Raw genomic sequence first — 144,179 nt, forward strand, 5'->3', positions numbered from 1 at the left:
ACTAACAATTTCCCTTTATTTTCCATATTTCTACATAGTTCGTAATAGATAGTTGCATATTCAATGTTTTTTGTGTGTAACTAAACCAATTGCTGTTTGCTTCCCCAGCTTTTCCACATTGTTTTAATAAAATCATTTGGACAAGAGAAGTCACTTGTTTTGACAATTTCCATTCTCGACAACTTACATTTGATAAATTCCTCCAGTTCCACTGCCGGCTGGTTGTAGCCATTTGCCTTTAATACCTCAATCGCTACAGGGATGGCACCAGCGTCAGTGAATCGTGTGATTAAAAGTTTAACGATGTCAATAACATCCTTATCCTCCACATCGTTCTCGAAGATGCGCCGTTCCTGACCCTTCTGCGCGCGGTCGCAACGTTTAGATAAAAAGTTGCTGTTGTATAACTTTAAACATTGGATTAAAGAGATTATTAAGTGGATACAACTATATATTAAGCATTGTGTCCGTATTGAAATTGGAAAATGTAACCCTTGAGAACGAAACTTACAGAGCCATGCCTACATAACATGATGTGATGTTTAATGCTGAAACCCTAACTGACCTGCCTCTATTTTGCAACTTGCCTGCCTTGGCCCTATCAAAAAGAGCCTGAGTGTTCTAGTGGCCTTCCCAATCACCGGATCTGAATCCAATAGAACACCTTTGGGATGTGGTAGAACGGGAGATTCACAACTTGAGAGTGCACCTGAAAAATCTATCAAGTCATGATGGACCAGAATCTCAAAGGAATGTTTAACATCTTGTGGAATCTATGCCACGAAGGATTGAGACTGTTTTGAGAGCAAAGGGAGGCCCTACCCAGTATTACAGTAGTAGGCTATAGTGTTCCTAATAAAGTGAGTGTAGTAGCCAAAGCCACGGTGTGGTTTTATTGGACCATAGCGAAAGTGAGGTAATGCAGAAATGTAATTCATCTAAATGTGATGTAAATTTGACTGAATTCCTGCCAGTTTACATTAGGGATGCAACCTCAGCAAATATGTTCAAGTCAAGACTAAAAACCCATCTTTTTAATATTGCCTTTAAATGACTAAATAATTAAATTATGATTATATAATGATTGGAGCACTTTGAGCTGCAACGTTTGCAGGAAAAGCGCTATACAAATAAAAAGTTATTATTATTATTATTATTATTATTATTATTATTATTATTATCTGTTTACTGTAGTTATATCAGTATTACAAAGCATTTGAGATGGGACAGTTCTGGTATTTTTGCCACCAAAATGCTAACTTTGATACACTTGGGTATCCATAAACCATAAAAGAGTTTTACTGAAAAGAAAAAGGGAAACGGCTAGAAGCAATATATGAAATCTGTAGCTTTATGTCTATACACAGTAATGTATAAGAAAAAGGTTATTTAAACATGTGACAATGTGCTGTATGTTTCTACGTTGAACAGTTGTTGTAGAAAATGAACAAACAAATTAGTTTAATTAATTCTATTAATTAATTTCTATAATAAGTTGTTCTATGCTACTTGGAAGTTTTGAGTCATATTTCAACTTGTCTGATTGCGATGACATGATTTGTGATGAATATAGGTCAACTCTACAATTTTATTATTCATGTTAAATACATCTGCTGGAGAAGGAATTCCTCATGAACCCCTAAATAGGTTTGCTGACAAAATGGACCCTGGCTATAACTGTGAGGTCACAGTGTCTGAAGTTAGAATTCTTCTAAAACATAAGTGATTGATGACAACCATAGAACATGCAGCTGGAGTTCTAGAATCCAGCTAGAGTACACATGCCGTTCATTTACCTGCAATTCATCTGTGAAGAGCTAGATAGATAAACGTTATTCGTTCTTTTCCCCCCAAAAATTGAAGACATGAATCCTAGTGCGCCTATTCAATGGATGGGGTCGTCAACATTCAGTGGGGTCGGCAACATCTTCGTTAAGGATTTAGTGGAGACGTTCAACAGCAAGCACCTCTACGACACGTTCTCGGAGTTTGGGAGCATCCTTTCCTGCAAGGTAGCGTCTGACGCGAATGGTAATGCTAAAGGCTATGGCTTTGTGCAGTATAACACCAAGGAGGCTGCTGAGAGAGCGATTAAGAGACTCAACGGCACGTTATTGAACGGCAGAAAAGTGTTCGTCAGAAAAGTGTTCTTCCAAACGCGCAAAGAACGAGAGGCTGAACTCGGATCCAGGGCCGGAGAGTTCACCAACGTGTATGTCAAGAACTTCGGAGAGGATATGGACGACCGACGCCTTCAGGAGAGGTTTGAAAGATTTGGACCAGTCCTGAGTGTCCGTGCCTTGACCGATGACGCTGGTAAATCCATGGGTTTTGGATTTGTCAACTTCGCAAGGCATGAGGATGCCAAGAGGGCCGTTGATGAGATGAACGGCCAGGAGCTAAATGGGAGGCGGGTCTACGTGGGCCGTGCCCAGAAGAGAGGAGAGCGCCAGACTGTGCTGAAGCGCCAGTTTGAGCATATAAATCAGGGCCACAGGACCAGATACCAGGTGTGTGTGTATATGAACAAACATAATACTGTATCAGAAAGCTCATAATCTTGGTAAGCATTGTTGATGTATTTGAGGCATGAAAAACATCTTAGTAAAACACAGTTTCTCTCTACCAGGGTGTCAATCTTTATGTCAAGAACTTGCACGATTGTTTGGACGACAAGCAGCTGCACAAAGAGTTCTCCCACTTCGGAACAATCACCAGCGCAAAGGTGATGACGGAGGGCGGACGCAGCAAGGGATTCGGCTTCGTGTGCTTCTCCTCCCCCGAGGACGCCACCAAGGCCGTGACCGTGATGAACGGTCGCATCGTGGCCACCAAGCCCCTGTACGTGGCCCTGGCCCAGGGCAAGGAGGAGCGCCAGGCTCGCGCAACCAACCAGCACGTGCAGAGTACGGCCAGCGGCTGCGCCGTTCCCAACCCAGGCATCAACCCCTACCAGGTTGCTCCCCCACCTGGGTTCTTCATGGCGGCCATTCCACAGGCCCAGAACTGTGCTGCACCGGACTTCACCAACCAGCTGGCTCAGCTGAGACCCACTCATCTCCTAGACACACCTCCTCAGCACTTCCAGAACACGCCCACCAACGCCATGTGTCCGTCGGCTACCAGGCCTAAGACCTTCAACGTTCCCAACCCAGGCATCAACCCCTACCAGGTTGCTCCCCCACCTGGGTTCTTCATGGCGGCCATTCCACAGGCCCAGAACTGTGCTGCACCGGACTTCACCAACCAGCTGGCTCAGCTGAGACCCACTCATCTCCTAGACACACCTCCTCAGCACTTCCAGAACACGCCCACCAACGCCATGTGTCCGTCGGCTACCAGGCCTAAGACCTTCAACGCTATGAAGGCCACGCCCTCCCTGGTTCCCCCTATGATGACCTCTCAGCGCGCGGGTCAGTATATTTAGTGAAGTAATCCTGCCCCAAAGAGCACTATCCAAACATTTGCCATAAATATCCCTTTGATTATGATTATCTTCCCTCTCAGCTACCCAGGCCTTGAGAAAGCACCCTGCCAGTGCAGACGCAGCTACAGCACGGATGCACACTGTGCCCCGTAACAAGTACACAGCTGGTGTACACCTCCTGCAGCACATGGCTCCCCAGCCACAGATCCCCATGAAGCAGCCTGCTATCCATGAGGAGCTTCGGACTGACTCCATTTTGGCTGCCGTTCCCCATGAGGACCTGAAGCAAATGATAGGCGAGTCTATTTGTTTGTTTCAATGAATCCCCCATTAGGTTAGTATAATTACTGTTACTGATATTTATTCTCCCCCTCCCTCCAGGTGAGCGTTTCTCATCTATCCACAGCATGCACCCCATCGCTCCCAAGGTCACTGGCATGCTGCTGGAGATGGACAACTCTGACCTGCTCCGCATGCTGGAGTCTCCACAGTTCCTGCGCTCCAAGGTGGACGAAGCGGTCGCTGCGCTGGAGGCCCACTCATTCATTCATTCATGGAAGACCATTCATTCATTCACTGGGCTGAGGAGGCTGTACAGAAATCTGGCCACGTCCCAGTTTGAGTTTCAAGCGGCTAACGCGTAAAAAAGGAGACGCGGACTTTGAAACCTACTTCACCGATAACTATGCAAAACGAATAAATGACTTCATCACAAAATGAAATCGATTGACTCAGCTATGTCTAAAAAAAGGGTAAGCTGTACCTCGATGATGAATGTAAAAGCACTGGTTGGACCAGGCTACACGTGAACGCGCAAAACGGAGATTAGGGGTGAAAACCTGTCAACATTGGGATTTGAAAATAAGGGATATTTTCCCGAAAATAAGGGATATCCCTCGCACGCCCCCGGGCCGTCCCCACCCCCACCCCCACCCCACCGTCCACAAACCATACCCCTTACATTTAGACAAGGGTACACACAGTCAATCCTAACATCACCACTAGACAACCATAGGATACCTCGATGGAGCATGCTGGTCACTTGTGGGGGAAACATGCACTGATCAATGGGCGAACCACTGCCACGTGACCTATTTTGATCTACAAGGCTTCTCACTCCCTCTCTCTTATTCATACAATACGATATTACAATATATTAGAAATATTGGTTTTAACATTATGTTGTTTTTTTTATTTTTTTGTGCTTTGCATTCATAACATTATAATGTACAATTGTGATTAAAATGCAATAGGAAACTATCAATTAAAATGTGGGTATGAACGACTGTCTGTGTTTTCTTTTTGTATAGTGTGTCAACACATTTTCGACCTTATCTGGACGTGTAGAGCACATCATATAATGTGCAACAATACTATGTGCAATATGACAACCCTTGTGTACATAAGGTTCAGATATAGGACTGCAAGCAGGATGCCATTTAATAAGTAACACCTTGACATTTTGTGTGGATATGCTCAGATCATAGTTCAGAATGACATACTACACATGATTGACAAAGAGACAAAGTAATTCATAATTAAATGAAAGCAATGAAGATTGAGAGCTGCTCGAATCTTAAAAGTGAGGCTAGCAGAAAATGGACCCTGATTCATTATGGTCGCAGTTGTGTGCACTGATCTCAAGTTAAGATTCCACCCATAGAACCCAAGGTATGGGCTCCAACTAATCATACCATTGCACAACCCTTTTTCAAAAGTATTCCTTTGTGCATCCATTCCAATTTAAGTCCACATGGGGGAGCTAGAGCATACTTCAGGAGAAGGGTGGGGCTGAAAAGGAAATAACATGATAGCATGATACCAAGACAGTTCACCTACATACACAAGTTGTTTCCTAACTCGGTTCTACTGTTTTTGGGCTTCCAGTTAACAAAATAACATGTAGCCTATATGTTTTTAGTATAGCTCAACTTCACTATCCAAGGTTAGTGTGGTGTTCTCTCTGTGACCGTACTTCAAACTTCCTGTGATTGTGAAAAGAATACTCTGAGATTTACTGCATTTCTGCATTATAACTGCATTATTACAGAAGGTGAATTTCATACTTCACGGCTTTCATGATTTATTACTGTCTTTCCTGTGCACTCACAAATGCAATGTTGACCCAATGTGGGTGTGGCACATAATGTGCAAGTGTCCAGAAGTGTTCTAATTTTCAGTAGAAAATAACTTCACTGCAACTTTTGAAAATACATTTATTCTCTGGTATAAAAGATTAACAAACGCAGGAAAATCTTATAAAAACATGATTTAGTACATTTTTAAACCACTATTATGACCCTGAAAACATTTAACAGCTAAGCTGAGGCCTATTATAACACATTTTCAGTTCAAGCCAATGTCTTGGCAAAAATAGGGGTCCAATTCAATTACAATGTTTTTCATTATCAAACTGCATTTTGGGCCTTTCCTGATAACCATGTCAATGATGGCACGGGCTCTGTCTGCCCTTATCACTTTAGACATTACTGCCTCTGCTTCATGTGGATTCATCACTTTCTCTAGTTGAAGTTTGTCCAGTAGAGAGTCAAGATTTGGGCCTGATACTCCGTTCACAAACTTTGGCCGCACAGACGTCAGAGTGTCTGCTGCTGAAGATGTCTGACTGCAATCAGCCTGTGGCCTCTCCACTGATGCAGCACCTTGTATGGGAAACAAAAAGGGACATTCATCTAGTCTATGACGGTTGTGTTGTGCTATGTAGTCTATGACCAAACCAGTGTTGGTGAAGTGAAGACAGTTTTATGGCAGGTTGAAGTTCATCCGTTCTGCATTTACACCAGCTAATGATCAGCTAAGTCCTATTTCTTAAATCATCTTTAACCTTGAATATAGGGAGGGACTGATTCATTTCAGATCGGGGATACAAGATGAGTGAACTGACCAGGTATTATCCTGAACCTGACCACCAGACTTTAGGGTCAATTCCATTTCAATTCAGGAAGTCAGCTGAAAGTCTATTGAATTCTAATTTAAATTCCTCATTAAAAATAATGTTCATCTTCACAATACCTTCATGATTGAGTAATTAGCTCAACCAGATGGACTGGGCTAAAACTAAAATATCCAGCCTAGGGTGACAACATGATCTACAGAAACAGCTACAGAAACAATATTTGTACAGAATGTATCTCCACTCAGACTTATAATAGGTGAATTTAACTTAGAAACGTATTTTCTTTCTATTTCTATCTATTAGCACCGCCAAAGCCAGCCTGGCCTGGTTTACACACGTCCGTGAAAGTGAAAGTGAAACTAACAATTTCCCTTTATTTTCCATATTTCTACATAGTTCGTAATAGATAGTTGCATATTCAATGTTTTTTGTGTGTAACTAAACCAATTGCTGTTTGCTTCCCCAGCTTTTCCACATTGTTTTAATAAAATCATTTGGACAAGAGAAGTCACTTGTTTTGACAATTTCCATTCTCGACAACTTACATTTGATAAATTCCTCCAGTTCCACTGCCGGCTGGTTGTAGCCATTTGCCTTTAATACCTCAATCGCTACAGGGATGGCACCAGCGTCAGTGAATCGTGTGATTAAAAGTTTAACGATGTCAATAACATCCTTATCCTCCACATCGTTCTCGAAGATGCGCCGTTCCTGACCCTTCTGCGCGCGGTCGCAACGTTTAGATAAAAAGTTGCTGTTGTATAACTTTAAACATTGGATTAAAGAGATTATTAAGTGGATACAACTATATATTAAGCATTGTGTCCGTATTGAAATTGGAAAATGTAACCCTTGAGAACGAAACTTACAGAGCCATGCCTACATAACATGATGTGATGTTTAATGCTGAAACCCTAACTGACCTGCCTCTATTTTGCAACTTGCCTGCCTTGGCCCTATCAAAAAGAGCCTGAGTGTTCTACAGTGGCCTTCCCAATCACCGGATCTGAATCCAATAGAACACCTTTGGGATGTGGTAGAACGGGAGATTCACAACTTGAGAGTGCACCTGAAAAATCTATCAAGTCATGATGGACCAGAATCTCAAAGGAATGTTTAACATCTTGTGGAATCTATGCCACGAAGGATTGAGACTGTTTTGAGAGCAAAGGGAGGCCCTACCCAGTATTACAGTAGTAGGCTATAGTGTTCCTAATAAAGTGAGTGTAGTAGCCAAAGCCACGGTGTGGTTTTATTGGACCATAGCGAAAGTGAGGTAATGCAGAAATGTAATTCATCTAAATGTGATGTAAATTTGACTGAATTCCTGCCAGTTTACATTAGGGATGCAACCTCAGCAAATATGTTCAAGTCAAGACTAAAAACCCATCTTTTTAATATTGCCTTTAAATGACTAAATAATTAAATTATGATTATATAATGATTGGAGCACTTTGAGCTGCAACGTTTGCAGGAAAAGCGCTATACAAATAAAAAGTTATTATTATTATTATTATTATTATTATTATTATCTGTTTACTGTAGTTATATCAGTATTACAAAGCATTTGAGATGGGACAGTTCTGGTATTTTTGCCACCAAAATGCTAACTTTGATACACTTGGGTATCCATAAACCATAAAAGAGTTTTACTGAAAAGAAAAAGGGAAACGGCTAGAAGCAATATATGAAATCTGTAGCTTTATGTCTATACACAGTAATGTATAAGAAAAAGGTTATTTAAACATGTGACAATGTGCTGTATGTTTCTACGTTGAACAGTTGTTGTAGAAAATGAACAAACAAATTAGTTTAATTAATTCTATTAATTAATTTCTATAATAAGTTGTTCTATGCTACTTGGAAGTTTTGAGTCATATTTCAACTTGTCTGATTGCGATGACATGATTTGTGATGAATATAGGTCAACTCTACAATTTTATTATTCATGTTAAATACATCTGCTGGAGAAGGAATTCCTCATGAACCCCTAAATAGGTTTGCTGACAAAATGGACCCTGGCTATAACTGTGAGGTCACAGTGTCTGAAGTTAGAATTCTTCTAAAACATAAGTGATTGATGACAACCATAGAACATGCAGCTGGAGTTCTAGAATCCAGCTAGAGTATATGCCGTTCATTTACCTGCAATTCATCTGTGAAGAGCTAGATAGATAAACGTTATTCGTTCTTTTCCCCCCAAAAATTGAAGACATGAATCCTAGTGCGCCTATTCAATGGATGGGGTCGTCAACATTCAGTGGGGTCGGCAACATCTTCGTTAAGGATTTAGTGGAGACGTTCAACAGCAAGCACCTCTACGACACGTTCTCGGAGTTTGGGAGCATCCTTTCCTGCAAGGTAGCGTCTGACGCGAATGGTAATGCTAAAGGCTATGGCTTTGTGCAGTATAACACCAAGGAGGCTGCTGAGAGAGCGATTAAGAGACTCAACGGCACGTTATTGAACGGCAGAAAAGTGTTCGTCAGAAAAGTGTTCTTCCAAACGCGCAAAGAACGAGAGGCTGAACTCGGATCCAGGGCCGGAGAGTTCACCAACGTGTATGTCAAGAACTTCGGAGAGGATATGGACGACCGACGCCTTCAGGAGAGGTTTGAAAGATTTGGACCAGTCCTGAGTGTCCGTGCCTTGACCGATGACGCTGGTAAATCCATGGGTTTTGGATTTGTCAACTTCGCAAGGCATGAGGATGCCAAGAGGGCCGTTGATGAGATGAACGGCCAGGAGCTAAATGGGAGGCGGGTCTACGTGGGCCGTGCCCAGAAGAGAGGAGAGCGCCAGACTGTGCTGAAGCGCCAGTTTGAGCATATAAATCAGGGCCACAGGACCAGATACCAGGTGTGTGTGTATATGAACAAACATAATACTGTATCAGAAAGCTCATAATCTTGGTAAGCATTGTTGATGTATTTGAGGCATGAAAAACATCTTAGTAAAACACAGTTTCTCTCTACCAGGGTGTCAATCTTTATGTCAAGAACTTGCACGATTGTTTGGACGACAAGCAGCTGCACAAAGAGTTCTCCCACTTCGGAACAATCACCAGCGCAAAGGTGATGACGGAGGGCGGACGCAGCAAGGGATTCGGCTTCGTGTGCTTCTCCTCCCCCGAGGACGCCACCAAGGCCGTGACCGTGATGAACGGTCGCATCGTGGCCACCAAGCCCCTGTACGTGGCCCTGGCCCAGGGCAAGGAGGAGCGCCAGGCTCGCGCAACCAACCAGCACGTGCAGAGTACGGCCAGCGGCTGCGCCGTTCCCAACCCAGGCATCAACCCCTACCAGGTTGCTCCCCCACCTGGGTTCTTCATGGCGGCCATTCCACAGGCCCAGAACTGTGCTGCACCGGACTTCACCAACCAGCTGGCTCAGCTGAGACCCACTCATCTCCTAGACACACCTCCTCAGCACTTCCAGAACACGCCCACCAACGCCATGTGTCCGTCGGCTACCAGGCCTAAGACCTTCAACGTTCCCAACCCAGGCATCAACCCCTACCAGGTTGCTCCCCCACCTGGGTTCTTCATGGCGGCCATTCCACAGGCCCAGAACTGTGCTGCACCGGACTTCACCAACCAGCTGGCTCAGCTGAGACCCACTCATCTCCTAGACACACCTCCTCAGCACTTCCAGAACACGCCCACCAACGCCATGTGTCCGTCGGCTACCAGGCCTAAGACCTTCAACGCTATGAAGGCCACGCCCTCCCTGGTTCCCCCTATGATGACCTCTCAGCGCGCGGGTCAGTATATTTAGTGAAGTAATCCTGCCCCAAAGAGCACTATCCAAACATTTGCCATAAATATCCCTTTGATTATGATTATCTTCCCTCTCAGCTACCCAGGCCTTGAGAAAGCACCCTGCCAGTGCAGACGCAGCTACAGCACGGATGCACACTGTGCCCCGTAACAAGTACACAGCTGGTGTACACCTCCTGCAGCACATGGCTCCCCAGCCACAGATCCCCATGAAGCAGCCTGCTATCCATGAGGAGCTTCGGACTGACTCCATTTTGGCTGCCGTTCCCCATGAGGACCTGAAGCAAATGATAGGCGAGTCTATTTGTTTGTTTCAATGAATCCCCCATTAGGTTAGTATAATTACTGTTACTGATATTTATTCTCCCCCTCCCTCCAGGTGAGCGTTTCTCATCTATCCACAGCATGCACCCCATCTCTCCCAAGGTCACTGGCATGCTGCTGGAGATGGACAACTCTGACCTGCTCCGCATGCTGGAGTCTCCACAGTTCCTGCGCTCCAAGGTGGACGAAGCGGTCGCTGCGCTGGAGGCCCACTCATTCATTCATTCATGGAAGACCATTCATTCATTCACTGGGCTGAGGAGGCTGTACAGAAATCTGGCCACGTCCCAGTTTGAGTTTCAAGCGGCTAACGCGTAAAAAAGGAGACGCGGACTTTGAAACCTACTTCACCGATAACTATGCAAAACGAATAAATGACTTCATCACAAAATGAAATCGATTGACTCAGCTATGTCTAAAAAAAGGGTAAGCTGTACCTCGATGATGAATGTAAAAGCACTGGTTGGACCAGGCTACACGTGAACGCGCAAAACGGAGATTAGGGGTGAAAACCTGTCAACATTGGGATTTGAAAATAAGGGATATTTTCCCGAAAATAAGGGATATCCCTCGCACGCCCCCGGGCCGTCCCCACCCCCACCCCCACCCCACCGTCCACAAACCATACCCCTTACATTTAGACAAGGGTACACACAGTCAATCCTAACATCACCACTAGACAACCATAGGATACCTCGATGGAGCATGCTGGTCACTTGTGGGGGAAACATGCACTGATCAATGGGCGAACCACTGCCACGTGACCTATTTTGATCTACAAGGCTTCTCACTCCCTCTCTCTTATTCATACAATACGATATTACAATATATTAGAAATATTGGTTTTAACATTATGTTGTTTTTTTTATTTTTTTGTGCTTTGCATTCATAACATTATAATGTACAATTGTGATTAAAATGCAATAGGAAACTATCAATTAAAATGTGGGTATGAACGACTGTCTGTGTTTTCTTTTTGTATAGTGTGTCAACACATTTTCGACCTTATCTGGACGTGTAGAGCACATCATATAATGTGCAACAATACTATGTGCAATATGACAACCCTTGTGTACATAAGGTTCAGATATAGGACTGCAAGCAGGATGCCATTTAATAAGTAACACCTTGACATTTTGTGTGGATATGCTCAGATCATAGTTCAGAATGACATACTACACATGATTGACAAAGAGACAAAGTAATTCATAATTAAATGAAAGCAATGAAGATTGAGAGCTGCTCGAATCTTAAAAGTGAGGCTAGCAGAAAATGGACCCTGATTCATTATGGTCGCAGTTGTGTGCACTGATCTCAAGTTAAGATTCCACCCATAGAACCCAAGGTATGGGCTCCAACTAATCATACCATTGCACAACCCTTTTTCAAAAGTATTCCTTTGTGCATCCATTCCAATTTAAGTCCACATGGGGGAGCTAGAGCATACTTCAGGAGAAGGGTGGGGCTGAAAAGGAAATAACATGATAGCATGATACCAAGACAGTTCACCTACATACACAAGTTGTTTCCTAACTCGGTTCTACTGTTTTTGGGCTTCCAGTTAACAAAATAACATGTAGCCTATGTTTTTAGTATAGCTCAACTTCACTATCCAAGGTTAGTGTGGTGTTCTCTCTGTGACCGTACTTCAAACTTCCTGTGATTGTGAAAAGAATACTCTGAGATTTACTGTATTTCTGCATTATAACTGCATTATTACAGAAGGTGAATTTCATACTTCACGGCTTTCATGATTTATTACTGTCTTTCCTGTGCACTCACAAATGCAATGTTGACCCAATGTGGGTGTGGCACATAATGTGCAAGTGTCCAGAAGTGTTCTAATTTTCAGTAGAAAATAACTTCACTGCAACTTTTGAAAATACATTTATTCTCTGGTATAAAAGATTAACAAACGCAGGAAAATCTTATAAAAACATGATTTAGTACATTTTTAAACCACTATTATGACCCTGAAAACATTTAACAGCTAAGCTGAGGCCTATTATAACACATTTTCAGTTCAAGCCAATGTCTTGGCAAAAATAGGGGTCCAATTCAATTACAATGTTTTTCATTATCAAACTGCATTTTGGGCCTTTCCTGATAACCATGTCAATGATGGCACGGGCTCTGTCTGCCCTTATCACTTTAGACATTACTGCCTCTGCTTCATGTGGATTCATCACTTTCTCTAGTTGAAGTTTGTCCAGTAGAGAGTCAAGATTTGGGCCTGATACTCCGTTCACAAACTTTGGCCGCACAGACGTCAGAGTGTCTGCTGCTGAAGATGTCTGACTGCAATCAGCCTGTGGCCTCTCCACTGATGCAGCACCTTGTATGGGAAACAAAAAGGGACATTCATCTAGTCTATGACGGTTGTGTTGTGCTATGTAGTCTATGACCAAACCAGTGTTGGTGAAGTGAAGACAGTTTTATGGCAGGTTGAAGTTCATCCGTTCTGCATTTACACCAGCTAATGATCAGCTAAGTCCTATTTCTTAAATCATCTTTAACCTTGAATATAGGGAGGGACTGATTCATTTCAGATCGGGGATACAAGATGAGTGAACTGACCAGGTATTATCCTGAACCTGACCACCAGACTTTAGGGTCAATTCCATTTCAATTCAGGAAGTCAGCTGAAAGTCTATTGAATTCTAATTTAAATTCCTCATTAAAAATAATGTTCATCTTCACAATACCTTCATGATTGAGTAATTAGCTCAACCAGATGGACTGGGCTAAAACTAAAATATCCAGCCTAGGGTGACAACATGATCTACAGAAACAGCTACAGAAACAATATTTGTACAGAATATATCTCCACTCAGACTTATAATAGGTGAATTTAACTTAGAAACGTATTTTCTTTCTATTTCTATCTATTAGCACCGCCAAAGCCAGCCTGGCCTGGTTTACACACGTCCGTGAAAGTGAAAGTGAAACTAACAATTTCCCTTTATTTTCCATATTTCTACATAGTTCGTAATAGATAGTTGCATATTCAATGTTTTTTGTGTGTAACTAAACCAATTGCTGTTTGCTTCCCCAGCTTTTCCACATTGTTTTAATAAAATCATTTGGACAAGAGAAGTCACTTGTTTTGACAATTTCCATTCTCGACAACTTACATTTGATAAATTCCTCCAGTTCCACTGCCGGCTGGTTGTAGCCATTTGCCTTTAATACCTCAATCGCTACAGGGATGGCACCAGCGTCAGTGAATCGTGTGATTAAAAGTTTAACGATGTCAATAACATCCTTATCCTCCACATCGTTCTCGAAGATGCGCCGTTCCTGACCCTTCTGCGCGCGGTCGCAACGTTTAGATAAAAAGTTGCTGTTGTATAACTTTAAACATTGGATTAAAGAGATTATTAAGTGGATACAACTATATATTAAGCATTGTGTCCGTATTGAAATTGGAAAATGTAACCCTTGAGAACGAAACTTACAGAGCCATGCCTACATAACATGATGTGATGTTTAATGCTGAAACCCTAACTGACCTGCCTCTATTTTGCAACTTGCCTGCCTTGGCCCTATCAAAAAGAGCCTGAGTGTTCTACAGTGGCCTTCCCAATCACCGGATCTGAATCCAATAGAACACCTTTGGGATGTGGTAGAACGGGAGATTCACAACTTGAGAGTGCACCTGAAAAATCTATCAAGTCATGATGGACCAGAATCTCAAAGGAATGTTTAACATCTTGTGGAATCTATGCCACGAAGGATTGAGACTGTTTTGAGAGCAAAGGGAGGCCCTACCCAGTATTACAGTAGTAGGCTATAGTGTTCCTAATAAAGTGAGTGTAGTAGCCAAAGCCACGGTGTGGTTTTATTGGACCATAGCGAAAGTGAGGTAATGCAGAAATGTAATTCATCTAAATGTGATGTAAATTTGACTGAATTCCTGCCAGTTTACATTAGGGATGCAACCTCAGCAAATATGTTCAAGTCAAGACTAAAAACCCATCTTTTTAATATTGCCTTTAAATGACTAAATAATTAAATTATGATTATATAATGATTGGAGCACTTTGAGCTGCAACGTTTGCAGGAAAAGCGCTATACAAATAAAAAGTTATTATTATTATTATTATTATTATTATTATTATCTGTTTACTGTAGTTATATCAGTATTACAAAGCATTTGAGATGGGACAGTTCTGGTATTTTTGCCACCAAAATGCTAACTTTGATACACTTGGGTATCCATAAACCATAAAAGAGTTTTACTGAAAAGAAAAAGGGAAACGGCTAGAAGCAATATATGAAATCTGTAGCTTTATGTCTATACACAGTAATGTATAAGAAAAAGGTTATTTAAACATGTGACAATGTGCTGTATGTTTCTACGTTGAACAGTTGTTGTAGAAAATGAACAAACAAATTAGTTTAATTAATTCTATTAATTAATTTCTATAATAAGTTGTTCTATGCTACTTGGAAGTTTTGAGTCATATTTCAACTTGTCTGATTGCGATGACATGATTTGTGATGAATATAGGTCAACTCTACAATTTTATTATTCATGTTAAATACATCTGCTGGAGAAGGAATTCCTCATGAACCCCTAAATAGGTTTGCTGACAAAATGGACCCTGGCTATAACTGTGAGGTCACAGTGTCTGAAGTTAGAATTCTTCTAAAACATAAGTGATTGATGACAACCATAGAACATGCAGCTGGAGTTCTAGAATCCAGCTAGAGTACACATGCCGTTCATTTACCTGCAATTCATCTGTGAAGAGCTAGATAGATAAACGTTATTCGTTCTTTTCCCCCAAAAAATTGAAGACATGAATCCTAGTGCGCCTATTCAATGGATGGGGTCGTCAACATTCAGTGGGGTCGGCAACATCTTCGTTAAGGATTTAGTGGAGACGTTCAACAGCAAGCACCTCTACGACACGTTCTCGGAGTTTGGGAGCATCCTTTCCTGCAAGGTAGCGTCTGACGCGAATGGTAATGCTAAAGGCTATGGCTTTGTGCAGTATAACACCAAGGAGGCTGCTGAGAGAGCGATTAAGAGACTCAACGGCACGTTATTGAACGGCAGAAAAGTGTTCGTCAGAAAAGTGTTCTTCCAAACGCGCAAAGAACGAGAGGCTGAACTCGGATCCAGGGCCGGAGAGTTCACCAACGTGTATGTCAAGAACTTCGGAGAGGATATGGACGACCGACGCCTTCAGGAGAGGTTTGAAAGATTTGGACCAGTCCTGAGTGTCCGTGCCTTGACCGATGACGCTGGTAAATCCATGGGTTTTGGATTTGTCAACTTCGCAAGGCATGAGGATGCCAAGAGGGCCGTTGATGAGATGAACGGCCAGGAGCTAAATGGGAGGCGGGTCTACGTGGGCCGTGCCCAGAAGAGAGGAGAGCGCCAGACTGTGCTGAAGCGCCAGTTTGAGCATATAAATCAGGGCCACAGGACCAGATACCAGGTGTGTGTGTATATGAACAAACATAATACTGTATCAGAAAGCTCATAATCTTGGTAAGCATTGTTGATGTATTTGAGGCATGAAAAACATCTTAGTAAAACACAGTTTCTCTCTACCAGGGTGTCAATCTTTATGTCAAGAACTTGCACGATTGTTTGGACGACAAGCAGCTGCACAAAGAGTTCTCCCACTTCGGAACAATCACCAGCGCAAAGGTGATGACGGAGGGCGGACGCAGCAAGGGATTCGGCTTCGTGTGCTTCTCCTCCCCCGAGGACGCCACCAAGGCCGTGACCGTGATGAACGGTCGCATCGTGGCCACCAAGCCCCTGTACGTGGCCCTGGCCCAGGGCAAGGAGGAGCGCCAGGCTCGCGCAACCAACCAGCACGTGCAGAGTACGGCCAGCGGCTGCGCCGTTCCCAACCCAGGCATCAACCCCTACCAGGTTGCTCCCCCACCTGGGTTCTTCATGGCGGCCATTCCACAGGCCCAGAACTGTGCTGCACCGGACTTCACCAACCAGCTGGCTCAGCTGAGACCCACTCATCTCCTAGACACACCTCCTCAGCACTTCCAGAACACGCCCACCAACGCCATGTGTCCGTCGGCTACCAGGCCTAAGACCTTCAACGCTATGAAGGCCACGCCCTCCCTGGTTCCCCCTATGATGACCTCTCAGCGCGCGGGTCAGTATATTTAGTGAAGTAATCCTGCCCCAAAGAGCACTATCCAAACATTTGCCATAAATATCCCTTTGATTATGATTATCTTCCCTCTCAGCTACCCAGGCCTTGAGAAAGCACCCTGCCAGTGCAGACGCAGCTACAGCACGGATGCACACTGTGCCCCGTAACAAGTACACAGCTGGTGTACACCTCCTGCAGCACATGGCTCCCCAGCCACAGATCCCCATGAAGCAGCCTGCTATCCATGAGGAGCTTCGGACTGACTCCATTTTGGCTGCCGTTCCCCATGAGGACCTGAAGCAAATGATAGGCGAGTCTATTTGTTTGTTTCAATGAATCCCCCATTAGGTTAGTATAATTACTGTTACTGATATTTATTCTCCCCCTCCCTCCAGGTGAGCGTTTCTCATCTATCCACAGCATGCACCCCATCGCTCCCAAGGTCACTGGCATGCTGCTGGAGATGGACAACTCTGACCTGCTCCGCATGCTGGAGTCTCCACAGTTCCTGCGCTCCAAGGTGGACGAAGCGGTCGCTGCGCTGGAGGCCCACTCATTCATTCATTCATGGAAGACCATTCATTCATTCACTGGGCTGAGGAGGCTGTACAGAAATCTGGCCACGTCCCAGTTTGAGTTTCAAGCGGCTAACGCGTAAAAAAGGAGACGCGGACTTTGAAACCTACTTCACCGATAACTATGCAAAACGAATAAATGACTTCATCACAAAATGAAATCGATTGACTCAGCTATGTCTAAAAAAAGGGTAAGCTGTACCTCGATGATGAATGTAAAAGCACTGGTTGGACCAGGCTACACGTGAACGCGCAAAACGGAGATTAGGGGTGAAAACCTGTCAACATTGGGATTTGAAAATAAGGGATATTTCCCCGAAAATAAGGGATATCCCTCGCACGCCCCCGGGCCGTCCCCACCCCCACCCCCACCCCACCGTCCACAAACCATACCCCTTACATTTAGACAAGGGTACACACAGTCAATCCTAACATCACCACTAGACAACCATAGGATACCTCGATGGAGCATGCTGGTCACTTGTGGGGGAAACATGCACTGATCAATGGGCGAACCACTGCCACGTGACCTATTTTGATCTACAAGGCTTCTCACTCCCTCTCTCTTATTCATACAATACGATATTACAATATATTAGAAATATTGGTTTTAACATTATGTTGTTTTTTTTATTTTTTTGTGCTTTGCATTCATAACATTATAATGTACAATTGTGATTAAAATGCAATAGGAAACTATCAATTAAAATGTGGGTATGAACGACTGTCTGTGTTTTCTTTTTGTATAGTGTGTCAACACATTTTCGACCTTATCTGGACGTGTAGAGCACATCATATAATGTGCAACAATACTATGTGCAATATGACAACCCTTGTGTACATAAGGTTCAGATATAGGACTGCAAGCAGGATGCCATTTAATAAGTAACACCTTGACATTTTGTGTGGATATGCTCAGATCATAGTTCAGAATGACATACTACACATGATTGACAAAGAGACAAAGTAATTCATAATTAAATGAAAGCAATGAAGATTGAGAGCTGCTCGAATCTTAAAAGTGAGGCTAGCAGAAAATGGACCCTGATTCATTATGGTCGCAGTTGTGTGCACTGATCTCAAGTTAAGATTCCACCCATAGAACCCAAGGTATGGGCTCCAACTAATCATACCATTGCACAACCCTTTTTCAAAAGTATTCCTTTGTGCATCCATTCCAATTTAAGTCCACATGGGGGAGCTAGAGCATACTTCAGGAGAAGGGTGGGGCTGAAAAGGAAATAACATGATAGCATGATACCAAGACAGTTCACCTACATACACAAGTTGTTTCCTAACTCGGTTCTACTGTTTTTGGGCTTCCAGTTAACAAAATAACATGTAGCCTATGTTTTTAGTATAGCTCAACTTCACTATCCAAGGTTAGTGTGGTGTTCTCTCTGTGACCGTACTTCAAACTTCCTGTGATTGTGAAAAGAATACTCTGAGATTTACTGTATTTCTGCATTATAACTGCATTATTACAGAAGGTGAATTTCATACTTCACGGCTTTCATGATTTATTACTGTCTTTCCTGTGCACTCACAAATGCAATGTTGACCCAATGTGGGTGTGGCACATAATGTGCAAGTGTCCAGAAGTGTTCTAATTTTCAGTAGAAAATAACTTCACTGCAACTTTTGAAAATACATTTATTCTCTGGTATAAAAGATTAACAAACGCAGGAAAATCTTATAAAAACATGATTTAGTACATTTTTAAACCACTATTATGACCCTGAAAACATTTAACAGCTAAGCTGAGGCCTATTATAACACATTTTCAGTTCAAGCCAATGTCTTGGCAAAAATAGGGGTCCAATTCAATTACAATGTTTTTCATTATCAAACTGCATTTTGGGCCTTTCCTGATAACCATGTCAATGATGGCACGGGCTCTGTCTGCCCTTATCACTTTAGACATTACTGCCTCTGCTTCATGTGGATTCATCACTTTCTCTAGTTGAAGTTTGTCCAGTAGAGAGTCAAGATTTGGGCCTGATACTCCGTTCACAAACTTTGGCCGCACAGACGTCAGAGTGTCTGCTGCTGAAGATGTCTGACTGCAATCAGCCTGTGGCCTCTCCACTGATGCAGCACCTTGTATGGGAAACAAAAAGGGACATTCATCTAGTAGTCTATGACGGTTGTGTTGTGCTATGTAGTCTATGACCAAACCAGTGTTGGTGAAGTGAAGACAGTTTTATGGCAGGTTGAAGTTCATCCGTTCTGCATTTACACCAGCTAATGATCAGCTAAGTCCTATTTCTTAAATCATCTTTAACCTTGAATATAGGGAGGGACTGATTCATTTCAGATCGGGGATACAAGATGAGTGAACTGACCAGGTATTATCCTGAACCTGACCACCAGACTTTAGGGTCAATTCCATTTCAATTCAGGAAGTCAGCTGAAAGTCTATTGAATTCTAATTTAAATTCCTCATTAAAAATAATGTTCATCTTCACAATACCTTCATGATTGAGTAATTAGCTCAACCAGATGGACTGGGCTAAAACTAAAATATCCAGCCTAGGGTGACAACATGATCTACAGAAACAGCTACAGAAACAATATTTGTACAGAATGTATCTCCACTCAGACTTATAATAGGTGAATTTAACTTAGAAACGTATTTTCTTTCTATTTCTATCTATTAGCACCGCCAAAGCAGCCTGGCCTGGTTTACACACGTCCGTGAAAGTGAAAGTGAAACTAACAATTTCCCTTTATTTTCCATATTTCTACATAGTTCGTAATAGATAGTTGCATATTCAATGTTTTTTGTGTGTAACTAAACCAATTGCTGTTTGCTTCCCCAGCTTTTCCACATTGTTTTAATAAAATCATTTGGACAAGAGAAGTCACTTGTTTTGACAATTTCCATTCTCGACAACTTACATTTGATAAATTCCTCCAGTTCCACTGCCGGCTGGTTGTAGCCATTTGCCTTTAATACCTCAATCGCTACAGGGATGGCACCAGCGTCAGTGAATCGTGTGATTAAAAGTTTAACGATGTCAATAACATCCTTATCCTCCACATCGTTCTCCAAGATGCGCCGTTCCTGACCCTTCTGCGCGCGGTCGCAACGTTTAGATAAAAAGTTGCTGTTGTATAACTTTAAACATTGGATTAAAGAGATTATTAAGTGGATACAACTATATATTAAGCATTGTGTCCGTATTGAAATTGGAAAATGTAACCCTTGAGAACGAAACTTACAGAGCCATGCCTACATAACATGATGTGATGTTTAATGCTGAAACCCTAACTGACCTGCCTCTATTTTGCAACTTGCCTGCCTGGGCCCTATCAAAAAGAGCCTGAGTGTTCTACAGTGGCCTTCCCAATCACCGGATCTGAATCCAATAGAACACCTTTGGGATGTGGTAGAACGGGAGATTCACAACTTGAGAGTGCACCTGAAAAATCTATCAAGTCATGATGGACCAGAATCTCAAAGGAATGTTTAACATCTTGTGGAATCTATGCCACGAAGGATTGAGACTGTTTGGAGAGCAAAGGGAGGCCCTACCCAGTATTACAGTAGTAGGCTATAGTGTTCCTAATAAAGTGAGTGTAGTAGCCAAAGCCACGGTGTGGTTTTATTGGACCATAGCGAAAGTGAGGTAATGCAGAAATGTAATTCATCTAAATGTGATGTAAATTTGACTGAATTCCTGCCAGTTTACATTAGGGATGCAACCTCAGCAAATATGTTCAAGTCAAGACTAAAAACCCATCTTTTTAATATTGCCTTTAAATGACTAAATAATTAAATTATGATTATATAATGATTGGAGCACTTTGAGCTGCAACGTTTGCAGGAAAAGCGCTATACAAATAAAAAGTTATTATTATTATTATTATTATTATTATTATTATTATTATCTGTTTACTGTAGTTATATCAGTATTACAAAGCATTTGAGATGGGACAGTTCTGGTATTTTTGCCACCAAAATGCTAACTTTGATACACTTGGGTATCCATAAACCATAAAAGAGTTTTACTGAAAAGAAAAAGGGAAACGGCTAGAAGCAATATATGAAATCTGTAGCTTTATGTCTATACACAGTAATGTATAAGAAAAAGGTTATTTAAACATGTGACAATGTGCTGTATGTTTCTACGTTGAACAGTTGTTGTAGAAAATGAACAAACAAATTAGTTTAATTAATTCTATTAATTAATTTCTATAATAAGTTGTTCTATGCTACTTGGAAGTTTTGAGTCATATTTCAACTTGTCTGATTGCGATGACATGATTTGTGATGAATATAGGTCAACTCTACAATTTTATTATTCATGTTAAATACATCTGCTGGAGAAGGAATTCCTCATGAAGCCCTAAATAGGTTTGCTGACAAAATGGACCCTGGCTATAACTGTGAGGTCACAGTGTCTGAAGTTAGAATTCTTCTAAAACATAAGTGATTGATGACAACCATAGAACATGCAGCTGGAGTTCTAGAATCCAGCTAGAGTACACATGCCGTTCATTTACCTGCAATTCATCTGTGAAGAGCTAGATAGATAAACGTTATTCGTTCTTTTCCCCCAAAAAATTGAAGACATGAATCCTAGTGCGCCTATTCAATGGATGGGGTCGTCAACATTCAGTGGGGTCGGCAACATCTTCGTTAAGGATTTAGTGGAGACGTTCAACAGCAAGCACCTCTACGACACGTTCTCGGAGTTTGGGAGCATCCTTTCCTGCAAGGTAGCGTCTGACGCGAATGGTAATGCTAAAGGCTATGGCTTTGTGCAGTATAACACCAAGGAGGCTGCTGAGAGAGCGATTAAGAGACTCAACGGCACGTTATTGAACGGCAGAAAAGTGTTCGTCAGAAAAGTGTTCTTCCAAACGCGCAAAGAACGAGAGGCTGAACTCGGATCCAGGGCCGGAGAGTTCACCAACGTGTATGTCAAGAACTTCGGAGAGGATATGGACGACCGACGCCTTCAGGAGAGGTTTGAAAGATTTGGACCAGTCCTGAGTGTCCGTGCCTTGACCGATGACGCTGGTAAATCCATGGGTTTTGGATTGGTCAACTTCGCAAGGCATGAGGATGCCAAGAGGGCCGTTGATGAGATGAACGGCCAGGAGCTAAATGGGAGGCGGGTCTACGTGGGCCGTGCCCAGAAGAGAGGAGAGCGCCAGACTGTGCTGAAGCGCCAGTTTGAGCATATAAATCAGGGCCACAGGACCAGATACCAGGTGTGTGTGTATATGAACAAACATAATACTGTATCAGAAAGCTCATAATCTTGGTAAGCATTGTTGATGTATTTGAGGCATGAAAAACATCTTAGTAAAACACAGTTTCTCTCTACCAGGGTGTCAATCTTTATGTCAAGAACTTGCACGATTGTTTGGACGACAAGCAGCTGCACAAAGAGTTCTCCCACTTCGGAACAATCACCAGCGCAAAGGTGATGACGGAGGGCGGACGCAGCAAGGGATTCGGCTTCGTGTGCTTCTCCTCCCCCGAGGACGCCACCAAGGCCGTGACCGTGATGAACGGTCGCATCGTGGCCACCAAGCCCCTGTACGTGGCCCTGGCCCAGGGCAAGGAGGAGCGCCAGGCTCGCGCAACCAACCAGCACGTGCAGAGTACGGCCAGCGGCTGCGCCGTTCCCAACCCAGGCATCAACCCCTACCAGGTTGCTCCCCCACCTGGGTTCTTCATGGCGGCCATTCCACAGGCCCAGAACTGTGCTGCACCGGACTTCACCAACCAGCTGGCTCAGCTGAGACCCACTCATCTCCTAGACACACCTCCTCAGCACTTCCAGAACACGCCCACCAACGCCATGTGTCCGTCGGCTACCAGGCCTAAGACCTTCAACGTTCCCAACCCAGGCATCAACCCCTACCAGGTTGCTCCCCCACCTGGGTTCTTCATGGCGGCCATTCCACAGGCCCAGAACTGTGCTGCACCGGACTTCACCAACCAGCTGGCTCAGCTGAGACCCACTCATCTCCTAGACACACCTCCTCAGCACTTCCAGAACACGCCCACCAACGCCATGTGTCCGTCGGCTACCAGGCCTAAGACCTTCAACGCTATGAAGGCCACGCCCTCCCTGGTTCCCCCTATGATGACCTCTCAGCGCGCGGGTCAGTATATTTAGTGAAGTAATCCTGCCCCAAAGAGCACTATCCAAACATTTGCCATAAATATCCCTTTGATTATGATTATCTTCCCTCTCAGCTACCCAGGCCTTGAGAAAGCACCCTGCCAGTGCAGACGCAGCTACAGCACGGATGCACACTGTGCCCCGTAACAAGTACACAGCTGGTGTACACCTCCTGCAGCACATGGCTCCCCAGCCACAGATCCCCATGAAGCAGCCTGCTATCCATGAGGAGCTTCGGACTGACTCCATTTTGGCTGCCGTTCCCCATGAGGACCTGAAGCAAATGATAGGCGAGTCTATTTGTTTGTTTCAATGAATCCCCCATTAGGTTAGTATAATTACTGTTACTGATATTTATTCTCCCCCTCCCTCCAGGTGAGCGTTTCTCATCTATCCACAGCATGCACCCCATCGCTCCCAAGGTCACTGGCATGCTGCTGGAGATGGACAACTCTGACCTGCTCCGCATGCTGGAGTCTCCACAGTTCCTGCGCTCCAAGGTGGACGAAGCGGTCGCTGCGCTGGAGGCCCACTCATTCATTCATTCATGGAAGACCATTCATTCATTCACTGGGCTGAGGAGGCTGTACAGAAATCTGGCCACGTCCCAGTTTGAGTTTCAAGCGGCTAACGCGTAAAAAAGGAGACGCGGACTTTGAAACCTACTTCACCGATAACTATGCAAAACGAATAAATGACTTCATCACAAAATGAAATCGATTGACTCAGCTATGTCTAAAAAAAGGGTAAGCTGTACCTCGATGATGAATGTAAAAGCACTGGTTGGACCAGGCTACACGTGAACGCGCAAAACGGAGATTAGGGGTGAAAACCTGTCAACATTGGGATTTGAAAATAAGGGATATTTCCCCGAAAATAAGGGATATCCCTCGCACGCCCCCGGGCCGTCCCCACCCCCACCCCCACCCCACCGTCCACAAACCATACCCCTTACATTTAGACAAGGGTACACACAGTCAATCCTAACATCACCACTAGACAACCATAGGATACCTCGATGGAGCATGCTGGTCACTTGTGGGGGAAACATGCACTGATCAATGGGCGAACCACTGCCACGTGACCTATTTTGATCTACAAGGCTTCTCACTCCCTCTCTCTTATTCATACAATACGATATTACAATATATTAGAAATATTGGTTTTAACATTATGTTGTTTTTTTTATTTTTTTGTGCTTTGCATTCATAACATTATAATGTACAATTGTGATTAAAATGCAATAGGAAACTATCAATTAAAATGTGGGTATGAACGACTGTCTGTGTTTTCTTTTTGTATAGTGTGTCAACACATTTTCGACCTTATCTGGACGTGTAGAGCACATCATATAATGTGCAACAATACTATGTGCAATATGACAACCCTTGTGTACATAAGGTTCAGATATAGGACTGCAAGCAGGATGCCATTTAATAAGTAACACCTTGACATTTTGTGTGGATATGCTCAGATCATAGTTCAGAATGACATACTACACATGATTGACAAAGAGACAAAGTAATTCATAATTAAATGAAAGCAATGAAGATTGAGAGCTGCTCGAATCTTAAAAGTGAGGCTAGCAGAAAATGGACCCTGATTCATTATGGTCGCAGTTGTGTGCACTGATCTCAAGTTAAGATTCCACCCATAGAACCCAAGGTATGGGCTCCAACTAATCATACCATTGCACAACCCTTTTTCAAAAGTATTCCTTTGTGCATCCATTCCAATTTAAGTCCACATGGGGGAGCTAGAGCATACTTCAGGAGAAGGGTGGGGCTGAAAAGGAAATAACATGATAGCATGATACCAAGACAGTTCACCTACATACACAAGTTGTTTCCTAACTCGGTTCTACTGTTTTTGGGCTTCCAGTTAACAAAATAACATGTAGCCTATGTTTTTAGTATAGCTCAACTTCACTATCCAAGGTTAGTGTGGTGTTCTCTCTGTGACCGTACTTCAAACTTCCTGTGATTGTGAAAAGAATACTCTGAGATTTACTGTATTTCTGCATTATAACTGCATTATTACAGAAGGTGAATTTCATACTTCACGGCTTTCATGATTTATTACTGTCTTTCCTGTGCACTCACAAATGCAATGTTGACCCAATGTGGGTGTGGCACATAATGTGCAAGTGTCCAGAAGTGTTCTAATTTTCAGTAGAAAATAACTTCACTGCAACTTTTGAAAATACATTTATTCTCTGGTATAAAAGATTAACAAACGCAGGAAAATCTTATAAAAACATGATTTAGTACATTTTTAAACCACTATTATGACCCTGAAAACATTTAACAGCTAAGCTGAGGCCTATTATAACACATTTTCAGTTCAAGCCAATGTCTTGGCAAAAATAGGGGTCCAATTCAATTACAATGTTTTTCATTATCAAACTGCATTTTGGGCCTTTCCTGATAACCATGTCAATGATGGCACGGGCTCTGTCTGCCCTTATCACTTTAGACATTACTGCCTCTGCTTCATGTGGATTCATCACTTTCTCTAGTTGAAGTTTGTCCAGTAGAGAGTCAAGATTTGGGCCTGATACTCCGTTCACAAACTTTGGCCGCACAGACGTCAGAGTGTCTGCTGCTGAAGATGTCTGACTGCAATCAGCCTGTGGCCTCTCCACTGATGCAGCACCTTGTATGGGAAACAAAAAGGGACATTCATCTAGTCTATGACGGTTGTGTTGTGCTATGTAGTCTATGACCAAACCAGTGTTGGTGAAGTGAAGACAGTTTTATGGCAGGTTGAAGTTCATCCGTTCTGCATTTACACCAGCTAATGATCAGCTAAGTCCTATTTCTTAAATCATCTTTAACCTTGAATATAGGGAGGGACTGATTCATTTCAGATCGGGGATACAAGATGAGTGAACTGACCAGGTATTATCCTGAACCTGACCACCAGACTTTAGGGTCAATTCCATTTCAATTCAGGAAGTCAGCTGAAAGTCTATTGAATTCTAATTTAAATTCCTCATTAAAAATAATGTTCATCTTCACAATACCTTCATGATTGAGTAATTAGCTCAACCAGATGGACTGGGCTAAAACTAAAATATCCAGCCTAGGGTGACAACATGATCTACAGAAACAGCTACAGAAACAATATTTGTACAGAATGTATCTCCACTCAGACTTATAATAGGTGAATTTAACTTAGAAACGTATTTACTTTCTATTTCTATCTATTAGCACCGCCAAAGCCAGCCTGGCCTGGTTTACACACGTCCGTGAAAGTGAAAGTGAAACTAACAATTTCCCTTTATTTTCCATATTTCTACATAGTTCGTAATAGATAGTTGCATATTCAATGTTTTTTGTGTGTAACTAAACCAATTGCTGTTTGCTTCCCCAGCTTTTCCACATTGTTTTAATAAAATCATTTGGACAAGAGAAGTCACTTGTTTTGACAATTTCCATTCTCGACAACTTACATTTGATAAATTCCTCCAGTTCCACTGCCGGCTGGTTGTAGCCATTTGCCTTTAATACCTCAATCGCTACATGGATGGCACCAGCGTCAGTGAATCGTGTGATTAAAAGTTTAACGATGTCAATAACATCCTTATCCTCCACATCGTTCTCGAAGATGCGCCGTTCCTGACCCTTCTGCGCGCGGTCGCAACGTTTAGATAAAAAGTTGCTGTTGTATAACTTTAAACATTGGATTAAAGAGATTATTAAGTGGATACAACTATATATTAAGCATTGTGTCCGTATTGAAATTGGAAAATGTAACCCTTGAGAACGAAACTTACAGAGCCATGCCTACATAACATGATGTGATGTTTAATGCTGAAACCCTAACTGACCTGCCTCTATTTTGCAACTTGCCTGCCTTGGCCCTATCAAAAAGAGCCTGAGTGTTCTACAGTGGCCTTCCCAATCACCGGATCTGAATCCAATAGAACACCTTTGGGATGTGGTAGAACGGGAGATTCACAACTTGAGAGTGCACCTGAAAAATCTATCAAGTCATGATGGACCAGAATCTCAAAGGAATGTTTAACATCTTGTGGAATCTATGCCACGAAGGATTGAGACTGTTTGGAGAGCAAAGGGAGGCCCTACCCAGTATTACAGTAGTAGGCTATAGTGTTCCTAATAAAGTGAGTGTAGTAGCCAAAGCCACGGTGTGGTTTTATTGGACCATAGCGAAAGTGAGGTAATGCAGAAATGTAATTCATCTAAATGTGATGTAAATTTGACTGAATTCCTGCCAGTTTACATTAGGGATGCAACCTCAGCAAATATGTTCAAGTCAAGACTAAAAACCCATCTTTTTAATATTGCCTTTAAATGACTAAATAATTAAATTATGATTATATAATGATTGGAGCACTTTGAGCTGCAACGTTTGCAGGAAAAGCGCTATACAAATAAAAAGTTATTATTATTATTATTATTATTATTATTATTATTATCTGTTTACTGTAGTTATATCAGTATTACAAAGCATTTGAGATGGGACAGTTCTGGTATTTTTGCCACCAAAATGCTAACTTTGATACACTTGGGTATCCATAAACCATAAAAGAGTTTTACTGAAAAGAAAAAGGGAAACGGCTAGAAGCAATATATGAAATCTGTAGCTTTATGTCTATACACAGTAATGTATAAGAAAAAGGTTATTTAAACATGTGACAATGTGCTGTATGTTTCTACGTTGAACAGTTGTTGTAGAAAATGAACAAACAAATTAGTTTAATTAATTCTATTAATTAATTTCTATAATAAGTTGTTCTATGCTACTTGGAAGTTTTGAGTCATATTTCAACTTGTCTGATTGCGATGACATGATTTGTGATGAATATAGGTCAACTCTACAATTTTATTATTCATGTTAAATACATCTGCTGGAGAAGGAATTCCTCATGAAGCCCTAAATAGGTTTGCTGACAAAATGGACCCTGGCTATAACTGTGAGGTCACAGTGTCTGAAGTTAGAATTCTTCTAAAACATAAGTGATTGATGACAACCATAGAACATGCAGCTGGAGTTCTAGAATCCAGCTAGAGTACACATGCCGTTCATTTACCTGCAATTCATCTGTGAAGAGCTAGATAGATAAACGTTATTCGTTCTTTTCCCCCAAAAAATTGAAGACATGAATCCTAGTGCGCCTATTCAATGGATGGGGTCGTCAACATTCAGTCTGGTCGGCAACATCTTCGTTAAGGATTTAGTGGAGACGTTCAACAGCAAGCACCTCTACGACACGTTCTCGGAGTTTGGGAGCATCCTTTCCTGCAAGGTAGCGTCTGACGCGAATGGTAATGCTAAAGGCTATGGCTTTGTGCAGTATAACACCAAGGAGGCTGCTGAGAGAGCGATTAAGAGACTCAACGGCACGTTATTGAACGGCAGAAAAGTGTTCGTCAGAAAAGTGTTCTTCCAAACGCGCAAAGAACGAGAGGCTGAACTCGGATCCAGGGCCGGAGAGTTCACCAACGTGTATGTCAAGAACTTCGGAGAGGATATGGACGACCGACGCCTTCAGGAGAGGTTTGAAAGATTTGGACCAGTCCTGAGTGTCCGTGCCTTGACCGATGACGCTGGTAAATCCATGGGTTTTGGATTTGTCAACTTCGCAAGGCATGAGGATGCCAAGAGGGCCGTTGATGAGATGAACGGCCAGGAGCTAAATGGGAGGCGGGTCTACGTGGGCCGTGCCCAGAAGAGAGGAGAGCGCCAGACTGTGCTGAAGCGCCAGTTTGAGCATATAAATCAGGGCCACAGGACCAGATACCAGGTGTGTGTGTATATGAACAAACATAATACTGTATCAGAAAGCTCATAATCTTGGTAAGCATTGTTGATGTATTTGAGGCATGAAAAACATCTTAGTAAAACACAGTTTCTCTCTACCAGGGTGTCAATCTTTATGTCAAGAACTTGCACGATTGTTTGGACGACAAGCAGCTGCACAAAGAGTTCTCCCACTTCGGAACAATCACCAGCGCAAAGGTGATGACGGAGGGCGGACGCAGCAAGGGATTCGGCTTCGTGTGCTTCTCCTCCCCCGAGGACGCCACCAAGGCCGTGACCGTGATGAACGGTCGCATCGTGGCCACCAAGCCCCTGTACGTGGCCCTGGCCCAGGGCAAGGAGGAGCGCCAGGCTCGCGCAACCAACCAGCACGTGCAGAGTACGGCCAGCGGCTGCGCCGTTCCCAACCCAGGCATCAACCCCTACCAGGTTGCTCCCCCACCTGGGTTCTTCATGGCGGCCATTCCACAGGCCCAGAACTGTGCTGCACCGGACTTCACCAACCAGCTGGCTCAGCTGAGACCCACTCATCTCCTAGACACACCTCCTCAGCACTTCCAGAACACGCCCACCAACGCCATGTGTCCATCGGCTACCAGGCCTAAGACCTTCAACGTTCCCAACCCAGGCATCAACCCCTACCAGGTTGCTCCCCCACCTGGGTTCTTCATGGCGGCCATTCCACAGGCCCAGAACTGTGCTGCACCGGACTTCACCAACCAGCTGGCTCAGCTGAGACCCACTCATCTCCTAGACACACCTCCTCAGCACTTCCAGAACACGGCCACCAACGCCATGTGTCCGTCGGCTACCAGGCCTAAGACCTTCAACGCTATGAAGGCCACGGCCTCCCTGGTTCCCCCTATGATGACCTCTCAGCGCGCGGGTCAGTATATTTAGTGAAGTAATCCTGCCCCAAAGAGCACTATCCAAACATTTGCCATAAATATCCCTTTGATTATGATTATCTTCCCTCTCAGCTACCCAGGCCTTGAGAAAGCACCCTGCCAGTGCAGACGCAGCTACAGCACGGATGCACACTGTGCCCCGTAACAAGTACACAGCTGGTGTACACCTCCTGCAGCACATGGCTCCCCAGCCACAGATCCCCATGAAGCAGCCTGCTATCCATGAGGAGCTTCGGACTGACTCCATTTTGGCTGCCGTTCCCCATGAGGACCTGAAGCAAATGATAGGCGAGTCTATTTGTTTGTTTCAATGAATCCCCCATTAGGTTAGTATAATTACTGTTACTGATATTTATTCTCCCCCTCCCTCCAGGTGAGCGTTTCTCATCTATCCACAGCATGCACCCCATCGCTCCCAAGGTCACTGGCATGCTGCTGGAGATGGACAACTCTGAATTGCTCCGCATGCTGGAGTCTCCACAGTTCCTGCGCTCCAAGGTGGACGAAGCAGTCGCTGCGCTGGAGGCCCACTCATTCATTCATTCATGGAAGACCATTCATTCATTCACTGGGCTGAGGAGGCTGTACAGAAATCTGGCCACGTCCCAGTTTGAGTTTCAAGCGGCTAACGCGTAAAAAAGGAGACGCGGACTTTGAAACCTACTTCACCGATAACTATGCAAAACGAATAAATGACTTCATCACAAAATGAAATCGATTGACTCAGCTATGTCTAAAAAAAGGGTAAGCTGTACCTCGATGATGAATGTAAAAGCACTGGTTGGACCAGGCTACACGTGAACGCGCAAAACGGAGATTAGGGGTGAAAACCTGTCAACATTGGGATTTGAAAATAAGGGATATTTTCCCGAAAATAAGGGATATCCCTCGCACGCCCCCGGGCCGTCCCCACCCCCACCCCCACCCCACCGTCCACAAACCATACCCCTTACATTTAGACAAGGGTACACACAGTCAATCCTAACATCACCACTAGACAACCATAGGATACCTCGATGGAGCATGCTGGTCACTTGTGGGGGAAACATGCACTGATCAATGGGCGAACCACTGCCACGTGACCTATTTTGATCTACAAGGCTTCTCACTCCCTCTCTCTTATTCATACAATACGATATTACAATATATTAGAAATATTGGTTTTAACATTATGTTGTTTTTTTTTATTTTTTTGTGCTTTGCATTCATAACATTATAATGTACAATTGTGATTAAAATGCAATAGGAAACTATCAATTAAAATGTGGGTATGAACGACTGTCTGTGTTTTCTTTTTGTATAGTGTGTCAACACATTTTCGACCTTATCTGGACGTGTAGAGCACATCATATAATGTGCAACAATACTATGTGCAATATGACAACCCTTGTGTACATAAGGTTCAGATATAGGACTGCAAGCAGGATGCCATTTAATAAGTAACACCTTGACATTTTGTGTGGATATGCTCAGATCATAGTTCAGAATGACATACTACACATGATTGACAAAGAGACAAAGTAATTCATAATTAAATGAAAGCTGTTATGAAGGCCCACAGTTTAGAGCCAGTTAGTTTCCCCGAATCAGCCCTATTTTGCCCCTATTTCCTTTATTATTTTCCATACTGCTCATGTACGTTTTCATGAAGGTGTATGTATTGTTATTGTAATTGTATAAGTTCTGTCTTAGATTTGTTTAGTATTGTGTAAGCGCCAGTTTAGTGGGCGTGGTTTTGAGTGGCGTACGTGACCGGATGTATGTTCGGTTGGTGTATATATAGCGACGGAAGTGGTCTGTGCGTCAGAGTGATGAGAGTAACGAGAGTGACATGAGAAGGAGAAACGAGAAGTCGATCTAAGATGGCGGAGTCAGTAAAACGCACACCGTGCTGAAGCTGAAGACCTGAAGAGTGATTATTGAGTTTACCACTGTGACAGAGGGCAAACCTTACAGCAGCAATTCAACATCTCTCAACAGTCCACAAGGAGAACGGGAGACTCTGAGTGTCGGAGGAGACCTGCCTTTGGCACTGACTGTTAGTAGTGAATCACGGGCTACCCGCAGCACCGCGGGAGTTCGGAGTTCGTTGAGTTGGCAGCGCTAGCCCAGTTTAGCTGTGTCCCCGTTAGCCAGCCTTGCTAGCAGCCGGCTGCTAACGTTGGACCAAGCGAGACCCAAGCTGGACAGAGCCGTCGCCTTCACGAGGTGGATTGCGACCGACCGTGGACCACCGGACCTGAGCCATTCACACCTCGTCGTGGACTACGAAGAAGCCCCTTTCCCTTCGAGTTGCTACGTCACCCCCCCCCTTTGTCTGCTGCCTTCCTCGAAGCACATGCGAGCTCCAACCAGGCCTCAACGCGCTCCTTTCAGTCCGGGACTCTAAGCCTTTTCCAGGCCAGGCCCTGCGTGTGAGTGAGTGATTGAGTGTGTGTGTGGCCGGCTGGGAGGGAGTATATACGGGGATGTATATATCATTTGTCTAAATAAATGTGTTTGTTCATCTTTGCTACATTACTGTGTGTTTAGTTGTCTGTTAGCTAATGCTAATGCTAATGCTAATTCTAATGCTAGTACTGCTAGTCTAAAGGGTTGCTGGCGCCCCCTGCCTGTATCCTCCTACACTGCCGATTTAGCTCCGAGTTAGTTAGATAACCAGCCCTTCCTAAATTCTACAGTCCTTTAGCTACTCCCTGGTTACAATTGGTCCTTCGAGCCGGATAGGTTGTGTAGTGATAGCATGGCTGAGCGCAGCCAACCAGACAAGACAGTTACCCCCCCTTCTCCGCCCCCTGAGCCAGAGCCACGACCACAGAGAGTCCCGCGGTTGCCTCAGAGGTTACAAGAGTATGAGCTTGAGCTCGAAAGCTCACTGAGTGGTAGTGAGGAGCGCACTCCACGGGATACAGTGGTCGGAGAGGCCGAGGTGTCCGCCGGCGCGCGGGTGGCTAGCACCGAGACAGCCATCAAAGAGCACCAGCCTGAGGATGAGATGGCAGAACAGCAGGGTTTTGCCGTAGAAACGGAAGAGCAGGAAGGAGAGGCCCGGTCTGACAGCGCCTGCGGGCGGAAGAGGGAGGGCCTCAGCCTTAACGATCTGCCTCCCAGTACGGCGCGCTCGAGACCTAGCTCCGGCCGTTCAGTGGCTTCCTCCCGGTCCAGGGTTTCCGTGGGCAGTTCTGCCTCTGGGGCGGATAGCATGCACTCCAGAGGGAGTAGTGCCGCGCTGTCAGAATGTATGCGCCAACAGGCCGAGATGGCGTTAGAGCGGGAACGCCTCCAGTTCGAGCGTGAACGCCTCCAGATGGAAGGAGCGGAACGTGCGGCGGAGAGACAGCGCCAGGAGGCGTTAGAGAGGGAACGTGCGGCGGAGAGACAGCGCCAGGAGACGTTAGAACGTGAACGCCTCCAGATGGAAGGAGCGGAACGTGCGGCGGAGAGACAGCGCCAGGAGGCGTTAGAGAGGGAACGCATCCAGTTCGAGCGCGAGCGCCTCCAGATGGAGGGGGCGGAACGCGCGGCGGAGAGGCAGCGCCAGGAGGCGCTAGAACGTGAACGCCTCCAGATGGAGCGCGACCGCCTCCAGATGGCGAGAGAGCAACTGCACGCGGAGAAGATGGAGGAAGTGATGCAGACCATGCGCGACGTGTGCATCAGCAGAGCTCCGTCGGCCCGTAGCTCCAGAGCATCATCCGCACGGCCCTCTCGAGTGCCATCTCCTGAACCCCCCGCCGATGGCTCCATGACCCCCGCCATGACTGTCCAACTACAGGCCCAGCTGACCACCTGGAAGGAAGAGGACCAGGGACCCGACCGCTACGCGGCCCAGAGGGAGCCAGCGTCGCTGCCCGGGAGGGGAGCCATTCCCCAAGAGCGTAGCACACCCCTAGGTCCTCCAGTGAACCAAGAGGCATGCAGGCCGGACACCCAGACCGTCACTCCAGCCCCGATCATCCACTACAGGATGTTTCCCCAGGTGGAGGGACCCAAGTTCCCCTTCTTCAAGGACGAGGACAGGAGCCAGTATGTGGAACTACGCATCTGCCTAGACACGCTCTTGGACGACTCCTGCTCAGAGTCCTACAAATATGCGATTCTCCTTCAGCATGTGAGGAACCCCAGAGCCCACAACATGGTTCTGGCCCATGCCTCCGCACCGACACCTTACACCAGAGCGCTCGCCGACTTGGATGCCCGCTACGGTCGTCCCTGGAACCACGCCCTTGCTGAACTGCAAGCCCTCGAACAGCAGGCCCCCATCAAGGATGAACGGGCGCTGGATGACTTCGCGCTCCGTGTGCACACCTTGGTTGGAATGCTGAAGACGCAGGGCCCAGCTGGCGCCAGCGAGATCAACAGCACCTCCAACGTAGAGCGGCTGCTCCGCAAGATCCCACGCTTCCGGCAGGAGAGGTTCCGGCGACAGCAGCGCGTTCGTAACCCCGGGAAGTTGGGTCTGAGCATGGCTGCCTTCGCGGAGTTCCTACTGGAGGAAGTGCATGACACCAACGTAGACGCCATGGGTTACGCTGAGCCGAAGAAGGAGAGGGAGAAGGGAGACCGCTGGGACAGGCCGAGCTCGAACAGAGGACGCCCAGTAGGAGTGCTGCACACGGAGGAGGAGCCTCGGAGAGAGAGGAAAGCCCGACCTGAGGGAAAGGATTCCTCTCAACCCCCTCAAAAGGGACGGAGAGGTCCACCGCCATGTCCGTACTGCACCAGCGAGCACTGGTTCAATGAGTGCAGTGACTTCAACAACCTGAGTACCGAGGCCAAGCAGAGGTGGCTCGAGGAGAACAAGAGGTGCTGGAACTGTGGGCGCGACCATCTGGCCAAGAACTGCACCTTGAGGAGAAAGTGCAACCGCTGTGAGGAGGTCCACCTCAACATCCTACACGAGGTCTCCCTCGCCAGGTCCACGGAGGGCACCAGAAGCCCTAGGTCCGGTAGCGCACCGGAAGAGGAAACACCTGTCTACTATCTAGACCCAACCCAGAGCAGCGGCTCCAAGGTCCTACTGAAGGTGGTGAAGGTCCGACTGCACCACAACAACGCTGTGTACGACACGTACGCCGTTCTAGACGACGGGTCGGAACGGACCATCCTCCTCCAGGAGGCAGTGCGCCAGTTGGGGCTCCACGGGACTGAGGAGAAGCTGACTCTGCGCACGATACGTCGCGACCTTAAAGAGGTCACCGGGGTGAGAATCAACTTCTCTATCTCCCCGGCGGGGCGGCCGTCGGATAGATATCGGCTTCAGAATGTCTTCACCGCAGACCAGCTAGCGCTCTCCCGCTACGACTACCCCCTGGAGAGATTACGCGCAAGATATTCCCACCTACGGCGAGTAGACCTACATCCGATAGAAGGAGCGAAGCCAACCCTTCTCATCGGCTCGGACAACGCTGCACTGATCGTGTCGCTCCGTCCTCCGCTGAGAGGACCACGAGGCTGCCCGATGGCTGTTAAGACTGCGCTTGGGTGGGCCCTCCAAGGCGCTACCGAGTGGAGAGATAGAGACGGGAGAGCTACGTCATCCCTCCATGTCCGAACCGAAGAAGTGCAGACCATCAACCGCCTTCACACCAGTGTGGACTCCATGAATGCGGCGCTACTAGACAACGTCCAGAAGCTGGGGACGCTAGACGTTGCGCCCTACAAGAATGAGAAGCTCTACGTACGGTCAAAGGAGGACGTCTACGCCATAGACCTCCTTAAAGCAAAGACAGTGCGTATCGAAGTCCAGGGCGTGAAGAGAACATCTACCAGCCCTGTCTCGAAACCTAACAGGAGAAGATCTACCAGCCCTGTCTCGAAACCCAGCAGGAGAAGATCTACCAGCCCTTTGTCTAAACCGGGAGAGAAAAGGTTAAGACGTCAGGCTATATCGCCCGAAGGCGGGGCAAGTCCGGACGGCGTCGAAGACGATGTTAGCGAAAACATAAAACAGGTCCCCACCTCAAGCCTTAAATTCCTCGGGTCGAAAAGACCCAGATCCCGGCCTAAAACGTTGTCGAAGCAGGTGGAAATGGACCTGACTCAACAACTGTTATTGCCGGACGCAGAGGTTCATGGACGACACCGGCATGTCCGTTCTGCCGCGGAGAAACTCCCTCAAATTACAAAGGACACTATCACCTCATACCTCACGCTGCTAGAGCAGCCTAGCCAGTGTGCCTTCCATAGTTAAATGAAACCGAGGGTTTCATGGGGCGGCTGTTATGAAGGCCCACAGTTTAGAGCCAGTTAGTTTCCCCGAATCAGCCCTATTTTGCCCCTGTTATTTCCTTTATTATTTTCCATACTGCTCATGTACGTTTTCATGAAGGTGTATGTATTGTTATTGTAATTGTATAAGTTCTGTCTTAGATTTGTTTAGTATTGTGTAAGCGCCAGTTTAGTGGGCGTGGTTTTGAGTGGCGTACGTGACCGGATGTATGTTCGGTTGGTGTATATATAGCGACGGAAGTGGTCTGTGCGTCAGAGTGATGAGAGTAACGAGAGTGACATGAGAAGGAGAAACGAGAAGTCGATCTAAGATGGCGGAGTCAGTAAAACGCACACCGTGCTGAAGCTGAAGACCTGAAGAGTGATTATTGAGTTTACCACTGTGACAGAGGGCAAACCTTACAGCAGCAATTCAACATCTCTCAACAGTCCACAAGGAGAACGGGAGACTCTGAGTGTCGGAGGAGACCTGCCTTTGGCACTGACTGTTAGTAGTGAATCACGGGCTACCCGCAGCACCGCGGGAGTTCGGAGTTCGTTGAGTTGGCAGCGCTAGCCCAGTTTAGCTGTGTCCCCGTTAGCCAGCCTTGCTAGCAGCCGGCTGCTAACGTTGGACCAAGCGAGACCCAAGCTGGACAGAGCCGTCGCCTTCACGAGGTGGATTGCGACCGACCGTGGACCACCGGACCTGAGCCATTCACACCTCGTCGTGGACTACGAAGAAGCCCCTTTCCCTTCGAGTTGCTACGTCACCCCCCCCCCCTTTGTCTGCTGCCTTCCTCGAAGCACATGCGAGCTCCAACCAGGCCTCAACGCGCTCCTTTCAGTCCGGGACTCTAAGCCTTTTCCAGGCCAGGCCCTGCGTGTGAGTGAGTGATTGAGTGTGTGTGTGGCCGGCTGGGAGGGAGTATATACGGGGATGTATATATCATTTGTCTAAATAAATGTGTTTGTTCATCTTTGCTACATTACTGTGTGTTTAGTTGTCTGTTAGCTAATGCTAATGCTAATGCTAATTCTAATGCTAGTACTGCTAGTCTAAAGGGTTGCTGGCGCCCCCTGCCTGTATCCTCCTACACTGCCGATTTAGCTCCGAGTTAGTTAGATAACCAGCCCTTCCTAAATTCTACAGTCCTTTAGCTACTCCCTGGTTACAAAAGCAATGAAGATTGAGAGCTGCTCGAATCTTAAAAGTGAGGCTAGCAGAAAATGGACCCTGATTCATTATGGTCGCAGTTGTGTGCACTGATCTCAAGTTAAGATTCCACCCATAGAACCCAAGGTATGGGCTCCAACTAATCATACCATTGCACAACCCTTTTTCAAAAGTATTCCTTTGTGCATCCATTCCAATTTAAGTCCACATGGGGGAGCTAGAGCATACTTCAGGAGAAGGGTGGGGCTGAAAAGGAAATAACATGATAGCATGATACCAAGACAGTTCACCTACATACACAAGTTGTTTCCTAACTCGGTTCTACTGTTTTTGGGCTTCCAGTTAACAAAATAACATGTAGCCTATGTTTTTAGTATAGCTCAACTTCACTATCCAAGGTTAGTGTGGTGTTCTCTCTGTGACCGTACTTCAAACTTCCTGTGATTGTGAAAAGAATACTCTGAGATTTACTGTATTTCTGCATTATAACTGCATTATTACAGAAGGTGAATTTCATACTTCACGGCTTTCATGATTTATTACTGTCTTTCCTGTGCACTCACAAATGCAATGTTGACCCAATGTGGGTGTGGCACATAATGTGCAAGTGTCCAGAAGTGTTCTAATTTTCAGTAGAAAATAACTTCACTGCAACTTTTGAAAATACATTTATTCTCTGGTATAAAAGATTAACAAACGCAGGAAAATCTTATAAAAACATGATTTAGTACATTTTTAAACCACTATTATGACCCTGAAAACATTTAACAGCTAAGCTGAGGCCTATTATAACACATTTTCAGTTCAAGCCAATGTCTTGGCAAAAATAGGGGTCCAATTCAATTACAATGTTTTTCATTATCAAACTGCATTTTGGGCCTTTCCTGATAACCATGTCAATGATGGCACGGGCTCTGTCTGCCCTTATCACTTTAGACATTACTGCCTCTGCTTCATGTGGATTCATCACTTTCTCTAGTTGAAGTTTGTCCAGTAGAGAGTCAAGATTTGGGCCTGATACTCCGTTCACAAACTTTGGCCGCACAGACGTCAGAGTGTCTGCTGCTGAAGATGTCTGACTGCAATCAGCCTGTGGCCTCTCCACTGATGCAGCACCTTGTATGGGAAACAAAAAGGGACATTCATCTAGTCTATGACGGTTGTGTTGTGCTATGTAGTCTATGACCAAACCAGTGTTGGTGAAGTGAAGACAGTTTTATGGCAGGTTGAAGTTCATCCGTTCTGCATTTACACCAGCTAATGATCAGCTAAGTCCTATTTCTTAAATCATCTTTAACCTTGAATATAGGGAGGGACTGATTCATTTCAGATCGGGGATACAAGATGAGTGAACTGACCAGGTATTATCCTGAACCTGACCACCAGACTTTAGGGTCAATTCCATTTCAATTCAGGAAGTCAGCTGAAAGTCTATTGAATTCTAATTTAAATTCCTCATTAAAAATAATGTTCATCTTCACAATACCTTCATGATTGAGTAATTAGCTCAACCAGATGGACTGGGCTAAAACTAAAATATCCAGCCTAGGGTGACAACATGATCTACAGAAACAGCTACAGAAACAATATTTGTACAGAATATATCTCCACTCAGACTTATAATAGGTGAATTTAACTTAGAAACGTATTTTCTTTCTATTTCTATCTATTAGCACCGCCAAAGCCAGCCTGGCCTGGTTTACACACGTCCGTGAAAGTGAAAGTGAAACTAACAATTTCCCTTTATTTTCCATATTTCTACATAGTTCGTAATAGATAGTTGCATATTCAATGTTTTTTGTGTGTAACTAAACCAATTGCTGTTTGCTTCCCCAGCTTTTCCACATTGTTTTAATAAAATCATTTGGACAAGAGAAGTCACTTGTTTTGACAATTTCCATTCTCGACAACTTACATTTGATAAATTCCTCCAGTTCCACTGCCGGCTGGTTGTAGCCATTTGCCTTTAATACCTCAATCGCTACAGGGATGGCACCAGCGTCAGTGAATCGTGTGATTAAAAGTTTAACGATGTCAATAACATCCTTATCCTCCACATCGTTCTCGAAGATGCGCCGTTCCTGACCCTTCTGCGCGCGGTCGCAACGTTTAGATAAAAAGTTGCTGTTGTATAACTTTAAACATTGGATTAAAGAGATTATTAAGTGGATACAACTATATATTAAGCATTGTGTCCGTATTGAAATTGGAAAATGTAACCCTTGAGAACGAAACTTACAGAGCCATGCCTACATAACATGATGTGATGTTTAATGCTGAAACCTAACTGACCTGCCTCTATTTTGCAACTTGCCTGCCTTGGCCCTATCAAAAAGAGCCTGAGTGTTCTACAGTGGCCTTCCCAATCACCGGATCTGAATCCAATAGAACACCTTTGGGATGTGGTAGAACGGGAGATTCACAACTTGAGAGTGCACCTGAAAAATCTATCAAGTCATGATGGACCAGAATCTCAAAGGAATGTTTAACATCTTGTGGAATCTATGCCACGAAGGATTGAGACTGTTTTGAGAGCAAAGGGAGGCCCTACCCAGTATTACAGTAGTAGGCTATAGTGTTCCTAATAAAGTGAGTGTAGTAGCCAAAGCCACGGTGTGGTTTTATTGGACCATAGCGAAAGTGAGGTAATGCAGAAATGTAATTCATCTAAATGTGATGTAAATTTGACTGAATTCCTGCCAGTTTACATTAGGGATGCAACCTCAGCAAATATGTTCAAGTCAAGACTAAAAACCCATCTTTTTAATATTGCCTTTAAATGACTAAATAATTAAATTATGATTATATAATGATTGGAGCACTTTGAGCTGCAACGTTTGCAGGAAAAGCGCTATACAAATAAAAAGTTATTATTATTATTATTATTATTATTATCTGTTTACTGTAGTTATATCAGTATTACAAAGCATTTGAGATGGGACAGTTCTGGTATTTTTGCCACCAAAATGCTAACTTTGATACACTTGGGTATCCATAAACCATAAAAGAGTTTTACTGAAAAGAAAAAGGGAAACGGCTAGAAGCAATATATGAAATCTGTAGCTTTATGTCTATACACAGTAATGTATAAGAAAAAGGTTATTTAAACATGTGACAATGTGCTGTATGTTTCTACGTTGAACAGTTGTTGTAGAAAATGAACAAACAAATTAGTTTAATTAATTCTATTAATTAATTTCTATAATAAGTTGTTCTATGCTACTTGGAAGTTTTGAGTCATATTTCAACTTGTCTGATTGCGATGACATGATTTGTGATGAATATAGGTCAACTCTACAATTTTATTATTCATGTTAAATACATCTGCTGGAGAAGGAATTCCTCATGAACCCCTAAATAGGTTTGCTGACAAAATGGACCCTGGCTATAACTGTGAGGTCACAGTGTCTGAAGTTAGAATTCTTCTAAAACATAAGTGATTGATGACAACCATAGAACATGCAGCTGGAGTTCTAGAATCCAGCTAGAGTACACATGCCGTTCATTTACCTGCAATTCATCTGTGAAGAGCTAGATAGATAAACGTTATTCGTTCTTTTCCCCCAAAAAATTGAAGACATGAATCCTAGTGCGCCTATTCAATGGATGGGGTCGTCAACATTCAGTGGGGTCGGCAACATCTTCGTTAAGGATTTAGTGGAGACGTTCAACAGCAAGCACCTCTACGACACGTTCTCGGAGTTTGGGAGCATCCTTTCCTGCAAGGTAGCGTCTGACGCGAATGGTAATGCTAAAGGCTATGGCTTTGTGCAGTATAACACCAAGGAGGCTGCTGAGAGAGCGATTAAGAGACTCAACGGCACGTTATTGAACGGCAGAAAAGTGTTCGTCAGAAAAGTGTTCTTCCAAACGCGCAAAGAACGAGAGGCTGAACTCGGATCCAGGGCCGGAGAGTTCACCAACGTGTATGTCAAGAACTTCGGAGAGGATATGGACGACCGACGCCTTCAGGAGAGGTTTGAAAGATTTGGACCAGTCCTGAGTGTCCGTGCCTTGACCGATGACGCTGGTAAATCCATGGGTTTTGGATTTGTCAACTTCGCAAGGCATGAGGATGCCAAGAGGGCCGTTGATGAGATGAACGGCCAGGAGCTAAATGGGAGGCGGGTCTACGTGGGCCGTGCCCAGAAGAGAGGAGAGCGCCAGACTGTGCTGAAGCGCCAGATTGAGCATATAAATCAGGGCCACAGGACCAGATACCAGGTGTGTGTGTATATGAACAAACATAATACTGTATCAGAAAGCTCATAATCTTGGTAAGCATTGTTGATGTATTTGAGGCATGAAAAACATCTTAGTAAAACACAGTTTCTCTCTACCAGGGTGTCAATCTTTATGTCAAGAACTTGCACGATTGTTTGGACGACAAGCAGCTGCACAAAGAGTTCTCCCACTTCGGAACAATCACCAGCGCAAAGGTGATGACGGAGGGCGGACGCAGCAAGGGATTCGGCTTCGTGTGCTTCTCCTCCCCCGAGGACGCCACCAAGGCCGTGACCGTGATGAACGGTCGCATCGTGGCCACCAAGCCCCTGTACGTGGCCCTGGCCCAGGGCAAGGAGGAGCGCCAGGCTCGCGCAACCAACCAGCACGTGCAGAGTACGGCCAGCGGCTGCGCCGTTCCCAACCCAGGCATCAACCCCTACCAGGTTGCTCCCCCACCTGGGTTCTTCATGGCGGCCATTCCACAGGCCCAGAACTGTGCTGCACCGGACTTCACCAACCAGCTGGCTCAGCTGAGACCCACTCATCTCCTAGACACACCTCCTCAGCACTTCCAGAACACGCCCACCAACGCCATGTGTCCGTCGGCTACCAGGCCTAAGACCTTCAACGTTCCCAACCCAGGCATCAACCCCTACCAGGTTGCTCCCCCACCTGGGTTCTTCATGGCGGCCATTCCACAGGCCCAGAACTGTGCTGCACCGGACTTCACCAACCAGCTGGCTCAGCTGAGACCCACTCATCTCCTAGACACACCTCCTCAGCACTTCCAGAACACGCCCACCAACGCCATGTGTCCGTCGGCTACCAGGCCTAAGACCTTCAACGCTATGAAGGCCACGCCCTCCCTGGTTCCCCCTATGATGACCTCTCAGCGCGCGGGTCAGTATATTTAGTGAAGTAATCCTGCCCCAAAGAGCACTATCCAAACATTTGCCATAAATATCCCTTTGATTATGATTATCTTCCCTCTCAGCTACCCAGGCCTTGAGAAAGCACCCTGCCAGTGCAGACGCAGCTACAGCACGGATGCACACTGTGCCCCGTAACAAGTACACAGCTGGTGTACACCTCCTGCAGCACATGGCTCCCCAGCCACAGATCCCCATGAAGCAGCCTGCTATCCATGAGGAGCTTCGGACTGACTCCATTTTGGCTGCCGTTCCCCATGAGGACCTGAAGCAAATGATAGGCGAGTCTATTTGTTTGTTTCAATGAATCCCCCATTAGGTTAGTATAATTACTGTTACTGATATTTATTCTCCCCCTCCCTCCAGGTGAGCGTTTCTCATCTATCCACAGCATGCACCCCATCGCTCCCAAGGTCACTGGCATGCTGCTGGAGATGGACAACTCTGACCTGCTCCGCATGCTGGAGTCTCCACAGTTCCTGCGCTCCAAGGTGGACGAAGCGGTCGCTGCGCTGGAGGCCCACTCATTCATTCATTCATGGAAGACCATTCATTCATTCACTGGGCTGAGGAGGCTGTACAGAAATCTGGCCACGTCCCAGTTTGAGTTTCAAGCGGCTAACGCGTAAAAAAGGAGACGCGGACTTTGAAACCTACTTCACCGATAACTATGCAAAACGAATAAATGACTTCATCACAAAATGAAATCGATTGACTCAGCTATGTCTAAAAAAAGGGTAAGCTGTACCTCGATGATGAATGTAAAAGCACTGGTTGGACCAGGCTACACGTGAACGCGCAAAACGGAGATTAGGGGTGAAAACCTGTCAACATTGGGATTTGAAAATAAGGGATATTTTCCCGAAAATAAGGGATATCCCTCGCACGCCCCCGGGCCGTCCCCACCCCCACCCCCACCCCACCGTCCACAAACCATACCCCTTACATTTAGACAAGGGTACACACAGTCAATCCTAACATCACCACTAGACAACCATAGGATACCTCGATGGAGCATGCTGGTCACTTGTGGGGGAAACATGCACTGATCAATGGGCGAACCACTGCCACGTGACCTATTTTGATCTACAAGGCTTCTCACTCCCTCTCTCTTATTCATACAATACGATATTACAATATATTAGAAATATTGGTTTTAACATTATGTTGTTTTTTTTATTTTTTTGTGCTTTGCATTCATAACATTATAATGTACAATTGTGATTAAAATGCAATAGGAAACTATCAATTAAAATGTGGGTATGAACGACTGTCTGTGTTTTCTTTTTGTATAGTGTGTCAACACATTTTCGACCTTATCTGGACGTGTAGAGCACATCATATAATGTGCAACAATACTATGTGCAATATGACAACCCTTGTGTACATAAGGTTCAGATATAGGACTGCAAGCAGGATGCCATTTAATAAGTAACACCTTGACATTTTGTGTGGATATGCTCAGATCATAGTTCAGAATGACATACTACACATGATTGACAAAGAGACAAAGTAATTCATAATTAAATGAAAGCAATGAAGATTGAGAGCTGCTCGAATCTTAAAAGTGAGGCTAGCAGAAAATGGACCCTGATTCATTATGGTCGCAGTTGTGTGCACTGATCTCAAGTTAAGATTCCACCCATAGAACCCAAGGTATGGGCTCCAACTAATCATACCATTGCACAACCCTTTTTCAAAAGTATTCCTTTGTGCATCCATTCCAATTTAAGTCCACATGGGGGAGCTAGAGCATACTTCAGGAGAAGGGTGGGGCTGAAAAGGAAATAACATGATAGCATGATACCAAGACAGTTCACCTACATACACAAGTTGTTTCCTAACTCGGTTCTACTGTTTTTGGGCTTCCAGTTAACAAAATAACATGTAGCCTATGTTTTTAGTATAGCTCAACTTCACTATCCAAGGTTAGTGTGGTGTTCTCTCTGTGACCGTACTTCAAACTTCCTGTGATTGTGAAAAGAATACTCTGAGATTTACTGTATTTCTGCATTATAACTGCATTATTACAGAAGGTGAATTTCATACTTCACGGCTTTCATGATTTATTACTGTCTTTCCTGTGCACTCACAAATGCAATGTTGACCCAATGTGGGTGTGGCACATAATGTGCAAGTGTCCAGAAGTGTTCTAATTTTCAGTAGAAAATAACTTCACTGCAACTTTTGAAAATACATTTATTCTCTGGTATAAAAGATTAACAAACGCAGGAAAATCTTATAAAAACATGATTTAGTACATTTTTAAACCACTATTATGACCCTGAAAACATTTAACAGCTAAGCTGAGGCCTATTATAACACATTTTCAGTTCAAGCCAATGTCTTGGCAAAAATAGGGGTCCAATTCAATTACAATGTTTTTCATTATCAAACTGCATTTTGGGCCTTTCCTGATAACCATGTCAATGATGGCACGGGCTCTGTCTGCCCTTATCACTTTAGACATTACTGCCTCTGCTTCATGTGGATTCATCACTTTCTCTAGTTGAAGTTTGTCCAGTAGAGAGTCAAGATTTGGGCCTGATACTCCGTTCACAAACTTTGGCCGCACAGACGTCAGAGTGTCTGCTGCTGAAGATGTCGGACTGCAATCAGCCTGTGGCCTCTCCACTGATGCAGCACCTTGTATGGGAAACAAAAAGGGACATTCATCTAGTAGTCTATGACGGTTGTGTTGTGCTATGTAGTCTATGACCAAACCAGTGTTGGTGAAGTGAAGACAGTTTTATGGCAGGTTGAAGTTCATCCGTTCTGCATTTACACCAGCTAATGATCAGCTAAGTCCTATTTCTTAAATCATCTTTAACCTTGAATATAGGGAGGGACTGATTCATTTCAGATCGGGGATACAAGATGAGTGAACTGACCAGGTATTATCCTGAACCTGACCACCAGACTTTAGGGTCAATTCCATTTCAATTCAGGAAGTCAGCTGAAAGTCTATTGAATTCTAATTTAAATTCCTCATTAAAAATAATGTTCATCTTCACAATACCTTCATGATTGAGTAATTAGCTCAACCAGATGGACTGGGCTAAAACTAAAATATCCAGCCTAGGGTGACAACATGATCTACAGAAACAGCTACAGAAACAATATTTGTACAGAATATATCTCCACTCAGACTTATAATTGGTGAATTTAACTTAGAAACGTATTTTCTTTCTATTTCTATCTATTAGCACCGCCAAAGCCAGCCTGGCCTGGTTTACACACGTCCGTGAAAGTGAAAGTGAAACTAACAATTTCCCTTTATTTTCCATATTTCTACATAGTTCGTAATAGATAGTTGCATATTCAATGTTTTTTGTGTGTAACTAAACCAATTGCTGTTTGCTTCCCCAGCTTTTCCACATTGTTTTAATAAAATCATTTGGACAAGAGAAGTCACTTGTTTTGACAATTTCCATTCTCGACAACTTACATTTGATAAATTCCTCCAGTTCCACTGCCGGCTGGTTGTAGCCATTTGCCTTTAATACCTCAATCGCTACAGGGATGGCACCAGCGTCAGTGAATCGTGTGATTAAAAGTTTAACGATGTCAATAACATCCTTATCCTCCACATCGTTCTCGAAGATGCGCCGTTCCTGACCCTTCTGCGCGCGGTCGCAACGTTTAGATAAAAAGTTGCTGTTGTATAACTTTAAACATTGGATTAAAGAGATTATTAAGTGGATACAACTATATATTAAGCATTGTGTCCGTATTGAAATTGGAAAATGTAACCCTTGAGAACGAAACTTATGTGACGATTGGATACTCCTACCACTAGGTGTCAGTAGAGGTCCTTGTTATAGGACAGGACCGGAGATGATGTGGTGGTAGCGAGAGGACAGGAACTAATAGGTACTAGGTAGATGGAGTTGATGTAAACGGAGCACGTTAAGAAAAGTTATAAAAAGATCCTGTTTCTCATTGAACAACACGAACAACACATGGTACCAGGAGTAAAACAGTGCAAGATACAACTGTGAAATGCGACATGGATTCAGTAAAGCCACCGACGAGTCTGCAGCTGACGGGGAATGTCGACAGCAATTGGCGCACTTTTAAACAACAGTTTCTACTCTACATTACAGCGTTGGGATTGGAAACGAAGCCGGACACCAGGAAAGTAGCACTCTTACTAACAATAGCAGGCCCACAAGCCATAGAAGTGTATAACACGTTCGTGTTTGAGGAAAGAGATGATAACGAGATGCTGGATAAAGTGCTCGGGAAATTTGATGCCCATTGCTCTCCCAAAAAGAACGAGACGTACGAGAGATATGTGTTCCGTTCTAGAATCCAGCAGCAGGGCGAGCCTTTCAATAGTTTTCTGACTGACCTAAAGCTAAAAGCACAGTCATGTAACTTTGCTACACTAAAGGACTCCATGATCAGGGACCAGATCGTAGTTGGTGTGGAGGATAAAAAGGTCAAGGAAAGGCTGCTGAGGGAAGCTGAGTTGACATTAGAGGGGGCAATCAAGATCTGTCATGCGAGTGAGCTGTCCCGGATTCACGTGAGGACGTTCGGCGAGATGGCAGCGGGCTCCATGAAAGTGAGTGATGATGTGACAGTTGGCGCGGTCTTCTACAAAGGAAAACAACGCGCACAAACGCAACGGACAGACGGTGAGACGTTCAACTGCAAACGCTGTGGCTCGCAGCACAAGCCACGGGAGTGTCCAGCTTTTGGTAAGCAATGCTCTCATTGTAAAGGAAATAACCACTTTGCCAAACAGTGCTTCTCTAAAGGGAAAGAGAAAAGGATGGGAAAATCTGTAAATATAGTGGGGGAAGACACTGAAACTGACAGTGACAGTGACCCCTATTTTGTTGGCATGGTGGGCTGTGAAGTAGAGCCACAGAAGCAGATAAATGCTGTCAAGCAAGATAAATGGATAGCACCACTGCAAATAAATGGGACTATAGTCACTCTGAAACTAGACACTGGTGCAAAAGCAAATCTAATCAGCATGTCTGACATCAAAGCAATGAAAGAAAAGCCAAAAATTCAAAGAAAAATGCTTGAGCTTAAGGACTATAATGGACAGAGAATTGACTGTTTAGGCACATGCAAGCTGAAAGTAACAGTGAAAAGGAAAGTGCACCACTTACTCTTCTCTGTGGTAGCTGAAGGACTAGACTCACTGTTAGGTGATAAAGCATGCGAAGATTTAGAGCTGGTGAAAAGAGTGTACTGCATCAACACAACTGTGAGCACATCTAGTGACTCTGTTGAATCCATAGTGCAGAGCTATTCAAATGTGTTCAAGGGCTTTGGTGAACTGCCATTCACCTATAAAATCCAGCTCAAAGAAAATGCACAGCCAGTTGTGCATGCTGCACGAAGGGTCCCAGCACCATTGAGAGACCGTCTAAAGGAGGAACTAAACAGGATGACAACACTGGGTGTAATAAGGAAGATTGAAGAACCAACAGACTGGGTCAATTCAATGGTGTGTGTGAAAAAGAAAAACGGTGACCTAAGAATATGCATGGACCCAAAAGATCTAAACGAGAACATCAGGCGTGAACACTACCAGATACCCAAGCGTGAGGAAATCACCTGTGAAATGGCGGGTGCAAGATACTTCACAAAGCTTGATGCATCACAAGGGTTCTGGCAACTCAAATTAGAAGAGAGCAGCACCAAATATTGCACCTTCAACACTCCTTTTGGTCGATACTGCTTCCTCAGACTTCCATTTGGAATAATCTCTGCGTCTGAAATATTTCATAGAGCAGTGGAACACATCATCGAGGGGCTGGATGGAGTTCGAGCCTATGTGGACGACATCATTGTCTGGGGCTCCACAATCCAAGAACACAATGAGAGGCTGACAAAGGTGCTGGAGAGCATACGGAAGAATGGACTGAAGCTCAACAGGAGCAAATGCCAGTTTGGAGCTCAGGAAATAGTCTTCCTTGGAGACAAGCTCTCAGCACAAGGTGTCCAACCCGACCAGGAGAAAATCAACGCCATACTCGACATGCCGAGGCCCACAGACAAAACAGGGGTGCTACGCATCATGGGGATGGTCAACTTCATAGGTAAATTTATCCCCAATCTATCAGCGAAAACATCCTGCATCCGTGGGCTCCTGCACAATGAGAGTGAGTTCAAGTGGACCTCCAAACATGAGCATGAATGGCAAGTGCTCCAGAGAGCACTAACCACTGCACCTGTGCTAACATTCTTCGACCACACAAAGAGGATCAAAGTGTCCACAGATGCATCAAAAGATGGGATTGGTGCAGTACTCCTTCAGGCTGAGGGTGAACACTGGAAACCAGTAGCCTATGCATCTAGGTCTATGACAGAAACTGAGTGTCGTTACGCTCAAATAGAAAAGGAGTGTTTAGGGCTAGTGTTTGGGCTAGAGAGGTTCCACAGCTACGTATATGGCCTCCCCTGCTTCACTGTAGAGACAGACCATCGTCCATTGGTCGCTATAATCAAAAAGAATCTGAATGAGATGTCACCAAGAATACAGCGAATGATGATGAGATTGCAAAGATACGACTTTGGACTGATCTACACACCAGGAAAGCATCTCGTACTCGCTGACGCACTCTCGCGAGCACCAACAGGGAACAGTGTCAGTACAACTGAAGAGGATGTTCAGAGGCATGTGAACATGGTGTCTGCTGTGCTTCCTGTATCAGACTCCAAGTCCAGACAGATAGCTGAGGAAACAGCGAAAGACACAGAGCTGCAACAAGTCATCAACAACATGCAAAATGGATGGCCTCCAGGTTCCTGTCCACAGTTCTTCCATGTCAGAGGTGAGCTGAGTGTAGTCTATGGGCTGCTGTTGCTAAAACACGACAGAATCATCATCCCAAGAGCTCTGAGGCAGGACATGCTACGGAGGATCCATGAAGGTCATCTCGGTGTCGCAAAGTGTAAAAGAAGGGCGAGAGATACTGTCTACTGGCCTGGAATCAACAAAGACATAGAGAGACTGATAAGCAGGTGTCAAACATGTCAGGAGCATAGGAACAAGCAAACCAAAGAGCCCATGATAGTAGCTGATGTGCCAGCAGCACCGTGGCACAAGGTAGGAATGGACTTGTTTCATCTCAAAGGAAGAGACTATGTAGTAGTCATTGACTATTATTCCAACTTCCCTGAAATGGCACTGCTAGCAAACATGTCATCAGCCTGTGTCATAACACACACAAAATCGATCTTTGCCAGACATGGCATACCACATACCGTTGTGTCTGATAACGGACCATGCTTCAGTAGCGGAGAGTGGAGAGAGTTTGCAGAACAGTACGACTTCAATCATGTGACCTCCAGTCCTCTCTATGCACAGTCTAATGGAAAGGCTGAGAAAGGAGTCCACATTCTCAAGCAACTCCTGAAGAAAGCTGCTGACAGTGACTCAGATCCATACCTTGCTCTACTCAGCTACAGAGCATCACCTCTTGAGTGTGGACTGTCACCTGCTGAGTTGCTCATGAAGAGAAAGCTTCGTACCACACTGCCGAGTTACTCACAGCAAAGAAGACGTCCAAAGCTGAAACAAAAGCTACAGCTACAGAAGATGAAGCAGAAGTCATTCTATGACAGAACAGCCAAGCAGCTTCCACCACTCTCAAGCGACGACACAGTCAGGATTCAAGGTCCTGATGGATGGAAGACAAAAGCCACTGTTCTTGACGAAGTCGCTCCACGGTCATTCACGGTGAGAACAGAAGAAGGACAAATCTTCAGACGCAATCGCCGCAGTCTCCTAAAAACTCCAGAAGCTGTTCCAGAGCTCAGTGAAGCCTGCAGTGAGTCTGAGGCCATCCGTCCACTTCCAAGTGACTGTAACACAGACAGATATACTGAACCACACACTAACACACACATGTCAAGTGAACCTGTGATAAGAAGATCCACAAGACACATCACAAAGCCTGATAGACTGAACTTGTAAAAAAAAAAAAAAAAAGGACAATAAGCATGAATGTGTAAGAATGTGTTTAATGTTGTTGTTGATATGTTATACATATAAAAGAAAGTTTAAGGGTTAGTTCATAGTAAACATGTTTGGTTGTGTGTTTCAGTAAAATGCTTTAAGGACATAGCTGCAGTTAAGATTGTAGCTGATACCTGTAATTTGTGTAACTTGAACTGTTAGCTGTTTGTTATTTTTATTACCTCAAAGAAAGGAGGATGTGACGATTGGATACTCCTACCACTAGGTGTCAGTAGAGGTCCTTGTTATAGGACAGGACCGGAGATGATGTGGTGGTAGCGAGAGGACAGGAACTAATAGGTACTAGGTAGATGGAGTTGATGTAAACGGAGCACGTTAATAAAAGTTATAAAAAGATCCTGTTTCTCATTGAACAACACGAACAACACAACTTACAGAGCCATGCCTACATAACATGATGTGATGTTTAATGCTGAAACCCTAACTGACCTGCCTCTATTTTGCAACTTGCCTGCCTTGGCCCTATCAAAAAGAGCCTGAGTGTTCTACAGTGGCCTTCCCAATCACCGGATCTGAATCCAATAGAACACCTTTGGGATGTGGTAGAACGGGAGATTCACAACTTGAGAGTGCACCTGAAAAATCTATCAAGTCATGATGGACCAGAATCTCAAAGGAATGTTTAACATCTTGTGGAATCTATGCCACGAAGGATTGAGACTGTTTTGAGAGCAAAGGGAGGCCCTACCCAGTATTACAGTAGTAGGCTATAGTGTTCCTAATAAAGTGAGTGTAGTAGCCAAAGCCACGGTGTGGTTTTATTGGACCATAGCGAAAGTGAGGTAATGCAGAAATGTAATTCATCTAAATGTGATGTAAATTTGACTGAATTCCTGCCAGTTTACATTAGGGATGCAACCTCAGCAAATATGTTCAAGTCAAGACTAAAAACACATCTTTTTAATATTGCCTTTAAATGACTAAATAATTAAATTATGATTATATAATGATTGGAGCACTTTGAGCTGCAACGTTTGCAGGAAAAGCGCTATACAAATAAAAAGTTATTATTATTATTATTATTATTATTATTATCTGTTTACTGTAGTTATATCAGTATTACAAAGCATTTGAGATGGGACAGTTCTGGTATTTTTGCCACCAAAATGCTAACTTTGATACACTTGGGTATCCATAAACCATAAAAGAGTTTTACTGAAAAGAAAAAGGGAAACGGCTAGAAGCAATATATGAAATCTGTAGCTTTATGTCTATACACAGTAATGTATAAGAAAAAGGTTATTTAAACATGTGACAATGTGCTGTATGTTTCTACGTTGAACAGTTGTTGTAGAAAATGAACAAACAAATTAGTTTAATTAATTCTATTAATTAATTTCTATAATAAGTTGTTCTATGCTACTTGGAAGTTTTGAGTCATATTTCAACTTGTCTGATTGCGATGACATGATTTGTGATGAATATAGGTCAACTCTACAATTTTATTATTCATGTTAAATACATCTGCTGGAGAAGGAATTCCTCATGAACCCCTAAATAGGTTTGCTGACAAAATGGACCCTGGCTATAACTGTGAGGTCACAGTGTCTGAAGTTAGAATTCTTCTAAAACATAAGTGATTGATGACAACCATAGAACATGCAGCTGGAGTTCTAGAATCCAGCTAGAGTACACATGCCGTTCATTTACCTGCAATTCATCTGTGAAGAGCTAGATAGATAAACGTTATTCGTTCTTTTCCCCCCAAAAATTGAAGACATGAATCCTAGTGCGCCTATTCAATGGATGGGGTCGTCAACATTCAGTGGGGTCGGCAACATCTTCGTTAAGGATTTAGTGGAGACGTTCAACAGCAAGCACCTCTACGACACGTTCTCGGAGTTTGGGAGCATCCTTTCCTGCAAGGTAGCGTCTGACGCGAATGGTAATGCTAAAGGCTATGGCTTTGTGCAGTATAACACCAAGGAGGCTGCTGAGAGAGCGATTAAGAGACTCAACGGCACGTTATTGAACGGCAGAAAAGTGTTCGTCAGAAAAGTGTTCTTCCAAACGCGCAAAGAACGAGAGGCTGAACTCGGATCCAGGGCCGGAGAGTTCACCAACGTGTATGTCAAGAACTTCGGAGAGGATATGGACGACCGACGCCTTCAGGAGAGGTTTGAAAGATTTGGACCAGTCCTGAGTGTCCGTGCCTTGACCGATGACGCTGGTAAATCCATGGGTTTTGGATTTGTCAACTTCGCAAGGCATGAGGATGCCAAGAGGGCCGTTGATGAGATGAACGGCCAGGAGCTAAATGGGAGGCGGGTCTACGTGGGCCGTGCCCAGAAGAGAGGAGAGCGCCAGACTGTGCTGAAGCGCCAGTTTGAGCATATAAATCAGGGCCACAGGACCAGATACCAGGTGTGTGTGTATATGAACAAACATAATACTGTATCAGAAAGCTCATAATCTTGGTAAGCATTGTTGATGTATTTGAGGCATGAAAAACATCTTAGTAAAACACAGTTTCTCTCTACCAGGGTGTCAATCTTTATGTCAAGAACTTGCACGATTGTTTGGACGACAAGCAGCTGCACAAAGAGTTCTCCCACTTCGGAACAATCACCAGCGCAAAGGTGATGACGGAGGGCGGACGCAGCAAGGGATTCGGCTTCGTGTGCTTCTCCTCCCCCGAGGACGCCACCAAGGCCGTGACCGTGATGAACGGTCGCATCGTGGCCACCAAGCCCCTGTACGTGGCCCTGGCCCAGGGCAAGGAGGAGCGCCAGGCTCGCGCAACCAACCAGCACGTGCAGAGTACGGCCAGCGGCTGCGCCGTTCCCAACCCAGGCATCAACCCCTACCAGGTTGCTCCCCCACCTGGGTTCTTCATGGCGGCCATTCCACAGGCCCAGAACTGTGCTGCACCGGACTTCACCAACCAGCTGGCTCAGCTGAGACCCACTCATCTCCTAGACACACCTCCTCAGCACTTCCAGAACACGCCCACCAACGCCATGTGTCCGTCGGCTACCAGGCCTAAGACCTTCAACGTTCCCAACCCAGGCATCAACCCCTACCAGGTTGCTCCCCCACCTGGGTTCTTCATGGCGGCCATTCCACAGGCCCAGAACTGTGCTGCACCGGACTTCACCAACCAGCTGGCTCAGCTGAGACCCACTCATCTCCTAGACACACCTCCTCAGCACTTCCAGAACACGCCCACCAACGCCATGTGTCCGTCGGCTACCAGGCCTAAGACCTTCAACGCTATGAAGGCCACGCCCTCCCTGGTTCCCCCTATGATGACCTCTCAGCGCGCGGGTCAGTATATTTAGTGAAGTAATCCTGCCCCAAAGAGCACTATCCAAACATTTGCCATAAATATCCCTTTGATTATGATTATCTTCCCTCTCAGCTACCCAGGCCTTGAGAAAGCACCCTGCCAGTGCAGACGCAGCTACAGCACGGATGCACACTGTGCCCCGTAACAAGTACACAGCTGGTGTACACCTCCTGCAGCACATGGCTCCCCAGCCACAGATCCCCATGAAGCAGCCTGCTATCCATGAGGAGCTTCGGACTGACTCCATTTTGGCTGCCGTTCCCCATGAGGACCTGAAGCAAATGATAGGCGAGTCTATTTGTTTGTTTCAATGAATCCCCCATTAGGTTAGTATAATTACTGTTACTGATATTTATTCTCCCCCTCCCTCCAGGTGAGCGTTTCTCATCTATCCACAGCATGCACCCCATCGCTCCCAAGGTCACTGGCATGCTGCTGGAGATGGACAACTCTGACCTGCTCCGCATGCTGGAGTCTCCACAGTTCCTGCGCTCCAAGGTGGACGAAGCGGTCGCTGCGCTGGAGGCCCACTCATTCATTCATTCATGGAAGACCATTCATTCATTCACTGGGCTGAGGAGGCTGTACAGAAATCTGGCCACGTCCCAGTTTGAGTTTCAAGCGGCTAACGCGTAAAAAAAGGAGACGCGGACTTTGAAACCTACTTCACCGATAACTATGCAAAACGAATAAATGACTTCATCACAAAATGAAATCGATTGACTCAGCTATGTCTAAAAAAAGGGTAAGCTGTACCTCGATGATGAATGTAAAAGCACTGGTTGGACCAGGCTACACGTGAACGCGCAAAACGGAGATTAGGGGTGAAAACCTGTCAACATTGGGATTTGAAAATAAGGGATATTTTCCCGAAAATAAGGGATATCCCTCGCACGCCCCCGGGCCGTCCCCACCCCCACCCCCACCCCACCGTCCACAAACCATACCCCTTACATTTAGACAAGGGTACACACAGTCAATCCTAACATCACCACTAGACAACCATAGGATACCTCGATGGAGCATGCTGGTCACTTGTGGGGGAAACATGCACTGATCAATGGGCGAACCACTGCCACGTGACCTATTTTGATCTACAAGGCTTCTTACTCCCTCTCTCTTATTCATACAATACGATATTACAATATATTAGAAATATTGGTTTTAACATTATGTTGTTTTTTTTATTTTTTGGTGCTTTGCATTCATAACATTATAATGTACAATTGTGATTAAAATGCAATAGGAAACTATCAATTAAAATGTGGTTATGAACGACTGTCTGTGTTTTCTTTTTGTATAGTGTGTCAACACATTTTCGACCTTATCTGGACGTGTAGAGCACATCATATAATGTGCAACAATACTATGTGCAATATGACAACCCTTGTGTACATAAGGTTCAGATATAGGACTGCAAGCAGGATGCCATTTAATAAGTAACACCTTGACATTTTGTGTGGATATGCTCAGATCATAGTTCAGAATGACATACTACACATGATTGACAAAGAGACAAAGTAATTCATAATTAAATGAAAGCAATGAAGATTGAGAGCTGCTCGAATCTTAAAAGTGAGGCTAGCAGAAAATGGACCCTGATTCATTATGGTCGCAGTTGTGTGCACTGATCTCAAGTTAAGATTCCACCCATAGAACCCAAGGTATGGGCTCCAACTAATCATACCATTGCACAACCCTTTTTCAAAAGTATTCCTTTGTGCATCCATTCCAATTTAAGTCCACATGGGGGAGCTAGAGCATACTTCAGGAGAAGGGTGGGGCTGAAAAGGAAATAACATGATAGCATGATACCAAGACAGTTCACCTACATACACAAGTTGTTTCCTAACTCGGTTCTACTGTTTTTGGGCTTCCAGTTAACAAAATAACATGTAGCCTATGTTTTTAGTATAGCTCAACTTCACTATCCAAGGTTAGTGTGGTGTTCTCTCTGTGACCGTACTTCAAACTTCCTGTGATTGTGAAAAGAATACTCTGAGATTTACTGTATTTCTGCATTATAACTGCATTATTACAGAAGGTGAATTTCATACTTCACGGCTTTCATGATTTATTACTGTCTTTCCTGTGCACTCACAAATGCAATGTTGACCCAATGTGGGTGTGGCACATAATGTGCAAGTGTCCAGAAGTGTTCTAATTTTCAGTAGAAAATAACTTCACTGCAACTTTTGAAAATACATTTATTCTCTGGTATAAAAGATTAACAAACGCAGGAAAATCTTATAAAAACATGATTTAGTACATTTTTAAACCACTATTATGACCCTGAAAACATTTAACAGCTAAGCTGAGGCCTATTATAACACATTTTCAGTTCAAGCCAATGTCTTGGCAAAAATAGGGGTCCAATTCAATTACAATGTTTTTCATTATCAAACTGCATTTTGGGCCTTTCCTGATAACCATGTCAATGATGGCACGGGCTCTGTCTGCCCTTATCACTTTAGACATTACTGCCTCTGCTTCATGTGGATTCATCACTTTCTCTAGTTGAAGTTTGTCCAGTAGAGAGTCAAGATTTGGGCCTGATACTCCGTTCACAAACTTTGGCCGCACAGACGTCAGAGTGTCTGCTGCTGAAGATGTCTGACTGCAATCAGCCTGTGGCCTCTCCACTGATGCAGCACCTTGTATGGGAAACAAAAAGGGACATTCATCTAGTCTATGACGGTTGTGTTGTGCTATGTAGTCTATGACCAAACCAGTGTTGGTGAAGTGAAGACAGTTTTATGGCAGGTTGAAGTTCATCCGTTCTGCATTTACACCAGCTAATGATCAGCTAAGTCCTATTTCTTAAATCATCTTTAACCTTGAATATAGGGAGGGACTGATTCATTTCAGATCGGGGATACAAGATGAGTGAACTGACCAGGTATTATCCTGAACCTGACCACCAGACTTTAGGGTCAATTCCATTTCAATTCAGGAAGTCAGCTGAAAGTCTATTGAATTCTAATTTAAATTCCTCATTAAAAATAATGTTCATCTTCACAATACCTTCATGATTGAGTAATTAGCTCAACCAGATGGACTGGGCTAAAACTAAAATATCCAGCCTAGGGTGACAACATGATCTACAGAAACAGCTACAGAAACAATATTTGTACAGAATGTATCTCCACTCAGACTTATAATAGGTGAATTTAACTTAGAAACGTATTTTCTTTCTATTTCTATCTATTAGCACCGCCAAAGCCAGCCTGGCCTGGTTTACACACGTCCGTGAAAGTGAAAGTGAAACTAACAATTTCCCTTTATTTTCCATATTTCTACATAGTTCGTAATAGATAGTTGCATATTCAATGTTTTTTGTGTGTAACTAAACCAATTGCTGTTTGCTTCCCCAGCTTTTCCACATTGTTTTAATAAAATCATTTGGACAAGAGAAGTCACTTGTTTTGACAATTTCCATTCTCGACAACTTACATTTGATAAATTCCTCCAGTTCCACTGCCGGCTGGTTGTAGCCATTTGCCTTTAATACCTCAATCGCTACAGGGATGGCACCAGCGTCAGTGAATCGTGTGATTAAAAGTTTAACGATGTCAATAACATCCTTATCCTCCACATCGTTCTCGAAGATGCGCCGTTCCTGACCCTTCTGCGCGCGGTCGCAACGTTTAGATAAAAAGTTGCTGTTGTATAACTTTAAACATTGGATTAAAGAGATTATTAAGTGGATACAACTATATATTAAGCATTGTGTCCGTATTGAAATTGGAAAATGTAACCCTTGAGAACGAAACTTACAGAGCCATGCCTACATAACATGATGTGATGTTTAATGCTGAAACCCTAACTGACCTGCCTCTATTTTGCAACTTGCCTGCCTTGGCCCTATCAAAAAGAGCCTGAGTGTTCTACAGTGGCCTTCCCAATCACCGGATCTGAATCCAATAGAACACCTTTGGGATGTGGTAGAACGGGAGATTCACAACTTGAGAGTGCACCTGAAAAATCTATCAAGTCATGATGGACCAGAATCTCAAAGGAATGTTTAACATCTTGTGGAATCTATGCCACGAAGGATTGAGACTGTTTTGAGAGCAAAGGGAGGCCCTACCCAGTATTACAGTAGTAGGCTATAGTGTTCCTAATAAAGTGAGTGTAGTAGCCAAAGCCACGGTGTGGTTTTATTGGACCATAGCGAAAGTGAGGTAATGCAGAAATGTAATTCATCTAAATGTGATGTAAATTTGACTGAATTCCTGCCAGTTTACATTAGGGATGCAACCTCAGCAAATATGTTCAAGTCAAGACTAAAAACCCATCTTTTTAATATTGCCTTTAAATGACTAAATAATTAAATTATGATTATATAATGATTGGAGCACTTTGATCTGCAACGTTTGCAGGAAAAGCGCTATACAAATAAAAAGTTATTATTATTATTATTATTATTATTATTATTATCTGTTTACTGTAGTTATATCAGTATTACAAAGCATTTGAGATGGGACAGTTCTGGTATTTTTGCCACCAAAATGCTAACTTTGATACACTTGGGTATCCATAAACCATAAAAGAGTTTTACTGAAAAGAAAAAGGGAAACGGCTAGAAGCAATATATGAAATCTGTAGCTTTATGTCTATACACAGTAATGTATAAGAAAAAGGTTATTTAAACATGTGACAATGTGCTGTATGTTTCTACGTTGAACAGTTGTTGTAGAAAATGAACAAACAAATTAGTTTAATTAATTCTATTAATTAATTTCTATAATAAGTTGTTCTATGCTACTTGGAAGTTTTGAGTCATATTTCAACTTGTCTGATTGCGATGACATGATTTGTGATGAATATAGGTCAACTCTACAATTTTATTATTCATGTTAAATACATCTGCTGGAGAAGGAATTCCTCATGAACCCCTAAATAGGTTTGCTGACAAAATGGACCCTGGCTATAACTGTGAGGTCACAGTGTCTGAAGTTAGAATTCTTCTAAAACATAAGTGATTGATGACAACCATAGAACATGCAGCTGGAGTTCTAGAATCCAGCTAGAGTACACATGCCGTTCATTTACCTGCAATTCATCTGTGAAGAGCTAGATAGATAAACGTTATTCGTTCTTTTCCCCCAAAAAATTGAAGACATGAATCCTAGTGCGCCTATTCAATGGATGGGGTCGTCAACATTCAGTGGGGTCGGCAACATCTTCGTTAAGGATTTAGTGGAGACGTTCAACAGCAAGCACCTCTACGACACGTTCTCGGAGTTTGGGAGCATCCTTTCCTGCAAGGTAGCGTCTGACGCGAATGGTAATGCTAAAGGCTATGGCTTTGTGCAGTATAACACCAAGGAGGCTGCTGAGAGAGCGATTAAGAGACTCAACGGCACGTTATTGAACGGCAGAAAAGTGTTTGTCAGAAAAGTGTTCTTCCAAACGCGCAAAGAACGAGAGGCTGAACTCGGATCCAGGGCCGGAGAGTTCACCAACGTGTATGTCAAGAACTTCGGAGAGGATATGGACGACCGACGCCTTCAGGAGAGGTTTGAAAGATTTGGACCAGTCCTGAGTGTCCGTGCCTTGACCGATGACGCTGGTAAATCCATGGGTTTTGGATTTGTCAACTTCGCAAGGCATGAGGATGCCAAGAGGGCCGTTGATGAGATGAACGGCCAGGAGCTAAATGGGAGGCGGGTCTACGTGGGCCGTGCCCAGAAGAGAGGAGAGCGCCAGACTGTGCTGAAGCGCCAGTTTGAGCATATAAATCAGGGCCACAGGACCAGATACCAGGTGTGTGTGTATATGAACAAACATAATACTGTATCAGAAAGCTCATAATCTTGGTAAGCATTGTTGATGTATTTGAGGCATGAAAAACATCTTAGTAAAACACAGTTTCTCTCTACCAGGGTGTCAATCTTTATGTCAAGAACTTGCACGATTGTTTGGACGACAAGCAGCTGCACAAAGAGTTCTCCCACTTCGGAACAATCACCAGCGCAAAGGTGATGACGGAGGGCGGACGCAGCAAGGGATTCGGCTTCGTGTGCTTCTCCTCCCCCGAGGACGCCACCAAGGCCGTGACCGTGATGAACGGTCGCATCGTGGCCACCAAGCCCCTGTACGTGGCCCTGGCCCAGGGCAAGGAGGAGCGCCAGGCTCGCGCAACCAACCAGCACGTGCAGAGTACGGCCAGCGGCTGCGCCGTTCCCAACCCAGGCATCAACCCCTACCAGGTTGCTCCCCCACCTGGGTTCTTCATGGCGGCCATTCCACAGGCCCAGAACTGTGCTGCACCGGACTTCACCAACCAGCTGGCTCAGCTGAGACCCACTCATCTCCTAGACACACCTCCTCAGCACTTCCAGAACACGCCCACCAACGCCATGTGTCCGTCGGCTACCAGGCCTAAGACCTTCAACGTTCCCAACCCAGGCATCAACCCCTACCAGGTTGCTCCCCCACCTGGGTTCTTCATGGCGGCCATTCCACAGGCCCAGAACTGTGCTGCACCGGACTTCACCAACCAGCTGGCTCAGCTGAGACCCACTCATCTCCTAGACACACCTCCTCAGCACTTCCAGAACACGCCCACCAACGCCATGTGTCCGTCGGCTACCAGGCCTAAGACCTTCAACGCTATGAAGGCCACGCCCTCCCTGGTTCCCCCTATGATGACCTCTCAGCGCGCGGGTCAGTATATTTAGTGAAGTAATCCTGCCCCAAAGAGCACTATCCAAACATTTGCCATAAATATCCCTTTGATTATGATTATCTTCCCTCTCAGCTACCCAGGCCTTGAGAAAGCACCCTGCCAGTGCAGACGCAGCTACAGCACGGATGCACACTGTGCCCCGTAACAAGTACACAGCTGGTGTACACCTCCTGCAGCACATGGCTCCCCAGCCACAGATCCCCATGAAGCAGCCTGCTATCCATGAGGAGCTTCGGACTGACTCCATTTTGGCTGCCGTTCCCCATGAGGACCTGAAGCAAATGATAGGCGAGTCTATTTGTTTGTTTCAATGAATCCCCCATTAGGTTAGTATAATTACTGTTACTGATATTTATTCTCCCCCTCCCTCCAGGTGAGCGTTTCTCATCTATCCACAGCATGCACCCCATCGCTCCCAAGGTCACTGGCATGCTGCTGGAGATGGACAACTCTGACCTGCTCCGCATGCTGGAGTCTCCACAGTTCCTGCGCTCCAAGGTGGACGAAGCGGTCGCTGCGCTGGAGGCCCACTCATTCATTCATTCATGGAAGACCATTCATTCATTCACTGGGCTGAGGAGGCTGTACAGAAATCTGGCCACGTCCCAGTTTGAGTTTCAAGCGGCTAACGCGTAAAAAAGGAGACGCGGACTTTGAAACCTACTTCACCGATAACTATGCAAAACGAATAAATGACTTCATCACAAAATGAAATCGATTGACTCAGCTATGTCTAAAAAAAGGGTAAGCTGTACCTCGATGATGAATGTAAAAGCACTGGTTGGACCAGGCTACACGTGAACGCGCAAAACGGAGATTAGGGGTGAAAACCTGTCAACATTGGGATTTGAAAATAAGGGATATTTTCCCGAAAATAAGGGATATCCCTCGCACGCCCCCGGGCCGTCCCCACCCCCACCCCCACCCCCACCCCACCGTCCACAAACCATACCCCTTACATTTAGACAAGGGTACACACAGTCAATCCTAACATCACCACTAGACAACCATAGGATACCTCGATGGAGCATGCTGGTCACTTGTGGGGGAAACATGCACTGATCAATGGGCGAACCACTGCCACGTGACCTATTTTGATCTACAAGGCTTCTCACTCCCTCTCTCTTATTCATACAATACGATATTACAATATATTAGAAATATTGGTTTTAACATTATGTTGTTTTTTTTATTTTTTTGTGCTTTGCATTCATAACATTATAATGTACAATTGTGATTAAAATGCAATAGGAAACTATCAATTAAAATGTGGGTATGAACGACTGTCTGTGTTTTCTTTTTGTATAGTGTGTCAACACATTTTCGACCTTATCTGGACGTGTAGAGCACATCATATAATGTGCAACAATACTATGTGCAATATGACAACCCTTGTGTACATAAGGTTCAGATATAGGACTGCAAGCAGGATGCCATTTAATAAGTAACACCTTGACATTTTGTGTGGATATGCTCAGATCATAGTTCAGAATGACATACTACACATGATTGACAAAGAGACAAAGTAATTCATAATTAAATGAAAGCAATGAAGATTGAGAGCTGCTCGAATCTTAAAAGTGAGGCTAGCAGAAAATGGACCCTGATTCATTATGGTCGCAGTTGTGTGCACTGATCTCAAGTTAAGATTCCACCCATAGAACCCAAGGTATGGGCTCCAACTAATCATACCATTGCACAACCCTTTTTCAAAAGTATTCCCTTGTGCATCCATTCCAATTTAAGTCCACATGGGGGAGCTAGAGCATACTTCAGGAGAAGGGTGGGGCTGAAAAGGAAATAACATGATAGCATGATACCAAGACAGTTCACCTACATACACAAGTTGTTTCCTAACTCGGTTCTACTGTTTTTGGGCTTCCAGTTAACAAAATAACATGTAGCCTATGTTTTTAGTATAGCTCAACTTCACTATCCAAGGTTAGTGTGGTGTTCTCTCTGTGACCGTACTTCAAACTTCCTGTGATTGTGAAAAGAATACTCTGAGATTTACTGTATTTCTGCATTATAACTGCATTATTACAGAAGGTGAATTTCATACTTCACGGCTTTCATGATTTATTACTGTCTTTCCTGTGCACTCACAAATGCAATGTTGACCCAATGTGGGTGTGGCACATAATGTGCAAGTGTCCAGAAGTGTTCTAATTTTCAGTAGAAAATAACTTCACTGCAACTTTTGAAAATACATTTATTCTCTGGTATAAAAGATTAACAAACGCAGGAAAATCTTATAAAAACATGATTTAGTACATTTTTAAACCACTATTATGACCCTGAAAACATTTAACAGCTAAGCTGAGGCCTATTATAACACATTTTCAGTTCAAGCCAATGTCTTGGCAAAAATAGGGGTCCAATTCAATTACAATGTTTTTCATTATCAAACTGCATTTTGGGCCTTTCCTGATAACCATGTCAATGATGGCACGGGCTCTGTCTGCCCTTATCACTTTAGACATTACTGCCTCTGCTTCATGTGGATTCATCACTTTCTCTAGTTGAAGTTTGTCCAGTAGAGAGTCAAGATTTGGGCCTGATACTCCGTTCACAAACTTTGGCCGCACAGACGTCAGAGTGTCTGCTGCTGAAGATGTCTGACTGCAATCAGCCTGTGGCCTCTCCACTGATGCAGCACCTTGTATGGGAAACAAAAAGGGACATTCATCTAGTCTATGACGGTTGTGTTGTGCTATGTAGTCTATGACCAAACCAGTGTTGGTGAAGTGAAGACAGTTTTATGGCAGGTTGAAGTTCATCCGTTCTGCATTTACACCAGCTAATGATCAGCTAAGTCCTATTTCTTAAATCATCTTTAACCTTGAATATAGGGAGGGACTGATTCATTTCAGATCGGGGATACAAGATGAGTGAACTGACCAGGTATTATCCTGAACCTGACCACCAGACTTTAGGGTCAATTCCATTTCAATTCAGGAAGTCAGCTGAAAGTCTATTGAATTCTAATTTAAATTCCTCATTAAAAATAATGTTCATCTTCACAATACCTTCATGATTGAGTAATTAGCTCAACCAGATGGACTGGGCTAAAACTAAAATATCCAGCCTAGGGTGACAACATGATCTACAGAAACAGCTACAGAAACAATATTTGTACAGAATGTATCTCCACTCAGACTTATAATAGGTGAATTTAACTTAGAAACGTATTTTCTTTCTATTTCTATCTATTAGCACCGCCAAAGCCAGCCTGGCCTGGTTTACACACGTCCGTGAAAGTGAAAGTGAAACTAACAATTTCCCTTTATTTTCCATATTTCTACATAGTTCGTAATAGATAGTTGCATATTCAATGTTTTTTGTGTGTAACTAAACCAATTGCTGTTTGCTTCCCCAGCTTTTCCACATTGTTTTAATAAAATCATTTGGACAAGAGAAGTCACTTGTTTTGACAATTTCCATTCTCGACAACTTACATTTGATAAATTCCTCCAGTTCCACTGCCGGCTGGTTGTAGCCATTTGCCTTTAATACCTCAATCGCTACAGGGATGGCACCAGCGTCAGTGAATCGTGTGATTAAAAGTTTAACGATGTCAATAACATCCTTATCCTCCACATCGTTCTCGAAGATGCGCCGTTCCTGACCCTTCTGCGCGCGGTCGCAACGTTTAGATAAAAAGTTGCTGTTGTATAACTTTAAACATTGGATTAAAGAGATTATTAAGTGGATACAACTATATATTAAGCATTGTGTCCGTATTGAAATTGGAAAATGTAACCCTTGAGAACGAAACTTACAGAGCCATGCCTACATAACATGATGTGATGTTTAATGCTGAAACCCTAACTGACCTGCCTCTATTTTGCAACTTGCCTGCCTTGGCCCTATCAAAAAGAGCCTGAGTGTTCTACAGTGGCCTTCCCAATCACCGGATCTGAATCCAATAGAACACCTTTGGGATGTGGTAGAACGGGAGATTCACAACTTGAGAGTGCACCTGAAAAATCTATCAAGTCATGATGGACCAGAATCTCAAAGGAATGTTTAACATCTTGTGGAATCTATGCCACGAAGGATTGAGACTGTTTTGAGAGCAAAGGGAGGCCCTACCCAGTATTACAGTAGTAGGCTATAGTGTTCCTAATAAAGTGAGTGTAGTAGCCAAAGCCACGGTGTGGTTTTATTGGACCATAGCGAAAGTGAGGTAATGCAGAAATGTAATTCATCTAAATGTGATGTAAATTTGACTGAATTCCTGCCAGTTTACATTAGGGATGCAACCTCAGCAAGTTGTTGTTCAAGTCAAGACTAAAAACCCATCTTTTTAATATTGCCTTTAAATGACTAAATAATTAAATTATGATTATATAATGATTGGAGCACTTTGAGCTGCAACGTTTGCAGGAAAAGCGCTATACAAATAAAAAGTTATTATTATTATTATTATTATTATTATCTGTTTACTGTAGTTATATCAGTATTACAAAGCATTTGAGATGGGACAGTTCTGGTATTTTTGCCACCAAAATGCTAACTTTGATACACTTGGGTATCCATAAACCATAAAAGAGTTTTACTGAAAAGAAAAAGGGAAACGGCTAGAAGCAATATATGAAATCTGTAGCTTTATGTCTATACACAGTAATGTATAAGAAAAAGGTTATTTAAACATGTGACAATGTGCTGTATGTTTCTACGTTGAACAGTTGTTGTAGAAAATGAACAAACAAATTAGTTTAATTAATTCTATTAATTAATTTCTATAATAAGTTGTTCTATGCTACTTGGAAGTTTTGAGTCATATTTCAACTTGTCTGATTGCGATGACATGATTTGTGATGAATATAGGTCAACTCTACAATTTTATTATTCATGTTAAATACATCTGCTGGAGAAGGAATTCCTCATGAACCCCTAAATAGGTTTGCTGACAAAATGGACCCTGGCTATAACTGTGAGGTCACAGTGTCTGAAGTTAGAATTCTTCTAAAACATAAGTGATTGATGACAACCATAGAACATGCAGCTGGAGTTCTAGAATCCAGCTAGAGTACACATGCCGTTCATTTACCTGCAATTCATCTGTGAAGAGCTAGATAGATAAACGTTATTCGTTCTTTTCCCCCCAAAAATTGAAGACATGAATCCTAGTGCGCCTATTCAATGGATGGGGTCGTCAACATTCAGTGGGGTCGGCAACATCTTCGTTAAGGATTTAGTGGAGACGTTCAACAGCAAGCACCTCTACGACACGTTCTCGGAGTTTGGGAGCATCCTTTCCTGCAAGGTAGCGTCTGACGCGAATGGTAATGCTAAAGGCTATGGCTTTGTGCAGTATAACACCAAGGAGGCTGCTGAGAGAGCGATTAAGAGACTCAACGGCACGTTATTGAACGGCAGAAAAGTGTTCGTCAGAAAAGTGTTCTTCCAAACGCGCAAAGAACGAGAGGCTGAACTCGGATCCAGGGCCGGAGAGTTCACCAACGTGTATGTCAAGAACTTCGGAGAGGATATGGACGACCGACGCCTTCAGGAGAGGTTTGAAAGATTTGGACCAGTCCTGAGTGTCCGTGCCTTGACCGATGACGCTGGTAAATCCATGGGTTTTGGATTTGTCAACTTCGCAAGGCATGAGGATGCCAAGAGGGCCGTTGATGAGATGAACGGCCAGGAGCTAAATGGGAGGCGGGTCTACGTGGGCCGTGCCCAGAAGAGAGGAGAGCGCCAGACTGTGCTGAAGCGCCAGTTTGAGCATATAAATCAGGGCCACAGGACCAGATACCAGGTGTGTGTGTATATGAACAAACATAATACTGTATCAGAAAGCTCATAATCTTGGTAAGCATTGTTGATGTATTTGAGGCATGAAAAACATCTTAGTAAAACACAGTTTCTCTCTACCAGGGTGTCAATCTTTATGTCAAGAACTTGCACGATTGTTTGGACGACAAGCAGCTGCACAAAGAGTTCTCCCACTTCGGAACAATCACCAGCGCAAAGGTGATGACGGAGGGCGGACGCAGCAAGGGATTCGGCTTCGTGTGCTTCTCCTCCCCCGAGGACGCCACCAAGGCCGTGACCGTGATGAACGGTCGCATCGTGGCCACCAAGCCCCTGTACGTGGCCCTGGCCCAGGGCAAGGAGGAGCGCCAGGCTCGCGCAACCAACCAGCACGTGCAGAGTACGGCCAGCGGCTGCGCCGTTCCCAACCCAGGCATCAACCCCTACCAGGTTGCTCCCCCACCTGGGTTCTTCATGGCGGCCATTCCACAGGCCCAGAACTGTGCTGCACCGGACTTCACCAACCAGCTGGCTCAGCTGAGACCCACTCATCTCCTAGACACACCTCCTCAGCACTTCCAGAACACGCCCACCAACGCCATGTGTCCGTCGGCTACCAGGCCTAAGACCTTCAACGTTCCCAACCCAGGCATCAACCCCTACCAGGTTGCTCCCCCACCTGGGTTCTTCATGGCGGCCATTCCACAGGCCCAGAACTGTGCTGCACCGGACTTCACCAACCAGCTGGCTCAGCTGAGACCCACTCATCTCCTAGACACACCTCCTCAGCACTTCCAGAACACGCCCACCAACGCCATGTGTCCGTCGGCTACCAGGCCTAAGACCTTCAACGCTATGAAGGCCACGCCCTCCCTGGTTCCCCCTATGATGACCTCTCAGCGCGCGGGTCAGTATATTTAGTGAAGTAATCCTGCCCCAAAGAGCACTATCCAAACATTTGCCATAAATATCCCTTTGATTATGATTATCTTCCCTCTCAGCTACCCAGGCCTTGAGAAAGCACCCTGCCAGTGCAGACGCAGCTACAGCACGGATGCACACTGTGCCCCGTAACAAGTACACAGCTGGTGTACACCTCCTGCAGCACATGGCTCCCCAGCCACAGATCCCCATGAAGCAGCCTGCTATCCATGAGGAGCTTCGGACTGACTCCATTTTGGCTGCCGTTCCCCATGAGGACCTGAAGCAAATGATAGGCGAGTCTATTTGTTTGTTTCAATGAATCCCCCATTAGGTTAGTATAATTACTGTTACTGATATTTATTCTCCCCCTCCCTCCAGGTGAGCGTTTCTCATCTATCCACAGCATGCACCCCATCGCTCCCAAGGTCACTGGCATGCTGCTGGAGATGGACAACTCTGACCTGCTCCGCATGCTGGAGTCTCCACAGTTCCTGCGCTCCAAGGTGGACGAAGCGGTCGCTGCGCTGGAGGCCCACTCATTCATTCATTCATGGAAGACCATTCATTCATTCACTGGGCTGAGGAGGCTGTACAGAAATCTGGCCACGTCCCAGTTTGAGTTTCAAGCGGCTAACGCGTAAAAAAGGAGACGCGGACTTTGAAACCTACTTCACCGATAACTATGCAAAACGAATAAATGACTTCATCACAAAATGAAATCGATTGACTCAGCTATGTCTAAAAAAAGGGTAAGCTGTACCTCGATGATGAATGTAAAAGCACTGGTTGGACCAGGCTACACGTGAACGCGCAAAACGGAGATTAGGGGTGAAAACCTGTCAACATTGGGATTTGAAAATAAGGGATATTTTCCCGAAAATAAGGGATATCCCTCGCACGCCCCCGGGCCGTCCCCACCCCCACCCCCACCCCACCGTCCACAAACCATACCCCTTACATTTAGACAAGGGTACACACAGTCAATCCTAACATCACCACTAGACAACCATAGGATACCTCGATGGAGCATGCTGGTCACTTGTGGGGGAAACATGCACTGATCAATGGGCGAACCACTGCCACGTGACCTATTTTGATCTACAAGGCTTCTCACTCCCTCTCTCTTATTCATACAATACGATATTACAATATATTAGAAATATTGGTTTTAACATTATGTTGTTTTTTTTATTTTTTTGTGCTTTGCATTCATAACATTATAATGTACAATTGTGATTAAAATGCAATAGGAAACTATCAATTAAAATGTGGGTATGAACGACTGTCTGTGTTTTCTTTTTGTATAGTGTGTCAACACATTTTCGACCTTATCTGGACGTGTAGAGCACATCATATAATGTGCAACAATACTATGTGCAATATGACAACCCTTGTGTACATAAGGTTCAGATATAGGACTGCAAGCAGGATGCCATTTAATAAGTAACACCTTGACATTTTGTGTGGATATGCTCAGATCATAGTTCAGAATGACATACTACACATGATTGACAAAGAGACAAAGTAATTCATAATTAAATGAAAGCAATGAAGATTGAGAGCTGCTCGAATCTTAAAAGTGAGGCTAGCAGAAAATGGACCCTGATTCATTATGGTCGCAGTTGTGTGCACTGATCTCAAGTTAAGATTCCACCCATAGAACCCAAGGTATGGGCTCCAACTAATCATACCATTGCACAACCCTTTTTCAAAAGTATTCCTTTGTGCATCCATTCCAATTTAAGTCCACATGGGGGAGCTAGAGCATACTTCAGGAGAAGGGTGGGGCTGAAAAGGAAATAACATGATAGCATGATACCAAGACAGTTCACCTACATACACAAGTTGTTTCCTAACTCGGTTCTACTGTTTTTGGGCTTCCAGTTAACAAAATAACATGTAGCCTATGTTTTTAGTATAGCTCAACTTCACTATCCAAGGTTAGTGTGGTGTTCTCTCTGTGACCGTACTTCAAACTTCCTGTGATTGTGAAAAGAATACTCTGAGATTTACTGTATTTCTGCATTATAACTGCATTATTACAGAAGGTGAATTTCATACTTCACGGCTTTCATGATTTATTACTGTCTTTCCTGTGCACTCACAAATGCAATGTTGACCCAATGTGGGTGTGGCACATAATGTGCAAGTGTCCAGAAGTGTTCTAATTTTCAGTAGAAAATAACTTCACTGCAACTTTTGAAAATACATTTATTCTCTGGTATAAAAGATTAACAAACGCAGGAAAATCTTATAAAAACATGATTTAGTACATTTTTAAACCACTATTATGACCCTGAAAACATTTAACAGCTAAGCTGAGGCCTATTATAACACATTTTCAGTTCAAGCCAATGTCTTGGCAAAAATAGGGGTCCAATTCAATTACAATGTTTTTCATTATCAAACTGCATTTTGGGCCTTTCCTGATAACCATGTCAATGATGGCACGGGCTCTGTCTGCCCTTATCACTTTAGACATTACTGCCTCTGCTTCATGTGGATTCATCACTTTCTCTAGTTGAAGTTTGTCCAGTAGAGAGTCAAGATTTGGGCCTGATACTCCGTTCACAAACTTTGGCCGCACAGACGTCAGAGTGTCTGCTGCTGAAGATGTCTGACTGCAATCAGCCTGTGGCCTCTCCACTAATGCAGCACCTTGTATGGGAAACAAAAAGGGACATTCATCTAGTCTATGACGGTTGTGTTGTGCTATGTAGTCTATGACCAAACCAGTGTTGGTGAAGTGAAGACAGTTTTATGGCAGGTTGAAGTTCATCCGTTCTGCATTTACACCAGCTAATGATCAGCTAAGTCCTATTTCTTAAATCATCTTTAACCTTGAATATAGGGAGGGACTGATTCATTTCAGATCGGGGATACAAGATGAGTGAACTGACCAGGTATTATCCTGAACCTGACCACCAGACTTTAGGGTCAATTCCATTTCAATTCAGGAAGTCAGCTGAAAGTCTATTGAATTCTAATTTAAATTCCTCATTAAAAATAATGTTCATCTTCACAATACCTTCATGATTGAGTAATTAGCTCAACCAGATGGACTGGGCTAAAACTAAAATATCCAGCCTAGGGTGACAACATGATCTACAGAAACAGCTACAGAAACAATATTTGTACAGAATGTATCTCCACTCAGACTTATAATAGGTGAATTTAACTTAGAAACGTATTTTCTTTCTATTTCTATCTATTAGCACCGCCAAAGCCAGCCTGGCCTGGTTTACACACGTCCGTGAAAGTGAAAGTGAAACTAACAATTTCCCTTTATTTTCCATATTTCTACATAGTTCGTAATAGATAGTTGCATATTCAATGTTTTTTGTGTGTAACTAAACCAATTGCTGTTTGCTTCCCCAGCTTTTCCACATTGTTTTAATAAAATCATTTGGACAAGAGAAGTCACTTGTTTTGACAATTTCCATTCTCGACAACTTACATTTGATAAATTCCTCCAGTTCCACTGCCGGCTGGTTGTAGCCATTTGCCTTTAATACCTCAATCGCTACAGGGATGGCACCAGCGTCAGTGAATCGTGTGATTAAAAGTTTAACGATGTCAATAACATCCTTATCCTCCACATCGTTCTCGAAGATGCGCCGTTCCTGACCCTTCTGCGCGCGGTCGCAACGTTTAGATAAAAAGTTGCTGTTGTATAACTTTAAACATTGGATTAAAGAGATTATTAAGTGGATACAACTATATATTAAGCATTGTGTCCGTATTGAAATTGGAAAATGTAACCCTTGAGAACGAAACTTACAGAGCCATGCCTACATAACATGATGTGATGTTTAATGCTGAAACCCTAACTGACCTGCCTCTATTTTGCAACTTGCCTGCCTTGGCCCTATCAAAAAGAGCCTGAGTGTTCTACAGTGGCCTTCCCAATCACCGGATCTGAATCCAATAGAACACCTTTGGGATGTGGTAGAACGGGAGATTCACAACTTGAGAGTGCACCTGAAAAATCTATCAAGTCATGATGGACCAGAATCTCAAAGGAATGTTTAACATCTTGTGGAATCTATGCCACGAAGGATTGAGACTGTTTTGAGAGCAAAGGGAGGCCCTACCCAGTATTACAGTAGTAGGCTATAGTGTTCCTAATAAAGTGAGTGTAGTAGCCAAAGCCACGGTGTGGTTTTATTGGACCATAGCGAAAGTGAGGTAATGCAGAAATGTAATTCATCTAAATGTGATGTAAATTTGACTGAATTCCTGCCAGTTTACATTAGGGATGCAACCTCAGCAAATATGTTCAAGTCAAGACTAAAAACCCATCTTTTTAATATTGCCTTTAAATGACTAAATAATTAAATTATGATTATATAATGATTGGAGCACTTTGATCTGCAACGTTTGCAGGAAAAGCGCTATACAAATAAAAAGTTATTATTATTATTATTATTATTATTATTATTATCTGTTTACTGTAGTTATATCAGTATTACAAAGCATTTGAGATGGGACAGTTCTGGTATTTTTGCCACCAAAATGCTAACTTTGATACACTTGGGTATCCATAAACCATAAAAGAGTTTTACTGAAAAGAAAAAGGGAAACGGCTAGAAGCAATATATGAAATCTGTAGCTTTATGTCTATACACAGTAATGTATAAGAAAAAGGTTATTTAAACATGTGACAATGTGCTGTATGTTTCTACGTTGAACAGTTGTTGTAGAAAATGAACAAACAAATTAGTTTAATTAATTCTATTAATTAATTTCTATAATAAGTTGTTCTATGCTACTTGGAAGTTTTGAGTCATATTTCAACTTGTCTGATTGCGATGACATGATTTGTGATGAATATAGGTCAACTCTACAATTTTATTATTCATGTTAAATACATCTGCTGGAGAAGGAATTCCTCATGAACCCCTAAATAGGTTTGCTGACAAAATGGACCCTGGCTATAACTGTGAGGTCACAGTGTCTGAAGTTAGAATTCTTCTAAAACATAAGTGATTGATGACAACCATAGAACATGCAGCTGGAGTTCTAGAATCCAGCTAGAGTACACATGCCGTTCATTTACCTGCAATTCATCTGTGAAGAGCTAGATAGATAAACGTTATTCGTTCTTTTCCCCCAAAAAATTGAAGACATGAATCCTAGTGCGCCTATTCAATGGATGGGGTCGTCAACATTCAGTGGGGTCGGCAACATCTTCGTTAAGGATTTAGTGGAGACGTTCAACAGCAAGCACCTCTACGACACGTTCTCGGAGTTTGGGAGCATCCTTTCCTGCAAGGTAGCGTCTGACGCGAATGGTAATGCTAAAGGCTATGGCTTTGTGCAGTATAACACCAAGGAGGCTGCTGAGAGAGCGATTAAGAGACTCAACGGCACGTTATTGAACGGCAGAAAAGTGTTTGTCAGAAAAGTGTTCTTCCAAACGCGCAAAGAACGAGAGGCTGAACTCGGATCCAGGGCCGGAGAGTTCACCAACGTGTATGTCAAGAACTTCGGAGAGGATATGGACGACCGACGCCTTCAGGAGAGGTTTGAAAGATTTGGACCAGTCCTGAGTGTCCGTGCCTTGACCGATGACGCTGGTAAATCCATGGGTTTTGGATTTGTCAACTTCGCAAGGCATGAGGATGCCAAGAGGGCCGTTGATGAGATGAACGGCCAGGAGCTAAATGGGAGGCGGGTCTACGTGGGCCGTGCCCAGAAGAGAGGAGAGCGCCAGACTGTGCTGAAGCGCCAGTTTGAGCATATAAATCAGGGCCACAGGACCAGATACCAGGTGTGTGTGTATATGAACAAACATAATACTGTATCAGAAAGCTCATAATCTTGGTAAGCATTGTTGATGTATTTGAGGCATGAAAAACATCTTAGTAAAACACAGTTTCTCTCTACCAGGGTGTCAATCTTTATGTCAAGAACTTGCACGATTGTTTGGACGACAAGCAGCTGCACAAAGAGTTCTCCCACTTCGGAACAATCACCAGCGCAAAGGTGATGACGGAGGGCGGACGCAGCAAGGGATTCGGCTTCGTGTGCTTCTCCTCCCCCGAGGACGCCACCAAGGCCGTGACCGTGATGAACGGTCGCATCGTGGCCACCAAGCCCCTGTACGTGGCCCTGGCCCAGGGCAAGGAGGAGCGCCAGGCTCGCGCAACCAACCAGCACGTGCAGAGTACGGCCAGCGGCTGCGCCGTTCCCAACCCAGGCATCAACCCCTACCAGGTTGCTCCCCCACCTGGGTTCTTCATGGCGGCCATTCCACAGGCCCAGAACTGTGCTGCACCGGACTTCACCAACCAGCTGGCTCAGCTGAGACCCACTCATCTCCTAGACACACCTCCTCAGCACTTCCAGAACACGCCCACCAACGCCATGTGTCCGTCGGCTACCAGGCCTAAGACCTTCAACGTTCCCAACCCAGGCATCAACCCCTACCAGGTTGCTCCCCCACCTGGGTTCTTCATGGCGGCCATTCCACAGGCCCAGAACTGTGCTGCACCGGACTTCACCAACCAGCTGGCTCAGCTGAGACCCACTCATCTCCTAGACACACCTCCTCAGCACTTCCAGAACACGCCCACCAACGCCATGTGTCCGTCGGCTACCAGGCCTAAGACCTTCAACGCTATGAAGGCCACGCCCTCCCTGGTTCCCCCTATGATGACCTCTCAGCGCGCGGGTCAGTATATTTAGTGAAGTAATCCTGCCCCAAAGAGCACTATCCAAACATTTGCCATAAATATCCCTTTGATTATGATTATCTTCCCTCTCAGCTACCCAGGCCTTGAGAAAGCACCCTGCCAGTGCAGACGCAGCTACAGCACGGATGCACACTGTGCCCCGTAACAAGTACACAGCTGGTGTACACCTCCTGCAGCACATGGCTCCCCAGCCACAGATCCCCATGAAGCAGCCTGCTATCCATGAGGAGCTTCGGACTGACTCCATTTTGGCTGCCGTTCCCCATGAGGACCTGAAGCAAATGATAGGCGAGTCTATTTGTTTGTTTCAATGAATCCCCCATTAGGTTAGTATAATTACTGTTACTGATATTTATTCTCCCCCTCCCTCCAGGTGAGCGTTTCTCATCTATCCACAGCATGCACCCCATCGCTCCCAAGGTCACTGGCATGCTGCTGGAGATGGACAACTCTGACCTGCTCCGCATGCTGGAGTCTCCACAGTTCCTGCGCTCCAAGGTGGACGAAGCGGTCGCTGCGCTGGAGGCCCACTCATTCATTCATTCATGGAAGACCATTCATTCATTCACTGGGCTGAGGAGGCTGTACAGAAATCTGGCCACGTCCCAGTTTGAGTTTCAAGCGGCTAACGCGTAAAAAAGGAGACGCGGACTTTGAAACCTACTTCACCGATAACTATGCAAAACGAATAAATGACTTCATCACAAAATGAAATCGATTGACTCAGCTATGTCTAAAAAAAGGGTAAGCTGTACCTCGATGATGAATGTAAAAGCACTGGTTGGACCAGGCTACACGTGAACGCGCAAAACGGAGATTAGGGGTGAAAACCTGTCAACATTGGGATTTGAAAATAAGGGATATTTTCCCGAAAATAAGGGATATCCCTCGCACGCCCCCGGGCCGTCCCCACCCCCACCCCCACCCCACCGTCCACAAACCATACCCCTTACATTTAGACAAGGGTACACACAGTCAATCCTAACATCACCACTAGACAACCATAGGATACCTCGATGGAGCATGCTGGTCACTTGTGGGGGAAACATGCACTGATCAATGGGCGAACCACTGCCACGTGACCTATTTTGATCTACAAGGCTTCTCACTCCCTCTCTCTTATTCATACAATACGATATTACAATATATTAGAAATATTGGTTTTAACATTATGTTGTTTTTTTTATTTTTTTGTGCTTTGCATTCATAACATTATAATGTACAATTGTGATTAAAATGCAATAGGAAACTATCAATTAAAATGTGGGTATGAACGACTGTCTGTGTTTTCTTTTTGTATAGTGTGTCAACACATTTTCGACCTTATCTGGACGTGTAGAGCACATCATATAATGTGCAACAATACTATGTGCAATATGACAACCCTTGTGTACATAAGGTTCAGATATAGGACTGCAAGCAGGATGCCATTTAATAAGTAACACCTTGACATTTTGTGTGGATATGCTCAGATCATAGTTCAGAATGACATACTACACATGATTGACAAAGAGACAAAGTAATTCATAATTAAATGAAAGCAATGAAGATTGAGAGCTGCTCGAATCTTAAAAGTGAGGCTAGCAGAAAATGGACCCTGATTCATTATGGTCGCAGTTGTGTGCACTGATCTCAAGTTAAGATTCCACCCATAGAACCCAAGGTATGGGCTCCAACTAATCATACCATTGCACAACCCTTTTTCAAAAGTATTCCCTTGTGCATCCATTCCAATTTAAGTCCACATGGGGGAGCTAGAGCATACTTCAGGAGAAGGGTGGGGCTGAAAAGGAAATAACATGATAGCATGATACCAAGACAGTTCACCTACATACACAAGTTGTTTCCTAACTCGGTTCTACTGTTTTTGGGCTTCCAGTTAACAAAATAACATGTAGCCTATGTTTTTAGTATAGCTCAACTTCACTATCCAAGGTTAGTGTGGTGTTCTCTCTGTGACCGTACTTCAAACTTCCTGTGATTGTGAAAAGAATACTCTGAGATTTACTGTATTTCTGCATTATAACTGCATTATTACAGAAGGTGAATTTCATACTTCACGGCTTTCATGATTTATTACTGTCTTTCCTGTGCACTCACAAATGCAATGTTGACCCAATGTGGGTGTGGCACATAATGTGCAAGTGTCCAGAAGTGTTCTAATTTTCAGTAGAAAATAACTTCACTGCAACTTTTGAAAATACATTTATTCTCTGGTATAAAAGATTAACAAACGCAGGAAAATCTTATAAAAACATGATTTAGTACATTTTTAAACCACTATTATGACCCTGAAAACATTTAACAGCTAAGCTGAGGCCTATTATAACACATTTTCAGTTCAAGCCAATGTCTTGGCAAAAATAGGGGTCCAATTCAATTACAATGTTTTTCATTATCAAACTGCATTTTGGGCCTTTCCTGATAACCATGTCAATGATGGCACGGGCTCTGTCTGCCCTTATCACTTTAGACATTACTGCCTCTGCTTCATGTGGATTCATCACTTTCTCTAGTTGAAGTTTGTCCAGTAGAGAGTCAAGATTTGGGCCTGATACTCCGTTCACAAACTTTGGCCGCACAGACGTCAGAGTGTCTGCTGCTGAAGATGTCTGACTGCAATCAGCCTGTGGCCTCTCCACTGATGCAGCACCTTGTATGGGAAACAAAAAGGGACATTCATCTAGTCTATGACGGTTGTGTTGTGCTATGTAGTCTATGACCAAACCAGTGTTGGTGAAGTGAAGACAGTTTTATGGCAGGTTGAAGTTCATCCGTTCTGCATTTACACCAGCTAATGATCAGCTAAGTCCTATTTCTTAAATCATCTTTAACCTTGAATATAGGGAGGGACTGATTCATTTCAGATCGGGGATACAAGATGAGTGAACTGACCAGGTATTATCCTGAACCTGACCACCAGACTTTAGGGTCAATTCCATTTCAATTCAGGAAGTCAGCTGAAAGTCTATTGAATTCTAATTTAAATTCCTCATTAAAAATAATGTTCATCTTCACAATACCTTCATGATTGAGTAATTAGCTCAACCAGATGGACTGGGCTAAAACTAAAATATCCAGCCTAGGGTGACAACATGATCTACAGAAACAGCTACAGAAACAATATTTGTACAGAATGTATCTCCACTCAGACTTATAATAGGTGAATTTAACTTAGAAACGTATTTTCTTTCTATTTCTATCTATTAGCACCGCCAAAGCCAGCCTGGCCTGGTTTACACACGTCCGTGAAAGTGAAAGTGAAACTAACAATTTCCCTTTATTTTCCATATTTCTACATAGTTCGTAATAGATAGTTGCATATTCAATGTTTTTTGTGTGTAACTAAACCAATTGCTGTTTGCTTCCCCAGCTTTTCCACATTGTTTTAATAAAATCATTTGGACAAGAGAAGTCACTTGTTTTGACAATTTCCATTCTCGACAACTTACATTTGATAAATTCCTCCAGTTCCACTGCCGGCTGGTTGTAGCCATTTGCCTTTAATACCTCAATCGCTACAGGGATGGCACCAGCGTCAGTGAATCGTGTGATTAAAAGTTTAACGATGTCAATAACATCCTTATCCTCCACATCGTTCTCGAAGATGCGCCGTTCCTGACCCTTCTGCGCGCGGTCGCAACGTTTAGATAAAAAGTTGCTGTTGTATAACTTTAAACATTGGATTAAAGAGATTATTAAGTGGATACAACTATATATTAAGCATTGTGTCCGTATTGAAATTGGAAAATGTAACCCTTGAGAACGAAACTTACAGAGCCATGCCTACATAACATGATGTGATGTTTAATGCTGAAACCCTAACTGACCTGCCTCTATTTTGCAACTTGCCTGCCTTGGCCCTATCAAAAAGAGCCTGAGTGTTCTACAGTGGCCTTCCCAATCACCGGATCTGAATCCAATAGAACACCTTTGGGATGTGGTAGAACGGGAGATTCACAACTTGAGAGTGCACCTGAAAAATCTATCAAGTCATGATGGACCAGAATCTCAAAGGAATGTTTAACATCTTGTGGAATCTATGCCACGAAGGATTGAGACTGTTTTGAGAGCAAAGGGAGGCCCTACCCAGTATTACAGTAGTAGGCTATAGTGTTCCTAATAAAGTGAGTGTAGTAGCCAAAGCCACGGTGTGGTTTTATTGGACCATAGCGAAAGTGAGGTAATGCAGAAATGTAATTCATCTAAATGTGATGTAAATTTGACTGAATTCCTGCCAGTTTACATTAGGGATGCAACCTCAGCAAGTTGTTGTTCAAGTCAAGACTAAAAACCCATCTTTTTAATATTGCCTTTAAATGACTAAATAATTAAATTATGATTATATAATGATTGGAGCACTTTGAGCTGCAACGTTTGCAGGAAAAGCGCTATACAAATAAAAAGTTATTATTATTATTATTATTATTATTATCTGTTTACTGTAGTTATATCAGTATTACAAAGCATTTGAGATGGGACAGTTCTGGTATTTTTGCCACCAAAATGCTAACTTTGATACACTTGGGTATCCATAAACCATAAAAGAGTTTTACTGAAAAGAAAAAGGGAAACGGCTAGAAGCAATATATGAAATCTGTAGCTTTATGTCTATACACAGTAATGTATAAGAAAAAGGTTATTTAAACATGTGACAATGTGCTGTATGTTTCTACGTTGAACAGTTGTTGTAGAAAATGAACAAACAAATTAGTTTAATTAATTCTATTAATTAATTTCTATAATAAGTTGTTCTATGCTACTTGGAAGTTTTGAGTCATATTTCAACTTGTCTGATTGCGATGACATGATTTGTGATGAATATAGGTCAACTCTACAATTTTATTATTCATGTTAAATACATCTGCTGGAGAAGGAATTCCTCATGAACCCCTAAATAGGTTTGCTGACAAAATGGACCCTGGCTATAACTGTGAGGTCACAGTGTCTGAAGTTAGAATTCTTCTAAAACATAAGTGATTGATGACAACCATAGAACATGCAGCTGGAGTTCTAGAATCCAGCTAGAGTACACATGCCGTTCATTTACCTGCAATTCATCTGTGAAGAGCTAGATAGATAAACGTTATTCGTTCTTTTCCCCCCAAAAATTGAAGACATGAATCCTAGTGCGCCTATTCAATGGATGGGGTCGTCAACATTCAGTGGGGTCGGCAACATCTTCGTTAAGGATTTAGTGGAGACGTTCAACAGCAAGCACCTCTACGACACGTTCTCGGAGTTTGGGAGCATCCTTTCCTGCAAGGTAGCGTCTGACGCGAATGGTAATGCTAAAGGCTATGGCTTTGTGCAGTATAACACCAAGGAGGCTGCTGAGAGAGCGATTAAGAGACTCAACGGCACGTTATTGAACGGCAGAAAAGTGTTCGTCAGAAAAGTGTTCTTCCAAACGCGCAAAGAACGAGAGGCTGAACTCGGATCCAGGGCCGGAGAGTTCACCAACGTGTATGTCAAGAACTTCGGAGAGGATATGGACGACCGACGCCTTCAGGAGAGGTTTGAAAGATTTGGACCAGTCCTGAGTGTCCGTGCCTTGACCGATGACGCTGGTAAATCCATGGGTTTTGGATTTGTCAACTTCGCAAGGCATGAGGATGCCAAGAGGGCCGTTGATGAGATGAACGGCCAGGAGCTAAATGGGAGGCGGGTCTACGTGGGCCGTGCCCAGAAGAGAGGAGAGCGCCAGACTGTGCTGAAGCGCCAGTTTGAGCATATAAATCAGGGCCACAGGACCAGATACCAGGTGTGTGTGTATATGAACAAACATAATACTGTATCAGAAAGCTCATAATCTTGGTAAGCATTGTTGATGTATTTGAGGCATGAAAAACATCTTAGTAAAACACAGTTTCTCTCTACCAGGGTGTCAATCTTTATGTCAAGAACTTGCACGATTGTTTGGACGACAAGCAGCTGCACAAAGAGTTCTCCCACTTCGGAACAATCACCAGCGCAAAGGTGATGACGGAGGGCGGACGCAGCAAGGGATTCGGCTTCGTGTGCTTCTCCTCCCCCGAGGGCGCCACCAAGGCCGTGACCGTGATGAACGGTCGCATCGTGGCCACCAAGCCCCTGTACGTGGCCCTGGCCCAGGGCAAGGAGGAGCGCCAGGCTCGCGCAACCAACCAGCACGTGCAGAGTACGGCCAGCGGCTGCGCCGTTCCCAACCCAGGCATCAACCCCTACCAGGTTGCTCCCCCACCTGGGTTCTTCATGGCGGCCATTCCACAGGCCCAGAACTGTGCTGCACCGGACTTCACCAACCAGCTGGCTCAGCTGAGACCCACTCATCTCCTAGACACACCTCCTCAGCACTTCCAGAACACGCCCACCAACGCCATGTGTCCGTCGGCTACCAGGCCTAAGACCTTCAACGTTCCCAACCCAGGCATCAACCCCTACCAGGTTGCTCCCCCACCTGGGTTCTTCATGGCGGCCATTCCACAGGCCCAGAACTGTGCTGCACCGGACTTCACCAACCAGCTGGCTCAGCTGAGACCCACTCATCTCCTAGACACACCTCCTCAGCACTTCCAGAACACGCCCACCAACGCCATGTGTCCGTCGGCTACCAGGCCTAAGACCTTCAACGCTATGAAGGCCACGCCCTCCCTGGTTCCCCCTATGATGACCTCTCAGCGCGCGGGTCAGTATATTTAGTGAAGTAATCCTGCCCCAAAGAGCACTATCCAAACATTTGCCATAAATATCCCTTTGATTATGATTATCTTCCCTCTCAGCTACCCAGGCCTTGAGAAAGCACCCTGCCAGTGCAGACGCAGCTACAGCACGGATGCACACTGTGCCCCGTAACAAGTACACAGCTGGTGTACACCTCCTGCAGCACATGGCTCCCCAGCCACAGATCCCCATGAAGCAGCCTGCTATCCATGAGGAGCTTCGGACTGACTCCATTTTGGCTGCCGTTCCCCATGAGGACCTGAAGCAAATGATAGGCGAGTCTATTTGTTTGTTTCAATGAATCCCCCATTAGGTTAGTATAATTACTGTTACTGATATTTATTCTCCCCCTCCCTCCAGGTGAGCGTTTCTCATCTATCCACAGCATGCACCCCATCGCTCCCAAGGTCACTGGCATGCTGCTGGAGATGGACAACTCTGACCTGCTCCGCATGCTGGAGTCTCCACAGTTCCTGCGCTCCAAGGTGGACGAAGCGGTCGCTGCGCTGGAGGCCCACTCATTCATTCATTCATGGAAGACCATTCATTCATTCACTGGGCTGAGGAGGCTGTACAGAAATCTGGCCACGTCCCAGTTTGAGTTTCAAGCGGCTAACGCGTAAAAAAGGAGACGCGGACTTTGAAACCTACTTCACCGATAACTATGCAAAACGAATAAATGACTTCATCACAAAATGAAATCGATTGACTCAGCTATGTCTAAAAAAAGGGTAAGCTGTACCTCGATGATGAATGTAAAAGCACTGGTTGGACCAGGCTACACGTGAACGCGCAAAACGGAGATTAGGGGTGAAAACCTGTCAACATTGGGATTTGAAAATAAGGGATATTTTCCCGAAAATAAGGGATATCCCTCGCACGCCCCCGGGCCGTCCCCACCCCCACCCCCACCCCACCGTCCACAAACCATACCCCTTACATTTAGACAAGGGTACACACAGTCAATCCTAACATCACCACTAGACAACCATAGGATACCTCGATGGAGCATGCTGGTCACTTGTGGGGGAAACATGCACTGATCAATGGGCGAACCACTGCCACGTGACCTATTTTGATCTACAAGGCTTCTCACTCCCTCTCTCTTATTCATACAATACGATATTACAATATATTAGAAATATTGGTTTTAACATTATGTTGTTTTTTTTATTTTTTTGTGCTTTGCATTCATAACATTATAATGTACAATTGTGATTAAAATGCAATAGGAAACTATCAATTAAAATGTGGGTATGAACGACTGTCTGTGTTTTCTTTTTGTATAGTGTGTCAACACATTTTCGACCTTATCTGGACGTGTAGAGCACATCATATAATGTGCAACAATACTATGTGCAATATGACAACCCTTGTGTACATAAGGTTCAGATATAGGACTGCAAGCAGGATGCCATTTAATAAGTAACACCTTGACATTTTGTGTGGATATGCTCAGATCATAGTTCAGAATGACATACTACACATGATTGACAAAGAGACAAAGTAATTCATAATTAAATGAAAGCAATGAAGATTGAGAGCTGCTCGAATCTTAAAAGTGAGGCTAGCAGAAAATGGACCCTGATTCATTATGGTCGCAGTTGTGTGCACTGATCTCAAGTTAAGATTCCACCCATAGAACCCAAGGTATGGGCTCCAACTAATCATACCATTGCACAACCCTTTTTCAAAAGTATTCCTTTGTGCATCCATTCCAATTTAAGTCCACATGGGGGAGCTAGAGCATACTTCAGGAGAAGGGTGGGGCTGAAAAGGAAATAACATGATAGCATGATACCAAGACAGTTCACCTACATACACAAGTTGTTTCCTAACTCGGTTCTACTGTTTTTGGGCTTCCAGTTAACAAAATAACATGTAGCCTATGTTTTTAGTATAGCTCAACTTCACTATCCAAGGTTAGTGTGGTGTTCTCTCTGTGACCGTACTTCAAACTTCCTGTGATTGTGAAAAGAATACTCTGAGATTTACTGTATTTCTGCATTATAACTGCATTATTACAGAAGGTGAATTTCATACTTCACGGCTTTCATGATTTATTACTGTCTTTCCTGTGCACTCACAAATGCAATGTTGACCCAATGTGGGTGTGGCACATAATGTGCAAGTGTCCAGAAGTGTTCTAATTTTCAGTAGAAAATAACTTCACTGCAACTTTTGAAAATACATTTATTCTCTGGTATAAAAGATTAACAAACGCAGGAAAATCTTATAAAAACATGATTTAGTACATTTTTAAACCACTATTATGACCCTGAAAACATTTAACAGCTAAGCTGAGGCCTATTATAACACATTTTCAGTTCAAGCCAATGTCTTTGCAAAAATAGGGGTCCAATTCAATTACAATGTTTTTCATTATCAAACTGCATTTTGGGCCTTTCCTGATAACCATGTCAATGATGGCACGGGCTCTGTCTGCCCTTATCACTTTAGACATTACTGCCTCTGCTTCATGTGGATTCATCACTTTCTCTAGTTGAAGTTTGTCCAGTAGAGAGTCAAGATTTGGGCCTGATACTCCGTTCACAAACTTTGGCCGCACAGACGTCAGAGTGTCTGCTGCTGAAGATGTCTGACTGCAATCAGCCTGTGGCCTCTCCACTGATGCAGCACCTTGTATGGGAAACAAAAAGGGACATTCATCTAGTCTATGACGGTTGTGTTGTGCTATGTAGTCTATGACCAAACCAGTGTTGGTGAAGTGAAGACAGTTTTATGGCAGGTTGAAGTTCATCCGTTCTGCATTTACACCAGCTAATGATCAGCTAAGTCCTATTTCTTAAATCATCTTTAACCTTGAATATAGGGAGGGACTGATTCATTTCAGATCGGGGATACAAGATGAGTGAACTGACCAGGTATTATCCTGAACCTGACCACCAGACTTTAGGGTCAATTCCATTTCAATTCAGGAAGTCAGCTGAAAGTCTATTGAATTCTAATTTAAATTCCTCATTAAAAATAATGTTCATCTTCACAATACCTTCATGATTGAGTAATTAGCTCAACCAGATGGACTGGGCTAAAACTAAAATATCCAGCCTAGGGTGACAACATGATCTACAGAAACAGCTACAGAAACAATATTTGTACAGAATGTATCTCCACTCAGACTTATAATAGGTGAATTTAACTTAGAAACGTATTTTCTTTCTATTTCTATCTATTAGCACCGCCAAAGCCAGCCTGGCCTGGTTTACACACGTCCGTGAAAGTGAAAGTGAAACTAACAATTTCCCTTTATTTTCCATATTTCTACATAGTTCGTAATAGATAGTTGCATATTCAATGTTTTTTGTGTGTAACTAAACCAATTGCTGTTTGCTTCCCCAGCTTTTCCACATTGTTTTAATAAAATCATTTGGACAAGAGAAGTCACTTGTTTTGACAATTTCCATTCTCGACAACTTACATTTGATAAATTCCTCCAGTTCCACTGCCGGCTGGTTGTAGCCATTTGCCTTTAATACCTCAATCGCTACAGGGATGGCACCAGCGTCAGTGAATCGTGTGATTAAAAGTTTAACGATGTCAATAACATCCTTATCCTCCACATCGTTCTCGAAGATGCGCCGTTCCTGACCCTTCTGCGCGCGGTCGCAACGTTTAGATAAAAAGTTGCTGTTGTATAACTTTAAACATTGGATTAAAGAGATTATTAAGTGGATACAACTATATATTAAGCATTGTGTCCGTATTGAAATTGGAAAATGTAACCCTTGAGAACGAAACTTACAGAGCCATGCCTACATAACATGATGTGATGTTTAATGCTGAAACCCTAACTGACCTGCCTCTATTTTGCAACTTGCCTGCCTTGGCCCTATCAAAAAGAGCCTGAGTGTTCTACAGTGGCCTTCCCAATCACCGGATCTGAATCCAATAGAACACCTTTGGGATGTGGTAGAACGGGAGATTCACAACTTGAGAGTGCACCTGAAAAATCTATCAAGTCATGATGGACCAGAATCTCAAAGGAATGTTTAACATCTTGTGGAATCTATGCCACGAAGGATTGAGACTGTTTTGAGAGCAAAGGGAGGCCCTACCCAGTATTACAGTAGTAGGCTATAGTGTTCCTAATAAAGTGAGTGTAGTAGCCAAAGCCACGGTGTGGTTTTATTGGACCATAGCGAAAGTGAGGTAATGCAGAAATGTAATTCATCTAAATGTGATGTAAATTTGACTGAATTCCTGCCAGTTTACATTAGGGATGCAACCTCAGCAAATATGTTCAAGTCAAGACTAAAAACCCATCTTTTTAATATTGCCTTTAAATGACTAAATAATTAAATTATGATTATATAATGATTGGAGCACTTTGAGCTGCAACGTTTGCAGGAAAAGCGCTATACAAATAAAAAGTTATTATTATTATTATTATTATTATTATTATTATTATTATTATCTGTTTACAGTAGTTATATCAGTATTACAAAGCATTTGAGATGGGACAGTTCTGGTATTTTTGCCACCAAAATGCTAACTTTGATACACTTGGGTATCCATAAACCATAAAAGAGTTTTACTGAAAAGAAAAAGGGAAACGGCTAGAAGCAATATATGAAATCTGTAGCTTTATGTCTATACACAGTAATGTATAAGAAAAAGGTTATTTAAACATGTGACAATGTGCTGTATGTTTCTACGTTGAACAGTTGTTGTAGAAAATGAACAAACAAATTAGTTTAATTAATTCTATTAATTAATTTCTATAATAAGTTGTTCTATGCTACTTGGAAGTTTTGAGTCATATTTCAACTTGTCTGATTGCGATGACATGATTTGTGATGAATATAGGTCAACTCTACAATTTTATTATTCATGTTAAATACATCTGCTGGAGAAGGAATTCCTCATGAACCCCTAAATAGGTTTGCTGACAAAATGGACCCTGGCTATAACTGTGAGGTCACAGTGTCTGAAGTTAGAATTCTTCTAAAACATAAGTGATTGATGACAACCATAGAACATGCAGCTGGAGTTCTAGAATCCAGCTAGAGTACACATGCCGTTCATTTACCTGCAATTCATCTGTGAAGAGCTAGATAGATAAACGTTATTCGTTCTTTTCCCCCAAAAAATTGAAGACATGAATCCTAGTGCGCCTATTCAATGGATGGGGTCGGCAACATTCAGTGGGGTCGGCAACATCTTCGTTAAGAATTTAGTGGAGACGTTCAACAGCAAGCACCTCTACGACACGTTCTCGGAGTTTGGGAGCATCCTTTCCTGCAAGGTAGCGTCTGACGCGAATGGTAATGCTAAAGGCTATGGCTTTGTGCAGTATAACACCAAGGAGGCTGCTGAGAGAGCGATTAAGAGACTCAACGGCACGTTATTGAACGGCAGAAAAGTGTTCGTCAGAAAAGTGTTCTTCCAAACGCGCAAAGAACGAGAGGCTGAACTCGGATCCAGGGCCGGAGAGTTCACCAACGTGTATGTCAAGAACTTCGGAGAGGATATGGACGACCGACGCCTTCAGGAGAGGTTTGAAAGATTTGGACCAGTCCTGAGTGTCCGTGTCATGACCGATGGCGCTGGTAAATCCATGTATTTTGGATTTGTCAACTTCGAAAGGCATGAGGATGCCAAGAGGGCCGTTGATGAGATGAACGGCCAGGAGCTAAATGGGAGGCGGGTCTACGTGGGCCGTGCCCAGAAGAGAGGAGAGCACCAGACTGTGCTGAAGCGCCAGTTTGAGCATATAAATCAGGGCCACAGGACCAGATACCAGGTGTGTGTGTATATGAACAAACATTTACTGTATCAGAAAGCTCATAATCTTGGTAAGCATTGTTGATGTATTTGAGGCATGAAAAACATCTTAGTAAAACACAGTTTCTCTCTACCAGGGTGTCAATCTTTATGTCAAGAACTTGCACGATTGTTTGGACGACAAGCAGCTGCACAAAGAGTTCTCCCACTTCGGAACAATCACCAGCGCAAAGGTGATGACGGAGGGCGGACGCAGCAAGGGATTCGGCTTCGTGTGCTTCTCCTCCCCCGAGGACGCCACCAAGGCCGTGACCGTGATGAACGGTCGCATCGTGGCCACCAAGCCCCTGTACGTGGCCCTGGCCCAGGGCAAGGAGGAGCGCCAGGCTCGCGCAACCAACCAGCACGTGCAGAGTACGGCCAGCGGCTGCGCCGTTCCCAACCCAGGCATCAACCCCTACCAGGTTGCTCCCCCACCTGGGTTCTTCATGGCGGCCATTCCACAGGCCCAGAACTGTGCTGCACCGGACTTCACCAACCAGCTGGCTCAGCTGAGACCCACTCATCTCCTAGACACACCTCCTCAGCACTTCCAGAACACGCCCACCAACGCCATGTGTCCGTCGGCTACCAGGCCTAAGACCTTCAACGCTATGAAGGCCACGCCCTCCCTGGTTCCCCCTATGATGACCTCTCAGCGTGCGGGTCAGTATATTTAGTGAAGTAATCCTGCCCCAAAGAGCACTATCCAAACATTTTCCATAAATATCCCTTTGATTATGATTATCTTCCCTCTCAGCTACCCAGGCCTTGAGAAAGCACCCTGCCAGTGCAGACGCAGCTACAGCACGGATGCACACTGTGCCCCGTAACAAGTACACAGCTGGTGTACACCTCCTGCAGCACATGGCTCCCCAGCCACAGATCCCCATGAAGCAGCCTGCTATCCATGAGGAGCTTCGGACTGACTCCATTTTGGCTACCGTTCCCCATGAGGACCTGAAGCAAATGATAGGCGAGTCTATTTGTTTGTTTCAATGAATCCCCCATTAGGTTAGTATAATTACTGTTACTGATATTTATTCTCCCCCTCCCTCCAGGTGAGCGTTTCTCATCTATCCACAGCATGCACCCCATCGCTCCCAAGGTCACTGGCATGCTGCTGGAGATGGACAACTCTGACCTGCTCCGCATGCTGGAGTCTCCACAGTTCCTGCGCTCCAAGGTGGACGAAGCGGTCGCTGCGCTGGAGGCCCACTCATTCATTCATTCATGGAAGACCATTCATTCATTCACTGGGCTGAGGAGGCTGTACAGAAATCTGGCCACGTCCCAGTTTGAGTTTCAAGCGGCTAACGCGTAAAAAAGGAGACGCGGACTTTGAAACCTACTTCACCGATAACTATGCAAAACGAATAAATGACTTCATCACAAAATGAAATCGATTGACTCAGCTATGTCTAAAAAAAGGGTAAGCTGTACCTCGATGATGAATGTAAAAGCACTGGTTGGACCAGGCTACACGTGAACGCGCAAAACGGAGATTAGGGGTGAAAACGGAGCCAGAGCATACCTGTCAACATTGGGATTTGAAAATAAGGGATATTTCCCCGAAAATAAGGGATATCCCTCGCACGCCCCCGGGCCGTCCCCACCCCCACCCCCACCCCACCGTCCACAAACCATACCCCTTACATTTAGACAAGGGTACACACAGTCAATCCTAACATCACCACTAGACAACCATAGGATACCTCGATGGAGCATGCTGGTCACTTGTGGGGGAAACATGCACTGATCAATGGGCGAACCACTGCCACGTGACCTATTTTGATCTACAAGGCTTCTCACTCCCTCTCTCTTATTCATACAATACGATATTACAATATATTTGCAATATTGGTTTTAACATTATTATTTTTTTTTTTTTTGGGGTGCTTTGCATTCATAACATTATAATGTACAATTGTGATTAAAATGCAATAGGAAACTATCAATTAAAATGTGGGTATGAACGACTGTTTTCTTTTTGTATAGTGTGTCAACACATTTTCGACCTTATCTGGACGTGTAGAGCACATAATATAATGTGCAACAATACTATGTGCAATATGACAACCCTTGTGTACATAAGGTTCAGATATAGGAAATGTTAGGATATTTATAGCATAGCATAGAGTACAGCACAGTGTTTTATTGTATAGTATAGTAGTATAGTATAGTAGATAGTGTACATAGCCTTTATTTATGTAAACCAGCTCTTTCCCCTTTTTTATTTTACCCTCTTGTTTTTAGTCTTTTTCCAAGCACCAGGGGAGCCCCCCCTACTAAATTTCGTTGTATGGTACCTGTACTGTATTAATGACAATAAAGACCATTCATTCATTCATTCATTCATTCATAACAGTAATAGTAGGCCGGAAAATATACTTTTCTTAGGACCATTACGGTAGTAATGGCGCGGTTACGTCTCGATTCCCATTTGTCCGTGGTCACGACATACAATCCATAACACTGTGGACTAGAGGAGGCAGCTGAAAGAGCAGTCTCCAAGCAACAGAGAACGCACGTTTGGACAGGTTGATTCAACGTAAGTAACGGTGCAGGAGTATTCATGACGTGTGCAGAGAGGTATTCAGAAGTTGAAATACAGTTTTGTATTGTTTTCGTGACGTTTTATGGTGTGAAATATGAGACCTGGTGCTTTCATAGTTACGCAGTTATCTATTTGCACTTTGCTCTAGATTTTTACTCGAAGCAACACTCCTAAACCATATCCCATTTTTGTGTCTCTTTCTCTCACTATAATAAATATTAAACAAATGATCTGACCCATTGGACTAACCCTAACCCTAGGTATAATTACTACACTATTGCGAATGTTACCAAATCATTGCGTTGTAACTACATAAGGCAGCCTTGTCAATGAGTGGCGCTAGACCCTCATCTTCTTGAAGAGCACTCAATAATTTCTGTCGCAAATTATTTGCATTAATGTCTAGTAATAGTAATTGTAACGTTTTTCATACATTGATCTTGACTGCAAATTCTATAATACGAATGAAATCAATATAAAAATAGACAGTTTTGTGCATTATTGAGAGAGGGTGGTGCTCTCTGCGGGTAGTCAACAACATGAACGTTTCTCTCCCTCTCTCTCCCAACAGGAGATGGCGCTCTCAGGGTGGGTGTGTGTGGTAACAGGGGCCTCCCGGGGCATTGGCAGGGGCATCGCCCTGCAACTGTCAGAGGCAGGAGCTGTCATGCCAAATCGTGTGCACTGCCAAATCGTGTGCACGGCCATCAGCGCGTCACGACCTAACGCGTCACGACCAGCTGGCACGCGTCACGACCAGCTGGCGACTGTGACCCGTCAGTCTAGTGTTTTTGAAACCTCCGTTTTGGCCGCCATTAGCGAAAAGCTTTAATTTGGCTCTACAAGTGTTAATATGTCATTTTATGAAGTTTTAATATTGTAACGATCCTGTATGAGGCCCGTTAACAGCTCCACCAAGGGAGTAAACTCTCTTGGTCTAATGGTTAGCGCGGCCGTCGGTTATGCGGGAGATCGGGGTTCGATTCCCGCATGGGGCGAGTTACACTACCAAGGACACGTTCGCTTTCCTGTTAGTTATCCTGTCCTGTTATAAAAGATGACTTTTCAGTCATCTGTGATTTGCTCATGTAATACGGATATTTTATAATATACAGTATTTGTGTTACCTAGGGACATAATGCTGCAAATACAACCTGAAACTATATCTGCACATTAATGTTTTCTAATAAATGTCATCTTAAACTAGTTTCATGACCATAATGTCTCATTGTCGTCTCATCCAGGCAGGAGATGGCTCCTCTGTTCCCTCCCCTGAGGCCTGAGAAGTGTGTACAGCAGGCCATGAAGGCTATCCTGACAGACCAGCCCCTGGTCTGTACCCCACGCGCCATGTACATGGTCACCTTCATGAAGACGTAAGTCAACAACACCCAGTTGTCATTGTTGTCAGTGACTTGCCCAGATGAATATCGGGTAATATATAGGGATAGTGAGTTGGGACTGGTGATTAGAAGGTCATGAATTCAAATCCCACCTGGGAACACCACCACTAGTGTGCCCTTGACCCTAAGGCACTTAGCCCTAAGTTACTCCAGGGAGACTGTCCCTGTAATCTCTAATTGTAAGTCGCTTTGGATAAATAGTTGTTGGATATATAGTTGGAAGGGATGCACACAGTGGGTACAGCAGGCCATGAGGGTCTACCTAAACAAACCGGGCACCCCACACACACTTCCATGTACTATATGATCTGTATGTACATGCACACCGTTATTAACACTATTTCCACTGTATAATAATACCCATAATGTATTTATTTACCTGTTTTACAGTGTCCTACCCTTTGACGCCATCGTCTGTATGTACCGGTTCCTTGGAGCAGACAAGTGCATGTACCCCTTTCTGGTTCATGGGAAGGAAGCCATGAACAACAACGAATCCAAGCCTGGGTCCTAGCTGCTTCAACATCATCATCATCATCATCATCATCATCATCATCATCATCATGGATTCAGTACCAGCTCTTGTGTATTCAGTAGGGTGAAACTTTTTTGAGAAAGCTTCGTAAGATTATCTTAAATTCATTGTAGGCTATGAATGGAAGGTGCTGTGGAGCTTTCTGGAATCTCAACTCAACCCTGGAAGTTACAGATAGACACCTGGGGGGTATTCCACGTACGTTGATTAGTATATTCGCTTAAAAGGAAAGCCTCGTTCGAGCAACTCTCGATTGGGATTCAAGCCTCAAGTGATTCCTCGAATTATAAGCCTTGCGTCATCAATGTCACGCAAGTCCGGTTTGGAAAGCCTCGCTTTTTGGCGCGCGCCCGGAGTTAGAAGTAGCCCAGAAGAGCCGATTGTCGAAAAAGAAGATACTATTGTTGTGATACTCGTAAAAGGTGGGACCTAATATTTCCAAAAAGACACTTGACGGAACTGTCGTTCGGGATTTAGTTTACGCCTGTGAGACATTTTTGACACACATCTTACTTAAACCAGACCGTAAACCTGGTCTCTACCAGGTTTGTTCTGTAGGATTGGTTGCATAGCAACCAAACAGCAAATTATTTGAGCCACATTCAGGGAACGGAACTCGATCTGAAATTATAAAACAAGCCTGAATTAGCTCTATTCGCGTTTCGTGGAATACCCCCCTGATCTGAGATTCTGGCCTACATGACACAGATTCATGTCAGTTGTACACAGTACATGTCCTTCTGAATGTGATTGGTGCAAATAGAGCGATTTTGTAGATTTAGCCAATCTGTATTACATGTAGGCAGGATATTGGCTCTCTCAGTCAGTGATTCTGTTCTTTATGGTGGTATCCTCCTGAAGACCAATGGAGATGAGAATAAAAACAAATAACTTTTGACCTCTATACTGAGTTGGCAGAAAGTGTTTACACCACATGGTACCTCTTTCCTGGTGTTTGTCTCAAACATGACATAATATGATCACATGCAGACTGCAAGCAGGATGCCATTTAATAAGTAACACCTTGACATTTTGTGTGGATATGCTCAGATCATAGTTCAGAATGACATACTACACATGATTGACAAAGAGACAAAGTAATTCATAATTAAATGAAAGCAATGAAGATTGAGAGCTGCTCGAATCTTAAAAGTGAGGCTAGCAGAAAATGGACCCTGATTCATTATGGTCGCAGTTGTGTGCACTGATCTCAAGTTAAGATTCCACCCATAGAACCCAAGGTATGGGCTCCAACTAATCATACCATTGCACAACCCTTTTTCAAAAGTATTCCTTTGTGCATCCATTCCAATTTAAGTCCACATGGGGGAGCTAGAGCATACTTCAGGAGAAGGGTGGGGCTGAAAAGGAAATAACATGATAGCATGATACCAAGACAGTTCACCTACATACACAAGTTGTTTCCTAACTCGGTTCTACTGTTTTTGGGCTTCCAGTTAACAAAATAACATGTAGCCTATGTTTTTAGTATAGCTCAACTTCACTATCCAAGGTTAGTGTGGTGTTCTCTCTGTGACCGTACTTCAAACTTCCTGTGATTGTGAAAAGAATACTCTGAGATTTACTGTATTTCTGCATTATAACTGCATTATTACAGAAGGTGAATTTCATACTTCACGGCTTTCATGATTTATTACTGTCTTTCCTGTGCACTCACAAATGCAATGTTGACCCAATGTGGGTGTGGCACATAATGTGCAAGTGTCCAGAAGTGTTCTAATTTTCAGTAGAAAATAACTTCACTGCAACTTTTGAAAATACATTTATTCTCTGGTATAAAAGATTAACAAACGCAGGAAAATCTTATAAAAACATGATTTAGTACATTTTTAAACCACTATTATGACCCTGAAAACATTTAACAGCTAAGCTGAGGCCTATTATAACACATTTTCAGTTCAAGCCAATGTCTTGGCAAAAATAGGGGTCCAATTCAATTACAATGTTTTTCATTATCAAACTGCATTTTGGGCCTTTCCTGATAACCATGTCAATGATGGCACGGGCTCTGTCTGCCCTTATCACTTTAGACATTACTGCCTCTGCTTCATGTGGATTCATCACTTTCTCTAGTTGAAGTTTGTCCAGTAGAGAGTCAAGATTTGGGCCTGATACTCCGTTCACAAACTTTGGCCGCACAGACGTCAGAGTGTCTGCTGCTGAAGATGTCTGACTGCAATCAGCCTGTGGCCTCTCCACTGATGCAGCACCTTGTATGGGAAACAAAAAGGGACATTCATCTAGTCTATGACGGTTGTGTTGTGCTATGTAGTCTATGACCAAACCAGTGTTGGTGAAGTGAAGACAGTTTTATGGCAGGTTGAAGTTCATCCGTTCTGCATTTACACCAGCTAATGATCAGCTAAGTCCTATTTCTTAAATCATCTTTAACCTTGAATATAGGGAGGGACTGATTCATTTCAGATCGGGGATACAAGATGAGTGAACTGACCAGGTATTATCCTGAACCTGACCACCAGACTTTAGGGTCAATTCCATTTCAATTCAGGAAGTCAGCTGAAAGTCTATTGAATTCTAATTTAAATTCCTCATTAAAAATAATGTTCATCTTCACAATACCTTCATGATTGAGTAATTAGCTCAACCAGATGGACTGGGCTAAAACTAAAATATCCAGCCTAGGGTGACAACATGATCTACAGAAACAGCTACAGAAACAATATTTGTACAGAATGTATCTCCACTCAGACTTATAATAGGTGAATTTAACATAGAAACGTATTTTCTTTCTATTTCTATCTATTAGCACCGCCAAAGCCAGCCTGGCCTGGTTTACACACGTCCGTGAAAGTGAAAGTGAAACTAACAATTTCCCTTTATTTTCCATATTTCTACATAGTTCGTAATAGATAGTTGCATATTCAATGTTTTTTGTGTGTAACTAAACCAATTGCTGTTTGCTTCCCCAGCTTTTCCACATTGTTTTAATAAAATCATTTGGACAAGAGAAGTCACTTGTTTTGACAATTTCCATTCTCGACAACTTACATTTGATAAATTCCTCCAGTTCCACTGCCGGCTGGTTGTAGCCATTTGCCTTTAATACCTCAATCGCTACAGGGATGGCACCAGCGTCAGTGAATCGTGTGATTAAAAGTTTAACGATGTCAATAACATCCTTATCCTCCACATCGTTCTCGAAGATGCGCCGTTCCTGACCCTTCTGCGCGCGGTCGCAACGTTTAGATAAAAAGTTGCTGTTGTATAACTTTAAACATTGGATTAAAGAGATTATTAAGTGGATACAACTATATATTAAGCATTGTGTCCGTATTGAAATTGGAAAATGTAACCCTTGAGAACGAAACTTACAGAGCCATGCCTACATAACATGATGTGATGTTTAATGCTGAAACCCTAACTGACCTGCCTCTATTTTGCAACTTGCCTGCCTTGGCCCTATCAAAAAGAGCCTGAGTGTTCTACAGTGGCCTTCCCAATCACCGGATCTGAATCCAATAGAACACCTTTGGGATGTGGTAGAACGGGAGATTCACAACTTGAGAGTGCACCTGAAAAATCTATCAAGTCATGATGGACCAGAATCTCAAAGGAATGTTTAACATCTTGTGGAATCTATGCCACGAAGGATTGAGACTGTTTTGAGAGCAAAGGGAGGCCCTACCCAGTATTACAGTAGTAGGCTATAGTGTTCCTAATAAAGTGAGTGTAGTAGCCAAAGCCACGGTGTGGTTTTATTGGACCATAGCGAAAGTGAGGTAATGCAGAAATGTAATTCATCTAAATGTGATGTAAATTTGACTGAATTCCTGCCAGTTTACATTAGGGATGCAACCTCAGCAAATATGTTCAAGTCAAGACTAAAAACCCATCTTTTTAATATTGCCTTTAAATGACTAAATAATTAAATTATGATTATATAATGATTGGAGCACTTTGAGCTGCAACGTTTGCAGGAAAAGCGCTATACAAATAAAAAGTTATTATTATTATTATTATTATTATTATTATTATTATTATCTGTTTACAGTAGTTATATCAGTATTACAAAGCATTTGAGATGGGACAGTTCTGGTATTTTTGCCACCAAAATGCTAACTTTGATACACTTGGGTATCCATAAACCATAAAAGAGTTTTACTGAAAAGAAAAAGGGAAACGGCTAGAAGCAATATATGAAATCTGTAGCTTTATGTCTATACACAGTAATGTATAAGAAAAAGGTTATTTAAACATGTGACAATGTGCTGTATGTTTCTACGTTGAACAGTTGTTGTAGAAAATGAACAAACAAATTAGTTTAATTAATTCTATTAATTAATTTCTATAATAAGTTGTTCTATGCTACTTGGAAGTTTTGAGTCATATTTCAACTTGTCTGATTGCGATGACATGATTTGTGATGAATATAGGTCAACTCTACAATTTTATTATTCATGTTAAATACATCTGCTGGAGAAGGAATTCCTCATGAACCCCTAAATAGGTTTGCTGACAAAATGGACCCTGGCTATAACTGTGAGGTCACAGTGTCTGAAGTTAGAATTCTTCTAAAACATAAGTGATTGATGACAACCATAGAACATGCAGCTGGAGTTCTAGAATCCAGCTAGAGTACACATGCCGTTCATTTACCTGCAATTCATCTGTGAAGAGCTAGATAGATAAACGTTATTCGTTCTTTTCCCCCAAAAAATTGAAGACATGAATCCTAGTGCGCCTATTCAATGGATGGGGTCGGCAACATTCAGTGGGGTCGGCAACATCTTCGTTAAGAATTTAGTGGAGACGTTCAACAGCAAGCACCTCTACGACACGTTCTCGGAGTTTGGGAGCATCCTTTCCTGCAAGGTAGCGTCTGACGCGAATGGTAATGCTAAAGGCTATGGCTTTGTGCAGTATAACACCAAGGAGGCTGCTGAGAGAGCGATTAAGAGACTCAACGGCACGTTATTGAACGGCAGAAAAGTGTTCGTCAGAAAAGTGTTCTTCCAAACGCGCAAAGAACGAGAGGCTGAACTCGGATCCAGGGCCGGAGAGTTCACCAACGTGTATGTCAAGAACTTCGGAGAGGATATGGACGACCGACGCCTTCAGGAGAGGTTTGAAAGATTTGGACCAGTCCTGAGTGTCCGTGTCATGACCGATGGCGCTGGTAAATCCATGTATTTTGGATTTGTCAACTTCGAAAGGCATGAGGATGCCAAGAGGGCCGTTGATGAGATGAACGGCCAGGAGCTAAATGGGAGGCGGGTCTACGTGGGCCGTGCCCAGAAGAGAGGAGAGCACCAGACTGTGCTGAAGCGCCAGTTTGAGCATATAAATCAGGGCCACAGGACCAGATACCAGGTGTGTGTGTATATGAACAAACATTTACTGTATCAGAAAGCTCATAATCTTGGTAAGCATTGTTGATGTATTTGAGGCATGAAAAACATCTTAGTAAAACACAGTTTCTCTCTACCAGGGTGTCAATCTTTATGTCAAGAACTTGCACGATTGTTTGGACGACAAGCAGCTGCACAAAGAGTTCTCCCACTTCGGAACAATCACCAGCGCAAAGGTGATGACGGAGGGCGGACGCAGCAAGGGATTCGGCTTCGTGTGCTTCTCCTCCCCCGAGGACGCCACCAAGGCCGTGACCGTGATGAACGGTCGCATCGTGGCCACCAAGCCCCTGTACGTGGCCCTGGCCCAGGGCAAGGAGGAGCGCCAGGCTCGCGCAACCAACCAGCACGTGCAGAGTACGGCCAGCGGCTGCGCCGTTCCCAACCCAGGCATCAACCCCTACCAGGTTGCTCCCCCACCTGGGTTCTTCATGGCGGCCATTCCACAGGCCCAGAACTGTGCTGCACCGGACTTCACCAACCAGCTGGCTCAGCTGAGACCCACTCATCTCCTAGACACACCTCCTCAGCACTTCCAGAACACGCCCACCAACGCCATGTGTCCGTCGGCTACCAGGCCTAAGACCTTCAACGCTATGAAGGCCACGCCCTCCCTGGTTCCCCCTATGATGACCTCTCAGCGTGCGGGTCAGTATATTTAGTGAAGTAATCCTGCCCCAAAGAGCACTATCCAAACATTTTCCATAAATATCCCTTTGATTATGATTATCTTCCCTCTCAGCTACCCAGGCCTTGAGAAAGCACCCTGCCAGTGCAGACGCAGCTACAGCACGGATGCACACTGTGCCCCGTAACAAGTACACAGCTGGTGTACACCTCCTGCAGCACATGGCTCCCCAGCCACAGATCCCCATGAAGCAGCCTGCTATCCATGAGGAGCTTCGGACTGACTCCATTTTGGCTACCGTTCCCCATGAGGACCTGAAGCAAATGATAGGCGAGTCTATTTGTTTGTTTCAATGAATCCCCCATTAGGTTAGTATAATTACTGTTACTGATATTTATTCTCCCCCTCCCTCCAGGTGAGCGTTTCTCATCTATCCACAGCATGCACCCCATCGCTCCCAAGGTCACTGGCATGCTGCTGGAGATGGACAACTCTGACCTGCTCCGCATGCTGGAGTCTCCACAGTTCCTGCGCTCCAAGGTGGACGAAGCGGTCGCTGCGCTGGAGGCCCACTCATTCATTCATTCATGGAAGACCATTCATTCATTCACTGGGCTGAGGAGGCTGTACAGAAATCTGGCCACGTCCCAGTTTGAGTTTCAAGCGGCTAACGCGTAAAAAAGGAGACGCGGACTTTGAAACCTACTTCACCGATAACTATGCAAAACGAATAAATGACTTCATCACAAAATGAAATCGATTGACTCAGCTATGTCTAAAAAAAGGGTAAGCTGTACCTCGATGATGAATGTAAAAGCACTGGTTGGACCAGGCTACACGTGAACGCGCAAAACGGAGATTAGGGGTGAAAACGGAGCCAGAGCATACCTGTCAACATTGGGATTTGAAAATAAGGGATATTTCCCCGAAAATAAGGGATATCCCTCGCACGCCCCCGGGCCGTCCCCACCCCCACCCCCACCCCCACCCCCACCCCACCGTCCACAAACCATACCCCTTACATTTAGACAAGGGTACACACAGTCAATCCTAACATCACCACTAGACAACCATAGGATACCTCGATGGAGCATGCTGGTCACTTGTGGGGGAAACATGCACTGATCAATGGGCGAACCACTGCCACGTGACCTATTTTGATCTACAAGGCTTCTCACTCCCTCTCTCTTATTCATACAATACGATATTACAATATATTTGCAATATTGGTTTTAACATTATTTTTTTATTTTTTTTTGGGGTGCTTTGCATTCATAACATTATAATGTACAATTGTGATTAAAATGCAATAGGAAACTATCAATTAAAATGTGGGTATGAACGACTGTTTTCTTTTTGTATAGTGTGTCAACACATTTTCGACCTTATCTGGACGTGTAGAGCACATAATATAATGTGCAACAATACTATGTGCAATATGACAACCCTTGTGTACATAAGGTTCAGATATAGGAAATGTTAGGATATTTATAGCATAGCATAGAGTACAGCACAGTGTTTTATTGTATAGTATAGTAGTATAGTATAGTAGATAGTGTACATAGCCTTTATTTATGTAAACCAGCTCTTTCCCCTTTTTTATTTTACCCTCTTGTTTTTAGTCTTTTTCCAAGCACCAGGGGAGCCCCCCCTACTAAATTTCGTTGTATGGTACCTGTACTGTATTAATGACAATAAAGACCATTCATTCATTCATTCATTCATTCATAACAGTAATAGTAGGCCGGAAAATATACTTTTCTTAGGACCATTACGGTAGTAATGGCGCGGTTACGTCTCGATTCCCATTTGTCCGTGGTCACGACATACAATCCATAACACTGTGGACTAGAGGAGGCAGCTGAAAGAGCAGTCTCCAAGCAACAGAGAACGCACGTTTGGACAGGTTGATTCAACGTAAGTAACGGTGCAGGAGTATTCATGACGTGTGCAGAGAGGTATTCAGAAGTTGAAATACAGTTTTGTATTGTTTTCGTGACGTTTTATGGTGTGAAATATGAGACCTGGTGCTTTCATAGTTACGCAGTTATCTATTTGCACTTTGCTCTAGATTTTTACTCGAAGCAACACTCCTAAACCATATCCCATTTTTGTGTCTCTTTCTCTCACTATAATAAATATTAAACAAATGATCTGACCCATTGGACTAACCCTAACCCTAGGTATAATTACTACACTATTGCGAATGTTACCAAATCATTGCGTTGTAACTACATAAGGCAGCCTTGTCAATGAGTGGCGCTAGACCCTCATCTTCTTGAAGAGCACTCAATAATTTCTGTCGCAAATTATTTGCATTAATGTCTAGTAATAGTAATTGTAACGTTTTTCATACATTGATCTTGACTGCAAATTCTATAATACGAATGAAATCAATATAAAAATAGACAGTTTTGTGCATTATTGAGAGAGGGTGGTGCTCTCTGCGGGTAGTCAACAACATGAACGTTTCTCTCCCTCTCTCTCCCAACAGGAGATGGCGCTCTCAAGGTGGGTGTGTGTGGTAACAGGGGCCTCCCGGGGCATTGGCAGGGGCATCGCCCTGCAACTGTCAGAGGCAGGAGCTGTCATGCCAAATCGTGTGCACTGCCAAATCGTGTGCACGGCCATCAGCGCGTCACGACCTAACGCGTCACGACCAGCTGGCACGCGTCACGACCAGCTGGCGACTGTGACCCGTCAGTCTAGTGTTTTTGAAACCTCCGTTTTGGCCGCCATTAGCGAAAAGCTTTAATTTGGCTCTACAAGTGTTAATATGTCATTTTATGAAGTTTTAATATTGTAACGATCCTGTATGAGGCCCGTTAACAGCTCCACCAAGGGAGTAAACTCTCTTGGTCTAATGGTTAGCGCGGCCGTCGGTTATGCGGGAGATCGGGGTTCGATTCCCGCATGGGGCGAGTTACACTACCAAGGACACGTTCGCTTTCCTGTTAGTTATCCTGTCCTGTTATAAAAGATGACTTTTCAGTCATCTGTGATTTGCTCATGTAATACGGATATTTTATAATATACAGTATTTGTGTTACCTAGGGACATAATGCTGCAAATACAACCTGAAACTATATCTGCACATTAATGTTTTCTAATAAATGTCATCTTAAACTAGTTTCATGACCATAATGTCTCATTGTCGTCTCATCCAGGCAGGAGATGGCTCCTCTGTTCCCTCCCCTGAGGCCTGAGAAGTGTGTACAGCAGGCCATGAAGGCTATCCTGACAGACCAGCCCCTGGTCTGTACCCCACGCGCCATGTACATCGTCACCTTCATGAAGACGTAAGTCAACAACACCCAGTTGTCATTGTTGTCAGTGACTTGCCCAGATGAATATCGGGTAATATATAGGGATAGTGAGTTGGGACTGGTGATTAGAAGGTCATGAATTCAAATCCCACCTGGGAACACCACCACTAGTGTGCCCTTGACCCTAAGGCACTTAGCCCTAAGTTACTCCAGGGAGACTGTCCCTGTAATCTCTAATTGTAAGTCGCTTTGGATAAATAGTTGTTGGATATATAGTTGGAAGGGATGCACACAGTGGGTACAGCAGGCCATGAGGGTCTACCTAAACAAACCGGGCACCCCACACACACTTCCATGTACTATATGATCTGTATGTACATGCACACCGTTATTAACACTATTTCCACTGTATAATAATACCCATAATGTATTTATTTACCTGTTTTACAGTGTCCTACCCTTTGACGCCATCGTCTGTATGTACCGGTTCCTTGGAGCAGACAAGTGCATGTACCCCTTTCTGGTTCATGGGAAGGAAGCCATGAACAACAACGAATCCAAGCCTGGGTCCTAGCTGCTTCAACATCATCATCATCATCATCATCATCATCATCATCATCATCATCATCATGGATTCAGTACCAGCTCTTGTGTATTCAGTAGGGTGAAACTTTTTTGAGAAAGCTTCGTAAGATTATCTTAAATTCATTGTAGGCTATGAATGGAAGGTGCTGTGGAGCTTTCTGGAATCTCAACTCAACCCTGGAAGTTACAGATAGACACCTGGGGGGTATTCCACGTACGTTGATTAGTATATTCGCTTAAAAGGAAAGCCTCGTTCGAGCAACTCTCGATTGGGATTCAAGCCTCAAGTGATTCCTCGAATTATAAGCCTTGCGTCATCAATGTCACGCAAGTCCGGTTTGGAAAGCCTCGCTTTTTGGCGCGCGCCCGGAGTTAGAAGTAGCCCAGAAGAGCCGATTGTCGAAAAAGAAGATACTATTGTTGTGATACTCGTAAAAGGTGGGACCTAATATTTCCAAAAAGACACTTGACGGAACTGTCGTTCGGGATTTAGTTTACGCCTGTGAGACATTTTTGACACACATCTTACTTAAACCAGACCGTAAACCTGGTCTCTACCAGGTTTGTTCTGTAGGATTGGTTGCATAGCAACCAAACAGCAAATTATTTGAGCCACATTCAGGGAACGGAACTCGATCTGAAATTATAAAACAAGCCTGAATTAGCTCTATTCGCGTTTCGTGGAATACCCCCCTGATCTGAGATTCTGGCCTACATGACACAGATTCATGTCAGTTGTACACAGTACATGTCCTTCTGAATGTGATTGGTGCAAATAGAGCGATTTTGTAGATTTAGCCAATCTGTATTACATGTAGGCAGGATATTGGCTCTCTCAGTCAGTGATTCTGTTCTTTATGGTGGTATCCTCCTGAAGACCAATGGAGATGAGAATAAAAACAAATAACTTTTGACCTCTATACTGAGTTGGCAGAAAGTGTTTACACCACATGGTACCTCTTTCCTGGTATTTGTCTCAAACATGACATAATATGATCACATGCAGACTGCAAGCAGGATGCCATTTAATAAGTAACACCTTGACATTTTGTGTGGATATGCTCAGATCATAGTTCAGAATGACATACTACACATGATTGACAAAGAGACAAAGTAATTCATAATTAAATGAAAGCAATGAAGATTGAGAGCTGCTCGAATCTTAAAAGTGAGGCTAGCAGAAAATGGACCCTGATTCATTATGGTCGCAGTTGTGTGCACTGATCTCAAGTTAAGATTCCACCCATAGAACCCAAGGTATGGGCTCCAACTAATCATACCATTGCACAACCCTTTTTCAAAAGTATTCCTTTGTGCATCCATTCCAATTTAAGTCCACATGGGGGAGCTAGAGCATACTTCAGGAGAAGGGTGGGGCTGAAAAGGAAATAACATGATAGCATGATACCAAGACAGTTCACCTACATACACAAGTTGTTTCCTAACTCGGTTCTACTGTTTTTGGGCTTCCAGTTAACAAAATAACATGTAGCCTATGTTTTTAGTATAGCTCAACTTCACTATCCAAGGTTAGTGTGGTGTTCTCTCTGTGACCGTACTTCAAACTTCCTGTGATTGTGAAAAGAATACTCTGAGATTTACTGTATTTCTGCATTATAACTGCATTATTACAGAAGGTGAATTTCATACTTCACGGCTTTCATGATTTATTACTGTCTTTCCTGTGCACTCACAAATGCAATGTTGACCCAATGTGGGTGTGGCACATAATGTGCAAGTGTCCAGAAGTGTTCTAATTTTCAGTAGAAAATAACTTCACTGCAACTTTTGAAAATACATTTATTCTCTGGTATAAAAGATTAACAAACGCAGGAAAATCTTATAAAAACATGATTTAGTACATTTTTAAACCACTATTATGACCCTGAAAACATTTAACAGCTAAGCTGAGGCCTATTATAACACATTTTCAGTTCAAGCCAATGTCTTGGCAAAAATAGGGGTCCAATTCAATTACAATGTTTTTCATTATCAAACTGCATTTTGGGCCTTTCCTGATAACCATGTCAATGATGGCACGGGCTCTGTCTGCCCTTATCACTTTAGACATTACTGCCTCTGCTTCATGTGGATTCATCACTTTCTCTAGTTGAAGTTTGTCCAGTAGAGAGTCAAGATTTGGGCCTGATACTCCGTTCACAAACTTTGGCCGCACAGACGTCAGAGTGTCTGCTGCTGAAGATGTCTGACTGCAATCAGCCTGTGGCCTCTCCACTGATGCAGCACCTTGTATGGGAAACAAAAAGGGACATTCATCTAGTCTATGACGGTTGTGTTGTGCTATGTAGTCTATGACCAAACCAGTGTTGGTGAAGTGAAGACAGTTTTATGGCAGGTTGAAGTTCATCCGTTCTGCATTTACACCAGCTAATGATCAGCTAAGTCCTATTTCTTAAATCATCTTTAACCTTGAATATAGGGAGGGACTGATTCATTTCAGATCGGGGATACAAGATGAGTGAACTGACCAGGTATTATCCTGAACCTGACCACCAGACTTTAGGGTCAATTCCATTTCAATTCAGGAAGTCAGCTGAAAGTCTATTGAATTCTAATTTAAATTCCTCATTAAAAATAATGTTCATCTTCACAATACCTTCATGATTGAGTAATTAGCTCAACCAGATGGACTGGGCTAAAACTAAAATATCCAGCCTAGGGTGACAACATGATCTACAGAAACAGCTACAGAAACAATATTTGTACAGAATGTATCTCCACTCAGACTTATAATAGGTGAATTTAACTTAGAAACGTATTTTCTTTCTATTTCTATCTATTAGCACCGCCAAAGCCAGCCTGGCCTGGTTTACACACGTCCGTGAAAGTGAAAGTGAAACTAACAATTTCCCTTTATTTTCCATATTTCTACATAGTTCGTAATAGATAGTTGCATATTCAATGTTTTTTGTGTGTAACTAAACCAATTGCTGTTTGCTTCCCCAGCTTTTCCACATTGTTTTAATAAAATCATTTGGACAAGAGAAGTCACTTGTTTTGACAATTTCCATTCTCGACAACTTACATTTGATAAATTCCTCCAGTTCCACTGCCGGCTGGTTGTAGCCATTTGCCTTTAATACCTCAATCGCTACAGGGATGGCACCAGCGTCAGTGAATCGTGTGATTAAAAGTTTAACGATGTCAATAACATCCTTATCCTCCACATCGTTCTCGAAGATGCGCCGTTCCTGACCCTTCTGCGCGCGGTCGCAACGTTTAGATAAAAAGTTGCTGTTGTATAACTTTAAACATTGGATTAAAGAGATTATTAAGTGGATACAACTATATATTAAGCATTGTGTCCGTATTGAAATTGGAAAATGTAACCCTTGAGAACGAAACTTACAGAGCCATGCCTACATAACATGATGTGATGTTTAATGCTGAAACCCTAACTGACCTGCCTCTATTTTGCAACTTGCCTGCCTTGGCCCTATCAAAAAGAGCCTGAGTGTTCTACAGTGGCCTTCCCAATCACCGGATCTGAATCCAATAGAACACCTTTGGGATGTGGTAGAACGGGAGATTCACAACTTGAGAGTGCACCTGAAAAATCTATCAAGTCATGATGGACCAGAATCTCAAAGGAATGTTTAACATCTTGTGGAATCTATGCCACGAAGGATTGAGACTGTTTTGAGAGCAAAGGGAGGCCCTACCCAGTATTACAGTAGTAGGCTATAGTGTTCCTAATAAAGTGAGTGTAGTAGCCAAAGCCACGGTGTGGTTTTATTGGACCATAGCGAAAGTGAGGTAATGCAGAAATGTAATTCATCTAAATGTGATGTAAATTTGACTGAATTCCTGCCAGTTTACATTAGGGATGCAACCTCAGCAAATATGTTCAAGTCAAGACTAAAAACCCATCTTTTTAATATTGCCTTTAAATGACTAAATAATTAAATTATGATTATATAATGATTGGAGCACTTTGAGCTGCAACGTTTGCAGGAAAAGCGCTATACAAATAAAAAGTTATTATTATTATTATTATTATTATTATTATTATTATTATTATCTGTTTACTGTTATATCAGTATTACAAAGCATTTGAGATGGGACAGTTCTGGTATTTTTGCCACCAAAATGCTAACTTTGATACACTTGGGTATCCATAAACCATAAAAGAGTTTTACTGAAAAGAAAAAGGGAAACGGCTAGAAGCAATATATGAAATCTGTAGCTTTATGTCTATACACAGTAATGTATAAGAAAAAGGTTATTTAAACATGTGACAATGTGCTGTATGTTTCTACGTTGAACAGTTGTTGTAGAAAATGAACAAACAAATTAGTTTAATTAATTCTATTAATTAATTTCTATAATAAGTTGTTCTATGCTACTTGGAAGTTTTGAGTCATATTTCAACTTGTCTGATTGCGATGACATGATTTGTGATGAATATAGGTCAACTCTACAATTTTATTATTCATGTTAAATACATCTGCTGGAGAAGGAATTCCTCATGAACCCCTAAATAGGTTTGCTGACAAAATGGACCCTGGCTATAACTGTGAGGTCACAGTGTCTGAAGTTAGAATTCTTCTAAAACATAAGTGATTGATGACAACCATAGAACATGCAGCTGGAGTTCTAGAATCCAGCTAGAGTACACATGCCGTTCATTTACCTGCAATTCATCTGTGAAGAGCTAGATAGATAAACGTTATTCGTTCTTTTCCCCCCAAAAATTGAAGACATGAATCCTAGTGCGCCTATTCAATGGATGGGGTCGTCAACATTCAGTGGGGTCGGCAACATCTTCGTTAAGGATTTAGTGGAGACGTTCAACAGCAAGCACCTCTACGACACGTTCTCGGAGTTTGGGAGCATCCTTTCCTGCAAGGTAGCGTCTGACGCGAATGGTAATGCTAAAGGCTATGGCTTTGTGCAGTATAACACCAAGGAGGCTGCTGAGAGAGCGATTAAGAGACTCAACGGCACGTTATTGAACGGCAGAAAAGTGTTCGTCAGAAAAGTGTTCTTCCAAACGCGCAAAGAACGAGAGGCTGAACTCGGATCCAGGGCCGGAGAGTTCACCAACGTGTATGTCAAGAACTTCGGAGAGGATATGGACGACCGACGCCTTCAGGAGAGGTTTGAAAGATTTGGACCAGTCCTGAGTGTCCGTGCCTTGACCGATGACGCTGGTAAATCCATGGGTTTTGGATTTGTCAACTTCGCAAGGCATGAGGATGCCAAGAGGGCCGTTGATGAGATGAACGGCCAGGAGCTAAATGGGAGGCGGGTCTACGTGGGCCGTGCCCAGAAGAGAGGAGAGCGCCAGACTGTGCTGAAGCGCCAGTTTGAGCATATAAATCAGGGCCACAGGACCAGATACCAGGTGTGTGTGTATATGAACAAACATAATACTGTATCAGAAAGCTCATAATCTTGGTAAGCATTGTTGATGTATTTGAGGCATGAAAAACATCTTAGTAAAACACAGTTTCTCTCTACCAGGGTGTCAATCTTTATGTCAAGAACTTGCACGATTGTTTGGACGACAAGCAGCTGCACAAAGAGTTCTCCCACTTCGGAACAATCACCAGCGCAAAGGTGATGACGGAGGGCGGACGCAGCAAGGGATTCGGCTTCGTGTGCTTCTCCTCCCCCGAGGACGCCACCAAGGCCGTGACCGTGATGAACGGTCGCATCGTGGCCACCAAGCCCCTGTACGTGGCCCTGGCCCAGGGCAAGGAGGAGCGCCAGGCTCGCGCAACCAACCAGCACGTGCAGAGTACGGCCAGCGGCTGCGCCGTTCCCAACCCAGGCATCAACCCCTACCAGGTTGCTCCCCCACCTGGGTTCTTCATGGCGGCCATTCCACAGGCCCAGAACTGTGCTGCACCGGACTTCACCAACCAGCTGGCTCAGCTGAGACCCACTCATCTCCTAGACACACCTCCTCAGCACTTCCAGAACACGCCCACCAACGCCATGTGTCCGTCGGCTACCAGGCCTAAGACCTTCAACGTTCCCAACCCAGGCATCAACCCCTACCAGGTTGCTCCCCCACCTGGGTTCTTCATGGCGGCCATTCCACAGGCCCAGAACTGTGCTGCACCGGACTTCACCAACCAGCTGGCTCAGCTGAGACCCACTCATCTCCTAGACACACCTCCTCAGCACTTCCAGAACACGCCCACCAACGCCATGTGTCCGTCGGCTACCAGGCCTAAGACCTTCAACGCTATGAAGGCCACGCCCTCCCTGGTTCCCCCTATGATGACCTCTCAGCGCGCGGGTCAGTATATTTAGTGAAGTAATCCTGCCCCAAAGAGCACTATCCAAACATTTGCCATAAATATCCCTTTGATTATGATTATCTTCCCTCTCAGCTACCCAGGCCTTGAGAAAGCACCCTGCCAGTGCAGACGCAGCTACAGCACGGATGCACACTGTGCCCCGTAACAAGTACACAGCTGGTGTACACCTCCTGCAGCACATGGCTCCCCAGCCACAGATCCCCATGAAGCAGCCTGCTATCCATGAGGAGCTTCGGACTGACTCCATTTTGGCTGCCGTTCCCCATGAGGACCTGAAGCAAATGATAGGCGAGTCTATTTGTTTGTTTCAATGAATCCCCCATTAGGTTAGTATAATTACTGTTACTGATATTTATTCTCCCCCTCCCTCCAGGTGAGCGTTTCTCATCTATCCACAGCATGCACCCCATCGCTCCCAAGGTCACTGGCATGCTGCTGGAGATGGACAACTCTGACCTGCTCCGCATGCTGGAGTCTCCACAGTTCCTGCGCTCCAAGGTGGACGAAGCGGTCGCTGCGCTGGAGGCCCACTCATTCATTCATTCATGGAAGACCATTCATTCATTCACTGGGCTGAGGAGGCTGTACAGAAATCTGGCCACGTCCCAGTTTGAGTTTCAAGTGGCTAACGCGTAAAAAAGGAGACGCGGACTTTGAAACCTACTTCACCGATAACTATGCAAAACGAATAAATGACTTCATCACAAAATGAAATCGATTGACTCAGCTATGTCTAAAAAAAGGGTAAGCTGTACCTCGATGATGAATGTAAAAGCACTGGTTGGACCAGGCTACACGTGAACGCGCAAAACGGAGATTAGGGGTGAAAACCTGTCAACATTGGGATTTGAAAATAAGGGATATTTTCCCGAAAATAAGGGATATCCCTCGCACGCCCCCGGGCCGTCCCCACCCCCACCCCCACCCCACCGTCCACAAACCATACCCCTTACATTTAGACAAGGGTACACACAGTCAATCCTAACATCACCACTAGACAACCATAGGATACCTCGATGGAGCATGCTGGTCACTTGTGGGGGAAACATGCACTGATCAATGGGCGAACCACTGCCACGTGACCTATTTTGATCTACAAGGCTTCTCACTCCCTCTCTCTTATTCATACAATACGATATTACAATATATTAGAAATATTGGTTTTAACATTATGTTGTTTTTTTTATTTTTTTGTGCTTTGCATTCATAACATTATAATGTACAATTGTGATTAAAATGCAATAGGAAACTATCAATTAAAATGTGGGTATGAACGACTGTCTGTGTTTTCTTTTTGTATAGTGTGTCAACACATTTTCGACCTTATCTGGACGTGTAGAGCACATCATATAATGTGCAACAATACTATGTGCAATATGACAACCCTTGTGTACATAAGGTTCAGATATAGGACTGCAAGCAGGATGCCATTTAATAAGTAACACCTTGACATTTTGTGTGGATATGCTCAGATCATAGTTCAGAATGACATACTACACATGATTGACAAAGAGACAAAGTAATTCATAATTAAATGAAAGCAATGAAGATTGAGAGCTGCTCGAATCTTAAAAGTGAGGCTAGCAGAAAATGGACCCTGATTCATTATGGTCGCAGTTGTGTGCACTGATCTCAAGTTAAGATTCCACCCATAGAACCCAAGGTATGGGCTCCAACTAATCATACCATTGCACAACCCTTTTTCAAAAGTATTCCTTTGTGCATCCATTCCAATTTAAGTCCACATGGGGGAGCTAGAGCATACTTCAGGAGAAGGGTGGGGCTGAAAAGGAAATAACATGATAGCATGATACCAAGACAGTTCACCTACATACACAAGTTGTTTCCTAACTCGGTTCTACTGTTTTTGGGCTTCCAGTTAACAAAATAACATGTAGCCTATATGTTTTTAGTATAGCTCAACTTCACTATCCAAGGTTAGTGTGGTGTTCTCTCTGTGACCGTACTTCAAACTTCCTGTGATTGTGAAAAGAATACTCTGAGATTTACTGCATTTCTGCATTATAACTGCATTATTACAGAAGGTGAATTTCATACTTCACGGCTTTCATGATTTATTACTGTCTTTCCTGTGCACTCACAAATGCAATGTTGACCCAATGTGGGTGTGGCACATAATGTGCAAGTGTCCAGAAGTGTTCTAATTTTCAGTAGAAAATAACTTCACTGCAACTTTTGAAAATACATTTATTCTCTGGTATAAAAGATTAACAAACGCAGGAAAATCTTATAAAAACATGATTTAGTACATTTTTAAACCACTATTATGACCCTGAAAACATTTAACAGCTAAGCTGAGGCCTATTATAACACATTTTCAGTTCAAGCCAATGTCTTGGCAAAAATAGGGGTACAATTCAATTACAATGTTTTTCATTATCAAACTGCATTTTGGGCCTTTCCTGATAACCATGTCAATGATGGCACGGGCTCTGTCTGCCCTTATCACTTTAGACATTACTGCCTCTGCTTCATGTGGATTCATCACTTTCTCTAGTTGAAGTTTGTCCAGTAGAGAGTCAAGATTTGGGCCTGATACTCCGTTCACAAACTTTGGCCGCACAGACGTCAGAGTGTCTGCTGCTGAAGATGTCTGACTGCAATCAGCCTGTGGCCTCTCCACTGATGCAGCACCTTGTATGGGAAACAAAAAGGGACATTCATCTAGTCTATGACGGTTGTGTTGTGCTATGTAGTCTATGACCAAACCAGTGTTGGTGAAGTGAAGACAGTTTTATGGCAGGTTGAAGTTCATCCGTTCTGCATTTACACCAGCTAATGATCAGCTAAGTCCTATTTCTTAAATCATCTTTAACCTTGAATATAGGGAGGGACTGATTCATTTCAGATCGGGGATACAAGATGAGTGAACTGACCAGGTATTATCCTGAACCTGACCACCAGACTTTAGGGTCAATTCCATTTCAATTCAGGAAGTCAGCTGAAAGTCTATTGAATTCTAATTTAAATTCCTCATTAAAAATAATGTTCATCTTCACAATACCTTCATGATTGAGTAATTAGCTCAACCAGATGGACTGGGCTAAAACTAAAATATCCAGCCTAGGGTGACAACATGATCTACAGAAACAGCTACAGAAACAATATTTGTACAGAATGTATCTCCACTCAGACTTATAATAGGTGAATTTAACTTAGAAACGTATTTTCTTTCTATTTCTATCTATTAGCACCGCCAAAGCCAGCCTGGCCTGGTTTACACACGTCCGTGAAAGTGAAAGTGAAACTAACAATTTCCCTTTATTTTCCATATTTCTACATAGTTCGTAATAGATAGTTGCATATTCAATGTTTTTTGTGTGTAACTAAACCAATTGCTGTTTGCTTCCCCAGCTTTTCCACATTGTTTTAATAAAATCATTTGGACAAGAGAAGTCACTTGTTTTGACAATTTCCATTCTCGACAACTTACATTTGATAAATTCCTCCAGTTCCACTGCCGGCTGGTTGTAGCCATTTGCCTTTAATACCTCAATCGCTACAGGGATGGCACCAGCGTCAGTGAATCGTGTGATTAAAAGTTTAACGATGTCAATAACATCCTTATCCTCCACATCGTTCTCGAAGATGCGCCGTTCCTGACCCTTCTGCGCGCGGTCGCAACGTTTAGATAAAAAGTTGCTGTTGTATAACTTTAAACATTGGATTAAAGAGATTATTAAGTGGATACAACTATATATTAAGCATTGTGTCCGTATTGAAATTGGAAAATGTAACCCTTGAGAACGAAACTTACAGAGCCATGCCTACATAACATGATGTGATGTTTAATGCTGAAACCCTAACTGACCTGCCTCTATTTTGCAACTTGCCTGCCTTGGCCCTATCAAAAAGAGCCTGAGTGTTCTACAGTGGCCTTCCCAATCACCGGATCTGAATCCAATAGAACACCTTTGGGATGTGGTAGAACGGGAGATTCACAACTTGAGAGTGCACCTGAAAAATCTATCAAGTCATGATGGACCAGAATCTCAAAGGAATGTTTAACATCTTGTGGAATCTATGCCACGAAGGATTGAGACTGTTTTGAGAGCAAAGGGAGGCCCTACCCAGTATTACAGTAGTAGGCTATAGTGTTCCTAATAAAGTGAGTGTAGTAGCCAAAGCCACGGTGTGGTTTTATTGGACCATAGCGAAAGTGAGGTAATGCAGAAATGTAATTCATCTAAATGTGATGTAAATTTGACTGAATTCCTGCCAGTTTACATTAGGGATGCAACCTCAGCAAATATGTTCAAGTCAAGACTAAAAACCCATCTTTTTAATATTGCCTTTAAATGACTAAATAATTAAATTATGATTATATAATGATTGGAGCACTTTGAGCTGCAACGTTTGCAGGAAAAGCGCTATACAAATAAAAAGTTATTATTATTATTATTATTATTATTATTATTATAATCTGTTTACTGTAGTTATATCAGTATTACAAAGCATTTGAGATGGGACAGTTCTGGTATTTTTGCCACCAAAATGCTAACTTTGATACACTTGGGTATCCATAAACCATAAAAGAGTTTTACTGAAAAGAAAAAGGGAAACGGCTAGAAGCAATATATGAAATCTGTAGCTTTATGTCTATACACAGTAATGTATAAGAAAAAGGTTATTTAAACATGTGACAATGTGCTGTATGTTTCTACGTTGAACAGTTGTTGTAGAAAATGAACAAACAAATTAGTTTAATTAATTCTATTAATTAATTTCTATAATAAGTTGTTCTATGCTACTTGGAAGTTTTGAGTCATATTTCAACTTGTCTGATTGCGATGACATGATTTGTGATGAATATAGGTCAACTCTACAATTTTATTATTCATGTTAAATACATCTGCTGGAGAAGGAATTCCTCATGAACCCCTAAATAGGTTTGCTGACAAAATGGACCCTGGCTATAACTGTGAGGTCACAGTGTCTGAAGTTAGAATTCTTCTAAAACATAAGTGATTGATGACAACCATAGAACATGCAGCTGGAGTTCTAGAATCCAGCTAGAGTATATGCCGTTCATTTACCTGCAATTCATCTGTGAAGAGCTAGATAGATAAACGTTATTCGTTCTTTTCCCCCCAAAAATTGAAGACATGAATCCTAGTGCGCCTATTCAATGGATGGGGTCGTCAACATTCAGTGGGGTCGGCAACATCTTCGTTAAGGATTTAGTGGAGACGTTCAACAGCAAGCACCTCTACGACACGTTCTCGGAGTTTGGGAGCATCCTTTCCTGCAAGGTAGCGTCTGACGCGAATGGTAATGCTAAAGGCTATGGCTTTGTGCAGTATAACACCAAGGAGGCTGCTGAGAGAGCGATTAAGAGACTCAACGGCACGTTATTGAACGGCAGAAAAGTGTTCGTCAGAAAAGTGTTCTTCCAAACGCGCAAAGAACGAGAGGCTGAACTCGGATCCAGGGCCGGAGAGTTCACCAACGTGTATGTCAAGAACTTCGGAGAGGATATGGACGACCGACGCCTTCAGGAGAGGTTTGAAAGATTTGGACCAGTCCTGAGTGTCCGTGCCTTGACCGATGACGCTGGTAAATCCATGGGTTTTGGATTTGTCAACTTCGCAAGGCATGAGGATGCCAAGAGGGCCGTTGATGAGATGAACGGACAGGAGCTAAATGGGAGGCGGGTCTACGTGGGCCGTGCCCAGAAGAGAGGAGAGCGCCAGACTGTGCTGAAGCGCCAGTTTGAGCATATAAATCAGGGCCACAGGACCAGATACCAGGTGTGTGTGTATATGAACAAACATAATACTGTATCAGAAAGCTCATAATCTTGGTAAGCATTGTTGATGTATTTGAGGCATGAAAAACATCTTAGTAAAACACAGTTTCTCTCTACCAGGGTGTCAATCTTTATGTCAAGAACTTGCACGATTGTTTGGACGACAAGCAGCTGCACAAAGAGTTCTCCCACTTCGGAACAATCACCAGCGCAAAGGTGATGACGGAGGGCGGACGCAGCAAGGGATTCGGCTTCGTGTGCTTCTCCTCCCCCGAGGACGCCACCAAGGCCGTGACCGTGATGAACGGTCGCATCGTGGCCACCAAGCCCCTGTACGTGGCCCTGGCCCAGGGCAAGGAGGAGCGCCAGGCTCGCGCAACCAACCAGCACGTGCAGAGTACGGCCAGCGGCTGCGCCGTTCCCAACCCAGGCATCAACCCCTACCAGGTTGCTCCCCCACCTGGGTTCTTCATGGCGGCCATTCCACAGGCCCAGAACTGTGCTGCACGGGACTTCACCAACCAGCTGGCTCAGCTGAGACCCACTCATCTCCTAGACACACCTCCTCAGCACTTCCAGAACACGCCCACCAACGCCATGTGTCCGTCGGCTACCAGGCCTAAGACCTTCAACGTTCCCAACCCAGGCATCAACCCCTACCAGGTTGCTCCCCCACCTGGGTTCTTCATGGCGGCCATTCCACAGGCCCAGAACTGTGCTGCACCGGACTTCACCAACCAGCTGGCTCAGCTGAGACCCACTCATCTCCTAGACACACCTCCTCAGCACTTCCAGAACACGCCCACCAACGCCATGTGTCCGTCGGCTACCAGGCCTAAGACCTTCAACGCTATGAAGGCCACGCCCTCCCTGGTTCCCCCTATGATGACCTCTCAGCGCGCGGGTCAGTATATTTAGTGAAGTAATCCTGCCCCAAAGAGCACTATCCAAACATTTGCCATAAATATCCCTTTGATTATGATTATCTTCCCTCTCAGCTACCCAGGCCTTGAGAAAGCACCCTGCCAGTGCAGACGCAGCTACAGCACGGATGCACACTGTGCCCCGTAACAAGTACACAGCTGGTGTACACCTCCTGCAGCACATGGCTCCCCAGCCACAGATCCCCATGAAGCAGCCTGCTATCCATGAGGAGCTTCGGACTGACTCCATTTTGGCTGCCGTTCCCCATGAGGACCTGAAGCAAATGATAGGCGAGTCTATTTGTTTGTTTCAATGAATCCCCCATTAGGTTAGTATAATTACTGTTACTGATATTTATTCTCCCCCTCCCTCCAGGTGAGCGTTTCTCATCTATCCACAGCATGCACCCCATCTCTCCCAAGGTCACTGGCATGCTGCTGGAGATGGACAACTCTGACCTGCTCCGCATGCTGGAGTCTCCACAGTTCCTGCGCTCCAAGGTGGACGAAGCGGTCGCTGCGCTGGAGGCCCACTCATTCATTCATTCATGGAAGACCATTCATTCATTCACTGGGCTGAGGAGGCTGTACAGAAATCTGGCCACGTCCCAGTTTGAGTTTCAAGCGGCTAACGCGTAAAAAAGGAGACGCGGACTTTGAAACCTACTTCACCGATAACTATGCAAAACGAATAAATGACTTCATCACAAAATGAAATCGATTGACTCAGCTATGTCTAAAAAAAGGGTAAGCTGTACCTCGATGATGAATGTAAAAGCACTGGTTGGACCAGGCTACACGTGAACGCGCAAAACGGAGATTAGGGGTGAAAACCTGTCAACATTGGGATATGAAAATAAGGGATATTTTCCCGAAAATAAGGGATATCCCTCGCACGCCCCCGGGCCGTCCCCACCCCCACCCCCACCCCCACCCCCACCCCACCGTCCACAAACCATACCCCTTACATTTAGACAAGGGTACACACAGTCAATCCTAACATCACCACTAGACAACCATAGGATACCTCGATGGAGCATGCTGGTCACTTGTGGGGGAAACATGCACTGATCAATGGGCGAACCACTGCCACGTGACCTATTTTGATCTACAAGGCTTCTCACTCCCTCTCTCTTATTCATACAATACGATATTACAATATATTAGAAATATTGGTTTTAACATTATGTTGTTTTTTTTATTTTTTTGTGCTTTGCATTCATAACATTATAATGTACAATTGTGATTAAAATGCAATAGGAAACTATCAATTAAAATGTGGGTATGAACGACTGTCTGTGTTTTCTTTTTGTATAGTGTGTCAACACATTTTCGACCTTATCTGGACGTGTAGAGCACATCATATAATGTGCAACAATACTATGTGCAATATGACAACCCTTGTGTACATAAGGTTCAGATATAGGACTGCAAGCAGGATGCCATTTAATAAGTAACACCTTGACATTTTGTGTGGATATGCTCAGATCATAGTTCAGAATGACATACTACACATGATTGACAAAGAGACAAAGTAATTCATAATTAAATGAAAGCAATGAAGATTGAGAGCTGCTCGAATCTTAAAAGTGAGGCTAGCAGAAAATGGACCCTGATTCATTATGGTCGCAGTTGTGTGCACTGATCTCAAGTTAAGATTCCACCCATAGAACCCAAGGTATGGGCTCCAACTAATCATACCATTGCACAACCCTTTTTCAAAAGTATTCCTTTGTGCATCCATTCCAATTTAAGTCCACATGGGGGAGCTAGAGCATACTTCAGGAGAAGGGTGGGGCTGAAAAGGAAATAACATGATAGCATGATACCAAGACAGTTCACCTACATACACAAGTTGTTTCCTAACTCGGTTCTACTGTTTTTGGGCTTCCAGTTAACAAAATAACATGTAGCCTATGTTTTTAGTATAGCTCAACTTCACTATCCAAGGTTAGTGTGGTGTTCTCTCTGTGACCGTACTTCAAACTTCCTGTGATTGTGAAAAGAATACTCTGAGATTTACTGTATTTCTGCATTATAACTGCATTATTACAGAAGGTGAATTTCATACTTCACGGCTTTCATGATTTATTACTGTCTTTCCTGTGCACTCACAAATGCAATGTTGACCCAATGTGGGTGTGGCACATAATGTGCAAGTGTCCAGAAGTGTTCTAATTTTCAGTAGAAAATAACTTCACTGCAACTTTTGAAAATACATTTATTCTCTGGTATAAAAGATTAACAAACGCAGGAAAATCTTATAAAAACATGATTTAGTACATTTTTAAACCACTATTATGACCCTGAAAACATTTAACAGCTAAGCTGAGGCCTATTATAACACATTTTCAGTTCAAGCCAATGTCTTGGCAAAAATAGGGGTCCAATTCAATTACAATGTTTTTCATTATCAAACTGCATTTTGGGCCTTTCCTGATAACCATGTCAATGATGGCACGGGCTCTGTCTGCCCTTATCACTTTAGACATTACTGCCTCTGCTTCATGTGGATTCATCACTTTCTCTAGTTGAAGTTTGTCCAGTAGAGAGTCAAGATTTGGGCCTGATACTCCGTTCACAAACTTTGGCCGCACAGACGTCAGAGTGTCTGCTGCTGAAGATGTCTGACTGCAATCAGCCTGTGGCCTCTCCACTGATGCAGCACCTTGTATGGGAAACAAAAAGGGACATTCATCTAGTCTATGACGGTTGTGTTGTGCTATGTAGTCTATGACCAAACCAGTGTTGGTGAAGTGAAGACAGTTTTATGGCAGGTTGAAGTTCATCCGTTCTGCATTTACACCAGCTAATGATCAGCTAAGTCCTATTTCTTAAATCATCTTTAACCTTGAATATAGGGAGGGACTGATTCATTTCAGATCGGGGATACAAGATGAGTGAACTGACCAGGTATTATCCTGAACCTGACCACCAGACTTTAGGGTCAATTCCATTTCAATTCAGGAAGTCAGCTGAAAGTCTATTGAATTCTAATTTAAATTCCTCATTAAAAATAATGTTCATCTTCACAATACCTTCATGATTGAGTAATTAGCTCAACCAGATGGACTGGGCTAAAACTAAAATATCCAGCCTAGGGTGACAACATGATCTACAGAAACAGCTACAGAAACAATATTTGTACAGAATATATCTCCACTCAGACTTATAATAGGTGAATTTAACTTAGAAACGTATTTTCTTTCTATTTCTATCTATTAGCACCGCCAAAGCCAGCCTGGCCTGGTTTACACACGTCCGTGAAAGTGAAAGTGAAACTAACAATTTCCCTTTATTTTCCATATTTCTACATAGTTCGTAATAGATAGTTGCATATTCAATGTTTTTTGTGTGTAACTAAACCAATTGCTGTTTGCTTCCCCAGCTTTTCCACATTGTTTTAATAAAATCATTTGGACAAGAGAAGTCACTTGTTTTGACAATTTCCATTCTCGACAACTTACATTTGATAAATTCCTCCAGTTCCACTGCCGGCTGGTTGTAGCCATTTGCCTTTAATACCTCAATCGCTACAGGGATGGCACCAGCGTCAGTGAATCGTGTGATTAAAAGTTTAACGATGTCAATAACATCCTTATCCTCCACATCGTTCTCGAAGATGCGCCGTTCCTGACCCTTCTGCGCGCGGTCGCAACGTTTAGATAAAAAGTTGCTGTTGTATAACTTTAAACATTGGATTAAAGAGATTATTAAGTGGATACAACTATATATTAAGCATTGTGTCCGTATTGAAATTGGAAAATGTAACCCTTGAGAACGAAACTTACAGAGCCATGCCTACATAACATGATGTGATGTTTAATGCTGAAACCCTAACTGACCTGCCTCTATTTTGCAACTTGCCTGCCTTGGCCCTATCAAAAAGAGCCTGAGTGTTCTACAGTGGCCTTCCCAATCACCGGATCTGAATCCAATAGAACACCTTTGGGATGTGGTAGAACGGGAGATTCACAACTTGAGAGTGCACCTGAAAAATCTATCAAGTCATGATGGACCAGAATCTCAAAGGAATGTTTAACATCTTGTGGAATCTATGCCACGAAGGATTGAGACTGTTTTGAGAGCAAAGGGAGGCCCTACCCAGTATTACAGTAGTAGGCTATAGTGTTCCTAATAAAGTGAGTGTAGTAGCCAAAGCCACGGTGTGGTTTTATTGGACCATAGCGAAAGTGAGGTAATGCAGAAATGTAATTCATCTAAATGTGATGTAAATTTGACTGAATTCCTGCCAGTTTACATTAGGGATGCAACCTCAGCAAATATGTTCAAGTCAAGACTAAAAACCCATCTTTTTAATATTGCCTTTAAATGACTAAATAATTAAATTATGATTATATAATGATTGGAGCACTTTGAGCTGCAACGTTTGCAGGAAAAGCGCTATACAAATAAAAAGTTATTATTATTATTATTATTATTATTATTATCTGTTTACTGTAGTTATATCAGTATTACAAAGCATTTGAGATGGGACAGTTCTGGTATTTTTGCCACCAAAATGCTAACTTTGATACACTTGGGTATCCATAAACCATAAAAGAGTTTTACTGAAAAGAAAAAGGGAAACGGCTAGAAGCAATATATGAAATCTGTAGCTTTATGTCTATACACAGTAATGTATAAGAAAAAGGTTATTTAAACATGTGACAATGTGCTGTATGTTTCTACGTTGAACAGTTGTTGTAGAAAATGAACAAACAAATTAGTTTAATTAATTCTATTAATTAATTTCTATAATAAGTTGTTCTATGCTACTTGGAAGTTTTGAGTCATATTTCAACTTGTCTGATTGCGATGACATGATTTGTGATGAATATAGGTCAACTCTACAATTTTATTATTCATGTTAAATACATCTGCTGGAGAAGGAATTCCTCATGAACCCCTAAATAGGTTTGCTGACAAAATGGACCCTGGCTATAACTGTGAGGTCACAGTGTCTGAAGTTAGAATTCTTCTAAAACATAAGTGATTGATGACAACCATAGAACATGCAGCTGGAGTTCTAGAATCCAGCTAGAGTACACATGCCGTTCATTTACCTGCAATTCATCTGTGAAGAGCTAGATAGATAAACGTTATTCGTTCTTTTCCCCCCAAAAATTGAAGACATGAATCCTAGTGCGCCTATTCAATGGATGGGGTCGTCAACATTCAGTGGGGTCGGCAACATCTTCGTTAAGGATTTAGTGGAGACGTTCAACAGCAAGCACCTCTACGACACGTTCTCGGAGTTTGGGAGCATCCTTTCCTGCAAGGTAGCGTCTGACGCGAATGGTAATGCTAAAGGCTATGGCTTTGTGCAGTATAACACCAAGGAGGCTGCTGAGAGAGCGATTAAGAGACTCAACGGCACGTTATTGAACGGCAGAAAAGTGTTCGTCAGAAAAGTGTTCTTCCAAACGCGCAAAGAACGAGAGGCTGAACTCGGATCCAGGGCCGGAGAGTTCACCAACGTGTATGTCAAGAACTTCGGAGAGGATATGGACGACCGACGCCTTCAGGAGAGGTTTGAAAGATTTGGACCAGTCCTGAGTGTCCGTGCCTTGACCGATGACGCTGGTAAATCCATGGGTTTTGGATTTGTCAACTTCGCAAGGCATGAGGATGCCAAGAGGGCCGTTGATGAGATGAACGGCCAGGAGCTAAATGGGAGGCGGGTCTACGTGGGCCGTGCCCAGAAGAGAGGAGAGCGCCAGACTGTGCTGAAGCGCCAGTTTGAGCATATAAATCAGGGCCACAGGACCAGATACCAGGTGTGTGTGTATATGAACAAACATAATACTGTATCAGAAAGCTCATAATCTTGGTAAGCATTGTTGATGTATTTGAGGCATGAAAAACATCTTAGTAAAACACAGTTTCTCTCTACCAGGGTGTCAATCTTTATGTCAAGAACTTGCACGATTGTTTGGACGACAAGCAGCTGCACAAAGAGTTCTCCCACTTCGGAACAATCACCAGCGCAAAGGTGATGACGGAGGGCGGACGCAGCAAGGGATTCGGCTTCGTGTGCTTCTCCTCCCCCGAGGACGCCACCAAGGCCGTGACCGTGATGAACGGTCGCATCGTGGCCACCAAGCCCCTGTACGTGGCCCTGGCCCAGGGCAAGGAGGAGCGCCAGGCTCGCGCAACCAACCAGCACGTGCAGAGTACGGCCAGCGGCTGCGCCGTTCCCAACCCAGGCATCAACCCCTACCAGGTTGCTCCCCCACCTGGGTTCTTCATGGCGGCCATTCCACAGGCCCAGAACTGTGCTGCACCGGACTTCACCAACCAGCTGGCTCAGCTGAGACCCACTCATCTCCTAGACACACCTCCTCAGCACTTCCAGAACACGCCCACCAACGCCATGTGTCCGTCGGCTACCAGGCCTAAGACCTTCAACGCTATGAAGGCCACGCCCTCCCTGGTTCCCCCTATGATGACCTCTCAGCGCGCGGGTCAGTATATTTAGTGAAGTAATCCTGCCCCAAAGAGCACTATCCAAACATTTGCCATAAATATCCCTTTGATTATGATTATCTTCCCTCTCAGCTACCCAGGCCTTGAGAAAGCACCCTGCCAGTGCAGACGCAGCTACAGCACGGATGCACACTGTGCCCCGTAACAAGTACACAGCTGGTGTACACCTCCTGCAGCACATGGCTCCCCAGCCACAGATCCCCATGAAGCAGCCTGCTATCCATGAGGAGCTTCGGACTGACTCCATTTTGGCTGCCGTTCCCCATGAGGACCTGAAGCAAATGATAGGCGAGTCTATTTGTTTGTTTCAATGAATCCCCCATTAGGTTAGTATAATTACTGTTACTGATATTTATTCTCCCCCTCCCTCCAGGTGAGCGTTTCTCATCTATCCACAGCATGCACCCCATCGCTCCCAAGGTCACTGGCATGCTGCTGGAGATGGACAACTCTGACCTGCTCCGCATGCTGGAGTCTCCACAGTTCCTGCGCTCCAAGGTGGACGAAGCGGTCGCTGCGCTGGAGGCCCACTCATTCATTCATTCATGGAAGACCATTCATTCATTCACTGGGCTGAGGAGGCTGTACAGAAATCTGGCCACGTCCCAGTTTGAGTTTCAAGCGGCTAACGCGTAAAAAAGGAGACGCGGACTTTGAAACCTACTTCACCGATAACTATGCAAAACGAATAAATGACTTCATCACAAAATGAAATCGATTGACTCAGCTATGTCTAAAAAAAGGGTAAGCTGTACCTCGATGATGAATGTAAAAGCACTGGTTGGACCAGGCTACACGTGAACGCGCAAAACGGAGATTAGGGGTGAAAACCTGTCAACATTGGGATTTGAAAATAAGGGATATTTTCCCGAAAATAAGGGATATCCCTCGCACGCCCCCGGGCCGTCCCCACCCCCACCCCCACCCCACCGTCCACAAACCATACCCCTTACATTTAGACAAGGGTACACACAGTCAATCCTAACATCACCACTAGACAACCATAGGATACCTCGATGGAGCATGCTGGTCACTTGTGGGGGAAACATGCACTGATCAATGGGCGAACCACTGCCACGTGACCTATTTTGATCTACAAGGCTTCTCACTCCCTCTCTCTTATTCATACAATACGATATTACAATATATTAGAAATATTGGTTTTAACATTATGTTGTTTTTTTTATTTTTTTGTGCTTTGCATTCATAACATTATAATGTACAATTGTGATTAAAATGCAATAGGAAACTATCAATTAAAATGTGGGTATGAACGACTGTCTGTGTTTTCTTTTTGTATAGTGTGTCAACACATTTTCGACCTTATCTGGACGTGTAGAGCACATCATATAATGTGCAACAATACTATGTGCAATATGACAACCCTTGTGTACATAAGGTTCAGATATAGGACTGCAAGCAGGATGCCATTTAATAAGTAACACCTTGACATTTTGTGTGGATATGCTCAGATCATAGTTCAGAATGACATACTACACATGATTGACAAAGAGACAAAGTAATTCATAATTAAATGAAAGCAATGAAGATTGAGAGCTGCTCGAATCTTAAAAGTGAGGCTAGCAGAAAATGGACCCTGATTCATTATGGTCGCAGTTGTGTGCACTGATCTCAAGTTAAGATTCCACCCATAGAACCCAAGGTATGGGCTCCAACTAATCATACCATTGCACAACCCTTTTTCAAAAGTATTCCTTTGTGCATCCATTCCAATTTAAGTCCACATGGGGGAGCTAGAGCATACTTCAGGAGAAGGGTGGGGCTGAAAAGGAAATAACATGATAGCATGATACCAAGACAGTTCACCTACATACACAAGTTGTTTCCTAACTCGGTTCTACTGTTTTTGGGCTTCCAGTTAACAAAATAACATGTAGCCTATGTTTTTAGTATAGCTCAACTTCACTATCCAAGGTTAGTGTGGTGTTCTCTCTGTGACCGTACTTCAAACTTCCTGTGATTGTGAAAAGAATACTCTGAGATTTACTGTATTTCTGCATTATAACTGCATTATTACAGAAGGTGAATTTCATACTTCACGGCTTTCATGATTTATTACTGTCTTTCCTGTGCACTCACAAATGCAATGTTGACCCAATGTGGGTGTGGCACATAATGTGCAAGTGTCCAGAAGTGTTCTAATTTTCAGTAGAAAATAACTTCACTGCAACTTTTGAAAATACATTTATTCTCTGGTATAAAAGATTAACAAACGCAGGAAAATCTTGTAAAAACATGATTTAGTACATTTTTAAACCACTATTATGACCCTGAAAACATTTAACAGCTAAGCTGAGGCCTATTATAACACATTTTCAGTTCAAGCCAATGTCTTGGCAAAAATAGGGGTCCAATTCAATTACAATGTTTTTCATTATCAAACTGCATTTTGGGCCTTTCCTGATAACCATGTCAATGATGGCACGGGCTCTGTCTGCCCTTATCACTTTAGACATTACTGCCTCTGCTTCATGTGGATTCATCACTTTCTCTAGTTGAAGTTTGTCCAGTAGAGAGTCAAGATTTGGGCCTGATACTCCGTTCACAAACTTTGGCCGCACAGACGTCAGAGTGTCTGCTGCTGAAGATGTCTGACTGCAATCAGCCTGTGGCCTCTCCACTGATGCAGCACCTTGTATGGGAAACAAAAAGGGACATTCATCTAGTCTATGACGGTTGTGTTGTGCTATGTAGTCTATGACCAAACCAGTGTTGGTGAAGTGAAGACAGTTTTATGGCAGGTTGAAGTTCATCCGTTCTGCATTTACACCAGCTAATGATCAGCTAAGTCCTATTTCTTAAATCATCTTTAACCTTGAATATAGGGAGGGACTGATTCATTTCAGATCGGGGATACAAGATGAGTGAACTGACCAGGTATTATCCTGAACCTGACCACCAGACTTTAGGGTCAATTCCATTTCAATTCAGGAAGTCAGCTGAAAGTCTATTGAATTCTAATTTAAATTCCTCATTAAAAATAATGTTCATCTTCACAATACCTTCATGATTGAGTAATTAGCTCAACCAGATGGACTGGGCTAAAACTAAAATATCCAGCCTAGGGTGACAACATGATCTACAGAAACAGCTACAGAAACAATATTTGTACAGAATGTATCTCCACTCAGACTTATAATAGGTGAATTTAACTTAGAAACGTATTTTCTTTCTATTTCTATCTATTAGCACCGCCAAAGCCAGCCTGGCCTGGTTTACACACGTCCGTGAAAGTGAAAGTGAAACTAACAATTTCCCTTTATTTTCCATATTTCTACATAGTTCGTAATAGATAGTTGCATATTCAATGTTTTTTGTGTGTAACTAAACCAATTGCTGTTTGCTTCCCCAGCTTTTCCACATTGTTTTAATAAAATCATTTGGACAAGAGAAGTCACTTGTTTTGACAATTTCCATTCTCGACAACTTACATTTGATAAATTCCTCCAGTTCCACTGCCGGCTGGTTGTAGCCATTTGCCTTTAATACCTCAATCGCTACAGGGATGGCACCAGCGTCAGTGAATCGTGTGATTAAAAGTTTAACGATGTCAATAACATCCTTATCCTCCACATCGTTCTCGAAGATGCGCCGTTCCTGACCCTTCTGCGCGCGGTCGCAACGTTTAGATAAAAAGTTGCTGTTGTATAACTTTAAACATTGGATTAAAGAGACTATTAAGTGGATACAACTATATATTAAGCATTGTGTCCGTATTGAAATTGGAAAATGTAACCCTTGAGAACGAAACTTACAGAGCCATGCCTACATAACATGATGTGATGTTTAATGCTGAAACCCTAACTGACCTGCCTCTATTTTGCAACTTGCCTGCCTTGGCCCTATCAAAAAGAGCCTGAGTGTTCTACAGTGGCCTTCCCAATCACCGGATCTGAATCCAATAGAACACCTTTGGGATGTGGTAGAACGGGAGATTCACAACTTGAGAGTGCACCTGAAAAATCTATCAAGTCATGATGGACCAGAATCTCAAAGGAATGTTTAACATCTTGTGGAATCTATGCCACGAAGGATTGAGACTGTTTTGAGAGCAAAGGGAGGCCCTACCCAGTATTACAGTAGTAGGCTATAGTGTTCCTAATAAAGTGAGTGTAGTAGCCAAAGCCACGGTGTGGTTTTATTGGACCATAGCGAAAGTGAGGTAATGCAGAAATGTAATTCATCTAAATGTGATGTAAATTTGACTGAATTCCTGCCAGTTTACATTAGGGATGCAACCTCAGCAAATATGTTCAAGTCAAGACTAAAAACCCATCTTTTTAATATTGCCTTTAAATGACTAAATAATTAAATTATGATTATATAATGATTGGAGCACTTTGAGCTGCAACGTTTGCAGGAAAAGCGCTATACAAATAAAAAGTTATTATTATTATTATTATTATTATTATCTGTTTACTGTAGTTATATCAGTATTACAAAGCATTTGAGATGGGACAGTTCTGGTATTTTTGCCACCAAAATGCTAACTTTGATACACTTGGGTATCCATAAACCATAAAAGAGTTTTACTGAAAAGAAAAAGGGAAACGGCTAGAAGCAATATATGAAATCTGTAGCTTTATGTCTATACACAGTAATGTATAAGAAAAAGGTTATTTAAACATGTGACAATGTGCTGTATGTTTCTACGTTGAACAGTTGTTGTAGAAAATGAACAAACAAATTAGTTTAATTAATTCTATTAATTAATTTCTATAATAAGTTGTTCTATGCTACTTGGAAGTTTTCAGTCATATTTCAACTTGTCTGATTGCGATGACATGATTTGTGATGAATATAGGTCAACTCTACAATTTTATTATTCATGTTAAATACATCTGCTGGAGAAGGAATTCCTCATGAACCCCTAAATAGGTTTGCTGACAAAATGGACCCTGGCTATAACTGTGAGGTCACAGTGTCTGAAGTTAGAATTCTTCTAAAACATAAGTGATTGATGACAACCATAGAACATGCAGCTGGAGTTCTAGAATCCAGCTAGAGTACACATGCCGTTCATTTACCTGCAATTCATCTGTGAAGAGCTAGATAGATAAACGTTATTCGTTCTTTTCCCCCAAAAAATTGAAGACATGAATCCTAGTGCGCCTATTCAATGGATGGGGTCGTCAACATTCAGTGGGGTCGGCAACATCTTCGTTAAGGATTTAGTGGAGACGTTCAACAGCAAGCACCTCTACGACACGTTCTCGGAGTTTGGGAGCATCCTTTCCTGCAAGGTAGCGTCTGACGCGAATGGTAATGCTAAAGGCTATGGCTTTGTGCAGTATAACACCAAGGAGGCTGCTGAGAGAGCGATTAAGAGACTCAACGGCACGTTATTGAACGGCAGAAAAGTGTTCGTCAGAAAAGTGTTCTTCCAAACGCGCAAAGAACGAGAGGCTGAACTCGGATCCAGGGCCGGAGAGTTCACCAACGTGTATGTCAAGAACTTCGGAGAGGATATGGACGACCGACGCCTTCAGGAGAGGTTTGAAAGATTTGGACCAGTCCTGAGTGTCCGTGCCTTGACCGATGACGCTGGTAAATCCATGGGTTTTGGATTTGTCAACTTCGCAAGGCATGAGGATGCCAAGAGGGCCGTTGATGAGATGAACGGCCAGGAGCTAAATGGGAGGCGGGTCTACGTGGGCCGTGCCCAGAAGAGAGGAGAGCGCCAGACTGTGCTGAAGCGCCAGTTTGAGCATATAAATCAGGGCCACAGGACCAGATACCAGGTGTGTGTGTATATGAACAAACATAATACTGTATCAGAAAGCTCATAATCTTGGTAAGCATTGTTGATGTATTTGAGGCATGAAAAACATCTTAGTAAAACACAGTTTCTCTCTACCAGGGTGTCAATCTTTATGTCAAGAACTTGCACGATTGTTTGGACGACAAGCAGCTGCACAAAGAGTTCTCCCACTTCGGAACAATCACCAGCGCAAAGGTGATGACGGAGGGCGGACGCAGCAAGGGATTCGGCTTCGTGTGCTTCTCCTCCCCCGAGGACGCCACCAAGGCCGTGACCGTGATGAACGGTCGCATCGTGGCCACCAAGCCCCTGTACGTGGCCCTGGCCCAGGGCAAGGAGGAGCGCCAGGCTCGCGCAACCAACCAGCACGTGCAGAGTACGGCCAGCGGCTGCGCCGTTCCCAACCCAGGCATCAACCCCTACCAGGTTGCTCCCCCACCTGGGTTCTTCATGGCGGCCATTCCACAGGCCCAGAACTGTGCTGCACCGGACTTCACCAACCAGCTGGCTCAGCTGAGACCCACTCATCTCCTAGACACACCTCCTCAGCACTTCCAGAACACGCCCACCAACGCCATGTGTCCGTCGGCTACCAGGCCTAAGACCTTCAACGTTCCCAACCCAGGCATCAACCCCTACCAGGTTGCTCCCCCACCTGGGTTCTTCATGGCGGCCATTCCACAGGCCCAGAACTGTGCTGCACCGGACTTCACCAACCAGCTGGCTCAGCTGAGACCCACTCATCTCCTAGACACACCTCCTCAGCACTTCCAGAACACGCCCACCAACGCCATGTGTCCGTCGGCTACCAGGCCTAAGACCTTCAACGCTATGAAGGCCACGCCCTCCCTGGTTCCCCCTATGATGACCTCTCAGCGCGCGGGTCAGTATATTTAGTGAAGTAATCCTGCCCCAAAGAGCACTATCCAAACATTTGCCATAAATATCCCTTTGATTATGATTATCTTCCCTCTCAGCTACCCAGGCCTTGAGAAAGCACCCTGCCAGTGCAGACGCAGCTACAGCACGGATGCACACTGTGCCCCGTAACAAGTACACAGCTGGTGTACACCTCCTGCAGCACATGGCTCCCCAGCCACAGATCCCCATGAAGCAGCCTGCTATCCATGAGGAGCTTCGGACTGACTCCATTTTGGCTGCCGTTCCCCATGAGGACCTGAAGCAAATGATAGGCGAGTCTATTTGTTTGTTTCAATGAATCCCCCATTAGGTTAGTATAATTACTGTTACTGATATTTATTCTCCCCCTCCCTCCAGGTGAGCGTTTCTCATCTATCCACAGCATGCACCCCATCGCTCCCAAGGTCACTGGCATGCTGCTGGAGATGGACAACTCTGACCTGCTCCGCATGCTGGAGTCTCCACAGTTCCTGCGCTCCAAGGTGGACGAAGCGGTCGCTGCGCTGGAGGCCCACTCATTCATTCATTCATGGAAGACCATTCATTCATTCACTGGGCTGAGGAGGCTGTACAGAAATCTGGCCACGTCCCAGTTTGAGTTTCAAGCGGCTAACGCGTAAAAAAGGAGACGCGGACTTTGAAACCTACTTCACCGATAACTATGCAAAACGAATAAATGACTTCATCACAAAATGAAATCGATTGACTCAGCTATGTCTAAAAAAAGGGTAAGCTGTACCTCGATGATGAATGTAAAAGCACTGGTTGGACCAGGCTACACGTGAACGCGCAAAACGGAGATTAGGGGTGAAAACCTGTCAACATTGGGATTTGAAAATAAGGGATATTTTCCCGAAAATAAGGGATATCCCTCGCACGCCTCCGGGCCGTCCCCACCCCCACCCCCACCCCACCGTCCACAAACCATACCCCTTACATTTAGACAAGGGTACACACAGTCAATCCTAACATCACCACTAGACAACCATAGGATACCTCGATGGAGCATGCTGGTCACTTGTGGGGGAAACATGCACTGATCAATGGGCGAACCACTGCCACGTGACCTATTTTGATCTACAAGGCTTCTCACTCCCTCTCTCTTATTCATACAATACGATATTACAATATATTAGAAATATTGGTTTTAACATTATGTTGTTTTTTTTATTTTTTTGTGCTTTGCATTCATAACATTATAATGTACAATTGTGATTAAAATGCAATAGGAAACTATCAATTAAAATGTGGGTATGAACGACTGTCTGTGTTTTCTTTTTGTATAGTGTGTCAACACATTTTCGACCTTATCTGGACGTGTAGAGCACATCATATAATGTGCAACAATACTATGTGCAATATGACAACCCTTGTGTACATAAGGTTCAGATATAGGACTGCAAGCAGGATGCCATTTAATAAGTAACACCTTGACATTTTGTGTGGATATGCTCAGATCATAGTTCAGAATGACATACTACACATGATTGACAAAGAGACAAAGTAATTCATAATTAAATGAAAGCAATGAAGATTGAGAGCTGCTCGAATCTTAAAAGTGAGGCTAGGAGAAAATGGACCCTGATTCATTATGGTCGCAGTTGTGTGCACTGATCTCAAGTTAAGATTCCACCCATAGAACCCAAGGTATGGGCTCCAACTAATCATACCATTGCACAACCCTTTTTCAAAAGTATTCCTTTGTGCATCCATTCCAATTTAAGTCCACATGGGGGAGCTAGAGCATACTTCAGGAGAAGGGTGGGGCTGAAAAGGAAATAACATGATAGCATGATACCAAGACAGTTCACCTACATACACAAGTTGTTTCCTAACTCGGTTCTACTGTTTTTGGGCTTCCAGTTAACAAAATAACATGTAGCCTATGTTTTTAGTATAGCTCAACTTCACTATCCAAGGTTAGTGTGGTGTTCTCTCTGTGACCGTACTTCAAACTTCCTGTGATTGTGAAAAGAATACTCTGAGATTTACTGTATTTCTGCATTATAACTGCATTATTACAGAAGGTGAATTTCATACTTCACGGCTTTCATGATTTATTACTGTCTTTCCTGTGCACTCACAAATGCAATGTTGACCCAATGTGGGTGTGGCACATAATGTGCAAGTGTCCAGAAGTGTTCTAATTTTCAGTAGAAAATAACTTCACTGCAACTTTTGAAAATACATTTATTCTCTGGTATAAAAGATTAACAAACGCAGGAAAATCTTATAAAAACATGATTTAGTACATTTTTAAACCACTATTATGACCCTGAAAACATTTAACAGCTAAGCTGAGGCCTATTATAACACATTTTCAGTTCAAGCCAATGTCTTGGCAAAAATAGGGGTCCAATTCAATTACAATGTTTTTCATTATCAAACTGCATTTTGGGCCTTTCCTGATAACCATGTCAATGATGGCACGGGCTCTGTCTGCCCTTATCACTTTAGACATTACTGCCTCTGCTTCATGTGGATTCATCACTTTCTCTAGTTGAAGTTTGTCCAGTAGAGAGTCAAGATTTGGGCCTGATACTCCGTTCACAAACTTTGGCCGCACAGACGTCAGAGTGTCTGCTGCTGAAGATGTCTGACTGCAATCAGCCTGTGGCCTCTCCACTGATGCAGCACCTTGTATGGGAAACAAAAAGGGACATTCATCTAGTCTATGACGGTTGTGTTGTGCTATGTAGTCTATGACCAAACCAGTGTTGGTGAAGTGAAGACAGTTTTATGGCAGGTTGAAGTTCATCCGTTCTGCATTTACACCAGCTAATGATCAGCTAAGTCCTATTTCTTAAATCATCTTTAACCTTGAATATAGGGAGGGACTGATTCATTTCAGATCGGGGATACAAGATGAGTGAACTGACCAGGTATTATCCTGAACCTGACCACCAGACTTTAGGGTCAATTCCATTTCAATTCAGGAAGTCAGCTGAAAGTCTATTGAATTCTAATTTAAATTCCTCATTAAAAATAATGTTCATCTTCACAATACCTTCATGATTGAGTAATTAGCTCAACCAGATGGACTGGGCTAAAACTAAAATATCCAGCCTAGGGTGACAACATGATCTACAGAAACAGCTACAGAAACAATATTTGTACAGAATGTATCTCCACTCAGACTTATAATAGGTGAATTTAACTTAGAAACGTATTTTCTTTCTATTTCTATCTATTAGCACCGCCAAAGCCAGCCTGGCCTGGTTTACACACGTCCGTGAAAGTGAAAGTGAAACTAACAATTTCCCTTTATTTTCCATATTTCTACATAGTTCGTAATAGATAGTTGCATATTCAATGTTTTTTGTGTGTAACTAAACCAATTGCTGTTTGCTTCCCCAGCTTTTCCACATTGTTTTAATAAAATCATTTGGACAAGAGAAGTCACTTGTTTTGACAATTTCCATTCTCGACAACTTACATTTGATAAATTCCTCCAGTTCCACTGCCGGCTGGTTGTAGCCATTTGCCTTTAATACCTCAATCGCTACAGGGATGGCACCAGCGTCAGTGAATCGTGTGATTAAAAGTTTAACGATGTCAATAACATCCTTATCCTCCACATCGTTCTCGAAGATGCGCCGTTCCTGACCCTTCTGCGCGCGGTCGCAACGTTTAGATACAAAGTTGCTGTTGTATAACTTTAAACATTGGATTAAAGAGATTATTAAGTGGATACAACTATATATTAAGCATTGTGTCCGTATTGAAATTGGAAAATGTAACCCTTGAGAACGAAACTTACAGAGCCATGCCTACATAACATGATGTGATGTTTAATGCTGAAACCCTAACTGACCTGCCTCTATTTTGCAACTTGCCTGCCTTGGCCCTATCAAAAAGAGCCTGAGTGTTCTACAGTGGCCTTCCCAATCACCGGATCTGAATCCAATAGAACACCTTTGGGATGTGGTAGAACGGGAGATTCACAACTTGAGAGTGCACCTGAAAAATCTATCAAGTCATGATGGACCAGAATCTCAAAGGAATGTTTAACATCTTGTGGAATCTATGCCACGAAGGATTGAGACTGTTTTGAGAGCAAAGGGAGGCCCTACCCAGTATTACAGTAGTAGGCTATAGTGTTCCTAATGAAGTGAGTGTAGTAGCCAAAGCCACGGTGTGGTTTTATTGGACCATAGCGAAAGTGAGGTAATGCAGAAATGTAATTCATCTAAATGTGATGTAAATTTGACTGAATTCCTGCCAGTTTACATTAGGGATGCAACCTCAGCAAATATGTTCAAGTCAAGACTAAAAACCCATCTTTTTAATATTGCCTTTAAATGACTAAATAATTAAATTATGATTATATAATGATTGGAGCACTTTGAGCTGCAACGTTTGCAGGAAAAGCGCTATACAAATAAAAAGTTATTATTATTATTATTATTATTATTATTATTATTATCTGTTTACTGTAGTTATATCAGTATTACAAAGCATTTGAGATGGGACAGTTCTGGTATTTTTGCCACCAAAATGCTAACTTTGATACACTTGGGTATCCATAAACCATAAAAGAGTTTTACTGAAAAGAAAAAGGGAAACGGCTAGAAGCAATATATGAAATCTGTAGCTTTATGTCTATACACAGTAATGTATAAGAAAAAGGTTATTTAAACATGTGACAATGTGCTGTATGTTTCTACGTTGAACAGTTGTTGTAGAAAATGAACAAACAAATTAGTTTAATTAATTCTATTAATTAATTTCTATAATAAGTTGTTCTATGCTACTTGGAAGTTTTGAGTCATATTTCAACTTGTCTGATTGCGATGACATGATTTGTGATGAATATAGGTCAACTCTACAATTTTATTATTCATGTTAAATACATCTGCTGGAGAAGGAATTCCTCATGAACCCCTAAATAGGTTTGCTGACAAAATGGACCCTGGCTATAACTGTGAGGTCACAGTGTCTGAAGTTAGAATTCTTCTAAAACATAAGTGATTGATGACAACCATAGAACATGCAGCTGGAGTTCTAGAATCCAGCTAGAGTACACATGCCGTTCATTTACCTGCAATTCATCTGTGAAGAGCTAGATAGATAAACGTTATTCGTTCTTTTCCCCCCAAAAATTGAAGACATGAATCCTAGTGCGCCTATTCAATGGATGGGGTCGTCAACATTCAGTGGGGTCAGCAACATCTTCGTTAAGGATTTAGTGGAGACGTTCAACAGCAAGCACCTCTACGACACGTTCTCGGAGTTTGGGAGCATCCTTTCCTGCAAGGTAGCGTCTGACGCGAATGGTAATGCTAAAGGCTATGGCTTTGTGCAGTATAACACCAAGGAGGCTGCTGAGAGAGCGATTAAGAGACTCAACGGCACGTTATTGAACGGCAGAAAAGTGTTCGTCAGAAAAGTGTTCTTCCAAACGCGCAAAGAACGAGAGGCTGAACTCGGATCCAGGGCCGGAGAGTTCACCAACGTGTATGTCAAGAACTTCGGAGAGGATATGGACGACCGACGCCTTCAGGAGAGGTTTGAAAGATTTGGACCAGTCCTGAGTGTCCGTGCCTTGACCGATGACGCTGGTAAATCCATGGGTTTTGGATTTGTCAACTTCGCAAGGCATGAGGATGCCAAGAGGGCCGTTGATGAGATGAACGGCCAGGAGCTAAATGGGAGGCGGGTCTACGTGGGCCGTGCCCAGAAGAGAGGAGAGCGCCAGACTGTGCTGAAGCGCCAGTTTGAGCATATAAATCAGGGCCACAGGACCAGATACCAGGTGTGTGTGTATATGAACAAACATAATACTGTATCAGAAAGCTCATAATCTTGGTAAGCATTGTTGATGTATTTGAGGCATGAAAAACATCTTAGTAAAACACAGTTTCTCTCTACCAGGGTGTCAATCTTTATGTCAAGAACTTGCACGATTGTTTGGACGACAAGCAGCTGCACAAAGAGTTCTCCCACTTCGGAACAATCACCAGCGCAAAGGTGATGACGGAGGGCGGACGCAGCAAGGGATTCGGCTTCGTGTGCTTCTCCTCCCCCGAGGACGCCACCAAGGCCGTGACCGTGATGAACGGTCGCATCGTGGCCACCAAGCCCCTGTACGTGGCCCTGGCCCAGGGCAAGGAGGAGCGCCAGGCTCGCGCAACCAACCAGCACGTGCAGAGTACGGCCAGCGGCTGCGCCGTTCCCAACCCAGGCATCAACCCCTACCAGGTTGCTCCCCCACCTGGGTTCTTCATGGCGGCCATTCCACAGGCCCAGAACTGTGCTGCACCGGACTTCACCAACCAGCTGGCTCAGCTGAGACCCACTCATCTCCTAGACACACCTCCTCAGCACTTCCAGTACACGCCCACCAACGCCATGTGTCCGTCGGCTACCAGGCCTAAGACCTTCAACGTTCCCAACCCAGGCATCAACCCCTACCAGGTTGCTCCCCCACCTGGGTTCTTCATGGCGGCCATTCCACAGGCCCAGAACTGTGCTGCACCGGACTTCACCAACCAGCTGGCTCAGCTGAGACCCACTCATCTCCTAGACACACCTCCTCAGCACTTCCAGAACACGCCCACCAACGCCATGTGTCCGTCGGCTACCAGGCCTAAGACCTTCAACGCTATGAAGGCCACGCCCTCCCTGGTTCCCCCTATGATGACCTCTCAGCGCGCGGGTCAGTATATTTAGTGAATTAATGCTGCCCCAAAGAGCACTATCCAAACATTTGCCATAAATATCCCTTTGATTATGATTATCTTCCCTCTCAGCTACCCAGGCCTTGAGAAAGCACCCTGCCAGTGCAGACGCAGCTACAGCACGGATGCACACTGTGCCCCGTAACAAGTACACAGCTGGTGTACACCTCCTGCAGCACATGGCTCCCCAGCCACAGATCCCCATGAAGCAGCCTGCTATCCATGAGGAGCTTCGGACTGACTCCATTTTGGCTGCCGTTCCCCATGAGGACCTGAAGCAAATGATAGGCGAGTCTATTTGTTTGTTTCAATGAATCCCCCATTAGGTTAGTATAATTACTGTTACTGATATTTATTCTCCCCCTCCCTCCAGGTGAGCGTTTCTCATCTATCCACAGCATGCACCCCATCGCTCCCAAGGTCACTGGCATGCTGCTGGAGATGGACAACTCTGACCTGCTCCGCATGCTGGAGTCTCCACAGTTCCTGCGCTCCAAGGTGGACGAAGCGGTCGCTGCGCTGGAGGCCCACTCATTCATTCATTCATGGAAGACCATTCATTCATTCACTGGGCTGAGGAGGCTGTACAGAAATCTGGCCACGTCCCAGTTTGAGTTTCAAGCGGCTAACGCGTAAAAAAGGAGACGCGGACTTTGAAACCTACTTCACCGATAACTATGCAAAACGAATAAATGACTTCATCACAAAATGAAATCGATTGACTCAGCTATGTCTAAAAAAAGGGTAAGCTGTACCTCGATGATGAATGTAAAAGCACTGGTTGGACCAGGCTACACGTGAACGCGCAAAACGGAGATTAGGGGTGAAAACCTGTCAACATTGGGATTTGAAAATAAGGGATATTTCCCCGAAAATAAGGGATATCCCTCGCACGCCCCCGGGCCGTCCCCACCCCCACCCCCACCCCACCGTCCACAAACCATACCCCTTACATTTAGACAAGGGTACACACAGTCAATCCTAACATCACCACTAGACAACCATAGGATACCTCGATGGAGCATGCTGGTCACTTGTGGGGGAAACATGCACTGATCAATGGGCGAACCACTGCCACGTGACCTATTTTGATCTACAAGGCTTCTCACTCCCTCTCTCTTATTCATACAATACGATATTACAATATATTAGAAATATTGGTTTTAACATTATGTTGTTTTTTTTATTTTTTTGTGCTTTGCATTCATAACATTATAATGTACAATTGTGATTAAAATGCAATAGGAAACTATCAATTAAAATGTGGGTATGAACGACTGTCTGTGTTTTCTTTTTGTATAGTGTGTCAACACATTTTCGACCTTATCTGGACGTGTAGAGCACATCATATAATGTGCAACAATACTATGTGCAATATGACAACCCTTGTGTACATAAGGTTCAGATATAGGACTGCAAGCAGGATGCCATTTAATAAGTAACACCTTGACATTTTGTGTGGATATGCTCAGATCATAGTTCAGAATGACATACTACACATGATTGACAAAGAGACAAAGTAATTCATAATTAAATGAAAGCAATGAAGATTGAGAGCTGCTCGAATCTTAAAAGTGAGGCTAGCAGAAAATGGACCCTGATTCATTATGGTCGCAGTTGTGTGCACTGATCTCAAGTTAAGATTCCACCCATAGAACCCAAGGTATGGGCTCCAACTAATCATACCATTGCACAACCCTTTTTCAAAAGTATTCCTTTGTGCATCCATTCCAATTTAAGTCCACATGGGGGAGCTAGAGCATACTTCAGGAGAAGGGTGGGGCTGAAAAGGAAATAACATGATAGCATGATACCAAGACAGTTCACCTACATACACAAGTTGTTTCCTAACTCGGTTCTACTGTTTTTGGGCTTCCAGTTAACAAAATAACATGTAGCCTATGTTTTTAGTATAGCTCAACTTCACTATCCAAGGTTAGTGTGGTGTTCTCTCTGTGACCGTACTTCAAACTTCCTGTGATTGTGAAAAGAATACTCTGAGATTTACTGTATTTCTGCATTATAACTGCATTATTACAGAAGGTGAATTTCATACTTCACGGCTTTCATGATTTATTACTGTCTTTCCTGTGCACTCACAAATGCAATGTTGACCCAATGTGGGTGTGGCACATAATGTGCAAGTGTCCAGAAGTGTTCTAATTTTCAGTAGAAAATAACTTCACTGCAACTTTTGAAAATACATTTATTCTCTGGTATAAAAGATTAACAAACGCAGGAAAATCTTATAAAAACATGATTTAGTACATTTTTAAACCACTATTATGACCCTGAAAACATTTAACAGCTAAGCTGAGGCCTATTATAACACATTTTCAGTTCAAGCCAATGTCTTGGCAAAAATAGGGGTCCAATTCAATTACAATGTTTTTCATTATCAAACTGCATTTTGGGCCTTTCCTGATAACCATGTCAATGATGGCACGGGCTCTGTCTGCCCTTATCACTTTAGACATTACTGCCTCTGCTTCATGTGGATTCATCACTTTCTCTAGTTGAAGTTTGTCCAGTAGAGAGTCAAGATTTGGGCCTGATACTCCGTTCACAAACTTTGGCCGCACAGACGTCAGAGTGTCTGCTGCTGAAGATGTCTGACTGCAATCAGCCTGTGGCCTCTCCACTGATGCAGCACCTTGTATGGGAAACAAAAAGGGACATTCATCTAGTAGTCTATGACGGTTGTGTTGTGCTATGTAGTCTATGACCAAACCAGTGTTGGTGAAGTGAAGACAGTTTTATGGCAGGTTGAAGTTCATCCGTTCTGCATTTACACCAGCTAATGATCAGCTAAGTCCTATTTCTTAAATCATCTTTAACCTTGAATATAGGGAGGGACTGATTCATTTCAGATCGGGGATACAAGATGAGTGAACTGACCAGGTATTATCCTGAACCTGACCACCAGACTTTAGGGTCAATTCCATTTCAATTCAGGAAGTCAGCTGAAAGTCTATTGAATTCTAATTTAAATTCCTCATTAAAAATAATGTTCATCTTCACAATACCTTCATGATTGAGTAATTAGCTCAACCAGATGGACTGGGCTAAAACTAAAATATCCAGCCTAGGGTGACAACATGATCTACAGAAACAGCTACAGAAACAATATTTGTACAGAATGTATCTCCACTCAGACTTATAATAGGTGAATTTAACTTAGAAACGTATTTTCTTTCTATTTCTATCTATTAGCACCGCCAAAGCAGCCTGGCCTGGTTTACACACGTCCGTGAAAGTGAAAGTGAAACTAACAATTTCCCTTTATTTTCCATATTTCTACATAGTTCGTAATAGATAGTTGCATATTCAATGTTTTTTGTGTGTAACTAAACCAATTGCTGTTTGCTTCCCCAGCTTTTCCACATTGTTTTAATAAAATCATTTGGACAAGAGAAGTCACTTGTTTTGACAATTTCCATTCTCGACAACTTACATTTGATAAATTCCTCCAGTTCCACTGCCGGCTGGTTGTAGCCATTTGCCTTTAATACCTCAATCGCTACAGGGATGGCACCAGCGTCAGTGAATCGTGTGATTAAAAGTTTAACGATGTCAATAACATCCTTATCCTCCACATCGTTCTCGAAGATGCGCCGTTCCTGACCCTTCTGCGCGCGGTCGCAACGTTTAGATAAAAAGTTGCTGTTGTATAACTTTAAACATTGGATTAAAGAGATTATTAAGTGGATACAACTATATATTAAGCATTGTGTCCGTATTGAAATTGGAAAATGTAACCCTTGAGAACGAAACTTACAGAGCCATGCCTACATAACATGATGTGATGTTTAATGCTGAAACCCTAACTGACCTGCCTCTATTTTGCAACTTGCCTGCCTGGGCCCTATCAAAAAGAGCCTGAGTGTTCTACAGTGGCCTTCCCAATCACCGGATCTGAATCCAATAGAACACCTTTGGGATGTGGTAGAACGGGAGATTCACAACTTGAGAGTGCACCTGAAAAATCTATCAAGTCATGATGGACCAGAATCTCAAAGGAATGTTTAACATCTTGTGGAATCTATGCCACGAAGGATTGAGACTGTTTGGAGAGCAAAGGGAGGCCCTACCCAGTATTACAGTAGTAGGCTATAGTGTTCCTAATAAAGTGAGTGTAGTAGCCAAAGCCACGGTGTGGTTTTATTGGACCATAGCGAAAGTGAGGTAATGCAGAAATGTAATTCATCTAAATGTGATGTAAATTTGACTGAATTCCTGCCAGTTTACATTAGGGATGCAACCTCAGCAAATATGTTCAAGTCAAGACTAAAAACCCATCTTTTTAATATTGCCTTTAAATGACTAAATAATTAAATTATGATTATATAATGATTGGAGCACTTTGAGCTGCAACGTTTGCAGGAAAAGCGCTATACAAATAAAAAGTTATTATTATTATTATTATTATTATTATTATTATTATTATCTGTTTACTGTAGTTATATCAGTATTACAAAGCATTTGAGATGGGACAGTTCTGGTATTTTTGCCACCAAAATGCTAACTTTGATACACTTGGGTATCCATAAACCATAAAAGAGTTTTACTGAAAAGAAAAAGGGAAACGGCTAGAAGCAATATATGAAATCTGTAGCTTTATGTCTATACACAGTAATGTATAAGAAAAAGGTTATTTAAACATGTGACAATGTGCTGTATGTTTCTACGTTGAACAGTTGTTGTAGAAAATGAACAAACAAATTAGTTTAATTAATTCTATTAATTAATTTCTATAATAAGTTGTTCTATGCTACTTGGAAGTTTTGAGTCATATTTCAACTTGTCTGATTGCGATGACATGATTTGTGATGAATATAGGTCAACTCTACAATTTTATTATTCATGTTAAATACATCTGCTGGAGAAGGAATTCCTCATGAAGCCCTAAATAGGTTTGCTGACAAAATGGACCCTGGCTATAACTGTGAGGTCACAGTGTCTGAAGTTAGAATTCTTCTAAAACATAAGTGATTGATGACAACCATAGAACATGCAGCTGGAGTTCTAGAATCCAGCTAGAGTACACATGCCGTTCATTTACCTGCAATTCATCTGTGAAGAGCTAGATAGATAAACGTTATTCGTTCTTTTCCCCCAAAAAATTGAAGACATGAATCCTAGTGCGCCTATTCAATGGATGGGGTCGTCAACATTCAGTGGGGTCGGCAACATCTTCGTTAAGGATTTAGTGGAGACGTTCAACAGCAAGCACCTCTACGACACGTTCTCGGAGTTTGGGAGCATCCTTTCCTGCAAGGTAGCGTCTGACGCGAATGGTAATGCTAAAGGCTATGGCTTTGTGCAGTATAACACCAAGGAGGCTGCTGAGAGAGCGATTAAGAGACTCAACGGCACGTTATTGAACGGCAGAAAAGTGTTCGTCAGAAAAGTGTTCTTCCAAACGCGCAAAGAACGAGAGGCTGAACTCGGATCCAGGGCCGGAGAGTTCACCAACGTGTATGTCAAGAACTTCGGAGAGGATATGGACGACCGACGCCTTCAGGAGAGGTTTGAAAGATTTGGACCAGTCCTGAGTGTCCGTGCCTTGACCGATGACGCTGGTAAATCCATGGGTTTTGGATTTGTCAACTTCGCAAGGCATGAGGATGCCAAGAGGGCCGTTGATGAGATGAACGGCCAGGAGCTAAATGGGAGGCGGGTCTACGTGGGCCGTGCCCAGAAGAGAGGAGAGCGCCAGACTGTGCTGAAGCGCCAGTTTGAGCATATAAATCAGGGCCACAGGACCAGATACCAGGTGTGTGTGTATATGAACAAACATAATACTGTATCAGAAAGCTCATAATCTTGGTAAGCATTGTTGATGTATTTGAGGCATGAAAAACATCTTAGTAAAACACAGTTTCTCTCTACCAGGGTGTCAATCTTTATGTCAAGAACTTGCACGATTGTTTGGACGACAAGCAGCTGCACAAAGAGTTCTCCCACTTCGGAACAATCACCAGCGCAAAGGTGATGACGGAGGGCGGACGCAGCAAGGGATTCGGCTTCGTGTGCTTCTCCTCCCCCGAGGACGCCACCAAGGCCGTGACCGTGATGAACGGTCGCATCGTGGCCACCAAGCCCCTGTACGTGGCCCTGGCCCAGGGCAAGGAGGAGCGCCAGGCTCGCGCAACCAACCAGCACGTGCAGAGTACGGCCAGCGGCTGCGCCGTTCCCAACCCAGGCATCAACCCCTACCAGGTTGCTCCCCCACCTGGGTTCTTCATGGCGGCCATTCCACAGGCCCAGAACTGTGCTGCACCGGACTTCACCAACCAGCTGGCTCAGCTGAGACCCACTCATCTCCTAGACACACCTCCTCAGCACTTCCAGAACACGCCCACCAACGCCATGTGTCCGTCGGCTACCAGGCCTAAGACCTTCAACGTTCCCAACCCAGGCATCAACCCCTACCAGGTTGCTCCCCCACCTGGGTTCTTCATGGCGGCCATTCCACAGGCCCAGAACTGTGCTGCACCGGACTTCACCAACCAGCTGGCTCAGCTGAGACCCACTCATCTCCTAGACACACCTCCTCAGCACTTCCAGAACACGCCCACCAACGCCATGTGTCCGTCGGCTACCAGGCCTAAGACCTTCAACGCTATGAAGGCCACGCCCTCCCTGGTTCCCCCTATGATGACCTCTCAGCGCGCGGGTCAGTATATTTAGTGAAGTAATCCTGCCCCAAAGAGCACTATCCAAACATTTGCCATAAATATCCCTTTGATTATGATTATCTTCCCTCTCAGCTACCCAGGCCTTGAGAAAGCACCCTGCCAGTGCAGACGCAGCTACAGCACGGATGCACACTGTGCCCCGTAACAAGTACACAGCTGGTGTACACCTCCTGCAGCACATGGCTCCCCAGCCACAGATCCCCATGAAGCAGCCTGCTATCCATGAGGAGCTTCGGACTGACTCCATTTTGGCTGCCGTTCCCCATGAGGACCTGAAGCAAATGATAGGCGAGTCTATTTGTTTGTTTCAATGAATCCCCCATTAGGTTAGTATAATTACTGTTACTGATATTTATTCTCCCCCTCCCTCCAGGTGAGCGTTTCTCATCTATCCACAGCATGCACCCCATCGCTCCCAAGGTCACTGGCATGCTGCTGGAGATGGACAACTCTGACCTGCTCCGCATGCTGGAGTCTCCACAGTTCCTGCGCTCCAAGGTGGACGAAGCGGTCGCTGCGCTGGAGGCCCACTCATTCATTCATTCATGGAAGACCATTCATTCATTCACTGGGCTGAGGAGGCTGTACAGAAATCTGGCCACGTCCCAGTTTGAGTTTCAAGCGGCTAACGCGTAAAAAAGGAGACGCGGACTTTGAAACCTACTTCACCGATAACTATGCAAAACGAATAAATGACTTCATCACAAAATGAAATCGATTGACTCAGCTATGTCTAAAAAAAGGGTAAGCTGTACCTCGATGATGAATGTAAAAGCACTGGTTGGACCAGGCTACACGTGAACGCGCAAAACGGAGATTAGGGGTGAAAACCTGTCAACATTGGGATTTGAAAATAAGGGATATTTCCCCGAAAATAAGGGATATCCCTCGCACGCCCCCGGGCCGTCCCCACCCCCACCCCCACCCCACCGTCCACAAACCATACCCCTTACATTTAGACAAGGGTACACACAGTCAATCCTAACATCACCACTAGACAACCATAGGATACCTCGATGGAGCATGCTGGTCACTTGTGGGGGAAACATGCACTGATCAATGGGCGAACCACTGCCACGTGACCTATTTTGATCTACAAGGCTTCTCACTCCCTCTCTCTTATTCATACAATACGATATTACAATATATTAGAAATATTGGTTTTAACATTATGTTGTTTTTTTTATTTTTTTGTGCTTTGCATTCATAACATTATAATGTACAATTGTGATTAAAATGCAATAGGAAACTATCAATTAAAATGTGGGTATGAACGACTGTCTGTGTTTTCTTTTTGTATAGTGTGTCAACACATTTTCGACCTTATCTGGACGTGTAGAGCACATCATATAATGTGCAACAATACTATGTGCAATATGACAACCCTTGTGTACATAAGGTTCAGATATAGGACTGCAAGCAGGATGCCATTTAATAAGTAACACCTTGACATTTTGTGTGGATATGCTCAGATCATAGTTCAGAATGACATACTACACATGATTGACAAAGAGACAAAGTAATTCATAATTAAATGAAAGCAATGAAGATTGAGAGCTGCTCGAATCTTAAAAGTGAGGCTAGCAGAAAATGGACCCTGATTCATTATGGTCGCAGTTGTGTGCACTGATCTCAAGTTAAGATTCCACCCATAGAACCCAAGGTATGGGCTCCAACTAATCATACCATTGCACAACCCTTTTTCAAAAGTATTCCTTTGTGCATCCATTCCAATTTAAGTCCACATGGGGGAGCTAGAGCATACTTCAGGAGAAGGGTGGGGCTGAAAAGGAAATAACATGATAGCATGATACCAAGACAGTTCACCTACATACACAAGTTGTTTCCTAACTCGGTTCTACTGTTTTTGGGCTTCCAGTTAACAAAATAACATGTAGCCTATGTTTTTAGTATAGCTCAACTTCACTATCCAAGGTTAGTGTGGTGTTCTCTCTGTGACCGTACTTCAAACTTCCTGTGATTGTGAAAAGAATACTCTGAGATTTACTGTATTTCTGCATTATAACTGCATTATTACAGAAGGTGAATTTCATACTTCACGGCTTTCATGATTTATTACTGTCTTTCCTGTGCACTCACAAATGCAATGTTGACCCAATGTGGGTGTGGCACATAATGTGCAAGTGTCCAGAAGTGTTCTAATTTTCAGTAGAAAATAACTTCACTGCAACTTTTGAAAATACATTTATTCTCTGGTATAAAAGATTAACAAACGCAGGAAAATCTTATAAAAACATGATTTAGTACATTTTTAAACCACTATTATGACCCTGAAAACATTTAACAGCTAAGCTGAGGCCTATTATAACACATTTTCAGTTCAAGCCAATGTCTTGGCAAAAATAGGGGTCCAATTCAATTACAATGTTTTTCATTATCAAACTGCATTTTGGGCCTTTCCTGATAACCATGTCAATGATGGCACGGGCTCTGTCTGCCCTTATCACTTTAGACATTACTGCCTCTGCTTCATGTGGATTCATCACTTTCTCTAGTTGAAGTTTGTCCAGTAGAGAGTCAAGATTTGGGCCTGATACTCCGTTCACAAACTTTGGCCGCACAGACGTCAGAGTGTCTGCTGCTGAAGATGTCTGACTGCAATCAGCCTGTGGCCTCTCCACTGATGCAGCACCTTGTATGGGAAACAAAAAGGGACATTCATCTAGTCTATGACGGTTGTGTTGTGCTATGTAGTCTATGACCAAACCAGTGTTGGTGAAGTGAAGACAGTTTTATGGCAGGTTGAAGTTCATCCGTTCTGCATTTACACCAGCTAATGATCAGCTAAGTCCTATTTCTTAAATCATCTTTAACCTTGAATATAGGGAGGGACTGATTCATTTCAGATCGGGGATACAAGATGAGTGAACTGACCAGGTATTATCCTGAACCTGACCACCAGACTTTAGGGTCAATTCCATTTCAATTCAGGAAGTCAGCTGAAAGTCTATTGAATTCTAATTTAAATTCCTCATTAAAAATAATGTTCATCTTCACAATACCTTCATGATTGAGTAATTAGCTCAACCAGATGGACTGGGCTAAAACTAAAATATCCAGCCTAGGGTGACAACATGATCTACAGAAACAGCTACAGAAACAATATTTGTACAGAATGTATCTCCACTCAGACTTATAATAGGTGAATTTAACTTAGAAACGTATTTACTTTCTATTTCTATCTATTAGCACCGCCAAAGCCAGCCTGGCCTGGTTTACACACGTCCGTGAAAGTGAAAGTGAAACTAACAATTTCCCTTTATTTTCCATATTTCTACATAGTTCGTAATAGATAGTTGCATATTCAATGTTTTTTGTGTGTAACTAAACCAATTGCTGTTTGCTTCCCCAGCTTTTCCACATTGTTTTAATAAAATCATTTGGACAAGAGAAGTCACTTGTTTTGACAATTTCCATTCTCGACAACTTACATTTGATAAATTCCTCCAGTTCCACTGCCGGCTGGTTGTAGCCATTTGCCTTTAATACCTCAATCGCTACATGGATGGCACCAGCGTCAGTGAATCGTGTGATTAAAAGTTTAACGATGTCAATAACATCCTTATCCTCCACATCGTTCTCGAAGATGCGCCGTTCCTGACCCTTCTGCGCGCGGTCGCAACGTTTAGATAAAAAGTTGCTGTTGTATAACTTTAAACATTGGATTAAAGAGATTATTAAGTGGATACAACTATATATTAAGCATTGTGTCCGTATTGAAATTGGAAAATGTAACCCTTGAGAACGAAACTTACAGAGCCATGCCTACATAACATGATGTGATGTTTAATGCTGAAACCCTAACTGACCTGCCTCTATTTTGCA

This window comes from Nansenia antarctica (assembly GCF_963989245.1).
Source record: "Nansenia antarctica genome assembly, contig: SUPER_16_unloc_1, whole genome shotgun sequence".
Taxonomy (NCBI): domain Eukaryota; kingdom Metazoa; phylum Chordata; class Actinopteri; order Argentiniformes; family Microstomatidae; genus Nansenia; species Nansenia antarctica.